Source organism: Pinus tabuliformis, chromosome 9 (genome assembly GCF_031772625.1).
Source record: "Pinus tabuliformis cultivar Carrire ecotype Pingquan chromosome 9, CPIR1, whole genome shotgun sequence".
In the NCBI taxonomy this organism is placed as follows: domain Eukaryota; kingdom Viridiplantae; phylum Streptophyta; class Pinopsida; order Pinales; family Pinaceae; genus Pinus; species Pinus tabuliformis.
In genome coordinates this window covers 1,727,368,581-1,727,512,759 of record NC_142307.1, presented here as the reverse complement: position 1 = coordinate 1,727,512,759, position 144,179 = coordinate 1,727,368,581, and the positions used below count along the sequence as shown (strand labels likewise).

General features: G+C 39.3%; 1 protein-coding gene across 1 annotated transcript; it reads left to right on the top strand.

Moving 5' to 3' along the window:
* Positions 1-22,940: 22,940 nt before the first annotated feature.
* Positions 22,941-127,654, top strand: LOC149155615 (PRKR-interacting protein). Its single transcript, XM_089445795.1, has 2 exons — positions 22,941-23,420; positions 126,893-127,654. Exons 1-2 carry the CDS (start codon positions 23,181-23,183, stop codon positions 127,223-127,225), a joined length of 573 nt encoding a protein of 190 aa, XP_089301921.1. The 5' UTR covers positions 22,941-23,180; the 3' UTR covers positions 127,226-127,654.
* Positions 127,655-144,179: the final 16,525 nt, after the last annotated feature.

Sequence of the window (144,179 nt, the reverse complement as noted above, 5' to 3'; positions counted from 1 at the left end):
AGGAAGTGCTCCCGAAGGAGGTGGGAGTTGGTTCCCACCTGGTTGAAGCTGGTTCCCACCTGGGAGAGGAACGTTAGCCATATCGTGGATAGGGATGTTCTGGTTGAAGGTTTCTTCAAGGCTTTCTTTATTAAGATTTCCCAAATCGGGCCAGGGATTACCTTCAGAGAGTGGATCTTTAGGAATTTCTTCCCAGGGAGTGTCGATACTTTGCAAGGATTCAAGCACAATATCTTCAAGAGATGGGGCTGCAGATGTCTCTTCGTTTATGGAATAGATCCTTGGCTTTCTTTTAGTTGTCAGAGGTAAAGAGTGAAAGATGGGGAGTTGAGAGAGGGAACGAGCGTAAGCCCGAGTAAGTATTCTGACTAGTTGTTCCTGAGTGATAGGATACTCCCACAATGTCTCTTCTTCGAAATGAGGCTTTTCCGAATGGGAGGAAGGGTCTTTTCGACCTTCATTAGATCTGCTTTTGTTTGGGATGGCTAGCTCCAACAAGTTTTAAAGGATCCCGTAAACTTCTACATGTGTTGAAAGATTGCTTCTTGGAGGAAGACTTCAATTAAATCAACAAACAAAACAACGAACCTATGTGTATCAAGTCTTATCTACACTACTTCTAACTACTCTAATCTAGTCCTAACTATCCTAATCTATCCTGCAGGGGCAAAACAAAAGGAGGTTAAACATCATATATAAATCCCAAGTCCAAATGAATCAATTACTGGTCCACATAAGAACAAGGTTGTATTAAATCCTAATCGCAATCCAATTACTTATACAGGAATATACATTCCTTTCCATACAAATAACACTTGCAACTGATGTTTAACAAAGTCTGGAATCAGCAACCTTTCATGAATTATCAATGCTATTGAATTACATTCAAATAACCAGGAATAACCATGAACTGCTAGTTATCAATATGCACAAAGCAAATCACATTTGTCTTTATACCAGCAACAACACACTGATTCTAAACATATGAGAGAAAAGGGAAATAAATCTGAAACAACAGGCTCCTTCTTGAACCAAACAATCTTCTTTATTCACAATAAATCAAAGTTGTTCTCTTCAAACAAAAATCCCTGCTCTCCTATCCGGAGGGAATACTTATGCAGCTGGAAATGACTCTCGGTCTTCCCTGACTTTTCACCTCCCTTCTCTTTTCAATTCACAAATTAGAATATACAATCGTAGAACAGTCGGTGTAACCGCTGACACGTAAAGGCCACATCTGCTGGAGCATTTCATTTCCTGGGGAAATGAATAGATGCCGATTGAAAGGGGGAGGTATGCGTGTCATTTCTTCATGATACAGCCCAAGGCCGCATAACCTTCAGAACACACAGGTAACACATGGAAACATGACCGCCAATGCCTAAAGCCAAATCTTTAAATAAAACATATCCATATATATAAACTCATCGGATCCGCTCATGCATCTTTTATCTGGAGCCATACTTGAAGCTTATGCATCCATTCTTCAACCTCGCTTGCCTTCTCTCGGTCCTTGCCTACAGAGATAACCAACATCAGTCATACTTATGAAAATATGATAAAAATGCTTAAAAAACACAAATCTTGCCTTCATGAAGCGTTTATAACATCAAAAGGAACAAGCGTGAAAGAATCGCCCCCTGGTTTTTAACCCATGCATTGTTTAAGTCCCACAAGCAAAAATCCTATTTACATTAAAAATCATTGCATGACACCAAACCGGATCCAAAATCCGGACTTGAAATATTATAGGCGGGAACCCATGCCCTATCGGGTCCGCGAAATATTATCACATCGCATTGTGCCGTGTGGTTGAGCTCAAAGCTCTACTGATTGCGACTTGTGATTGACCAGACCCAAAACACATATATGTCGTGGTTCATAATCCTTCGGGTCCGCCGCATAAGACTTCCCTTTGACAAACCCCGACCCTAGCGTATTATCAAAAAACATGGGAAAACACGGGAAAACCCTGTGACTGATATATATATATATATATATATATCTATATGTGTATATATATATGTATATACATATATGTATATATATGTACACATATATATACATATATATACATATATATATTTGTATACATCTATACATACATATGTACATACATATACATATATATGTACATATATACAGATATATATATATATATATATATATATATATATATATATATATATATATATATATATACCGTCGGCGGGTCCGCAATGTTAGACTTCCCTTTGAAAAACCCCAACCTCAATACTTTTTGAAAAACACAGGAATATACAGGAAAGCCCGCGTCTGGCCATAAGGCCAGACTTGAAATAATATGCATCCTGGTCTATAATCATCGTCGGGTCCGAGTGGTAGCGATGTGTCTTATATAAAGGCCCTGGACCCTACCGATTGCGATATGCGATGGGGCTTTGGACCCAATATATATATATATACTGCGGTTAATAATGCCATCGGGTCCGGAAGCCATGTGTGTTATATATATATATATATAGCCTGGGAATCCCTCCGATTGCGATATGCGATGGGGCTCCGGACCCGAAATATATACATTTAGGTTAATAAAACCGTCGGGTCGGTGTATTACGGTAAGTGTTGTGTTTTAATGTTGACTGCGGTTAAGCGAAAAAAGGGTAAGTTAGGCAGTTTTTCGAGTATTTCTATTATAAAGAGTTATAATGGGAATGAATATGCAATAGAAGGTTTTGGGGGTTGAAAAGGTCCCGATGAAGGGTATGAATGAAAGACTTAGAAAGGGTTATAGATGAATCATGCAGCAGAGGTTTATTAAAGGGGCTTAACCATTATGAATTGAAGATTTGACTCCCCAGAGAGTTAAAATCCCTGGGATAAAATAGATCATTCGGAGAGATGCAAGATCAACTTCTAGGGGACCCATTCAAAATTGCTACCAGGGCAAATTTTAATAGGTTGGTGGTTATCGCCACAACAGGTTCCAAAGGGCTCACAGTTCCACACTGTCTCAGTTCTCTGCCCTCACAGTTCCTCACTAGGTTAAGGCTCCATCTCGAATTCCTCTGCTCTTGGCCTCTGTTTCATGGTTCTTCTGACTCTCCATTTAACTATTCATCGTGTCAACATTGCGTTTGTTAATGTTTTGTTTTAACGCCAATAGTCATCACTGACATATAACCGTGCCATTTTATTTTGGAAAACCACGTTGTTCGCTAATATTTGGTCGACATAACAATTATACATGTTTAAGATGGAATCGATAACTTGGAGTTTCGCCAATTGCTCGGTCGAGGGTGCCGACCATCGACCTGTAGAAATTTTGAATAATTTAACACATATTCAATGGAGATTATCCTGATCATGTACTATTGTGGAATACATACACAATACATAAGCTCCTCTACGTTGATCATCAATATAGCAGCATCAATAACAATAAAACATCAAGAGCATTCACACATTAACACAGTATGTAACCCGGGGAAAGCATCTCGCTAAAAACCCCACACTATCTGTATATTAATGATTGAGACCATGTAACATTACAAAGTACAATGCTTATCACAAGCAATCCAGTACCATCTCCACCTGTTACACACAATACAGCTAAGATCTGATCTCCAAATCTATTCCACTGCTTGCCTGCCTCCACTGCTCAATACCTGCTCAAGAATTGAATGAGAATGGTCTACCAAACTCGTATTTCACCTCCAAAGAATCACTCACAATGTGTAAGACGTGAGCAGAAGCTACAAACTGGGAAAATACATGAGCAAACTCATTGGCATACTCAATCCCTTGATTGTGCAAGATCTGATGCACAACTATAGTCACAACTGATAGCAATCTGATTCTCTAACACCTGTCCCTGCTGAACTGAACATGCACTGACATGCAACTGAGTTAACTGATGTATTCTATAGTTGTATTATGAGTCAATAATCAGTTTAACAACTCATCATTAGTCTATTTGCAGTTAGACTAACTACAACTAGTTTAACCAAGTCAAACTGAACACAACTCCATCAACTCCACAATCAACTCCACCAAACTCAACTGATTGAGTTCTAACTGAAGTCATGCATGCAACAACTCAACTGACTCATAAGAAAAGCGTACTTCCTTCTGACAGCTGCATGGGCCACATCTGTAGCTCAAACTGAAGTGCTCCAAGAGAATAAGATCAAGTTTATAGTCCAAATACTATTACGAGACAATAATATTTGACTTTTCTATTTTTGACAGCCAGTCTAAAAATAGACTTTGATCACCCACACTGTGATCACTCACACTGTGGTCACCCACACTGTGGTCACCCACACTGTGATCACTCACACTGTGATCACCCACACTGTGATCATCCACACTGTGATAAAAAATAGAGCTTGCGCCATAATTTGCCTGCGGGCCCACTTAGTGAAGGCGACTCTTTTCACTAAGCTCCATCATCTTGTTGCAATCTCAACACTCCCTCTCGACAAGATATGGATTATCAGCAACCCCTATCTTGCCTCGGTAGTACTCGAATTTGCTCCTGGTGAGAGCCTTCGTCAGAATATCAGCATCCTGATCCTCCGTTGGAATGTATGAAAGCAACATGATCCTCCGCTGCACACAATCTCTGATATGATGGTACCTGATGTCAATATGCTTAGATTTATCATGAAATACAGGATTAGGCGAGAGTTTAATGCAACTCTGGTTATCACAGTAAATCACAGTAGGATCCAAATGAGAACCGAACAAACCAACCAGGATCTTCCTCATCCATATAGCCTCACATGCAGCCAAACTTGCTGCCATCTACTCGGCCTCCGCTGAACTGAGTGCCACGGATCTCTGCTTCCTGCTGTACCAAGAAACTGCTGTCGATCCAATACTGAAGACCCCTCCTGATGTGCTCTTTCTATCCGTTGGGCTCCCTGCCCAATCTACATCCGTGAAGCCACATAGCTTCACCTCATCCTCCTGTCTGTACCACAAACCATATCCCGATGTGCCTCTCAAGTAGCGCAATACATGCTTGCCCGCCTTCCAGAAGAGCTTGGTAGGCTTAACCATAGCTTGTGAAAGCTGGTTAACTGCATAGCATATATCAGGTCGTGTATTGACCAAATACATTAGCGACCCCACCAACTGTCGATAAACAGTGGCATCCACTTTTCTCCCGAAGTGGCATCCTCCTTCCTCCAACCTCCAGGAAGAGGAGTATTAACAGGCTTGCAGCCATGCATGTTGAACTTCTCCAGTATCTCCCGAGCATACTTGCCCTGAGAAACAAACAGTCCACCACTGCGCTGCCATATTTCCAATCCTAGGAAATAGTGAAGGAGGCCCAAGTCCTTCATCTCAAACTCTGTAGCAAGATCCTTCTTGCATGATAGTAGCAATAGCTCATCCCCCGTTAGAATCAAATCATCAACATACAGTACAATGATAAGCAACTTACCCTCCACCACAATCTGGTATAGGTTAGGATCTGCCTCGCTCTTGGAGAATCCAAGTCCTGTGAAATAGCTGTCTATCTGTGTGTACCAAGCACGTGGTGCTTGCTTCAACCCATACAACACTCTCTTGAGCCTACACACATGTGACTCGCTGCTGAAGACCTCAAAGCCTTCAGGCTGCTCAATGTACACCTCCTCCTTAATGACTCCATTGAGGAATGCAGTCTTCACATCCATCTGATGAATGTGTCATCCCATTTGCGCTGAGAGAGCAAGAATCGTCCGTATGGAAGAATACCTTGCGACAGGTGCAAAGGTCTCCTCATAATCGATCCCCTCTATCTGTGAAAAGCCTCAGGCAACAAATCTTGCCTTGTACTTCTCCACACTCCCGTCAGCTGCCTGCTTGACCTTGTAGATCCATCTCGAACCCACCACTGATTTCCCTTCTGGTCTAGGAACAATCTCCCATGCACTGTTTCTGACAATAGAATCATACTCTTCCACCATGGCGTCTACCCATGCGGGATCCTCCACAGCTTCCTCGAAAGAGGATGGCTCAGTCACAACACACTTGCTCATCAGAGCCATGTACCCAGTGTACCGATCAGGTGACTGTCTCTGCCTGCGTTGGGCTGCAGGTGGTCCTACAACTTTCTCTGCATCTTGAGCCAGTCGCTCAGCTTCTGTCAAGTGCTTTCGCCCTCTGATGGTTGGCGCTGCATGAGTGGTCTCTTCCACTCCATGAACCTCATCCTGTGGCTGATCCACGTCCTGAAGCTCATCCTTAAGAACTAATAGCTCCTCATCTGCATGCAAGTGTAGCTCCCTCTGTTGGGTCCCTATAATACTAGTGATTGCCCCATTACTATTGTAGTTATACCCCTTATTTATATTGTTGTGCCCCTATTACCCCCATATTGTTATTTCTGTGCCCCATAGAATCCCTCTATTGTTATTTTTGTGGCTTTATATTATTATTGTTAGGTCGGCTGGATTATATTGTGACTCCTTAGACTCCTATATATAGAAAGGAGGTTTTGTCATTTGTATCATCCAAGAATTGTTCATTTATGTAATGTAAAGGAGGTTGCCCTCGAAGAGGCTGAATTCTAAGGCGTTGATCTATCTTTTCTATCTTTTCTTGAGCTGGTTTCATAACATTTGGTATCAGAGCTTTGGATTCTAGGGTTTCGCTGCTCCAAACAGGTCATCGTGGCATTTTCGCTATAACTTTTTTTCTGACGTTTCAGAAGTCGCAAAAAAAACCCATTTGAGAAGAAATCGCGCTGAACCTTGGGTCCGAATTTCAGAGCTTTTTGCGCGATATTTGCGGAGATATGATCTGAGGAAGTTGGTCTTTTTGCAGACTCCTGAATTACATTCAAAACAGGTGACCTGGGGAAAATCGTCATAACTTTCTCTCTGGGGATCGGATTGAAATTTCGTAAGAAGGTACAGAAAGAGGACGGACTGTAGTTTCTTGTATGTTTTTTTAGATCCAAAGGTTGAAACAGTGACTCGTGGCACGTCGTACAAGTTCGCTCTACTGAACTAGTCTATAATCAAGTCACTGTGGGAGATTTTGCATAACTCTTCCTTGGAGAATCCAATTTGGGTCAGACTTGTGGCATTGGAAAGAGGACACAGAGAGCTACTACAGGTCACAATTTCAGAACTAGATGATTGGAAAGTACAGAGATACATCAGAGGCAATATCGAGCTCCTACAAAGTGAAAAAAGGTGTGTAGATTTTTTTAAATTTTTGCTTAAGCTTGGTTTGAAAATTTATTTTGAAGGAATTCAAAGGGCATAGTAGAGCATTATTATCGGTAACTGATGCCCCGAGGAAAGAAAATGCAAACACCTAGTAAGGAACCTGAAAGCTCTAGCATGACTCATGAAGAAGAGGAAGAAATGCTACATGATATATCAAAATTACAAGAACAAGTGCAACAAATGTCACGCTCACAAAAGCTAACAGATGCTAAGATAAATGGCGTGGAAGCTAAGATAAATGGCATGGAAGCTAAGATGGACAATTTGAAGATAGATTTGAACACAAATTTGAAGACAGGCATGGCAGATTTGAAGACAGATTTGACTAATTTTCTACAAGAAATACTTACTAATGGTGAAAAGGTAGTAAAGGAAACTCATGATGAGAACAAAAGAAATGTTAATCATGATTCCATAGACGCTAATGTTGGATCGAAGAATCACCATATTCCAAAAATCGATATGAGGAAGTTTGATGGCAAGGATCCCGCCACATGGATATTACAGATGGAGCAATTCTTCGATCTCAATAATGTGCAAAACACACAAAAGGTACGTATGGCAACTTTATATTTGGAACCAAATCAGTTTGTATGGTATCAATGGCTTTGTTCTCGTAAACAATTTATCACTTGGGCAATTTTTACGGAAGAATTGATAGCACATTATGAGGATACAAAAAGCAACACTTTTTTTAGCCAATTGATAAGTCTCAAACAAAAGGGTTCAATAATGGAGCACATTGAGGAGTTCCAAAAATTGAACATAAGGGTAAAAGATATTCCAGAGGAGCATAGGATTGATGTGTTCATAGGGTCTTTAAAGGATAATATCCAACATGATGTTCGCCTTTGGGAACCTGATTCATTAGAGAAGGCATTCAGGTTAGCAAGAAAAATGGAAAGCAAAATTATGGCAACTAGGAAGCATACCACTCACAACTATAAAGACGGAAGTGTTGTTGCCCATAGTCTTCCACAACCTACAAGGTTGACACCACAACAATTGGAAGAAAAAAGAGCAAAAGGGCTTTGTTACAATTGTGATAGCAAATACACAAAAGGTCATAAGTGTGCTGAGAAGAAATTATTCTACATAGATTGTGAAGAGGAAGAAGAAAAGGAGCAAGAAAGGTCAAAAGAAGAGGATATATTCCAGGAACAAAGCCTAGATGAAGAACAAATAAATCCGACCATATCTTGTAATGCATTGGCGGGAATTACCACTCCTCAAACCATCAAGATAGAAGGACAAATCAAGAAGAAAAAGGTAATAGTGTTGATTGATTCAGGAAGCACCCACAATTTTATTCATTGTAGGGTAGCAAAAGAATTGAATTGCTTCCTATATCCAGCACCAGAGTGTCAAGTGATGATTGCAAATGGAGGAACAATAAATTGTTCTGGAAAGTGCCATAATATCAAGCTATCCATGGGAGAATATGTATTGACTAGCCCAATGCTTTCCATTCCAATGGGAGGTGCTGATGTTGTACTAGGAGTCCAATGGCTACAATCCTTGGGTACAATAGCTTTTAATTTTCAAGAACTTTTCATGAAATTTTCTGTGGAAGGAAAGGAAGTTGAATTAAGGGGTATTGCAGGGAAACCAGGAAAGATAATCAGCTCTAATGGCATGACAAAGCTTCTAAAAAAGGAGCAAAGAGGTGTAATTGCACAATTATGTTCGCTAGATGTTTCCACATTGGAATCATCTATTTCTCCAGATCTCCAAAAAGTCCTGGACAATCATTCCAAGGTATTTGAGACTCCCAAAGGTCTCCCACCTATGCGTGATCATGATCATGCTATTCATCTGATTCCAGGAAGTGTTCCTCCAAACATCAGGCCGTACAGATATCCCTATGTCCAAAAAAGTGAAATTGAACGTATGGTTGCAGAAATGCTAGAGGCTGGTATAATTCAACCGAGTCAAAGTTCTTTCTCAGCTCCAGTAGTATTGGTGCACAAGAAGGATGGATCATGGCGCATGTGTCCAGATTATAGGGAGCTCAACAAGCTCACTATTAAAGATAAGTTCCCCATTCCTGTCATTGATGAATTACTGGATGAATTGCATGGATCAATTTACTTCACCAAGTTGGATCTTCGTTCGGGATATCATCAAATCAGAATGAAGATTGAAGACATTCCGAAAACGGCATTTAGAACTCATGAGGGTCATTATGAATTTTTGGTCATGCCTTTTGGCCTTACCAATGCACCTTCAACATTTCAAGGTTTGATGAATTCAATTTTCAAACCATTCCTTAGAAAATTTGTGTTAGTATTTTTTGATGATATACTAATCTACAGCAAGTCTTGGAAGGATCATGTTGAACATGTTGACAAGGTGCTACAACTATTGGAGGAGAAACAATTATATGCAAAAAGATCCAAATGTTTCTTTGGAGTCCAGGAGGTGGAATATTTGGGTCATATTGTATCTCATGAAGGAGTTAAGGTAGACCCTAGCAAAATTAAAGCCATTAAGGAATGGAAAATCCCCACATCCATAAAGCATCTGCGAGGATTTCTTGGGTTGACAGGGTATTATCGCAAGTTTGTTAAGAATTATGGGAGAATAGCAGCACCTCTAACAACATTATTGAAGAAAGATTCATTTTCATGGACTCCGGAAGCAACAAAGGCCTTTGAACATCTTAAAGAGGCAATGTGCCAAGCACCGGTCTTAGCTACACCGGACTTCACAAAAACCTTTATTGTGGAATGTGATGCTTCAGGAAATGGAATTGGTGCTGTTCTAATGCAAGATGAAAGACCCATTGCTTTTGAAAGTCGTCCAATCAAGGGAAAGTTTTTAAGCAAAGCTATTTATGAGAAGGAAATGTTGGCAATACTCCATGCACTTAAGAAATGGCGACCCTACCTAATGGGAAGACACTTCAAGGTAAAAACGGATCATGATAGCCTTAAATACTTTTTAGAACAAAGATTATCCTCTGAAGAGCAACAAAAGTGGGTCACAAAGATGTTGGGTTATGACTTTGAAATCATCTACAAAAAAGGGAAGCAAAATGTGGTGGCAGATGCACTCTCAAGAAAGGATGAGGATGTGGAAGCATTGTTGTGTGCCATTTCTATTATCCAACCAGATTGGATAAACGAAGCAAGGAGGAATGGAAGAATGACGAAGAAGTGTGGGCACTTATTCGAAAGCTACAACAAGATTCCAGTACTTCTGATACATTTAGCTGGCAAAATGATTCGTTATGGTACAAAGATCGCTTATACCTCTGTAAGAATTCCCAGCTAAAACAAAAGATTCTTATGGAATTGCACACTTCTCCCTTAGGAGGGCACTCAGGATTTTTAAAAACTTACCACAGGGTTAAGAAGGAATTTTTTTGGGATGGCCTTAAATCAGATATTCAAAAGTTTGTGGCGGAATGTTTGGTTTGCCAACAAAATAAAGTTGAAACAATTAAGACACCGGGTCTATTACAACCTTTATCCATTCCAAGCCAACGTTGGGAGGAGGTTTCAATGGATTTTATCACAGGTTTACCCAAGTCTGAGGGAAAGAGTGTCATCATGGTGGTAGTTGACAGACTTACCAAGTATGCACACTTTTGTGCATTATCACATCCATTTAAAGCCAGTACAGTTTCTACTGCATTTATGGAAACAGTTCAAAAGCTACATGGAAACCCAAAGATTATTGTAAGTGACAGAGATCCCATTTTCACTGGAAATTTTTGGACAGAATTATTTTCTTGTCTTGGTACTCAGTTAGCTCATAGCTCATCTTATCATCCTCAATCTGATGGGCAAACTGAGATAGTAAACAAATGTTTGGAAGGATATCTTCGTTGCTTTGTATCTGATAAACAGACACAATGGGTCAAATGGTTGCCTCTGGCTGAATGGTGGTATAACACTTCCTTCCATACAGCAACAAAAATGACCCCATTTATGGCACTTTATGGGTATCAACCACCATCCATCACATCATATTTAAGAGAAAATTCTAAGGTTCAGGCAGTGGAACATCACATCGAACATCAACAACAAGTCCTCCAACTCTTAAAGGATAACCTCGTGTTGGCACAAAATAGAATGAAACAACAGGCAGATCAACATCGCAGTGAAAGAAGTTTTGATGTAGGTGATTGGGTATTCCTACGGCTACAACCATATAAGCAAATGTCCCTAAAGCAAGCTAAGAAGGATAATAAATTATCACCAAAGTATTATGGTCCGTACAAGGTGTTGCAAAAGATTGGTACTATGGCATACAAATTGGAGCTTCCTGCAGCTTCTCGATTGCACCCAGTTTTCCATGTTTCATGTTTAAAGAAGGTTATAGGCGACAAGCTCCCAGTTCAAACAATATTGCCAGAACTTGACGAGGAAGGAAAAATTATATTGGAACCGGAAGCAGTCACAGAAACAAGAACTCGACAGCTACGAAATCGATCAATTTCAGAGTATCTTATCAAGTGGAAGAACTTATCCGCTGAAGATTCCACATGGGAGGATGAGAATTTTATGCAGAAGTATCCAGAACTGCTCAAGCGTTGAGGACAACACTTTTTTGAAGGAGAGGGGCATGTTGGGTCCCTATAATACTAGTGATTACCCCATTACTATTGTAGTTATACCCCTTATTTATATTGTTGTGCCCCTATTACCCCCATATTGTTATTTCTGTGCCCCATAGAATCCCTCTATTGTTATTTTTGTGGCTTTATATTATTATTGTTAGGTCGGCTGGATTATATTGTGACTCCTTAGACTCCTATATATAGAAAGGAGGTTTTGTCATTTGTATCATCCAAGAATTGTTCATTTATGTAATGTAAAGGAGGTTGCCCCCTCGAAGAGGCTGAATTCTAAGGCGTTGATCTTTCTTTTCTATCTTTTCTTGAGCTGGTTTCATAACACCCTCTCAAGCGAACACTTCATGGCTTTCTCCTCCTGAAATTTTATATCCCGTCGCACAACAGTTTTACCACTGTCTGGCAAATACACACGATAGTTGTGGGGCGTATCAGTGTACCCCACAAATATCCCAACCTCTGCGGTCGGCTCCAACTTCTTCCTGGCATCCTTCGTCACATGCATGTAAACGTTAGCACCAAAAATCCTCAAATGAGAAAGATCAGGCTTCTTACCAGAATAAGTCTCCTCAGGTGTACTCATGCCAAGTATCCTATGAGGACAACGGTTCTGCACATAAATTGTTGTATTGCATGCTTCCGCCCACAAGTGAAGGGGTAGGCCCTGATCATGCAACATTGCCCCGTGCAGCACCCACAATCGTTCTATTCTTCCGCTCAGCTACCCCGTTCTGCTGTGGGTTATGGGGAGCTATGAGCTCTCTACGAATCCCTTCTGCCTTGGAGAAATCCTTGAACTCGTCCGAGATGTATTCACCACCATTATCACTCCTAAGAGCCTTCACCTTCTTCCCCGACTCCTTCTCGACCAGTGCTTTGAATTCACAGAACTTTGAATATGTCTCGCTCTTCTTCTGCATGAAGAAGATCCAACACTTACTAGAGAAATCATCAACAAAAATCACATAATACCTGTGTTTTGCTATCGAAGCAACTGAGAAAGGTCCACACACGTCTGTGTGAATTCTCTCAAGGATCGTCGTGGCACGACTATCCTTCTCGTGAAAGGTGGCTTTCACAAACTTCCCCAAAGTACACCCCTTGCACTAATCTGACTGCGCAAGTGTGCCTTTAGGAAGCCCTGTAGTGATCTGCTGCAGTATCTTCAAGGCTCCATGGTGAAGGTGACCCAATCTCCTGTGCCACAACTCACCATCATCCCGCTCACCAATCCTTCTGCCTTGCCCGCCATTGCTGCGCATCCATCTACATGCAACTGATAAAGGTTCCTCACTCGAACCCCTATTTTCCAGGTCTCACCAGTTGTCTTGCTGCGCAGGAAAGCCTTTCCCTCGCTGAAAACAACATCATACCCCTTGTCTTCTAACATTGCCACTAAGATGAGATTCTTCGTCAATCCTGGAACATGCATGACTTCCTTCAATACGAAGGGTTTACCAGACTCCCTCTCAAAGGAAATGGTACCGATACCGGTCACACTGTATCTACCATCATCGCCCATCTCGATGTGCACTCCAAGATCTTTTTCCTCCAGATCAGAGAACAAATCTCTATCTCCCGCCATGTGAAAAGACGCACCACTGTCCAAGAACCACACTGATCCCATCACACTTGAAACCAAGCATGCGATCAATGAAAAATCAAGCTCAAACTGTGAGGCTAGAGCCTCTCCTGCTGAAGATCCAACAACCTGCTTGTTCTTCTTCTTCTGCGGACAATTAGTGGCATAGTGTCCGTGCTGGTGACAGTGAAAACACTTCACCTTGGACATATCCTGCTTCTTGCCTTTCGCACCAGACTAAGAAGTTTTCTTGTTCTTCCCCTTCTTTGCTTTGGCAGCCAAAGCGCAATTCTCTTCATCAGATACCTTTGATGAAGATCCATTCTCACCTTTATTGTTTTTGAGTTTATCCTTGAGCGCCAGGTCGCTCTTGCTTTGGAATAACATTTGCAAACCGTTGAAAGACATTTCAACAACACTGCTGCAAATTCGATTTCCACCAGCTCCAACTCAACAACCTCGGATCTAAGATTCGTGAGAACACAATATTTCTCGTACAAAGATTGACTGTATGGGCATTCACCGGATATATCACCTTCCAGAGGAAGGATGAATCCAGAGGCTACCTGGCCCGATTACAGACTCTGCCTGAAAAATAGAATGTAAACACTTCCTGAATAGTAGATCTTATGATCAACAGCTCTGATACCATGTAGAAACTTTTTCTACAATTATCTAGCTCGCTTTGATACCATGTAGAAATTTTGAATAATTTAACACATATTCAATGGAGATTATCCTGATCATGTACTATTGCGGAATACATACACAATACATAAGCTCCTCTACGTTGATCATCAATATAGCAGCATCAATAACAATAAAACATCAAGAGCATTCACACATTAACACAGTATGTAACCCGGGGAAAGCATCTCGCTAAAAACCCCACACTATCTGTATATTAATGATTGAGACCATGTAACATTACAAAGTACAATGTTTATCACAAGCAATCCAGTACCAGCTCCACCTGTTACACACAATACAGCTAAGATCTGATCTCCAAATCTATTCCACTGCTTGCCTGCCTCCACTGCTCAATACCTGCTCAAGAATTGAATGAGAATGGTCTACCAAACTCGTATTTCACCTCCAAAGAATCACTCACAATGTGTAAGACATGAGCAGAAGCTACAAACTGGGAAAATACATGAGCAAACTCATTGGCATACTCAATCCCTTGATTGTGCAAGATCTGATGCACAACTATAGTCACAACTGATAGCAATCTGATTCTCTGACACCTGTCCCTGCTGAACTGAACATGCACTGACATGAAACTGAGTTAACTGATGTATTCTATAGTTGTATTATGAGTTAATAATTAGTTTAACAACTCATCATTAGTCTATTTGCAGTTAGACTAACTACAACTAGTTTAACCAAGTCAAACTGAACACAACTCCATCAACTCCACAATCAACTCCACCAAACTCAACTGATTGAGTTCTAACTGAAGTCATGCATGCAACAACTCAACTGACTCATAAGAAAAGCGTACTTCCTTCTAACAGCTGCATGGGCCACATCTGTAGCTCAAACTGAAGTGCTCCAAGAGAATAAGATCAAGTTTATAGTCCAAATATTATTATGAGACAATAATATTTGACTTTTCTATTTTTGACAGCCAGTCTAAAAATAGGCTTTGATCACCCACACTGTGGTCACTCACACTGTGGTCACCCACACTGTGGTCACCCACACTGTGATCACTCACACTGTGATCACCCACACTGTGATCATCCACACTGTGATCAAAAATAGAACTTGTGCCATAATTTTCCTGCGGGCCCACTCAGTGAAGGCGACTCTTTTCACTAAGCTCCATCATCTTGTTGCAATCTCAACACGACCATGGTTCATCATATAAATTGACCACCCACTAGCTATGGATCCAAGTCACTATATAATTGTTCGTCGATTCCATCGACACCCTGATTGTAATATAAAACATAAATGTTGATATGCCAACTTAACACCGTAATCGCCACATGTTTTTATGGTTGCCAAACCATTAACATGATGAATGACCATTGTTTCTAACATCTATTTTCCATACATGCCATACGGTTTGTAAAATTTCAGTGTTGAAACTTGGACCGCGGTGTTGACCATTTTCGCTTCATATAATTGGACTTTACTAAAGCAATTATCGGTTGTATTGCTGTTGGGTTGAATGTTGGTTGAATGGTGGATTGGGGTTGTCGTTGGTGGGTCAGGCACAAGCGATAGGTGTAGGTTCGATTCCTGCTAACCCCATATATATATGTGTTGTCATTGGGGTTTGACAGGTCTGTTGGGCCCACCAACCAAAATAATATTTTATATATTTTTTTGAACCAATTTTTACAACTGCTCGCCAAGTTCGTTGACTGCGGATTTGAACGGACCTCATTGGCCATTTATTGGGTGCCACATGGCACCCCCTGATTGGATGGACCCACATGATTGGTCCACCTACCTCTAACTTTTCCAGAGTGTCGCTAGATTTGTCGGTTCTGCTAAAATTAGACCCTGCTAAACTTATCTGGTAGTCTCGCTAAATTTGGCCAAAGTCAACCAAATTTAGCCATTGTTTTGGAAAAACTACCAACTTTGGCGAAGATCCAACTTTATTTGGCACCCTACTATACCCTATCCTTTTGCCCAATTTGACCTCGAACCTTGACTGGCCATAACTCCTTTATATTAAGTCGCATTGAGGTGTCGTCTATGCCGTTGGAATCAGGGTGATGAGCTCTTTGATCTGGTCCTGGTTTTGATGAGATACAAATAATTTTTATTTTTGAGCCTTAAGGGATCCACTTGGATCATTAGGAGGTCCCCTCAACTTTGTGAGGCGTTTCTCTTTTGTGCATTAGTTATTTTATAACAGATTTTTTGAATGTGTTGATTTTTGTGTATTTCATTTATAGCTTGCAATTTACAATTGTTATGTGTCAATGCTTGGTTCTTGAGAATTGAATAGTGGATTCAATTCATATTCTTTGATCCACTTATATACACCATCATATGATTCAATTGTCCAGTTTACTCTATTTGCAATATTGTTACTCTGTTCTCAAAATCTCAAAACTCTGTTTGTATTGTATATAAACATTACTAGCGTTGATTTCTTACGTAATTTGCTACAACATTCTTTTGATCCATCATCCCAATTATACCATGATTCTACCATGTAACATATACTTTGCCTCTTTTGTTTAAATGCACCCTGCTCACCTAACACTTCTATTTCCCCATACCCATTGTTTATCTACATTGTTGATTTATAAGGTTATATATGGTGTAAAAAAAATGTTATTGTGTTTGTGTTGTATGTATACAAAACCATCTATTTTCCTACATCACCAACTACCTTTCATATTGGCCCATTCTGCTTCAAGTTGCAACCACTCACAAGGTCGATTTAATTCAGTCTGCCCTCATACTCATTCTTTCTTCATTCTCTGATTGAACCATTTAAATGCATCAATTATACAGGGAATTAATTCTACGGTTCACTTCATTAATAAATGATTAACTTCTGACCATTGTGCCCAATTACATCATAAGATCGATTGCAAAAGTTGACATTGTTTTCTTTTCTCATTCGTCCCTATACTTCTTGTGTGATTTCTTCATAGTATACCCTCATTTCTTATCCATTGTCTCTTTTTTATTCTTGCTTTCATTTTACTTGGCATATGCATTTGAAGAGCGATTTCTGAGTTTTATTTCATTCATTTGAGAGTTGTTTTCAGATTGCTTTGCTTGCCCTTTTCAATTTGGTTTCCTTTTGATTTATTTTGCATGCAATTTGGTTTCCAATAGTTTGTTAACCATTGCAGGAATTCCATTGAAGGACAAGAAACTTAAGTTAGCTATCAACAATTAATCACAAAAACACACTTAAATGAAACATTGTTATGGCGTCGAGTTCATCTTGTGTCCCAATGAATGAATCCTTAGCGTTCATTTTCAACAATTTGCTTGCTTTCATTTCTTTCCCGAGAAGAAGTTACTGCAGTAGAAATCATTGAAGGATTAGGACACGAAGTTGCATGAACACACATATAGGAAAGATTGTAACCCAAAATATTTATAGCAATTATTGTCTCACATCTAAGTGATAAGTCCTGTGGTGATTTGTCATTTGATTTCATTTATTACATTATGAAGTGTGTTTTTTCCTGCATTAGTGGGATTAAAATCTACTCTCTCTCTCTCTCTTTCTCTCTCTCTCTATATATATATATATATATTCTCTCTCTCTCTCTCTCGAGAAGATGTTGATTTTATATAGGGAAGATAACTCCATTATAAATAAATGAAATAACTTGTGAAATAAAACATTCTTTGGACATTATTTTACTTATTTGCAACTTTTATATTTGCTTTGCATATAATGCGATTAAGCTTCTTTCCACTATAACTTTTTTACAAATATAACTCAAAATTCAATATAAAATTTAATGATATCATTTTTACTTATTTGCAATTTTTATGATTATTTCGCATATAACGTGATTAACCCTCTTTCCAATGTAAGATTTGTAGAAATATTTCAAAATTCAAAAATATAAAACATTAACTTAATATAAAAGAGTACATACCCCATTGTTCTCCAAATTTAGATCTATAACCTCTCACGAAGAAACAAATGTTTTTAAACATTACTGCAATCAAACTTCACATACATATATTTCCATGGAAATGTCCTAAAGAACAAGAACACTCGAAATCACCTTTTTTTTTTACAGAGAGAATCATCCATGAAAAATTCCACCCCTAACATAGTTCCACCATGATCCAAATTCCTTTTATGATGAAACTTTGTTACAATGATTTTAAGCAATTTTAAATTGACTCAAAACTTTATAGGTTTCTTAAATATTATAGACCTATTAAAACTTTACACTTAATATTTCTCCCAATCTTATCCTGTAATCTATTTTCAATTTACCATTTTCTTAATATTACAATAATCCAACCAATCACACTTAACATTTAATCCCTCCCCTAAAATTTATAAAATTATTATTTTTATTATTTTACAATAATATAATCAATCCCTATTTCAAATTATTAAATAATTCAAACCAAAACAAAATTAAAATCCAATATCTACAACTTCGCTATAATAAATCAAATATCTAATATTCAAAATACCTATCAAAGGATCAACACGCCTTTCTAAAGGGAAGAAATATACTAGATGCAGTCGCAAGTACACAGGAAGGCCTATTCGCTATACACTCCAAAAAAAGTGATGCTGTTATTCTCAAAATCGATCTCTGCAAGGCATACGATTGCCTTGATTGGGGCTTCACTAGGTGCCTGCTCGCAAAGATTGGTCTAAGAGCAAGCATGATTAACTGGATCATGGCATGCGTAGAAAGGGTGGACTATGCGATTATCATTAACGGGATTCCATCTCCTTTTTTCCGCGCGGCCAGAGGCCTTCGCCAAGGATGTCCCCTTGCGCCGCTCTTGTTTATCCTGGCTATGAACACACTTAGCCTTCATATCAACAAGGCTGTCATGGAGAACAAATGCCGCCCCCTGAAAATTTGCAGAAATATTTCAATCTCTCACAATTTATTTGTTGATGATATTATTCTATTCGGAATGTTTTGCAGGTTCACCTGGATTTGCTTCTATGAAATCCTAAAAAAAATTCAAATGGCTACAGGATTGCAAATAAACTATGTCAAGTCAACTATTTTCCACAATGACTCCAATCCGGTTGAAGTTGAATGGCTGGCTAGCCTTTTTGGAATTAAAGCGCAATCCATTAGTCTTGGTATTAAATATTTGGGTTTTCAGATAAAAGCAAATGGTTACTCTAAGGCAGATTGGAATTGGATATCAGACAGATACTACAGGAAGATTTCAGCTTGGGAATTTAGATGTCTAACTCTGGTAGGAAGAGTGATCTTGGCGCAATCAGTTCTGAACCAGCTCGTGGTTTATTGGGCACATTTATATTTCCTCCCTGCGAGTATAATTCAAAATATGAATAAGCTTACAACGAACTTTATTTGGGGCGGTCAAGCGGGAAGAAAGAAATACCACCTCACAAAACTGTCCAGTATCTCGCTGCCAAAGAGTATGGGTGGGTGGGGTTTGCTCGACATGCGCACTTTCGGGAAGGCTCTCCTATGCAAGTCATTGTGGAGAGCGATTCACGGAGAAGGATCATGGAGTTCCATTATTCAGAAGAAATATTTAGGCAGGAAGGACCTATCTTTCTGGTTCAGGGAGGGAAGGATCGACGCCCCGTATGGTTCTTCAATATGGCTCAGCTTTCGTAAAATTGAAAATTATTTTTTGAAGAACTTAATTTGGCGTTTCCAATTTGGCAACAAGATCCTTATCAGAAACGATCAATTCCCGAGCGGCACCGAGGAGATCAATGTGCCTGTATCTTTATTAAATTTCTTTCATAGGCGGGGTCTTTTCTTTTGGGACAGTTTGATTGCGGAATGGCAGGGATCTATTCCACTGTGGAAAGATGCTGGAACTCTGGACATGCATGGTCTGATCGCTCTCCAATGGGAACACATCAGGACGTGCCTAAGGAACTGCGACTTTTTTCGCTCTGCTGAATCTGACAGTCTCACTTGGAAAAATTCGAAAGGATTGAATAATGTTCGAGTCAAAGATGTATATCTGAATTTAATTGGTCTTAAGCAGCCCTCTCTCAATCCTATCTTTCCTTGCATTTTTTGGAAGGCAGATTGCCCGCCCAAAATGATTTTCTTTGCCTGGCTCTCCTTTCATAACAAGAATCTATCCTGGGAAAACCTAAAGAAGAGGGGATGGCATGGTCCCGGCTTATGTCCTATTTGCAGATCAGAGGAGGAAAACAACAAACATTTATTCTTAAAATGCAAAAGTACCCAACAATTATGGCATGCATTGGAGAATCATTATGGAATTCAACACATCATCCATGCTACAATCATTGAAGCGCTCCTCTGGTGCAGTGAGCAAAAGGAATCATGGAGAACAATATTCATTATCGCTCTGTGGAGTATATGGAAGTGGCGAAACAACTCTATTTTTAATGGCTGCAAATCCCCTTTCCTGGAAATCTTTTTCAACATTGTTTCTCTATATGACGCTCTCCCGCAAAAGTCTCTCAAGCAAAAAAAGGGCGCATGCAAAGACCTTTCTATGGATCCTTCAATTTATCCTAGGGCGTTCTTTGATGGAGCTGAACAGAGTGGCTCCTGTGGTTGTGGTGTTATAATTATGGTAAATGAAAACAATCAGTTCCTCATCCACTGGAATGGTGGGAGAGGCTCCAACAACAAAGCTGAGGTGATGGCCCTCGCTGGCCTTCTAAAATTTTGCCTCTTTCTAGACATACAGAATGTCTCAGTTTTTGGAGATTCAAAGGTGATGGTGGACTTCGTCTCCCGGAAAAATCATATTTCCATGCCGCACCTGTTGGGGTGGATGGATAGGATCAGTTTATACTGGGCGAGCTTGGAAGGCGGTTCCATTCATCACATCAGCAGGAATCTAAATCAGCAGGCTGATTCGCTGTCAAAAGAGGGTCTTCATGATGCACCGGGTCCTTGGTTTTTGCAGGTTTCATCTGAAGGGAATATTTTTCCTATCCAGGAATTTTCTCTTCCTGATCTCTAGTTTTGCAAGCATTCACTCAGGTTTTCACTTTTGTTTTTTGTTTCATATGATGCTGTAACTGTTCTTATTCCTCGCGGAAGTTTTATATGGTGCTGTATCTGTTTTATTCCTCACGGAAGTCTCCTCCTGTGATAACTTTTTGTCCAAAAATGAAGGAATCTTGCTACTGGACGATCTGCACATGACTTATCATATCTGTGGTGATGGATTTAGTCTCTTATCTGTCAACATCCTGGCAGGGGTTAGCTTTTGGGATATGATCCATGTCTTCTGATTTCTATGATCCCTTGGGTCTCTTTCAGAAATCGGTTGTATATATACGCCTCTTTATATTCCTCATATAATATATCATGCTTTTTCTTCTTGAAAAAAAAAAAATCAAATATCTAATATCTACAACTTCACTATAATACATCAAATAAAATCCAATATTTAATATCTGCAACTTCATTGTAATAATTCAAATTATGTATATCCAATATTTAATATCTGCAACTTCATTGTAATAATTCAAATTATGTAATTAAATATAATAAACTCTAAAATTGAATTTTTCTCCCTCAGTTACATACCCATTCTATCTGATACGAAAGGTAACCTAAGCCTAAATTATATATAGCCATGATTTATCGATTTAACCTAAAATATAAAAATAAATATAAAATTTACATGGAAAAATATCTCCAAAAATATGTACAATGTACACTCTAACTTAAATGGATCTCTTATATATTACCTTAAATCGAGTGACCTCTGCACAGTCTCTTTGTAATTAGGCCGATAGGCCTTTCCTATGCATCAACAATTGTCAACACTTTTACTCTCCTCCGTTGGATCAAGTGAGACATTTTCAACCGTTGATTGGAAGTGTCACTGCTTTTTCCAAATATTAGTTGAGTTGCCTTTTTGACATGGCAAGATATTTTTACTGCTTTTTCCATCTTCCCTGCTGCTTTTTCCATCTTCCCTGGCTTTTGGCAAGCAATGGTCCGCTAGGATTCCGTTTCTTGGGCTTGTAAAAGCAACGGTGCTATTTCTTTATCATATTTATTAAATAATTAGATTATTTAGTAAATATTTAATAATAATAATGATAATTATATTAATTTTTATAATGTCTTTTTGATAAATCACATTTCAAGTTGTTAATTTCTAACAAACTAATATGATTTATCATCATGACAAAAATTAATTATATTAATAATAATCATAATAATAATAATAATAATAATTATATTAATATAATACATATATAATAATATATTAAATTAACTTAAATAATTAAATATTTTGAAATTTATAAATAAAGAATTTAAATTAATTTATTAGGTATTTTAAAATATTATAAATTATAATTAATATATAAAAATAATATATAGAGATATTTTTAAGGTTGATTTTTTTAAAAAACTTCTCATTTATTTTCCAATCTAATTTATCTAAAATTTAACGAGAATGCATTGAAATCACAAATTAAATTTAATGAGTGAACTCAAAAAATAACAACATAAAACCATAAGATAATTATTCAATATAAATTAATATTAAAAATATATATAGTTTGGACCACCTGGAAAACTATCAATTCCCTTTCGCTATCTATCTTTCAAATGGGTATTTTCTTGCCATTGAATTTTTTGGTTGACTTTTGAACTTTGAACTTACCGTGATGGACACTAATATGCAGGTGAGGAGTTTGACGAAAAGATAATGGAATATTTCATCAAATTGATCAAGAAAAAGCACAAAAAGGATATTAGTAAGGATAGCAGAAATGAAGTAAACATCTAAAGAAAAGTAATTGCATAATGATATAGTCTAAGAAAACAAGATTTTTCACAAACCAATTAACTCTTTTAGAAAAATTCAATAATTCCAATTTAATAATCCTATCGACCTCTCTTGTACCTTTTGCTTTTGGGACAATGGCTAGTTAATACATCCTAAACCAATTTAACAAATCATTCAGCGACTCATCATCGTCTTGCCCGACACAGGGACTTATTTCACAGCCATATTCAGGGTACACTATAAAAATTTCAGATGAGACCATCTCGAAGATGCCCAAGGAAGGTGGAAGTTGATGTTACTGTGAAAGCAATGCACGCCATCAGCCATTTGCAGAATCCAGCAGAGCTTGTATAGTTAAACCAGACAGGGCAAAATGTCCCGGTTGAAGAATATGGGAGATGGAAACAAGCAGATAGTTGCTCTTCCTGAACCGGCGCCGCCAGCAGCAGCAGGAGGAACAATAGTCGAATACAAAGAACCCGATGGCACCCTGCTGAAAGAGGACGCAGAAGAGTTAGAAGTAAAGCTACGACGGATTATTGACCATGTGCCTGTTAGGGTCAGTAACACTTCTGGCAGTTCTGCCGGTTCCGGCTCTGGCGATTTCCATCAGGTAAGACGTAAGTTCAGTGTTCTTATTGCTTTATATTCCTTTGAAAGTGCAGGGTTATTCACCAAATTCACCGCGTAATTGCAGTTTGCCAAACCACTTTATTGATGTCACCAGGATAACTGAAACTTCGTGGGCGGCTTGGCAAACCCATTAACATTTCTTAGTTACTTTTTGCTCCATTCAAAATCCATTTGTTTGATTAATCGGAAAAATTAGCATTTTACAAAATTAACCAGTCCCAAACAGCTCAATATCCTAGACCACCCACCAGCGTGCAGGGTCAAATCAAATTGGAACCATAGTCTAGTGTTCACAAATCTGGTGTCATAAAACCGAATGAAGTTCATAAAGAGAAATCGACTTCATTGTATATAAAGTTTAATAATTTGGGGGCACAGGATTTTTCCACATTGGGTGAACTGTCACCTCTTCTCTGCTCGTATTCAGACCCCATCCAGGCTGATCTCCAATATTTTCTTTCCCATGGTGGTGATTAATGCATAGCGACAAATTTAGAATGATGAACTTCAAATTCTGCAAAAAACGGTTAACCAAATAAGTACAATAGATACATAACAAAACCGATAAATTATACAAATTTTAAAATATTCAAATTTAAAATAATTTTACTGACGAACTTAAAATTCTTCACAGGCAACATAAGTTTACAGCAAATTTTGAATGCTTAACATTCTCAAGACCATATGGCAAGCATTCTCAAAACCATATGGCATAATTGTTCAGCAAAAGATCAACTGTTTTAACGCTAGTTTGTCGACCGGTCTGATCAATGGATTCATTGATTGTCTTGGCTATTTAGCTGTTATTTTTATTTGGTGAAACAAAAACAGAGTAAAAATTGGGGCCAGCAAGAAAAATGACGGTTTTCTATTATTTGTGGTGAGGTGGGCCAATAATCAGCATTCTGTACTTTCGTCGTTGCTGCCGTTGATTACCTACCTGGAGTACCTCTCCACTTATCAGCACATGGTCCCCCCTCTGTTGGTAGAGTGTCTGTCTCAGGACCTTCTTTCTCTGTCTTGTTTGTTCGTGCTAGATTTTTTCTAACTTTTGTTGCTCAGTTAGTTTTCTCCAACAGTGATGGTGCTCCAGCTTCATTGCCTTTGGTCCCTGTGCACAGCAGCAGAGAAAGGGCAGTGTTATGAGGGCACAGCGCTAGTGGAATAGACTCTAGAGGAGGTGCACAACAGTTATGCAGGAGATAAATGTAGAGGGTGCATGCATGCTGGTGTACATCCAGAATTAGACTGCTGTTCAGATTTAGCACTCTGTTTCGCTTTTCCATTTTGGATTTTGTTTCTGCGTGCATTATCTATTGTTAGAAGATTGTGCAGAACCTTATGGACTATTAGGGCACTTCATGAGGAGTTGAGGAAGGTGCATATCCCAAGGAGTGTGCATGAATTCATGCCACAGTTATCATCCAGTTGGGGTGCACTATTTTGGCTCTTCTATCCATGCAGGATAGTGTACTCGCTGAGTAGATTAAGTTTTGATGAGTCATGTTGGGCTCTTCATGGATGTGACCACGCACATTGTATCTTCCCTCTTTTCATATACTATAAAGAAGATACAGGTTGCACCACTGTTTTGCTGGTGAGATTTTATTTTGAGCTGCTGCAATATTTCTTCTTCCAGTGTTGAATAGAATATAGATGTGATTGAGATTTCATATTTCTGTATTTGCTGTTTGAATTTCCAACAGCATGTGTTTGTCATTTAACGTATTCAGTGGTTGCTCTTTTGATTGATACCTTCGAGATTTAAGCTACCTAGGTTTAGGGAAATCTTACTTAGTGCATAATTTGTTGTGATGGTTTGAAAATTAACATGGTATTAGAGCACATTTATTGAAGTCTTCTGGTATCTGTGTATGGAGAGATTAATTCCCCATGAGAGGCGTCATTGTGTTTTCACATCATACATCAATTGGAATTTGGAGTGATTCCGAAACAGCAAGATTTTAGTCAGTCCTAATCTTCTTCATGAAATACCAACAAGGATGTTGGCATTTTGGCACACGTATGGCGCTATGGTACAGGTGTTGTGGAGATTGTTGGCATTTTGGCACAAGTATGGCGCTATGGTACAGGTGTTGTCTTTGATGGCAACTCACTTTGGTGACAGATCTCAGTTCAGATGCTCAGAATGAAGGAAATCTTGTATATGCAGGTACACCTTGCATAAGATGCGTATACACGTGGTTTATACGTTCATAAGTCGCGTATGCGTATACACGCACTTTTATGCACATAAAAGCGCGTACATGGTGGGAAACTTACTTTTGGTCCGTGGTTGTTAGTCCTTGGAATTTGAACCCATGATTGTGGACCATTGTATCTCGTCAGAAGAGTTGACCCCAGGTTTTGGGCCCTTGGTATTGTTTATTATGGTTTTGGCCCGTGGTATTGTGCAAGGCCTATAACTATAAAAGAGGAAGGAGATCATGTGGCAAGGCATCATCTAATTTATTGAATATCTGATATCGTGTTAGATTTGGAATAGGTGTGATTGGGTTATGGTGCAGATCTAGATCTGAAAAGGAGGAACCTAAGCGCAAGAAGGATAAGGGCTATTGATGGATCAAAATCTCAAGGCTTGAACATTGGTATCTCTGTATAATTTTGATCTATTTGGCGCTCTCTTGATCTATAAATCTGGGTTAACTAATATCTGAATACTTAAAAGAATAAATTATCCTTTATAGATCTATACGCAGGTTCAGTGAATTGCAGGTGCGTATACACGCCTTTTCTGTGAATGAAAGGAGCGTATACGCAGGTTGGTTGTGGTACAGACGCGTATACTCGCAGGTTGATGAACAGTGAAGTAGCGTATATATCTTGATTTATGTTCTAGCTGCCTCTGTTTTATTGCTGCAGTGCTCTAGGTTCAGAATTGGTGTTTGATTACAGTTACTGTGTTCTGGGTACAGTGGTCAGAGAAGTGCTTATTTGTTTCGGCTTTTGATTGATGAAAAGGAGTTTTGGGTTATGCAGAAATTCTTGATGTTTGATTAATGTTACTTGTGGATCCAGTTTGAAAATTAATGAAACGAGGTCCCTGAAAGCAAAGAGAAGGTTGCAGCCTTCTGCAGGTAGGAGCCTGCGTACTAGTATCTCAAGCTAGTACAAGAACTAAGGGGGTTGGAGCTCCCTTCCAGGAAAGCTGGAAAACGAGAGAGAGTTGTAGCTCTCTGCGGGTTGCAGCCTGCGTACTGGTAAAGTCTGCTCCAGTACAAGACATTGTAAAGAGAAGTTTCTAATTAAAAGAAGATAGAGACGAATTGCAGCAGGAGGTTTTCACCCACATTGGGTTTCCTCCTTATATCTTGTGTTCTTGTGTGTGACTGTCTTCTGCTCTGTTTCACTGTTTCTGGTACTGTTTATGTGCATCTGAATCACAGATTAATAACTGCCATCTGAAAGATAATTCAAATTATAAGTCTGCTTTATATACGCGAGTTTCTTTATCTGTAGTTGCGTATATACGCGGTTCTTATTAACTGAAGTAGCGTATATCATCTGGAATTTAAAAAGGAAATAATTGGCTTGATAATACTGATTCACCCCCCCTCTCAGTATTATTTCCAACAATTGGTATCAGAGCAGGTCCTTCAGAGAAGCTTGATCGCTTGAAGGAAGATCATTCATCATGAGCAACTACGAGAGGGAAGCATCAATCAGGCCACCAATTTTTGATGGGACAAACTTCAATTATTGGAAGGTAAGAGTTACTGCCTATCTTCAATCTCTTGGTACAGAAGTTTGGGATATCATAGATACAGGCTACACTTTTCCTTCAGCTACTCCTACAGATCCGGCCGAGAAGAAGAAATATGAAACAAATGCTAAAGCAGTCAATACCCTGCTGGGATGCTTATCTCAAACAGAATTCGTGAAGGTTATGCAATATAAATCCGCAAAAGAAATATGGGACAAGATTGTCTTGAGCTACGAAGGAGATGAACAGGTAAAGCGTGCTAAACTTCAAACCCTCAGGATTCAGTATGAGAATCTCAGAATGTATAATGATGAAAGTGTGCCTAACTATTTCCTTCGGGTAGACGAGATTGTTAATTGCATGAAAAACTTGGGTGAAGAAATAAAAGAGGCTATTGTGGTTGAAAAAGTTCTAAGATCATTGTCCCCCAAGTTTGAATCTAAAGTATCTGCAATAGAAGAAAAGGAAAATCTACGAACTCTTACTATGTCTCAGCTACACGGAATTTTAACTGCTTATGAAATGAGAAAAGGAGGTCCTTCAGACAGGAGAGAAGCTGCTTTCAAGGCTTCAGGCCAAGGAGACTACTATGAAGCAAGTCACGTGCCAGAAGAAGAAGAATCAAATTTTGTCAGAAATCTTCAACGGGGTACTGGAAGGTTCAGAGGTAAGTTACACCTTTTAAATGTTTTGCTTGTGGAAGAGTAGGTCATTATGCTGCCAAATGTCCTCATAAGGATAAGATTGACAAAGGAAAGGAATTTGTTAAATGGAACAAGAAACAGAGTGCAAATAAGAAAAGCTACTACACTCATGAAGACAGTGATGGTCTATCAAATAGTGATGAAGATGAACGAGGTAATGACTATAAACTTTTAATGGCCTGTGAAGATGATGATTACATGGATGCTATAGATGTGGATAGCTTTTATGAAGAAATTTCTAGACTCAAGACATGTATAGAAGAAAAGAATATGATCATTGATACTCTACAATTTCAAATTGATGAAAAAGAAAAATATCTTGAAAAGTTAGAAGGTGAAATTGTTGGCCTTAGGAAAGAGATTGAGAAAACAAAGGTTATTAATCTTAAGTTTGTCAAAGGATCTGAAACTCTGGATGAGATCATCAATGTACAACGTTCTCCACTAAACAAGACAGGTCTGGGGTATAATGGAGAAGCTTCTCAAGCATCCACCTCAAGAAGTTATCTTGATGCAGCAAGAAGGAATGAGCAAAAGCACAATGAAGATCACCAGGTAAAGCAAGGACGAACTACATCAAGAACAAACAAAGACTATCAGGGGCAATCCGTCTTAAGGGTGAACAAAAGCTACAACCAGCCACAGGTAAAATCTTCTCAATTTGCTTCAAGAATGGATGACAATAGAAATTACAATCATTTGGCCGGTAGATTTGATAACCGCAGAAGTTTCTTCAATGGACAATGTTTCTCTTGCCATAACTTTGGTCACAAAGCAGCTCAATGTGTTGCATATAAAACAATCATGACTAGAGAAGCTCAAAAACAAAGAAGTATGACTGGGATTACAAAAAGGACCTATAACAACTTTTCGGCTCTTGAAAATGAAGTTGAATGTTCTATTTGCAATAACTTTGGTCATGAAGATTCTGAATGCAGGAGCAGGTTTCAGCAGAAAAAGGAACAAGCCTCAAACACCAGAACTTGGAGAATAAAGGAACCACAAACAGAAAGATGTGGGATAGCCTTTTATGCAGAGGGACAAGAAAATCTATGGTACATCGACAGTGGATGCTCGAAGCATATGACAGGTGAGAAGGAAAAACTTGAATCATATTCTGCTTTAGAAAAGGGAAAGAAAGTTTCTTTTGGAAATGATACTCCTGCAGCTATAAAAGGAAAAGGCACTGCTCAGTTGAAAGAAAAAGTCAAAGCTGGAAATGTTTTGTATGTTGATTGATTGAAGCATAATCTTCTGAGTGTCAGCCAGATGTGTGATCAAGGAACCGAGGTAATATTTAGATCAAATGGATGTCGTGTTCGTGATCTTGATACAGGTGAAACAGTGATCAAAGGTAGAAGAACTCCAAATAATCTATACATATTTGAAGAAGGACAACAACAATGCTACTTGAGCAAGGATGATGAACACTGGTTATGGCATCGGAGGTTGGGGCATCTAAGCTTTTCACAAATAAGGAAAGCATGCAAATACCAGGCAGTTCGTGGTCTTCCAGATATCAAAATTCCAGACAACACCATATGCAAATCATGTCAGTTTGGAAAGCAAACCAGAACTAACTTTCTAGAGAAGGAAGGATCAACTAGCATGCCTCTTGAGCTAGTCCATACAGATGTATGTGGCCCATTTAGGAAAAGGACACCTCGAGGAGAAGAATACTTGATATTATTCATTGACGATTTCTCCAGGTTTGTTTGGTTAAGACTTATGAAGCACAAAGATGAAGCATTCGAAAAATTCAAATCCTTCAAAGCCTGGGTTGAAAATGAATCAGGTTACAAAATTAAGTGCCTCAGGTCCGACAGAGGTGGGGAGTTTACCTCAAATGAATTTTTCAATTTCTGTGAAGAACATGGGATAAGAAGAGAATTCTCTACAGCTAGAACTCCTCAGCAAAATGGAGTGGTGGAAAGGATGAACAGAACAGTCCAACAAATGGCTCGTGCTATGCTTGATGAGTCTGGAACTCCCGCAAATTTCTGGGGTGAAGCTGCATATGCTGCAGTTGTTATTCTCAACAAAACAAATGTCCGGGTGAACAACACTCAAACTCCTCGTGAGCTCTGGTATGGTGAGACTCCTTCGGTAAAGCATTTCAAAATCTTTGGGAGCAAATGCTATATTAAGAATACTGATGAGCAACTTGGCAAACTTGAACCTAGAGCAGATGAAGGCATTCTTCTTGGTTATTCTCCACATAGCAAAGCATATAAGTGCTACAATAAAAGACTTGGAAGAATTGTTGACATCATTGATGTAGTGGTTGACGAAAAGGGATACATTCCTAGGCAAGTAAATCATGAAAATATCGAAGAAGATGAAGACTACCCTCAAAGATAGAATGATGAAGAAGAAGAAGAACCTCAAGAAGCACCAGAGGAACAGATAAGGATAGAAGAGAAGACTCCATCCAGGTACGTTCAGAAGAATCATCCAGAATCTCAGATTTTGGGACAGAAAGAAGCAGGTGTACAAACAAGAAGAACAATTGCAGAAGCTTCAAGCTATTTGGCATTACTCTCCTCCACTGAACCACAAAATGTAAAAGAGGCATGCAAAGATGAATGTTGGGTCAAAGCAATGGATGAAGAACTTGAGCAGATTGAAAAGAACAACACTTGGGAGTTGGTTCCTAGACCAAAGGATAAGAATGTTATAGGGACAAAATGGGTCTTCAAAAATAAGTTGAATGAAAATGGGGAAGTAATTAGAAACAAGGCAAGACTTGTTTGTAAAGGGTATGCGCAGCAAGAAGGAATAGATTTTGAGAAAACTTTTGCTCCTGTTGCAAGACTTGAGGCCATCCGAATGTTCCTTGCTCTCTCAAGCTTTCAAAAGTTCAAAGTATTTCAAATGGACGTGAAATCAGCCTTTCTGAATGGAGACTCAGAAGAAGAAGTATACATTGAGCAGCCAGATGGTTTCATTCTTGGAAATGATCCAAATTTTGTATGCAGACTGAAAAAGGTTCTCTATGGTCTCAAACAAGCTCCAAGGGCTTGGTACTATCGGTTGGACAAATACCTTCATCAACAAGGTTTTTCAAAAGGATCAACAGATAGCAATCTCTATATAAAAATTGAAAATAACAAATTGCTAATACTTGTTGTGTATGTAGATGATATTATCTTTGGAAGCAATGAAGAAGCTATGAGTCAAAGCTTTGCCTTGGTAATGCAGAAAGAATTCGAAATGTCCTTACTTGGAGAATTGACATATTTTCTTGGATTGCAAATCCAACAAAATGAAGGCGGTATTTTCTTGTCTCAAACCAAGTACCTCAAGCAGATCTTGAAGAAGTATGGCATGGAAGATTCGAAACCAGTATGTACCCCCATGGTTACAGGATGCAGCCTTAGTGCAAATGATGAATCAGCAGCAGTGCATCAACCAACCTATAGATCCATGATTGGGAGTTTGCTTTATTTGACAGGTACCCGACCAGATATTATGCATGCAGTGGGAATAGTTGGAAGGTTTCAGGCAAATCCAAAAGAAACTCATCTTTAGGCAGTAAAGAGAATCTTCAAGTACCTTCAAGGAACTCAAAACTATGGCTTATGGTATCCTAGAGATACAGATCTCACACTTCATGCTTACACAGATGCAGATTGGGCCGGAAGCGTGGATGACAGGAAGAGCACAAGTGGTGGTGCATTCTTTATGGGTTCCAGATTAGTATCTTGGTTCAGCAAGAAACAGAGTTCGATTGCTTTATCTACAGCAGAAGCGGAATATGTGGCTGCTGCATCTTGTTGCACACAACTCCTTTGGATGATGCAAACCTTGCAGGATTTTCAAATCACGTGTACTCCACCTGTCTCTATCTTATGTGATAATACAAGTGCAATAAGCATTTCAAAGAACCCAGTCATGCATTCAAAGACCAAGCACATACCGATCAAGTATCACTTTCTCCGGGAACAAGTGTTGGAACAAAAGGTCAAATTGGAGTATGTTCCTTCTAAGGAACAAGTTGCTGATATTCTCACCAAACCACTGCCCAGGGAAACTTTTGAATATCTCAGACAGAAGCTGGGAGTCATTGATGCTTCAGCCTGCTGTTGAAGCTTGTGTGTTCCAAAGAAAAGTTGGTGTACGCGAGTTGGATGAGGGTAATCCGCATACATACGCCGATTTATGCAGGTGCAGTCGCGTATATGGAGTTCTGAAGAAAATCAGCAAGGGCAGACTCTGGTTGAAGAGTGTCTGATATGGGTCTGTCAGAGATCATCAGGCACAGGTTCAGGGGGAGCAGTTAATCTTCTAATAATGCATTGTTGGCATTACCTTAGAAGTTCTTGGTTCTAGTACTCAAGCTGTTTTGGTTCAGGTGGAACAGCTGCAGAAAGGAGATCAGAAGGAGATCATGATTGCTGATATCTACAGTGATTGTCAGATGCTGCTGATAATTGTTATTGATGATTTGCATAGTCTTGATATTTCGTCTCTATGTCATGTATATCTTTTTTTATTATCAAGGTCATGTAACGGCCTATTTTGGTTTCCCCACTATGCCTGGGATGATTAATGCAATTGGTTGTCATATGTGAATTTCTGATGAATCCCCACTTGGTTGGGTGATGGTTGTATGTATTGAGTCTTTTGGTGATAGGAAGGTCTTTTTTGATGTATAAGTCATGTTTCTTCATTGAAGAACACCTTTTTGCAGATCTTGCCTACAGTCAGGGGGAGCATGTTCAGCACAACAGAGCAGAGATATCAGCATGTACTCAGGGGGAGCACAACCCTTTGCCCTTGATGACAAAGGGGGAGAATGACTTTGAGGATCTTGGGGTTGCCATCAAGTCCAAAGGGGGAGATTGTTGGCATTTTGGCACACGTATGGCGCTATGGTACAGGTGTTGTGGAGATTGTTGGCATTTTGGCACAAGTATGGCGCTATGGTACAGGTGTTGTCCTTGATGGCAACTCACTTTGGTGACAGATCTCAGTTCAGATGCTCAGAATGAAGGAAATCTTGTATACGCAGGTACACCTTGCATAAGACGCGTATACACGCGGTTTATACGTTCATAAGTCGCGTATGCGTATACACGCACTTTTATGCACATAAAAGCGCGTACATGGTGGGAAACTTACTTTTGGTCCGTGGTTGTTAGTCCTTGGAATTTGAACCCATGATTGTGGACCATTGTATCTCGTCAGAAGAGTTGACCCCAGGTTTTGGGCCCTTGGTATTGTTTATTATGGTTTTGGCCCGTGGTATTGTGCAAGGCCTATAACTATAAAAGAGGAAGGAGATCATGTGGCAAGGCATCATCTGATTTATTGAATATCTGATATCGTGCTAGATCTGGAATAGGTGTGATTGGGTTATGGTGCAGATCTAGATCTGAAAAGGAGGAACCTAAGCGCAAGAAGGATAAGGGCTATTGATGGATCAAAATCTCAAGGCTTGAACATTGGTATCTCTGTATAATTTTGATCTATTTGGCGCTCTCTTGATCTATAAATCTGGGTTAACTAATATCTGAATACTTAAAAGAATAAATTATCCTTTATAGATCTATACGCAGGTTCAGTGAATTGCAGGTGCGTATACACGCCTTTTCTGTGAATGAAGGGAGCGTATACGCAGGTTGGTTGTGGTACAGACGCGTATACTCGCAGGTTGATGAACAGTGAAGTAGCGCATATATCTTGATTTATGTTCTAGCTGCCTCTGTTTTATTGGTGCAGTGCTCTGGGTTCAGAATTGGTGTTTGATTACAGTTACTGTGTTCTGGGTACAGTGGTCAGAGAAGTGCTTATTTGTTTCGGCTTTTGATTGATGAAAAGGAGTTTTGGGTTATGCAGAAATTCTTGATGTTTGATTAATGTTACTTGTGGATCCAGTTTGAAAATTAATGAAATGAGGTCCCTGAAAGCAAAGAGAAGGTTGCAGCCTTCTGCAGGTAGGAGCCTGCGTACTAGTATCTCAAGCTAGTACAAGAACTAAGGGGGTTGGAGCTCCCTTCCAGGAAAGCTGGAAAACGAGAGAGAGTTGTAGCTCTCTGCGGGTTGCAGCTTGCGTACTGGTAAAGTCTACTCCAGTACAAGACATTGTAAAGATAAGTTTCTAATTAAAAGAAGATAGAGACGAATTGCAGCAGGAGGTTTTCACCCACATTGGGTTTCCTCCTTATATCTTGTGTTCTTGTGTGTGACTGTCTTCTGCTCTGTTTCACTGTTTCTGGTACTGTTTATGTGCATCTGAATCACAGATTAATAACTGCCATCTGAAAGATAATTCAAATTATAAGTCTGCTTTATATACGCGAGTTTCTTTATTTGTAGTTGCGTATATACGCGGTTCTTATTAACTGAAGTAGCGTATATCATCTGGAATTTAAAAAGGAAATAATTGGCTTGATAATACTGATTCACCCCCCCTCTCAGTATTATTTCCAACAAAGGATGGTTTCTCCTTTGAACAGAGAGAAGAAAAGAAAATACATCAGAAAGAAAGTAATTGCTCTTGTTTATCGTTTCATTTGATGACCCTTTTTCTCACCTCTTTCCAGCATTTTCTAGAATAAAAAGTGAAGATCATATGCCAAAGACATCACTCTTTTTTCCAAAGATATGCCAGAGATATCTCCATTATTTCCCCTCTTATCATTATTTCCATTATTTACATCATTTATATATTTTCCATTTTCATGACTAAGTATTATTTTATGAGGAATTACCTTACCTCCTCTTCTCTCTTTTTACTTAGTCATTTACGTGATCATTTCTCACACTAAGTCATTTTCCTAGTTGTGCGGAACTTTTACCTCACTTCATATTCCTTTGCACACTCCTTTTTCCGCACATCTCCACACATAACCATTTATCATATTCCATACTTTAACCATCTTATATTCCTTTGCGAAAGATTTTGCATTTCACATCATCTGCACAACCCTTTCCTTTGCATACCATTACGTCCACACAGTCCTAACTTCCGCACTAACCCTTTCTCCGCACACCTCTCATATTCCATGTTTTATTACTTAGTTATTTTTACCTTCATTCCTTTCTCCACACACTTGTTTTATTACTTAGTCAATTTTACCCTTATTTACTTTTACTTTTCACACTTAGCTTATTTTTCAGTTTCCCACACCTCTGCATTGTTAATTTTTCTCAGTCATTTTTATCTTAAGTACCTTTGGCATATCTCCTTATGACACATGCTCTTCTCAATGTCATTTTTATCCTAAGTACCTTTGGCATATCTCCTTATGACACATGTGAGCTAGCTGGACATATCATGGGGTGACACTTGGAAGGCAATGATTGGACAAAGATTGCTAGGCAATGACTTCGCACGATGACTAGGCAATGAGATGACAACCAAAAACTACATCATGTGTGAGCTACACAAGGTCTCATGACTCTTTCTACTTCACACACAAGTAATATGAGGAGCCCATTTCTTTATAAATCATTGTTAATACTCTCCCATAATGCATGTGGGATGAGTAGGTGAGAGTTATAAATCAAAAAATAAAGATTTATGTGGAGTAGATCAACGGTTGTTGAGTCACTTCGAGCATATCAACAATGGCTAAGTCATGAACTTTCGGAGGACATAATTTGAATTCCCAGTGTCCATTTTCAGCAAACAAGAGCTTGTTGGAAAGCTAAAAAAATGAAGAACAAGTTGGGTGTGGTCTCCAAGGTCAAAATTATAGATATCAACTTAGAAAATTAAAAGAACAGCTGTGAACAATTTTGGGTCTCTCACCAAATTATTAAAAAAAAAGGATTTATAAAAAGGGAACTCTAGGATATCTGAAGCAGGACCCGACTCGTAGAACGAATTCTTAATTGCATATTTCTAAAAATGGATTGTTATTCAGTTAAAACGAAAGGAAAAAAACCTAACTATAATGTAGTTATGAAGACAAAGAGAAGACTATAAAGAAGATATCAAGCACATTGAAGTGGCGAGGGGGGGGGAGGAGAAAAATATTTTGGGTCCTAAGTTTTTAATGCAATAGTTTTTCTTTGTTGGGTTTTTGCTGAAGGTGACTTTTGCCTTTCAAAGAGTTTTGTGAATCAATCAGCTTGACTTTCCCTTTCATGTTTTCTTCTCATATTTCTTTGATTAGGTTATTCAATTTATGCTAAGCAACTGGATTAATCTGAGTGATTATGTTTTCTCCATTTTTCTGGAAACCTTTATGACATTTCAAGTCAAGGGAATAAAATCCCTAGCTTGTAAAAAGAAGAAAAGGAAGGCCAAGCAACAATAACAACTTGTAGGGATTTCAGGTATTATAGTAGTAGTGGATGATTTAGCCTTCTAGCTTGACAATGCCTTCTAGTTTGACACCGTCTTCTCCATGGTCTCTTGTTTATCTTCCAATGTTGTGTCAAGTGTTGGGTGGTATGTTGATAGTGGGACATCAACGCATATGACTTATGAGAGGAAACTCTTTAATGAGCTTATAGGGAAAAAGGGAGGAATGAGCGTGGAGATGGTTGATGACATTGGGAAAAATACTGAGAGTGGGGGGGGGTGAATCAGTATTTTAAAACTCACTAAAACCTTTCAATTTCTTATTCATATTTCTGTACGCGACTTTAATTCAGTGAACCAACATATGTACGCGACTGTGATGAGGATAAGTAGCGTATATCCAATTAACTAACTTTTCAACTAATTCATCATCTGTTTAACTTGAACCAGTGCATCAGTACTTCTTTAGACATTATTAAACAGTAACCATGTGCAGTAAGAACAGAATAAACCATCACACATAAGAAATACATCAACACACATGAACACCAGGATTTTTAGGTGGAAACCCAATGTGGGAAAAAACCACCGTTGTTGTCGTCTCTATCTTCATCTTTTATTATAATGAAAAACTTCTTACAATCTTGTACTGGCGCAGACTCATACCAGCACGCAAGCACCCACCTGCAAAAGGCTACAACCTTCTCTCGTTCTCCAACACCCACTGGAAGGGAGCTCCAACCCCTTGATCTCGTTTACTGACACCCACCGGAAGGGAGCTCCAACCCCCTAATCAAATTTACCAGCTACCACTGGAAGGAATCTTCGACTTCCTCATTGAAGGCTCCAACCCTCAACACCTCTGTGGACCACGTTTCATAATTTTCATACTGGATCCACCTGACTCAAAACATTACAACCTGTAGGCCACCTTTCATCAAATTTTCAGACTGGACCCACTACCACCATTTAAGTCCAATATCAAATAACAAATTGAAACCAATCACTCTATCAAATCACATAATCACTAAACAAACTGAATCACCAAATCAATCATTGAACTAACTTATTCTCAAACAACCAAACCAACTTATATCACTGTATACCCATTCATCAGAATACCAAACCACATATTATTCATCACTGAAACTAGATCCTGTCACTACAAACACTGATCAATCATATGTCAGAATGTATACGCCATTGTTCTGAAGAATATCCTCGTATATACGCGCTTTCCCTTAATAAAAGCAGCGTACAGATCTCAAAAAACTGAACCTTGAATCTGAATCATTGCACCACAAATTTCTGAACCACATACAGATCATCACATAGCAACATCATCTTTAGTCAACATATCATTCCATAAACCATTCAACTCAACTAGAACTGTCACACACAAATTATCATGAAAGAGACATCATTGACAGACAACAACAAACATAACAGAACAAATCAACCATAATCATCAGCTCAGACTGCAAAACCCTAGCATATGTACGTGACATTTATAAGACACTTCCGCGTATGTACGCGCCTTTTAATAAGCATATCCGCGTACAAATCTGTCCATATTGCAGAATCAATACGTGACTACCCATAAGCGGATCCGTGTATGTACACGATCTTTATGAAGAAAACCTGCATATAGATCTGCAACTATTGAATCATTCCTTCGATGCACAACTGAACATCATTCAAACCCCAGATCTTGGCATATACTGTAAAAGACATACATCATATCATCATCACAAATCTATCACCTCATAAGCAGATTATTCAACGTGTAGTCATTTCAGATCTATAAGATCTGATCCATCATCACACTCCCGGGTGCACACTTATTTCAAAACAAACAATTCATCAATAACCCATTACATGCACACTTAGCACTTTGATCTCCATCTCCTTATATAGCTTAGGCCTTAACCAATACCTTAGGCCAAATCCTTAATAATGTGATGGTATTCTTTGATAGGATCAAATATCCGTTGTCACGCTCAATACTAATGGCCAATACCATGGTAAAGACCCATGGTATTTAAAATACCATGGTGCAGAAATTGTACGCGACTTTGTTTCACCATACTCGCGTATGTATGCGGATTTGATTCACATAACCTGCGTATACTTCTTCAAACTTTATTTTTATCATTCCTCTATCTCTGAACTGATATTCTTTTGTCCAGTCTTTTTGTCACATCTGTACTGGCCTGAATACTCATCCTGTTACCATCATGTTGCTATCTTTATTAAGTAGGTTGCCATCAAAGACAACACATTTGTCATAATGCCAACAGATGATGCTATCTATCCTGTGAAAGGATTGGGATCCATTTCCATTTGCATGCTATCAAGGGATGCTCTTAAGTTGAATGATGTTTTTTTTTCTTGGTTTGAAGAAAAATCTTCTTTTAGTTTCTCATATGATAGATTATGAATGTACAGTTGCATTTGAAAGATATCTAAGCACTATTAGTGATTGTAATCTATCAAGTCCAAGTACTTTAGCTAGGGATGAGAATCATAACTTGGACAAAAACTTCCACACATTTTTAGTGTGAACATATGAGAAGTATTTTGAAATATTTTCGAAAAGTAATTCTATTTTTGGATAAGTAATTCTATTTTGTAATTCACTTCAGTCAAAAAGTGAAAGTCTTATCTTTAACAATTAAGCCTAAAATTGTAAATCATGCATGACTTACATTAGGAGAAATCTTAAAAATAGATTCTCTGCTAAAAGTATAAAGATAGGGCAAGGTAGAGGCTTTCAACACACACATGAGCAATTGAGTATTTTGAGTGACAAATAAAGGGAGAAAGCATAAGCAATCAGGAAAGAGGTGTTTTTAGACACAACTCATAGTCTAGTACAATGGATGGAACATTTCTGTACAATTGTACGAGGGTCCATATAGTCATATGAAATCTGTGTAGTAGTGCTATTATAGTCGTTGTATAATAAAGAACTGTTTTTTTTTGTTTTTAGTATTTGTATCTCTTAAGTAGCCTGTAAAAGTTCAAGTTGGAAGTGATTTTGATAACTGTGCAATGCTGTTTTTTTGGGTAGCAAAGTCGCGTACAATTTCTGCACCATGGTATTCTAAATACCATGGGTCTTTACCATGGTATTGGCCAATAGTATTGAGCGTGACAACGGATATTTAATCCTGGCAAAGAATACCATCACATTACTAAGGATTTGGCCAAGGTATTGGTTAAGGCCTAAGCTAAAAGTATAAATGAATGAAAAACTAATTTGAAGGAGTGATTACCTTTTTTTTTTAATAACTTGGAATGAAAGCATGGGAAACCCCATAGTACTTCCCCACATTTCATGGATGGTAAACCGGGTAAACTGTTGGCCTTGATTACGGGGCCTCACCCCAAGAGAATCAAAGAGAGTCGAACCCGTGATCAACAACAACTAGCAATAATATTAAAGAACTTCACGTCTGGCTCTAGACCACTTGAGCTAACCCTTGGGGCTAAGGAGTGATTACCTATGTGCATGCGAAATTAATTTTTGTGCTTTCACTGTTTAACTTATAACTATTGTGTAATTGGTGCCATGGTCTAAAATTGAATTTTAGCATTAATTAAATTCAACAATCTACTTGTTTGAATGATATCATAAGGCCATTAGTCACTTAGGGCTTGAAATTTTCACATGGTATCAGAGCTTGATCTATAATTGAGATTCTCAGGGATTTGTAGTAGTAAATCTATTGGAGGGAAGAAGTAACAATAGTAAGAGAATTTCAAAGTATTGTTTTCTGGTTTGGGAGTTTTTGCAATAAATCTTAGAGATTGCAATAACGAGCCTTCGCGTTGAGGACAAAATGGATGGTGCCTTGAATATATTAACATGGAAGGTGGGATTTACACCCTTACTAAAAGAGAATGATCTTTGGGATGTTGTCAAGGATGCCGCGACTTTGCCTACAAATCTGCAGGATTTGGTAGGTCACAAGAAAAAGGAAGTGAAGGCAAAGTGGATGATCTTGGATGCCATAAAGGACCATATGATCTCTCATGTATTTGAGAAAAACATGACAAAAGAAATGTTCGATGCTTTAGTTAGTCTTTTCTAGAGTTCGAACATAAACAAGTAGATGATATAATGGAATACACTCAAATCCATAGAGATGATCAGATTAGACATAGTCACCAGTTACCTTATGAAGATCACACAAAATCATGATCAACTTGTAGTGGTTGGAGAAAAGGTTGCAGATGTAGAGCTAGTCAACATGGCACTCAATGGTCTCCTAGCTTCATGGAACCCTAAGTCACATGACACGAGGACACGAGTCACGGAGGATACGTAAATACGAGTATTCAATACGAAACGTACGAGGGACGCGTTTTATATATATATACTCCGAAATATAGTTTTTTATCCATATTAAATTGCAGGTTGCAGCTTATCTAATCAAATTAAAATATAATTACTTCTCAAATTTAATAGCTCACTTTAAAAAAATAAATAGAATCAAAATTCACTATTTAGAAATTAGAATGTGATATGCTTGGTCTTGATTCTTGAATATTCAATGTTCATTGTTCATGTACAACTTACAGTTACAAGCACATAAGAAAATAACTAAAGTCTAATCCTATTGATTTCCTCTGCCCCTCTTGTGAGAAAATGCCACAACTTTCCTTTTCCCTCTAGATGTAGACACTGGTGCTGGTGGAGTTGGCAGTGGAGTTTGCTATGCTCTAGAAGTTTAAGAACTAGAAGTAGGAGCTATAGGAGGTAGACCACGTCCTCTACTGGTGGCAGGGGTAGCCCGGGCAGGTGGTGTCACCTAGAAACATTACAATCTCCCAATCCTGAAATCCTGAAAAACTGATAAGTCTGCTGCATTTTGAATGAAATCTAAAATTCTACTTTCTCCATATGAAATCCAATGAGGCCGGAACCACTCTCAAACATCCTGAGTCATTTCATGGTAATGTTAAAAATTTAAGTAAAATGATGAAAATGAAGATTAAGGAGAATGTCACTTTTACTTTAAGAATTTAACATTACCATGAATAGCATATCAATACTAGGGCCTAGACTTGATCATTAAGCTGCCCCACTCAAAAATTATTTGTTTCTTTCAAAAAAAATTGCAGCTTATGCAGGCAACGTTTTCTATCAACGGAATACGCGTTTTCCAGATGCAGGACATGACGAAAACCGGCGAATACGTTTTACATTTTACAGGACACGATGAAAAACGTTTTCGACACGTTTTAGGGCCGTTTTTGTGTCCGGCACGTAAAATATGTGACACGGGACCTTGGAGGACGTGTCCTGTGACTTAGATGGAACCATTTGTCAAAGGTATTTGTGCTTGAGAAAACCTTTTTGACTTTGAGAGCTTTTGGGATGACTCTATGCAGGAGGTGACTAGAATGGAGTCAAAAACTAGTAAGAAGGGTGATGATGAGAACCTAGCTCTATTTGGTTGATCAAATAGGGGCAGAGCCAAAGGACCTAGCAAGGGTAAGGGAAAGAGTGAGGAGTCAACCTCACAACAATGAAAGAAGGACTTGAATAGAATCAAGTGCCTTGTTTGTCATAAGCAAGATCATTATGTTTCACAATGTCCAAAGAAGAAGAAGGGTATAGGGAAGCAACAATAGAAGCAAGTAGCAATCTCTGCAAAAACTCAGATGAAGGAGTTTGTTGCCAAGTTCGAGGGATTTCTTGATGATATTTTCCTTTCTACTTGTGCGGTTCTAAGGGATGCATGGTATGTGAATAGTGGGGCATCTCGACATATGACTTCAACCTGACAAATGTTTTCTAGTCTGAAGAAGTAGGACTTAGGAGTATTGAGCTTGGTGATGATGCCAAGTACCCAGTAGCAATGTTTTAAGACTCCGACTCGGGTTTGGAATTGGCTGAGGGTCGACTTTGACTCTAACTCCGACTCGGTATCGAGTTGACCGGTTTGATTTCAATGACTTGGCCGTTGTAAAAAATACATTAAATATATTTTTTTTATGAAAAAACATAATTTTAAAGGTTTTCATTTATGTTTCCAAACACAACGCATTAGAATATAGAGAGAAGACAACATATGATCAATGTAGGCTCATGAATATACCCATTATATCAAAATGGCACCCAGTGCACTATCCAATATATACATGATATAGATATCAAAACAAAAACGCATAACCAAGGAGGCTCCAAATGGTCTCTACAACAAAAGTAAACTGTAAAACATCACTAGTCACCAGTACTACTAGCTACTACAGACGGAGAAACCCATGTCTCCTCTTCCTCATCACCATCTCCAACTACAATTGTAGAAGTAGTAGCACTAGCAAGCACAACAGCTGCACACTGAGATAGACGAGGTATGCGCTTCCGTCGTGGATGAGTAGAGGAAGTGCCTGCAACTGGAAGACTTGGCGCTGGGCTTGGTACAAGTTGATCTACATTCAACTGAACATTATGTTCAACTAATGCCTCCATTTGTGAATCCAAATCAAGACCAATATCCTCAGCAGAATCAAACTTTGCTGGATGACTCCCCACTACCCAATTTAATGTTGGATCAATATCTTCCAATACAATGGGATCTGTACCAGGTCTTTTGTTCAGCAATTGGTCGCGTCTTAGCCGAAGGTTGTATTGGACATAGACTAGATCATTTAATCGTTTTTGTTCCAAACGATTTTTCTTCTTCGTGTGAATCCTCTCAAAGACAGACCAATTGCGCTCACAACCAGTGGCACTGCAAGTTTGACTCAAAATACAGGTTGCAAACTTATGCAATTGAGGACAATGGCTACCAAATGCCTCCCACCATTGTGCTGCAAAAAACATAGTTGTGTAATGAGTTAGCTCAACAAATTATATCCAACTTTCAAATTATAAACAATTTAACAAAATAAGAATTTGAAAATTGAAATTGTTTGTTTACCTGGCTCATTTGCTTCCCTTGCAATCCTTGCTAGGTTCTTGCCAAAGGTACCTGTGGCTCTACTGAAACAAGTGATCTGTTGGTGTATCTCTAGTTGATCACTCTCCTTAGGGACCATGTGGTCAATGCAGTGAATCAATCCATCTCTAACCTCCCCAGTCAAAGCTTCTGCCTCCAGAGCTTTATAATGATACCTTGGGTTCAGAAAAAAACCCAGCTACATGTATAGGGCGATGGAGTTGATTGTTCCATCTTTGATCAATGATTTCCCAAATGGGCCCATACTTAGCCACTCTATCCTTGTATGTTGCCTTTATTTGCTCCTTTGCTTGATCCATAGCCTCATAAATGAAGCCCATAGCCAATCTTTCCCCATCCACCAACCGCAACACCTTAACCAGTGGCTCAACAACCTTCACAATCTCTGCTGCCTTTTTCCAAAATATTTCTTCATTAACTTTCTTTCTCACATCTTTGCCATCCTGTTTGCGAGACCATTGACATTCATTCCATTCATCACTGGAAAACACCCTTTGCAAGTTTCTATGTTGGGAAAGCATAGATTGCAATGTCAAAAAATGAGTTGCAAATCTAGTGATGGCAAGCCCTGCCCCCTGTGTGTTTCCTCACCAGGTTCAAAATCCATGAGTGATTGTAGATATATTATGTTATGCTTTTGGCATGCTCTATAGTGGTCTTGACCCAATCTATTTTGCCAATATCCTTGAGCATGAGGTCTATGTAATGTGCAGCACATGGGGCCCAAAAAATGGTTTTGTGTTTTTCCTCTAACATTTTACCAGCAAGAGCATAGTTAGAGGCATTATCTGTGTTGATTTGAACAACATTAGCCACCCCCACCTCTTCAACAACCTCATCCAAAAGATGAAACAACAAGTGTGCATCTTTCACCTTATTAGATGCATCAACTGATTTTAGAAACATGGTTCCCTATGGGCAAAAGATAAGAAAGTTTATGATGGTATGGTTCCTTTGATCAATCCATCCATCTAACATGATGGTACATCCTGTTTTTGCCCATGAGCTTTTGAAATCTTTCAAATATTCATCAATGGACAAAACTTCTTTTTGCAAAAGAGATCCCCTTAACTCATGCATAATAGGGCCTTTGAAGCCTTTTCTAGCAACAAATATGGCATCAAACATAGGTTCATAATATGGTGAACGAGAAGCATTGAAGGGGATATCAGCATCATACCACCATCTAGCTATGTAATCATTGGCAGTTTCTCTCAATTCTTTCTTCCAATGGTCATCTAAAGTGGGTTGCATTTGACCTCTATTAGCTTGAGGACCATGTGCACTATCAGAGGGAGAGGAGGGTGTGAAATAACTTTTGATATCACCTTTCTTTTTACCCTTACCCTTTTCTTGAATAGACTCCAAAGAGGGAGGAACATAGCAAAAGGGGTTGGATGCATCAGTGAAAGGGATAGATGAAGAGCCCTCATAATCAAAATTATGGTTGGTAGCCGTCATGTGTTTAATACTCTTCTTCCTCCCAATTTCAACCTCTATTTCTTTTTGCCTAGCTTTTTTAGTCTCAAACTTCTTAAATTTATCTAGCAACTCCATTTTAATCTCCTCAATTTCTTCTGTTGGTGCTTCACATGGAGTAATTTGGCCTCTAACAACAGCGAAGTGTTGTTCAACCTATGAATGCCCCCCCCCCCCCCCCACCTCCCTTAATTTTTCTATGAATGCCCCCCCCACCTCCCTTAATTTTTCTATGACAAAATTTGCAATGCATTTGATTATCAATCATCTCAGCATATGCCCAAGCAACATCTTTCATTCTAGGAGCCATTTTCTGATATTTGGATTTGGAAATGAAAGGAAAAAATCTGAAAAATGAAAAAAAAAAAACAACGCTTCAATGTTCATTTCTTTTACAAAAATTACTCTTTTCAATTTCCAGATTTGCAAAAAAAAAAAAAAAAGCAAAGACAAATTTTAGAAGTGAAAAAATACCTCTAGGCTCTAGCCTCCTTATTGTTTCTCCAACAAACCAACTCCTCAATGCTGCTCCAATGATTGCCCAAGAAGCTCCTCACTGCTGCTCCAATGATTGCCCAAGAGACTCCTCACTGCTGCTCCAAAAACCAACTCCACAACTCTTCACAAATTCCTCACAAATGCTCACACAAATGCAATGAGATAGCTGTGAGGAAATGTGAGGAGTTAGGTAGCTTTTATAGGCTTGGGAGAGGTTAGAAGGACATACCAAAACCTTAAAACCAAAATTAAACTCAATTTCAAGTCTGTTTCCCTCACTTTTTGAGCTGCGGCTCGGGTTTCACTGGCTTGGCTGAGTCGGTGACCGGCTCGGCTGGTTGGGTAACAATTCGGCCTTTGGCTCAGTTTTTGTACTGAGTCGGTCTGGGCAGGTGTTCGGCTCGGTCGATTCCGAGTTGGCTCGACCGTTTTTTAAAACATTGCCCAATACTATGAGTTGGTGCTATTCCCTTCCAACTCGAGTTAGCTAATTCTTTAGATTTTGATGATGTCTGGTTTGTTTCAGGGTCGAGGAAGAATTTGCTTTTAGTTTCAGTCATGGAGGATAAATGTTTTGCTTGTGTGAATTGTGGCACAAGAGGATGGGGCACCTGCATCATGGGGCATTACCTATTTTGAGGGAGATAGTCAGAATTTTTCGAGATTTCAATATTGAGCAACTTGGTGTCTACAGAGGGCACACTCTTGCCAAGTTTGCTTTCCCAAGTAGTGAGCATAGGTCTAAGGGGATTCTATACCTTATACATTCATATGTTTGTGGACTAATGATAGTAGTGTCAATAATAGGAAGCATGTATTATTTTTCTTTTATTGATGATTTCTCTTGCAAGACTTGGATCTATTTCTTAAAGATGAAGGTTTTAGGAGTTCAAAACACTAGTTGAAAACTAGATGTTGAATTGTGTAGCTTGGGAGGTATTCCACAGGCCCAGATTTGGGGTTTGTGGGCAAAGAACCCAAGTGAAGGGGTTTTAAACCCAGATGGGGTTTAAAATTCTAAAAAGAAAATTAAATCCTAAGTCTAAGAGGACTAAAACCCTAAAGTTCTAGTGGGTTCCTAAGAGGCTTAGGAGAAGCTATTTAGAGGAGGCCTATGAGAAGCTAAAGGCAATGAAGTGAGAGGGAGATTGCTTGATGGAGGAGGAGGTCAAAGATGTAGTCTAGAGAGAACCCTAGTTTGAGGGCCGAGAGGGCTACAAGGCATGGCCGAGCTCTGATCCAAAGTGCAATGCTTCAAGTAAAGACAAGGAGCAGGTCGAGTCTCTAGAAGCTGAGCTAGTGCGAAGGAGAAGGACGTCTACCTTCTGTGGTCTAGCTGAGTTGAGAAGGGAAGTATTGCAGCCGAGATACCTCTGTAAAAGCAGCTGAGAAGGTCAGATTTATCTATGTTAAGGTCATCGAAATTCTGGTTTGGTTAAGGCCTAGAACAAACCTATTTTCGTCACCCTTTTTGCTTAAGAATAGATCTGAACTTGGCAACAATAGCTATAGGACCGAAGCCTTGAGACAAGGCTATAGGAGGGTTGTTTGGAACCAATTGAGTGCGGATTGGAGGGAGTCATATACTTGTGGTAGAGCGAAGGTCAAGAGGAAGAGTATGGTGCAGTTTAGGCCTAAGAACTAGGTCGAGTTTTAAAGGGACTAGATCTGCGATTGAGGTAAGAATATTTCCTGCTGATCTCTTGTCTTTTGTGGAGGTGATTTGAAGTGGATGAGTGTCCAACGTTTGGATAGTTGGAAGTTGAGATCTGTTCTGAGGTATTTAGGAAAAAGATTTAATAAGCCCTAGATGAGGGCAGATTCAAGAGTATTAAAGGAGTTGTTCAAGGTATGAACAACAAAAGTTGTATACCCTAGATTAGGGTTACTCCAGTGATTCCACAACCAAAGTATCCCTGTCAGTAGTTCAAGTTGTGAAGCCTTGGTTCAGATTTGGAAGGTAGGGCCGAGACCCTAAAGGAGAAGCAAGTGTTGCTGGTGTATCCCTGAGATTAGGACAACTGGTGCATGCACAAATTCTGTGTATGAGTAGATCTTTTGTGAGGCCGAAATATCTCGTAGTGTGAATCAAAGCAGAGGAGAATGACAAGGGAAAAGGGTTGCTGGATCAAGTGGAAAGAAGTGTTTATAGAAGTCTGTTTGTAGCAGATGGACAACAATATTTAGTAGCCCTAGTTCTCTGATCTAGTGTGATCAAATTAAAGATAAGAGGGCTAGTTCAAAGATCCAAAGGGACTGTTCATAAATATATGGAGCAACAATTATAGTATTCAAAACTGGAACCGATGACCAGATTGGTCCGGTCCATCTAATAAACCAGGTTTCAAACCGAAACTAGTCAAATCGGGACTAGTTAGATTAGTGTTGCGGGGGGGCGCTCCCCCCCCCTCGCTCTCACTCCCGCTCCCAATCCACGCTTCGGGCGGGAGCGGCTTGGGAGCGTGCTCCCGATAAAAAAATTTGCGCTCCCTGCCAATTTAGGGAGCGACATCAGGAGCGTCGCTCCCGGAGTGAATCCCCCGACGCCGGGAGCGATCTAGGCGGAAAAAAAGCCGCGGACGCGATTTTTTTTTTTTAAATTGTTTTAAAAGCCCAATGGGGCAAACAAACATTTCATTATCACTTGTATGAGAGCCAGAGCAAGGAGAGCAAGAGCAAAGGAGCGAGGAGAAGCGAGGAGCAAGTGCTGAGGAGCGAGGAGCAAGCCTGCAGAGAGGTAAGTAACTTAGTAATTTAGTTAGTTTAGTTAGTTTAATTTAGTTAGGTAGTAATTTAGGTAGTTTAATTTAGTTTATTAACTATATTTAGTAAAAAAATTATGAATCTAAATTAAATTAATAGATTAAAATTATTAAATTAATTAATCTAAATAAATTAAATTAATTTGCAGATTCAAAACCCTACAAATATCAAACATCATGGACTTGGCTATATTTCTTGGGATTTTCCTCTTCTTGGTCCCTTTTATGGTTATTATGGTGCTAGAGAGTAGAAAACGGAGGGGCCAAAATGAAGAGGGGGATGAAGAAGCTGGAGAAAGTGGATTTGATGAAAACCCCGGTGAGGAGGAGCTAGAGGAGGGTGAACATGACTCTCAAAAAAACTAAACAAGACCAAACCCCATTGTGGAAATATGTTAACAGGACTGAAGCAGGGAAAGGGGGTGGAACCACTAAATTTCATTGCCCCCATTGCAACAATGATTACACAGGTTCATACACCCATGCCAGAAAACACCTCTGTGGGAAAAGCCCATGGGATGGAGACAAACAAATAGGAATCAAAACTTGTCCATCGGTGTCAGCAACGGATAGAGCCAAATACATAAGGGAAGAGGAGGAAGCCCAATACAAATAAAAAAAATGAAGGGGTTTCTTTGAACCAAGCTCACAATCACAAGCACAAAGAACTCCTTTAGCGTCCTCCCAAGGCAGTGGATATGGAGGCACAGGGTCATCAGGTTTAAGGTGTAGAACCATATCAGATTTCCTTGATGAGGGGTGTAGGAATGATGTGGATTCTAAGGTTTACAGGTTTCTCTATGCATGTGGGATACCATTCAATGTTCTTCGCTCACCTTATTGGCACGAAATGGTTTCTGCCATAAATGATGCACGTAAAGGATACAAGAGCCCTGGGTATGACAAGGCAAGAACCGTTGGACTTGGCCCTGGGTATGACAAGGCAAGAACCGTTGGACTTGATGACAAGGCAAGAACCGTTGGACTTGAACCATGGGGTGTCCATTGTATCTGATGGATGGACAAATGTAAAAGGCAAGGTATTGATAAGTGTTCTTGCTGTGTCTGTTAGTGGTGCCATCTTTCTAACTGCACATGATTACTCAGACAAGTTCAGGACCGACATCAACATTGTAGAAGCATTACTTGAAACAATTGACCGTATTGGGCCATACAATGTCATCCAAGTCATCACTGATAATGCTCCTGTAAGGCAGCGGGAGCAATTATTGAGGATAAATACCCCAACATATTTTGGTTTGGATGTTTGGTTCACACATTGAACCTTCTGATGCATGATGTTGTCAAGAACAAAAATGCACAATACCAATGGATTGGTGATTTGTACAAGAAAGGCAAACAAATGATAAAATTTATTACAAATCATAGCAATGCACATGGCCTTTTCCGCAGTCACTCGAGATTGGAGTTGTTGAAGATTGGAAAGACCAGATTTGGTAGCTATTACCTCACCTTCAGGCGCCTTTTGAAGGTAAGAGAGTCATTGGCTAACATGGTATCAAGTCCACATTGGCAGGTATTAAAGGAAAGGGCTACAAATGCAACTGACAGGCAAGGTTTTGATGGTCAGTTTTGGACAAGTGTGAGGCAAGTGTTGGATTTCACCAAGCCCATTTATCACATGATTCGGTTTGCAAATACAGACAAACCAGTGATTGGCGAGGTGTATGAGCAGATGGATACCATGTTGGGGCAAATAAAAGATATTGTTCATAACAAAGATCCCAACTTGTACAAAATGATTCACAATTTTGTGTGTGTACGATGGAATAAACTTAATCTTCCACTACATTGCTTGGCGTATATCCTTACGCCAAAATACTACTCTACATCTTGGTTGGGCCAACCTGCACCAGGGGGTGGGATTAGGACCAAACCCCATTTAGATGCAGAGGTAACTAGTGGATATTTGCAAGCATTGGAAAAGTTGATACCTGACAGGGAGGAATGTGCAGCTGTGCGCCTTGAAATAGGCAGATACTTCAGTGGCACTGGTTTGTTTGGTACCTTCCATGCAATGGAAGACAGAGACAGATTTGATGCTCTCACATGGTGGGAAACATATGGCGGCCATGGACTTTTGCCAAAATTGGCAAAAAAAGTTCTATCACAGGTTGTGAATACTTCTTCTGCAAAGAGGTGTTGGAGCACCTACAGCTTCATACACAATGTGAAAAGAAACAGACTCAATGAAAACCGAGCAGAAAGCTTGGTTTATGTGCACTACAACTTGAGGTTGTTGAGTCATTACTATGATCAGGCTTATGAGGATCCCACATATAGAATTTGGGACAATCACCCAGAGGATGACAATTTGGAGGATGGTATAGTGCATCTTGAAGAACTGGAAGAGGAACTTATAAGGGATGAAGATGAAGCAGCTGCAGCTGCTGTAGCAGCCATGCCACCTCCACCTCCACCATCCAGTAGCAGTGCTCGAGGTCCGAGTCTTGTTCCTTTGCTGTCGCCACCTCCATCTACATCCTCACGTGGAGGTTCTAGTTCTGGTCGTCGGTCTGTGCGGGAGACTCCTAGAAGACCACCACGACCTGCTTATACTCTTGGAGATTCTCGTGGAGATCGTGTAGACTCAGAGGGAGTCTAGCTTCATAGGGAGCAACCTTATGGAAGTTTGAAATCTTCAGGTTCTGATGAGGCAGAGACACTACAAAGACAATGATCCATTCTATAGGGTATGTTGTAGTAATGGATGCCAAATGGGCTAGTGTTGCTAGAGACTTCCAAGCTGTGGAAGTACCTCCCTTGCTAAGAGGGAGTGTTGAATTGTGTAGCTTGGGAGGTATTCCACAAGCCCAAATCTAGGGTTTGTGAGAAGTTTGGTCACAAAAGGGGTTTGTGGGCGAAGAACCCAAGTGAAGGGGTTTTAAACCTAGAGGGGGTTTAAAATTCTAAAAAAAAAATTAAAAGGAAAATTAAATCCTAAGTCTAAGAGGACTAAAACCCTAAAGTTCTAGTGGGTTCCTAAGAGGTTTAGGAGAAGCTATTTAAAGGAGGCCTAGGAGAGGCTAAAGGGAATCAAGTGAGAGGGAGCTTGCTTGATGTAGGAGGAGGTTGAAGATGTAGTGTAGATAGAGCCCTAGTTTGAGGTTCGAGAGGGCTACAAGGCACGACCGAGCTTTGATCCAAAGTGCAATGCCTCAAATAAAGACAAGGAACAAGCCGAGTCTCTAGAAACTGAGTTAATGCGAAGGAGAAGGACATCTACCTTCTGTGGTCTAGCCGAGTTGAGAAGGGAAGTATTGCAGCTGAGCTGCCTTTGTAAAAGCAACAAGGAACATCATATTTCTTTGTGTTAAGGTCATTGAAATTCTGGTTTGGTTAAGGCTTGGAACATGCTTGTTTTCGTCACCCTTTCTGCTCAAGAACATATCTGAACTTGGCAACAATAGCTATAGGACCGAAGCCTTGAAACAAGGCTACAGGAGGGCCATTTGGAACTAGTTGAGCACGGATTGGAGGGAGGCATATCCTTGTGGTAGAGTGAAGGCTAGGAGAAAGAGTATGGTGCAGTTTAGGCCTAAGAATTAGGTCGAGTTTCAGAGGGACCAAATATGCGATTGAGGTAAGAATATTTGCTGCTGATCTCTTGTCTTTTGTGGAGGTGATTACAAGTGGATGAGCGTCCAAGGGTTGGATAGTTGGAAGTTGAGATCTGTTCTGAGGTATTTAGGACACAGATTTAGTAAGCCTTAGATGAGGGCAGATTCAAGAGTATTGAAGGAGTTGTTCAAGGTATGAGCAACATAAGTTTTATACCCTAGATTAGGGTTACTCTAGTGATTCTCAGTAGTTCGAGTTGTGAAGCCTTGGTTCAGATTTGGAAGGTAGGGCCGAGACCTTAACGGAGAAGCAAGTGTTGTTAGTATATCCCTGAGATCAGGATAACTGGTGCATGCACAAGTCTTGTGTATGAATAGATCTTTTGTGAGGCCGAAATATCTTCTAGTGTGAACCAAAGCAGAGGAGAATGACAACGGAAAAGGGTTGTTGGATCAAGTGGAAAGAAGGGTTTATAGAAGTTTGTTCCTAACAAATGGATAACAATATTTAGTAGCCCTTGTTGTTTGATCTAGTGTGAACAAATCAAAGATAAGAGGGCTAGTTGCAGAGATCCAAAGGGACTGTTCATAAGTATATGGGGTAGTAGTATAGTGGAGCCAGGAATGTTGATGAAGAGGCAACCTATTCACTGTTAGAAGGTAGATCTACAAGCCCTAGGAGAGGGCAGTTCTGGTGGCCCAAGATTAGTCAAGGAGTTGATTGAAGATGGGCAGATTTGAAGCACAAGAAGCAGTGCAAGATAGTGGTCCAAATTGGGACTAGTGTATGGTAGTCCAAGTACAGTAAGGAGGGTTGTTAGGTGATTGCTACAGAGAGCCCTAAGTGCAGTGCTTGAGATGGACATCAAGCATGCTAGGAGAGGCAGAACTATTGAGCACAGGGATTGCAACCAAGAGAGCCAGATTGATAGCCCTACTTCACTGTTGAGGACTTCTATAGTGGAAAGTGGGCAACCCTCAATGCCCTAAGTTTGCCTTCATTGGAGTAGCGTAGGAAGGCAATAAAGGGAAGAAGTCCCTAAGTGTTGAGGAGCAACAATGGGCATTTTACGAGTTGTTCACAAGCAATGGGAATTTTAGGAGTTGTTCACAAAGAAAGTTGTGAACAACTCACATGAAGACCCTATGTGTTGATTCATTGATGGACTAATGATCAACTAAAAGGCAGATTGGTGAGCCGTGTTCAGTGACCTAAAGGAGTAGGATTCATTGATAGAGGCAGATTTGGATGCTACACATTGGGAGCAGATGGACCAGTAGATGTGTTCAGGACACATGGACTGAAAGGGCTGTGTGTGGTCACCATCAACAAGTAGGTCAGGTGTCGTTTTGTTCAAGGTAGATTGGTAGTCAAAGTGATTGACTCCAAGCCCTAGATTGTATTCTTGTATCAGTGATTGTATGAGGGCCATGATCCCTGGTATGAGAGACCTAGATTTTTGCATTATTGTTAATATAACAAAGAAGGGTTTGAAAAAGTTAAAAATTGTCATGTGCGCTAAATGATTCACTGATGTGTTTTTTTCCTGCTATGCAAAGTAGTGATGTTGTGGCATTTGAGTTGGTTGTGTCAGAGATTGTAAGACCCAAACCTATGTTCTCTCATGCCGTGGAAAATTCAACACCAGCTAGGGAAGAAGATCAAAGTCTGGATATGGGACAATGGGGGAGTATACCTCCAAGTAGTTCGGGAGTTTTTACAAGGAGGTGATAATTAAGAAGGAGTTAACAGTTCCATACAACCCACCGCAGAATGGGGTTTGCAAAGTAGAAAATTTGATCCATCGTAGTGGTTGCTAAGGCCATGATACATGACAAGGACTTGTCAATGTTTCATTGGATAGAGGCATGCAACTCAATAGTCTACATCTAGAGCTGGTTTTCTCACAGGATTTTGAAGGAAAATACCCCAGAGGAGGCATTCACTGATGGGAAGCTAAGGTAAGTCATTTCTTCGTCTTTAGTTGTCTTGTTTATATCCATGTATTGGTAGAGATGAGGCCTAAGTTGGAGCCATTTAGTGTGAAGGTTTTATTTGTGGGTTACAATGAGACTTCGAAGGCTTCTAAGGTCTATATTCTGGAGTAGTTGAAGATAGTAGTGAGTTGGGATGCAAAGTTTGAGGATGACTTTGCAACCGAGAAGTCCCACGAGCCTATTCCAGTGAAAAAAGATGAAGAGCAAGAAGCTTAGAATGTTGAACCGGGGTCACTAGTGATTTCCAAGGTAGTAAAATAGCCTTCAGGTGAAGAGGGGGAGACAAGAGCCCCTTCTCCCTTGTTAAGGGACCTCGATGGTTTAGTCAAACATTAAGGGGTGCTTAGGAGTATGTTGAGACTCCTAGGAGCACTTTCAAAGAGAGCAAACCTTTGAAGAAGTTTCCAGATTATATGGCATTGATGAGCAACATTCTAGATTTCGAGCCATCCAGTTTTCAAGATGCAACAGACTAGTAGGTATGGCGAGATGCCATGGTGGAGTACACCTCGATCATGAAGAATGATGTTGGGGACATAGTGCCAAGATTGGAGGGGAAGTCAGTTGTGAGTGTTGAGAAACCAAGTGCAATGTAGTCTAACACTTAATTCCTCTTTTTGATAATTACTTGTGAATATTAGGTGTCTTCTTATTACTTCTTATATCTTCATCATCAAGCGATTATACATTTGTTCAATCATCCAAGAAAAATAGTGATCACAATGAGACAAGAGACACTTGAAGTTAGGGTAGTAGCTGTTGTGATACACTGAGTGCGGGGGGGGGGGAATCGTTATTTCCCTTCTTTTACACAATTGGTTAGTTTATCCTTTTAAATATTCAGAACATCAAACAAACACGAAACATCAATACACGAGATTTTGCTCAACAAGCTTGGTTATGTATGGGTTAGTAGCTGTTGTGATATACTAAGGGGGGGTGAATCGGTATTTTCCCTTCTTTTACACAATTGGTTAGTTTATCCTTTTAAATATTCAGAACATCAAACAAACACGAAACATCAATATACAAGAGATTTTGCTCAACAAGCTTGGTTATGTATGGGTTACATACAAATTTACTAGATGAACTGGAAGGAAGTACAAGACTCCCCAAGGGTTTTACCAGCAAGGCTGGAAGGAAGCAATTGCTCCCTAAGTTTGGGATCCCGTACCAAGGACAATGACCCAACTATAATCTGCCACTTCAACTCCTGTTGCTCTCCACTCTCACCCCTGCTGCTACTGCTGCTACACTTCACTCCTACCATTGTTCACTGCCACTCTGAATGCTGCTGGTGCTGCTACCACTGTCCATTCTCATTGCTACTGCTGCTGCTACCACTCTCACTGCCACTGCTACTATTACCACTGTCCACTCTCACTGTTATGGCTGCTGCTACAACTGTCTACTTCTCACTGCTACTGCTACTGCTGCTGCTACTACCGTTCACTCTCACTGCCACTGCTGCTGCATCATTGTGAAAGAGCCACCGTCATAGAGAAGCTGTCACAACATCACTGTCATAGAAAAACTGTCTTACTGTTATAGCTATACAAAGTCACTGTCATATCACTACTGTATAACAAGGTCACTGCCATATCAAGGTTATCAAGTCAACATATAGATCAAATGCCAGTCAATCAATGTTTTGGGTTTAAGGTTAATAAGAAGTGCTGTGCAACAAGTCAACTGTGATGTATACCCTGCTCAACTTTTCATCAATTCTCACTTGTAGACCCTCTTCAGGATTTTTAGAGTTGACCAAAAGGAGTACCCTAGAGCTGCTCGTCTTGATGATAGACACTTTAGCTTCAGTCAGCAATATATTGGCGACTCAGCCTAAGAACTTTTATACATTATTCATAGGACTACTTTTCTTTCGAATACTGTGATTTGCCTTATAGTGAAACTTAGCATATACTGTGATTTGCCTTATAGTGAAACTTAGCAGAGAATAGTCTACGAAATTGCCACCAGCCTCAGTCAAGAGTCACAACAGGTAGACAAAAGTATCTTAATCCAATCATAGGTACAGATCGTAACTTCATGTTTCAGAGTTTTGTCTTGCCAAACAATATCTGTGATGATGCCTTACTGCTACAGTCTTACTATTCCAGTCAATGCTCAGGATATCAAAACAACTATCTCTGTCATACATCTAGGTCTCTGCATATGCTGATTTCACTGGTACCCTGTAGACATATACCTCAACAAAATGTCTTCCGGATGCTGAGATTGTCTTCAACACAATTCTGTTCAACCATGAATAAGATACCAAATGCAACTGTCCACAGAATGCTACCGATGTCAGCTTATATCACTGCCATGTATCATGTCTATTCATCATAATACTGTCCCAACTATTCTTCAACTCAAGGATAAACTCCAGTTCTGCTCAACATTGCCAAATATTAGTAGTAATATAAGCCATTATCATATCGATTCCAACGTATATATTTGAGTCACAGACTTCCAGCATAACAAGACCTTAATTGCATCAGACCACCACATATCTATTCATTAGACAACAATTATGCACTTCTGAAGATGTCTTCCTTGCAGTACTTGATGAGATTAAAAGAATGTGACCAGATGAATCCTCAAAATGTCAATAAATGTATGCAAGGTACAGTGAGTATGCTACCAACAGATCACAGGAAGTATGCCAAGTTTTTGCATTGGTTTACAAGGATCTGCATATAAATACTTCAACGAATATGTCACTACGAAGCTTGGATACTAGGAGATTGAAACCCTTATGTCAATAATAGACAGCTGGGTTCGATCATAATATGTTTCCACAACAGGATTTTCAACCTCTTCCAATAATACTTGCGCAGATCTGAACTTTAGACATAGACAATGAAGGATATGGGTAGACCCAACATGGCTTGAAGAATCACCAGCAAAGACTTCTATTCCCAATGTAATTTTTGATTTCCTTGATGTGTCCTTTGTTGATCACAAATGTTCTTAGATTGTGCCTTCAAAAATGTAGCCACGACCATAGAGAAAACTAGTTCACGTCACAGGGTATTGGCAGTAAGCATGGTTCATACCCTAGTCTCGGTTTTCAAAGGAAAACAAAATTCATCCACAGAGCAGTGCAAATTTTATCAATCTTGGGTGCAGATCATACAAGAAAAAATTTAACAAGCCAAACAATGCCCTAGTTCTGTACATAGAACAGTCCACGGTCCTCTCCAAAAAAATGAATGGCCTTGTAGACTTTTAGCAGTCCTGTACCAAACAGTCAAACTCCACAGATCTATAACAAAAGAACCACAGGGATAGTGTTAATTTTAGCTAACAATGGTATGTTCTATGCTTAAGAGCAATTTAATTCAATTTCTTTATTAGCCCAATATCAATATCCAGTTTAGCAATCACATCAGCATGATGGTAAAATGCAGATAGAACATAAACATAAACAGTGGAAGACAAGCCAAGACAAGAGGCACAAGATGTGGCACCAAACCAGGGACCAACTCCAATGTGGGGAAACCCTTGATCAATTCTTCTTATATTCTTCAATAGTTCAGCAGAGAGAGAGAGAGTACAAATTACAAATCTGATAATTTATGACAACAGCAGATAAGCCCTAACAAGAAAAGTTAACGCTGGTCAAAACAGGGCAGAATTGTTCCTCTAAACAGCTCGGTCAAACCCAGTCAACTTCGGCCTCCAACAGCAAGCCCAATCAGCCCAAAACAGTCCGAAAAAGTCTAGTCAAAGACTGGTCAACGAAAGTCAAACTGCGGCCAGACCTAGGGCAGTCAACGCTGGTCAAATGAGAGGTCAGATCACCTCTATTTTAGTGCCCAGATCTGCGGCCTGCCAAGGAGAAGATACCTCACCCAATCCGCAGTCAAAATAGGTCAACGCTAGAGGTCAACACAGTCAAACAACAGTCCTGTAGTTCGGTCAACGCAGTCAAACAGAAAATCGTCCTCCTTCCTTCGCACGTGTGAGAGACAGCTGCCCAGATTTGCGTACCCAATCAAGTGAGGAGAGAGAGATGTGTGAAGATGAGATGATGAAATGACTTGAGGTCTCCTCCTTTTATCTGCAATGTTGAGGATGAGCTGGCTGTTTGAATGCCTGTTTTGCTTGCTGGCCGACCTTGACAATTTGTCCATAATATAAATAAATTCATATCTTCATTTGTACATGTCGGAATCGGATGATATTTAGATCAATCCTACACTTCTTGGAGAGAGGAATCCAAGAAAAATATCAGCTGTCATAAATAAGATGACCCATGTGGAGTTTGGCCCTAGTTGCCAATTTTAATAGATAGACATGTATTAGTTGCTAAAGCGCATTCACGTGCACTATCTTGACACACCAACAATACCAAAATACATAGATCTTCTTGCTCCTTCGTTGGTTCTATAGAAACCACATAGATAAACTTTGTCCTTTGTACAAGATCTACTCTAGGGTGCAGGAAACTAGAAAATAGAGTGAGTTCACCTTGCTCCATAGGGCTGCAGTTTCAGAACACCGAATTTGAGTATGATGCCCTTCAACCAGTTGCAAATGAGCCCAAACGAAACCCTATCCCAAGCCAAACAATGAAACCCTTATCAAATGTTTATGAGACTTTACTAGGCCGCAAAAAAATTCACCTTCAGGCTGTTGGAAAATCAAAGTAGTTATATTAGGGTTTGATTCTCCTTTCTTGATAATTACTTGTGAGTGTGTTGGCTTCTTTTACTTCTTTATTATCTTATCTTTCATCAGACAATTATTATGTGTGTATGAAGATCACAAAACAAGAGACACAAGGTATAATAGCACTATTCCAGGGCAAAACCCCCCTCGAGGGAAAAACCCAATCAAGATAATTCTTCTTTTCAATAGTAATCTCTGAGACTCTTCACCCTAGACAAAGACTAGACTCTCCCTCCACACCAAGTCAACCTCCCATATTTTCGACCCATTTGAGCAACTTCGACTAGACAACACCTTCCAGCAACAACGAAAACTTAGGAGACTTCGATCTCCCAATCCAGACCACGAAACAGAGAGAGAGGCACCAAAAGTTCGATTTTCTTCCTCTCTTTAGACTTCCCCAAACTCGCACTTCTTTCAACCTCCCGACAACAGACTTCGTACTTCTCCAACTCTTCTTGAGATATCAAACTTACTTGAGAGATGATGCTTCAATTGACTTCGACTGGCTTGTATTTATAGGCTTCTTGTGGGTTGAATTAGGGTCCTTTAGGCTGACTTGATCTCTCTTAGGCTGACTTGATGTGGAGGGTACATAAATCATATTTGACTCAATACTAAACATTTTTACATGATTCAAAAGCCCAAGAAGGGTCTCTTTGAATGTACAATGACTCTATAAACTCAATATTAATCCTAGGAGTCCACAATGGGGACCTTGATTAAAATAATGATGACCCAAGCATGAAACCCATGCTTTAATAGGTCATTGTTACAATAATAAAAATTCTTTTCTTTATTCTTTTGACAAGTAAATTACATGATGACTCAAGTACATTAATGAAGACCGAACATAGTTACATTTTCCAATACTCCCTCTTAACTAGGAAGGTATTCATAATGTACAAATACAATGGAAGATCTCAAACTATAAGAACCATGAAGAACTTTAGGCACCGCAATGCCATGGACTAGATTCCTGACCAGGGCAATCTATCCAATTGGTCACTCAACAATTTAGGCACCACAATGCCACAGACTAGATTCCTGACCAGGGCAATCTATCTAAGTGGAAATAATGTGGAATCAAGCTTTCAGCCCCTCTAGGTATCATCAAGCTTACTTGCTAACCACCAACCCAAACATCCAGGTGTGTATCCAAAACAGAGCTCAATAACCAACAACAACTTTCCAACTTCAGGACCCAGACATCAACACAAAGTGCCGACCAGATGTTTTCCCAAACAATGTTTCACTCTCGAAGCCTCAACAAATCTCTTCCACTCTCTTATCATCAATACAATCAACAATATATACCAAACCAAGCAGGTTCCTTAGATATTCAAACTTCTTATTAGGAAGAGCCTTTGTCAGTATATCTGCTACAGAGGATCTCCAGACATCTTGATGCAACTTTGATTGTCACAAATAATCATAGTAGGACCCAGAGACTTCTTGAATAAATCCGTCAGAAGCTTTCTTAACCAAACAACCTCTTTTCCTACTTCACATGCAGCCACATATTTTGTCTCGACACTACTCAATGCAACGAGATCTTGCTTCCTACTCATCCATGAGATCATAGCAATGCCCAGACTAAAGCATCCTCCAGCAGTGCTCCTTCCATTGGTCTCACTGCCACCCCAATCAAAGTTTGTGAAGCCAATTAGCTTGACTTCCTTACTATCATACTTTAGGCAGTGATGTATAGTGCCACGAAGATACCTCAATATATGTTTGACAACTATCCAATGATCATGACGAGACTCCAACTGAAACTGACTAAGAATGTTCACTGCAAAACATATATCTGGCCTAGCATTTACCAAATACATCAGGAAACCCACCAACTGTCGATATGAGGTAGGATCCACGAGACTAGAGTCAGAGCTCCTCAACTTCTTGAAGTTGGTGATCATAGGAGTAGTCATCGGGTTGGAATCCATCATCGCGAATTTCTTCAATAACTTGATGATGTACTTTCTTTGCCCCAAATATATCTCCCCTGGTCTCTGCCATACTTCTAGACCTATGTAATAGTGCATTAGTCCTCGATCCTTCATTTCAAATTCAGTTGCCAACGTCTTCTTGCATTCTTGAATTCTTTGCTCTACACATGTGATGAATAGATCATCCACATATAGTAGAATAATGACAGGCTCATTATTCACGACCTTGATGTAGAGATTCGGATCAACAAAACTCTTCACGAACCCAATTCTAAGTAGATATGCATCCATCCTTGCATACCATGCCCTAGGTGCTTGCTTCAAACCATATAGGGCCTTCTTAAGTCTGCAAACATGAGAGTCCTTGCTATTCACTTCAAAGCCCTCGGGTTGTTCGATGTACACTTCCTCATCAATGGTCCCATTCAGAAATGCGGTCTTAACATCCATTTGATGGATATTCCACCCCATTGTAGCAACCAATGAAACCAACGATCTAATGGTAGTGTACCTTGCTGTAGGTGCAAAGGTTTCTTCATAATCAATGCCTTCCTTTTGAGAGAAACCCCTTGCAACGAATCTTGCTTTGTACTTGTCTATACTTCTGTCAACAACATGTTTGATCTTATAGATCCAGTTAGATGTGACAACCGATTTGTCACTAGGTCTAGGAACGATCTCTCAAGCCCCATTCTTCATGATGGATTGATATACTTCTTACATAGCTTTCTTCCTAATGTTCTTCTTTGGGTGTTGTATTATCAAGATTCTTATGAGGACTTCTATTTTGAATGTTCACGGTAGTGATCTCTGCTTCTCCCCATAAGAACTTTGGTAGATCTTCATCAAGGAGCATAGTTCAAATGCCTTCTTCAATTGACATATTCTTCCTTTCGACCAATTCATTTTGTTCGGGATAATAGGGAACAATGAGCTCCCTCTTAATACTTGCTTCCTTACAATATCCAAAGGCTTGCTTAGAAGTCTACTCCCCACCATTGTCAGAGCTCAAAGTTTTTATTTGTCTTTCGGTCAGGGTTTCCACTTCAGCCCTAAACTCCTTGAACTTATCAAATACTTCATCTTTAGTTTTGAGGAGGTAGAGCCATGTCTTTCTAGAATGGTCATCAATGAATGTCACATAGTAGAGATGACCTCCAAGTGATTTGTCAGACATGGGCCCACACACATCAGAATGGATAAGGTCTAATATCTCTTTAGACCTAGTTTCACTATAATGAAATGGATTTTTAATATGTTTTCCTAAAGAGCATCCCTTGCACACACCTTCATGATCTAACTTCATATTGGGAATACCATGAAGCAGTTGTCTAAGAGAGGGGATGACCTTGTAATGTAGATGACCATACCTCCTATGCCATAGCTCAATGGGACATATTTCCATGTGAACCAGACCTTGAGGAGGTGGTGTAGTGACCCGATAAAGACTTCCTTCACGAACTTCAATAACCCTAGCTTTAACAATGCTAGAGTCTTTCCCCAAACCAATACTTTTCCATCAACAAAAGCAACTCTTTCCCCTTTATCTTCTAAACAAGAAATAGAAATCAAATTCTTTTTCAAACCTGGAACATATAGAATGTTGTTGATATGCAACTTCGATCCAGTATCCAGCTCCAACGATGTTAATCCCAGGCCTCTAACAGCGTAGCTTTTGTTGTCACCCAATTCCACTGCATGGGATGATGGCTCTTTTGATAGTGTATGAAGTTGCTTACTTTCACCTGTCATGTGTCTCGATGCTTCACTATCAATGATCCATGCATTGTCATCAGTAAGAGACCCTGTAAGGGCAACCAAGAATCCTTGACTCTTGACCTTGTTAAACAAGTATTAGATGACCTTCTTGATCCAACTTCCAGCAGTGTTGCAACCCATTCTTATGTAGTTCATCGCAGAGGGAGAATCCATGCTAACAAAATGATCTTCGAATCTTCTTGACCTTAGCTCTGATTCCATGTTGGAAAATCAAAGTAGTTATATTAGGGTTTGATTCTCCTTTCTTGATAATTACTTGTGAGTGTGTTGGCTTCTTTTACTTCTTTATTATCTTATCTTTCATCAAGCAATTACCATATTATGTGTGTATGAAGATCACAAAACAAGAGACACAAGATATAGGCACTATGCCAGGGCAAAACCCCCCTCGAGGGGAAAACCCAATCAAGATAATTCTTCCATTAAATAGTAATCTTTGAGACTCTTCACCCTAGACCAAGACCAAACTTTCCCTCCACACCAAGTCAACCTCCCAGATCTTCGACCCCTTCCAGCAACTTCGACTAGGCAGTAGCTTCTGGCAACAACGAAAACTTAGGAGACTTTGATCTCCCAATCCAGACCATGAAACAAAGAGAGAGAGGCACCAAAAGTTTGATTTTCTTCCTCTCTTTAGACTTCCCCAAACTCACACTTCTTTCGACCTCCCGACAATAGACTTCGCACTTCTCCAACTCTTCTTGAGATATCGAACTTTCATGAGATATGATGCTTCAAATGACTTCAACTGGCTTGTATTTATAGGCTTTTTGTGGGTCGAATTAGGGTCCTTTAGGCCGACTTGATGTGGAGGGTACTTAAATTATATTTGACTCAATACTAACTTTTTTACATGATTCAAAAGCCCAAGAGGGGTCTCTTTGAATGTACAATGGCTCTATAAACTCAATATTAATCCTAGGAGTCCACAATGGGGAATTTGACTAATATAATGATGACCCAAGCATGAAACCCATGCTTTAATAAGTCATTGTTACAATATAAAAATTCTTCTCTTTATTCTTTTGACAAGTACATTACATGATGACTCAAGTACATTAATGAAGACCGAACATAGTTACATTTTCCAACACTCCCTCTTAACTAGGGAGGTATTCATAATGTACAAATACAATGGAAGATCTCAAACTATAAGAACCATGAAGAACTTTAGGCACCGCAATGCCATGGACTAGATTCCTGACCAGGGCAATCTATCCAATTGGTCACTCAACAATTTAGGCACCACAATGCCACGAACTAGATTCCTGACTAGGGCAATCTATCCAAGTGGGAATAAGGTGGACTCAAGCTTTCAACCCCTCTAGGTACCATCAGGCTTACTTGCTAACCACCAACCCAAACATCCAGGTGTGTATCCAAAACAAAGCTCAATAACCAACACCACCTTTCCAACTTCGGGACCTAAACATCAACACGAAGTGCTGGCCATATGTCTTCCCAGGCAATGCTTCACTCGCAAAGCCTCAACAAATCTCTTCCACTCTCTTATCATCAATACAATCAACAATATCTACCAAACCAAGCAAGTTCCTTAGATATTCAAACTTCTTATTAGGAAGAGCCTTTGTCAGTGTGTCTGCTTTGTATTCATCTGTTGAGACATACTCCAACTTCACGATCCCATCATGCACCAAGTTCCTAGTAAAGTGGAACTTATTATTGATATGTTTCGTCCTCAAATCAAACAAGGGATCTCCAGAGTCCAAACTTCTTGATGCAACTTTGATTGTCACAATTAATCATAGTAGGACCCAAAGACTTCTCGAACAAATCTGTCAGAAGCTTCCTTAACCAAACAACCTCTTTTCCTACTTCACATGCAACCACATATTTTGCCTCGGCACTACTCAATGCAACGGGATCTTTCTTCCTACTCATCCATGAGATCATAGCAACTCCCAGACTAAAGCATCCTCCAGTAGTGCTCCTTCCATCGGTCTCATTGCCACCCCAATTAGAGTCTGTGAAGCCAATTAGCTTGACTTCCTTACTATCATACTTTAGGCAGTGATGTATAGTGCCACAAAGATACCTCAATATATGTTTGGTAGCTATCCAGTGATCATGACGAGGCTCCAACTGAAACTGACTAAGAATGTTCACTGCAAAACATATATTTGGCCTAGTATTTACTAGATACATCAGGGAACCCACCAACTGTCGATATGAGGTAGGATCCACGAGACTAGAGTCAGAGCCCCTCAACTTCTTGAGGTTGGTGATCATAGGAGTAGTCATTGGCTTGGAATCCATCATCCCGAATTTCTGTAATAGCTTGATGATGTACTTTCCTCACCCCAAATATATCTCCCCACGTCTCTGCCATACTTCTAGACCTAGTTAATAGTGCATTATTCCTAGATCCTTCATTTCAAATTCAGTTGCCAACATCTTCTTGCATTCTTGAATTCTTCGCTCTACACATGTGATGAATATATCATCCACATATAGTAGAATCCTGATAGGCTCATTATTCACGACCTTGATGTAGAGATTCGGATCAGCTGAACTCTTCACGAACCCAATTCTAAGTAGATATGCATCCATCCTTGCATACCATGCCCTAGGTGCTTGCTTCAAACCATATAGGGCCTTCTTAAGTCTGCAAACATGAGAGTCCCTGTTATTCACTTCAAAGCCCCCGGGCTGTTCAATGTACACTTTCTCATCAATTGTCCCATTCAGAAATGTGGTGTTAACATCCATTGAATGGATATTCCACCCCATTGTAGCAGCCAATGAAACCACCGATCTAATGGTAGTGTACCTTACTGTAGGTGCAAAGGTTTCTTCATAATCAATGCTTTCCTTTTGAGAGAAACCCCTTGCAACGAATCTAGCTTTGTTCTTGTCTATACTTCCATCAACAACATGTTTGATCTTATAGACCCACTGAGATGTGAACCGATTTGTCACTAGGTCTAGGAATGATCTCCCAAGCCCCATTCTTCGTGATGGATTGATATTCTTCCTACGTAGCTTTCTTCCAACCTCTTCATGCTCAACTTCCTTGAATGTAGATGGTTCGGCTTCAATTAACTTTTTCATATATGCATCATAACCATAATATCTCTTTGGTTTCTTTACCTGAAGGAACCTTTCACAGTTTCATGTCCTTCAACATCTTCTAATGTAGCTTTCAATCAATTTGGCCTCTTCCTTGTGGTTGGGACAACCATTGATTGAATAGGCTCACTTGGTCCTTCTTCTTCAAGATTTATAGTAGAGTTTTCATGATGAACTTCTTCCTCTTTGAATATGGGAACTTCGTGATCAGAATCAATAGGAATATCCTTTCATTTCTTGTATGCTTGATTTTCATCAAATGCGACATCCCTGCTTACTTCAATGTGTCTTCCTTTATTTATGTAGATTCTATATGCTTTTGAGGAAAGACTATAACCAACGAATATTCCCTTGATTCTAGTAGAGTCCAACTTCTTTCGCTTGTCTTTTCGAACATGGATATATGCTGGACTTCCAAAGATTCAGAGGTGATCCACACTGTGCTTCTTTCCTGTGAATACTTCTTTAGGTGTTGTATTGTCAAGACTCTTATGAGGACTTCTATTTTGAATGTATACGACAATCATCGCGGCTTCTCCCCATAAGAACTTTGGTAGATCTTGATCAAGCATCATAGTTCTAATGCCTTCTTCAATTTACTTGTTCTTCCTCTCGGCCAATCCATTTTGTTCGGGATAGTAGGGAACAATGAGCTCCCTCTTAATCCCTGCTTCCTTACAATATGCAATCAACTCTTTAGAAGTGTATTCCCACCATTGTCAGACCTCAGAGTTTTGACTCTAGCATGAAGAACATGCTTTACCAAAATATAATAAATACATTAATGATAAATACATATATTATGAAGACCAAACCTAGTTACAATCTTCAGCACTCCCTCTTAACTAGGGAGGCATTCATAATTTCTCAAGTTGAAATATTCTCATACGAAAGGATCCAAATTGATAAGCATCATAACCAACATTGTTAAATTACTAAGGCCTTGACAAGTAAGCTCTATCTCTCCACTAGTTCAAAGCACAATGTTGGGAGGCATTCAATAGGACACCACACAATTGCCTCTCTGAGGTACATACTTCACCTAAGTTTCACCAAAGTATGTCCTCCACAGGACCATTTCCTACTTGTCATAAGGAAATGTCGGTCCATTGGACCATTCTTAAACTGGGTCAATGTACTTGACTTAGGGTGTTAATCCTAATTAGCCACAGTACATGACACAAGAATGCCAATCCAAGATGCTTATCCAACCTACCATTCTCCTTATCCGGGTCCATGTACTTGACTTAGGGTGTTAGTCCTAGTCACAATACATGACACAAGGAGAAACTAGGTGTCTAACCTCACTTGCTCTCAATCTGGGAGGAGTTATCCACAAGTCCAAGCTTGTCTCGGAAATGCTCATGCTTTCCCTTAGGAAGGGACTTCATCAATACATTAGCTAGCTGTTTGTCGGTGGAGATATATAGTAGCTTCACGACTCCATCTTGCACCACCTTTCGAATATAGTGGTACTTGGTCATAATGTTCTTTGTCCTTTAATGAAAGACCGGGTTCTCTGTCAAATTTATACAACTTTGATTATCACACAATATTATGGTCGAATCCATCACACCTTCAAACAAATCAACAAGTAATTTACGGAGCCAAACAACTTCACGGTTGACTTCATTGGCTGCCATATATTCAGCTTCAACAGTGCTTAGTGCAACAAAATCCTGTTTTCTTCTCATTTAAGAAGCCATAGCAGATCCCAAACAAAAGCAACCACCAGTGGTACTCTTCCCATCATTAGCATTGCCAGTCCTAGTTAGAATCAGTGTAACCTAATAATTGAAGCTCTTTTCCTACAACATATCTCAAACAATGATGTATGAACCACAAATATATTTGAAGATGTGCTTTGCTGCCACCCAATGATCATATTTGGGCTCCATCTGAAACTGGCTCAAGGTATTTACAAAAAATCATATATCTAGACGGGTGTTCACTAAATACATCAAAGAACCAATCAACTGCTGGTATGATGATGGATCAACAAGATTTGAATTTGAACTTCTTAGCTTCTTCAAATTGGTTATCATTGGAGTTGCCATTGGCTTACAATCCATCATCCCAAATTTCTATAAGATCTTGATCACATGTTTTCCTTGAACAAGAAAGATTTTGCCAGGTTTCTATCAAACCTCAAGCCCTAAGTAGTAGTGCATCAGTCTAAGATCCTTCATGTCAAATTCAACTGCTAGTTCCCTCTTACACTAAAGAATGAGATGCTCTACACTTGTTATTAATAAGTCATCCACATATAGCAATATGATCATTGGTTCATTCTTTACTACTTTGATGTAGAGATTCATATCTGCAATACTTTTAATGAAACCAAGCCTTATCAAATAGGCATCCATATGAGCATACCATGCTCTAGGAGCTTGTTTTAAACCATATAGAGCTTTCTTTAATCTACAAACATGGGATTCCTTCACATGGACCTCAAATCCTTGAGGTTGTTCTATTTATACTTCTTTCTCTTGTCCTTGGGAATGTGAATGTACATTGGACATCCAAAGATTCTGAGATGATCAACACTAGAATTCTTTCCAGTAAAGGCTTCTTTCGGAGTCATGTCACCTAGAATTTTGTGAGGACTTCTATTTTGTATGTATACTGCAGTCATAGAGGCTTCTCCCCATAGGAATTTGGGAATATCTTGATCATGTATCATAACTTTTACACATTATTCAATAGATCGGTTCTTTCTTTCAGCTACACCATTCTGTTGGGGATTATAGGGAACTATCAACTCCCTATTAATCCCAACTTCTATACAAAAGGCTACAAGTTCTTTAGATGTATATTCACCTCCATTGTCAGATCTTAAGGTTTTAGTCTTTTTTTTGTCATGTTCTGAACTTCAGCCTTCAATTCCTGGAACTTATCGAACACTTCATCTTTAGACTTCAAGAAATAGATCAAAGTCTTTCTAGAATAGTCATCAACAAAAGTTACATAGTATAGATGACCACCAAGCAATTTATCAAACATTGGGCCACACACATTAGAATGAATTAGGTCCAAAATTTCCTTGGATCTTGAGTCACTGCTAGGAAATGACTTCTTCACATTTTTTCCAAGAGCACACCCTTTACAAACTCCTTCATGTTCTTCTTTTAGCTTGGGCATACCTGTAACCATTTGACTCAAGGATGGCAATATCTTATAACGAAGGTGGCCATATCTTCTATGCCACAGTTTGCATGGATTGATATCAATGTGTACTAAAGCTTGAGGAGGAGTTAGAAGTCTGTACAACCTCCCCTCACGAATCTCGATAGGCCTAGAATTATCTATACTAGATCCCTTAGCCTAAACAACCACTTTTGCCATCAATAAATGCAATCCTATCTCCTTTATCTTCTAAACATGAAATAGAAAGTAAATTATTTTTCAAACTTGGAACATAGAGGATGTTGTTGAGATGAATGTTTCCACCTGATTCCAACTTGATGGAGGTAGATCCAATGCCTTTAACCGGATGGCCATTTTTATCTCCAAGTTCAACCTTGTGGGAGGAGATTCCTTTTGATAGATTGTTGAGATGTTCATGTTCATCTGTCATATGCCTTGAAGCTCCATTATCAATTACCCATGTGTTGTCATCTTCAATTGAACCCGTAAGAGCAAAATAGAGACTTTCATCCTTGGCTTCCTTGGATATAGACAATTTTGAAACAAAGGTGGTTAGAGGATGTGTGTGGCAAGGTTCGATCAAAGACTAGAGTTGGTCTTGTGCTAGTGACATGAAGAGTTGGTTTTCGATAAAAGGGAAACCAATTTATCATTTCATGGGAACTTTAACATTTAGTCAATACACTATGGTACATGATGTCAGTGTTGCCAAGGTGAACGAACAAGCTCCATTGGAGAAGATAAGTTGTGGTGTTCCTATGGGTCTAGGAGTTGTCACGAACACAACAAAAGGAGAAGCTGCAGAAGAATATGCATTGCATCCAGTTATAGAGTCCATGAATAATGAAGATCTGAGTCACCCTGAAGAATTTGAAGACACTGATGCAATATTGAAGCGATTAATGCTAGTTCTGCCATCGTTCTCAGGTAAAATTTTAAGCTTTGGGCAATGATAATGGAAGGATTACTTGGTTCAGTAGATTTATGGCAATTTGTTGAAGAAACATCCATAAATCCCCAAGATAAGTGTAGAAGTGCAGTAGCATTACTTCTCATTATATCAGCTTTAGATGAAAACATTTTGTCTAATATTTTGCATGAATTTGGTGAAATACATAATGCAAAAATATTTTGGGATGTTCTTGAAATGAAGTACAGTATGGAGGGGAGTGAGAAAGCTGAAGTTGATGAAGGTGTTGTTGCTAAAGGTGATTGTGTTGAAAGCATCATAACTGGGATTAAGACTGAAAGTATGTCTGTAGCTGACAATAGAGTAGCATGTGATAGTAAGGAAACTCCCTGTGATGCAGAGACTTATGAAGTCAAATTTGATGAGAATTATGTATCTCATGAAGAGTGGTTCAATATGATGCATGAAGAGCATCTTATTGATGAGTTGTTGTTTGGTGAGAAGATCTACCTACCTCCATACACAAATCAAATGTAGGACAACATGTTTGCAGCAACAAAATTGATTAAAGAGGTTGAAGACATGAATCAACCAACTATGTCAGCAAAGAAAAATGAAGGAAGCAAAGCTCTCTTCAAAGAGCATGATGACAAGAATCAGTATGGTTCTTTTTATGAATCTAATGTTGTTTTTAAGTGTGCAGATATTGACAATCAAGAAGAAGCAACAAAACTTGAAGAAATTGCAAACATTAAGGACAAGTATAAGTCCCAAGAACCTGCAACAATGTTGAATACAAAGAATGTTAACCTGCAATCAAGAAAGGAGAAGCTCCATCACTATCTTATGACAAGAAAGGTGAAGATGAAACTGCATCAGCAAATGAACAAGCATGGACCCTTTAGCAAGAAGGCAAAAATGAAGTGTTTTGTTGTAAGCCTAGCTGAGACTTAGACCAGCAGGCAAGTTAAAGTATAGGTCATGATTAAGGGGAGGTGTTAGAACATTAATCATCCCTGATCATATGATGACGATAGTCGGTAGGGAGTCGGCGAGTCATCAATGTCAGTGGGCGGGAGTTGGCGATAGTCGGCAGATTTAGATAGATAGTAGATAGCAGGTGAATCCCTGTACTGGGTTTTGTATAAATTTTAGTGTTTAGTAATGCAATAGATAAGCTCTTTCATAGAGTCTTCATAGTTTCTGTCAGTGATATATCCTTGATGGATTCAAGGAAAATCCTTAGAGTCTTGAAACCTCCTTTTATGTATCCATAGGAAGAGAGAAAGAGCTGCTACAAAGATGTCTTCAATCAAGAGTGCCAACAAATTGTGATCTTCAAGCTTCCTTCCTTCACCTTAGCTCTGATACCATGTTGAGAAACCAAGTGCAATGTAGTCTAACACTTAATTCCTCTTCTTGATAATTACTTGTGAATATTAGATGTCTTCTTATTACTTCTTATATTTTCTTCATCTGGTAATTATACAGTTGTTCGATCAACCAAGAAAAATAGTGATCACAATGAGATAAGAGACACTAGAAATCAGGGCAAAACCCACAAGGGGAAAAGCCAACAATCATTTCCTTATAGAATTAGATCAAAATGAGAGATAACCCAAGCCAAGACCAAGACTAAAATGCGACCAAGGTACCACGTCAAACCCTCCTTCAAGTTACCTTCAATAGTCAAAGTCAACATTGGTCAAATCTGCTCCAATCTTGTCAAACTTAGAAAAATTCAGTCGTGCAACTAGGGGCCAAAATTCAGTCTGCAATAACCTCAGAAAATTCAAAAATTCAGTCTGCAATAACCTCAGAAAATTCAGCTTCTTCCATAGAAAACAATCCACACGTGTGAGCTGTAGTAGGTCAAAAAATTTGGTCAATGAGGGAATATTCTTCTATGCTTTGACTTGTCTTCTCTCTCTTTTGACTCGGCCTCTTCTTCCTTCGCTTGATTCAGAAAATACTTCTTGTGATGTGATGAATGAATGAGCTCCAAGTAGATTGAGTAGGTCTCCAATATATAGCTGTCCAGGAAGGTCAAATAGGTGCCACCTGGAGGGCAAGGCCGACTTGGTCATTTTGTGGACTTATTGACTTAAAAATAAAAATCAAATTTTCTTTCTTTTAAATGTTTGAATGGGACATGATACAAATATTTTTTTTTCCTTTCGAACCAAAGTAAATTCTTTTGACTCTAGCATGATGAACATGCTTTACAAAAATATAATAAATATAGTAATGATAAATACATATATTATGAAGACCGAACCTAGTTACAATCTTCAACATTGAGTTCCAAGTGGCTCTACAAAATCAAGCATGCTGCAGATATTAGCATTGATAAGTTCAAAGTGAGGACTGTGTCAAGGGTGTTCTTCTAGAGATAAGGAGTGGACTATGAGGAGACATTTGCTCCAGTTGCCAGATACACTTTTATTAGAGTTGTTATGTCATTGGTTTCATTTATGGTATGGAGGATACATCATATGGATGTGATGATAACTTTTGCTTAATGGGATCATTGAGGAAGAACTAAGAAGTGTACATAGAACAACCTCAAAGCGTTTAGGTAAAAGGAAATGAGTCTTCTATGTGCAGGCTTAAAAAAGCTTTCTATGGACTCAAGTAGGCATCAAGAGCATGGTATTCCAGGATTGATGGATATTTGTGGAGTATGGGCTTTACCAAAAGCGGAGCAGATTCTAACTTATATTTATATTTGTTCAGACTAATTTGCTTATTTCGGCATTGTATGTAGATGAATGTTTTTTGATAGATGCAAAGAAGCTTGTTACAGGGTCCGAAACAGACATGGTAGTTGAGTTTGAGATGGACATTGGCTTGATGCATTACTTCTTGGGGTTGGAGGTTTGGTAGAGACTAGGGGAGATTTTCCTTAGGTAGGGTAAGCATGTAGTTTAGATCCTAAAGAGGTTTTGGATGGAGGATTGCAAATCTATGGCCACACCCATGATCACTAATCTAAATAATGTGACAACTTCATATTCAAACTTGCTAGATCCTACGATGTGTAGGTAGCTGATAGGTTCCTTGATGTATTTGTTCAATATTAGGCTAGATATATGTCTTGCAGTGAACACCTTTAGTCAATTCATGGTGGAGCCAAGGCAAGAGCATTTAGTAGCAGCAAAACATGTGCTCAGATATTTAGCGGCACAGGGGGAGTATGGTTTGAGATATCTTGGAGATAGTGAAGTGAAGTTGCAGGGTTATTCAGATTCAAATTGGCCATGCGATGCATATGCAGGAAGAGCACTTCAATGTGTTGCTTTAGCTTGGGATTCAAATTGGCCATGTGATACATATGCAGGAAGAGCGCTTCAATGTGTTGCTTTAGCTTGGGATAAATTATGGTCTCATGGTTCAGTAGGAAGTAGACTTCCTTGGCACTTAATTGAGTAGAGGCTAAATACATGGCCATTGGCAATTAGTACTACAAGTTGTGAGGCCATTTAGCTTTGCAAGTTATTCAAAGGATTGTTTGACTAGGAGTTGGAGCCTACAACCATTTACTTTGATAACTAGAGTTGTATCAAACCCTCTAAGAATCCAATGTTTCATGACGGGTCCAAGCATATAGGGATAAGATATCACTTCATATGAGATAGGGTTCAGAAGGGAGAAATGAAGCCAACATATTCCCATGGATCAACAAGTAGAGGATATTTTGACCAAGCCCTTGGCAAAATGGAAGTTTGAGGCATTTAGCAACAAACTTGGATTGGTACAAAATTCCTTCCTTGCTGAGAGGTAGTGTTGAGAATTATTGCTCGGGCAAAATTTTTTGCATGTGTTTAGTGTGAACGTGGAGGAATTAGCTTGAGATATTTTCAAAAAGCAATTCTGTTTTTGGAAACTGTTTTGTAATTCACTTTAGTAAAAAAATTGGAAGTCTTATATTTAGCTGTTGATTCTAAAATTCTATCTTATGCATGACTTAGACTAGGAGAAATCTTAAAAATAGATTCTTTGCAAAAAGTACAAAGACTAAACAAGGTAGAGGCTTTCAACACACACGAGCAATTGAGTAGGTTGAGTGACAAAAAGAGGGAGAGAGCACATGCAGCTAGGAAAGAAGCTTTTTTGGGCAATGTGCGATCCCATACAATGTACAAAACAATTCTATACATTTGTATGGAATTCGTGCAACAGTATTGTTACAACCACAATATTGTACATATAGCAAGGTTGTACAACGGAGAACTGCTATCTCTGTTTCTTCAACAATCGCAACTCTCAAGTAGTCTGTAAAAGCTCAAATTTGGGGTGATTTTGGTAATTGTTCAATGTTATTTTTTTTGGGCATCATGTGGAGGTTTCCGTTTAAGTTTTTGGAAGGAATGAAAAACTAATTTAAAGGAGTAATTACCTGTGTGTGAAATTAATTTTTATGCTTCGGTTGTGTAATTTAGAGCTATCCTGTGATTGATGCTATGGTTTGAAATTTAATTTCAACATTAATTAAATTCAACAATTTGCTTGTTCGAATGACATTATAAGGACATTAGTCACCTAGCGATTGAAATTTTCATAGTTAGAAGTTTGTGAGTTGGTGGCATTTTGTAATATGCTAGGGTAATTTTTGCCTAGGGTTTTATGTTTTGGTTAACGTTTCTTAAGCAGTTAGTTTTTTCAACAAATTTTTTTTCTATTCACAAGATAAACAACCATTCTAGCACGAAATATAGCTTTCCAATATCCACTGCCAACAATACAATACAATATTACAGTTCAACCATTGAAATAATGCAGTGGTGTTAAACCTGTTTGAATTCAACTGTCAATCAGTTCCAATATAAAATCCCAACAGTTCAAACTCTTCTGAATTCACAGAACCTGACAACTTCTACACAAATCCTAACTATACTAGGTTAATTAGATCTGACCAACGATAATGCTATCTAACTTTAGAACAAACCCTTGCTCTGCTACAAGAACTGTCTGAGATGTGGCTGAGTTCAGGAAATAAATCATGGTCATTCTGCTCCTGGTCTGTTCATCAACTGCCCCAGAAATTCCTAAAACCCTATCTCAAGGCTCCTACGAATGATTCCAAACACTTCGGCCCTGCTTCTCTCATTGATGGAGGTCTTGGATCTGTCTGAAAGGGCTCTCTCCTACTTCGACATCCTCATAAAATCACAGGAAAGGTCTGTTGTCCACAAATCTTGCCACCCGAATTGAATTTAAGCCCTAAAGAAGAATTTGACCTTCCACTTTTGCTATAGAACACCCTTGCAAGGTTTTTTTAGGCCTCAGGACCTTCACTCTGTTCAGAACGTCTGCTTCAAGGAGTGATGTCTAACCTTAGATGCTCTCCATAGAATTGTGATTCAGATAAAAAAATTAATCACAGGAGATTCTGTCCAGCTTTTAGGAGATTTAGCTTGCTTTTCCAGTAGACTATGTTGCTCCTTAGATAGAAGATTCCCTGTGTCAGAACAAGTAGAGAAAGAGAAAAGAAAAACTAACTAGGGTGGAATCTTTCACCACCGAAATTTGTAGAAGAAAAGGGGTCTTAAAACCCTCAAAGCTATAGCTCAATAGAATAGATAATTTGATCCACAATGATGATGATGATTTGATCTCAACTCCTCTCTATTTATAAATTTCTCCCTGGGCTTCAAAATGTGAGGGGTTGTGGGTTCAACCCCTAGTTTTTAGTTCTTATGGCCTGCTGACCCAACTTTTGCCCCAAATTGGGAAAAAAATGGTTTTTACCCCTTTATCAAGACTATAGCCTACGGGGTCGGATATGCTATTTCATCCCTCATTAACCTTCAATTTGAAGAGGACATTACAGTCCCCCCTGCCTGAAATTGCTTGCCCTCAAGCAATTGCAGATTTGGGCGCTGTAAAATTCGTTCTCCTTCCCACGTGGCGTCCTTCTCTGGTAGATCCTTCCATTTAATAAGATATTCTGGAATTACTTGCCCTCTTAACTTCTTTTTTCGTATGGCCATGATTGCCTTTGGAATCAATTCTAGTCGTCCCTCTTCTTCTAATGGTGGCAATTTGATAGAGGTGGTGACCTGTTGCCCCACAACGTTTTTGGGACATGACACATGGAAGACGTTATGGATTATGCTATCGCTTGGTAATTCTAATTCATATGCGACTTTGCCAATCCTTTGGAGAACTTTGTAATGTCCATAAAATCTTGGTTGCAACTTTTCTGCATTGCTTTTCTTGAGTGTAGATTAGTAGATTGTCTATAGGGCTGCAATCTCAAGAAAACAAGGTCTCCTACCTCAAAACTGTGTTCTGTTTGATGCTGGTCTACGTACATCTTTTGCTGGTTTTGAGTAACCTGCATGTTTTCCTTGAGTACCCTGAGAATGTTCCGACTTTCCTGTATCCAGCCTTTAGCAATGGGTGCGTTGTTGTCTCCAAAAATCTTGTTGATAAAGGATGGTGCATCATACCCATATAGTGCTCTGAAAGGCATCATCCCAATGGATAAATGGTAAGTGGTATTGTAGCAATGCTCCCCAAGGTACAACCATTTGATCCATGCTTTTTGTTGACCCGTCACATAATTACGTAAGTACCCTTCAATCCACTTATTCACGATTTCTGTCTGACCATCTGTTTGTGGGTGATAACTAGTGCTAGGGGTTAATTATGTTCCCACTAGCCTAAAGAGCTCTAGCTAGAATGGACCCATAAACCTGCTGAGCCGAGATTGCAAAGAAGTGCGAATTTCGTCAACCTGTCCACCATGGTATAGATACAGTCTTTGCCTTGCGCTTTGGGTAGTCCTATAATGAAGTCCATTGAGATGCTCTCCCATTTTTGTTTTGGAATTGGTAGAGGTTGGAGAAGACCTGTAGGATGTGTGTGCTCGACCTTATTTTGTTGGCATGTCATGCATTCCTTGATGTATTTCATCACATCTTCCTTGAGACCTTTCCATGAAAATCGTTCCCTAATTTGTCGGTAGGTTTTGAAGAACCCTTGATGTCCAGCTGATGGAATGTCATGCGTAACCTTCAAAATCTTCTCCTTGAGTGTGGATTCAGGAACTCAAGTATATCTTATTTTTATAGTAAATAATATCATCGACTATTTTGTACCTGTCATCTTGAATGAGTTTGTCGATCAGTGCACAGAGAAATTAGTTTTTGCCATATTGTGCTAAGAGATGAGCCTTCCAGTATTCTGTAAGCTCCATGGGGAGGTACATGCTGCCGGTTTTCTAGAAAGTGCATCGGCCACAATATTCTTCTTTCCCTTCACATACTCAATATCAAAATCATAAGTTTGGACCTTACCCACTTCTGTTGTCGTTCGTTCAGGTCCTTTTGCTCCAAGAAATGATGCAAGCTGTTGTGGTCTGTCCTGACTATGAACCTGTTTCCCACCAAATATTGTCTGAACTTTGCCAAAGTGTGCATGATAGCTAGCATCTCCTTATCGTATGCGGAGTAAAGTCTCTCTGTGTCTTGGAGCTTCCGACTTTCAAATGCAATAGGGTGGCCCTTTTGCATTAAGACAATCCCTATTCCTTCTCCTAATGCATCACATTCTAATACAAAGGGTTGACAGGAGCTCATCACTTCTTTGAGCTTGTTGAATGTCTTGTCTAATTCTTCCTTCGTCCTGAATGCTCCTTTCTTTGTCAAGTCTATTAATGGTGCGCTTAATTGAGAGAATCCTTTGACAAATCGCTAGTAATAGCTGCAAATCCCGAAAAATCCTCGTAACTCAATTAGATTCTTAGGTGTGGGCCAATCCAATATTGCCTGAATCTTCTCTTGATGAACTTGTACTCCTTTTGCCCTAATTATATGTCCCAAATAGAGAATTTCTGTCATTCCAAACTTGCATTTTGATGCCTTGGGGTAAAATCAATGTTCTTGCATTATGCTCAAAATTTCATATCGATGTCCAAAGTGATCATCCCATGTCTTGCTATATATGAGAAGGTCGTCAAAAAACACTAGTAAGAACTTAATTGCTTGTTGAAAATGCTGTTCATGCGAGATTGGAAAGTGGCGGGAGCATTGGTTAGCCCAAGTGGCATGACTAGAAACTCAAAGTGTCCATAGCGGCATCATAATGCTTTTTTTGGCATGTCTTGCTATCAAACTCAGATTTGATGATACTGTGGTTGTAGGTCAATATTTGAAAAATACACTGCTCCATGTAGCTCATCTAGTAACTCATCGATCCTGAGAATAGGGTACTTGTTCTTGATGGTTTTTTGTTGAGCTTGGTAATCAATATGTGAAAATTCGGAAACCCTGAATCCTACTGCAACAACTGATTAAGTTTCTTCTATTTGTTAAATTAACTGAACATATTATTGCAGTTTCCTACGGTAAATATCGAAACTAATACATTGGAGCCTTCACAAAATAAATATTGCAGAAGAAAAAATATAATGATGAAAGAATAGATGCACACGCACACACAAATAACACTGTTATTTTTGGACCAATGTCCCTGGAAAAACTCAACTTGGGAAAACCGGTGGAGCAGCAGAGGGTTTTATTAGTAAATCTGAGTACAAATGTATGGAAGCTCAAATCTAGCTTTCCATACAAAGAAATAACTAACAGGAGATCTAGTGAGAAAAATCTCACTCCCACTGGTGATCCGACACTGACCTTGGCTCAAGATGAGCTGCCTCTTGTTGCCTTTGCGTCAACCTACGCAGATCTGCGTCACCCAGCTTGGACCAATGTCTCTCTCGCTAACTGATCAATTGCTATATGGAAAATTGATCCTCCTGGCCTCCGGGCTCCCACTCCGGCTTCTGGCATTGAATTTCGACTTCTCCTCAGCAAAATACGGATCTCCCTCTGAAGCTCTACGCTGCCTCTTTGTGGCACTCACTGCCTCTCTGCTATGCACTCACCGGACTGGAGAAACTTCCTTCCAGTCTTACTATCCCTGCCCCTCTCTCACTACTTCGATCTTACTGAATCACCTCCGGCAACTCACAATTGCTACTCTGGAAATCGATTTCCCAGCAAAATTGAATTTCTGGTGGCTACAAGTGTGTTCTCCAACCCCCATCGAATTTCTTCTTATAATCTCTCGTTGAGACATCAACGACCAAGATTAAAACATAATCGATGGCTAAGATTAACTAGAACTCGATCCATGTCTTCTTTTAGAAGATTCTCACCATGACTTAATTAATACCCTTTAATTAATCAGTTTTCCTAAGTTTAGACTTAGGCACCATTAAAAAAAGATTAATTATTTTAATTAAGTTGTCTCTAAGTGGAATTTCCAAAAATGATTTCTGGGTTTCGGAGAATATATGTATTATAGCCTCTCCATTAAATTTCATGGCTAGAACACATCTAATGCTACAAAAACTAACACAATACACATTCTTCGTGTGTCGTCCTTCTTTTTTACCAAAACCACTGATGAGGCGAACATACTCGAATTGGATTTTATGTGGCCCATTGCTAACAACTCTTGTATGGTCTTTTCTATCTTGCCCTTAAAATTCTTTGGGTGTCGGTATGATGTGGTGATTACCGGCTTGGCCCCCTCTTTTAGCTCTATGGTATGTTCAAATCCTCTTTTAGGAGGCATCCCTGGATGAATATCACCAAATGCTTGCCCATGCTTGCCCATCACTCGTTGAATATCTGTCTTGTAATGTGATTTTGGATAGACTCCTAAGTCTAAGTGTTCCTCACAGAGGAAAATGAAAGTCCAAGGAAGTTCCTAGAAATAGCCCCATGGCAGAGATCTTTTCATTCTGAATCCACTGCAACTTGAATGGGCAAAAATGGACTTAGGATGCAGAAGGTATCGCAGAAAGAAGATGCCCTTCGTTCTTTGGAAAAAGAGGCAAAGTCCCCTAAAATGGGCAAAAAAACCCTTATAAAGGGAAATTGCATCGGAGAGGGTCCAAGAGGTAGACTTAAGCGAAAAGGGAAGAGACCCCTGATCTCCGATATATCGGGATGGAGATAGCCCTGTGTTCGATGGCGGGACCCCGGGCAATGCGATTGCGATCGCTGATATCGGCAGATCGACATGAGACAAAGGACGGACCCCCCAGCCAATGCGACTTGCGATTGCGATATATCGCATCGCAGCGATGTAAAAGGGGTGATAACGCCGAACCCGATGGACTTTAGAGGCACGGTTCGATGAGTTTTGAGTTCTGGTAAAAGGGACTTTCCTATGTATAAGCGCGTTTCGGTGTAAAAACCGAAATACAAAGGAAATTGCCTGAAGCGATAAAGTGGACCCGAAAGGGAATTATAAACACGATGCCATGTTATTTGAGTTCCGATAAAGCGGGATTTCGGGCGGGCCTTAGGCAGTAAGCGGTATTGGGCCGGCTCCGCCCGATCCCATACAATGAACGATGCGTGGCTTGGCGAAGGAGCAGAGAAACTGCCTTTTCGGGCGGGTAACCTCCGTACCCTTAAGCTGCCCGAAACCACATGTTGACCGTTGGATCGGAGATCACCCAGATTGACGATGGAGCTTGTGAAAGCGACCCAAGGCGGACCCGATGCGATATTAGGGCAATTTTGATATAATTTGAAGTCCGATAAAAAGGATTTTGTCGGGTTTTTGAATGTTTTCCCGTGTATTTGGGATCTCACCCAATACGTTAATGCGATGCGATATATGTCGGGTTTTTGAATGTTTTCCTGTGTATTTGGGATCTCGCCCAATACGTTAATGCGATGCGATATAACGCCTAATGGCAGACCTGATAGGGATTTTAGGGGCGATTGAATGGGATTTCAAGTCCGAAAATCACGCCCGATAGTGTATTTTGCAGACATTCTCTGTGTAATGGGATTTTCTCAATTTTTGGGTTTTTGCCTATGAGAAGGCCCCGAAACCTCTGTAATCACTCTTGATCATCATGCCACGCTGCAAGCAGGCATTTTTACAGGCAATGATGCATTTTGAAGCCACGGAGCCGCAGAGCCAGATGGCCAGTCGAACTGACAAGGAGCAGGGAAGCCGCAGAGGCACAGAGAGATGATGATACGTAGAGAAACGGCTGGGGTAGCCGAAAAGCCGGAAAAGTACCTCAAAGGAGGCAGAGAGCTCAATTGAGAGCAGACAGAAGCAAGAGAGCAGAGGGAGCGAACGCTGAAGCGCAGAGCAGTTGAGGGAGGTTTTCTGAAGTTGCTTGGAGGTCGAGCAAAAAACCAGAGAGCTGAAGGTTGCCGGGGGAGCTGGAGGACTGCTGAGAGCTTAGAGAAGCCAGAGTCGAAGAGCTAGAGCCAGAGCCGAAGAGCCGGAGCCGAAGAGCCGGAGCCAGAGCCATGAGCCAGAGCCAGAGCCAGAGCCAGAGCCAGAGCCGAGAGCCAGAGTGAGAGCGCAGAGCCAGAAAGCCGAGAGCTTCAAGAGCCAGGGATAAGATGGTGTTTAAACCCATTGTGTTATGTGTTAACCAATGGAGTTGAGCTAGGAGCTTGTAAAAGGACTTATACCATAATCCCAGAGAGCCTAGTCGAGTTGATTAGAGCTCAAGGAGACGTAGCCCAACAGTTTTGGGTGTACTTCAAATTAATATTGTTGTCTTATGTGTGATGCTCATTTGTTGCATTGTTTCACTGTTATGTGTTTTATATCAATTTAAGCAAATCAATTTACAACACATAAACAGTTTTAAAACAAACACTAGCATACACTTATTTTCAAGCACATATTTAATTCCGCATTGGTTAATCATAAAGACTTGGGAATATTTAAGCTTTGGAAGTGGGAGAGGTTCTTGTAAGTTCACAAGAAGCCTTTAGTGCCCCATTTTCAGATCAGGTGGTATTGGAGCTTGAGATTGATTAACCCCACCTTCAAAGAAGGTTATATTAGAATGCTTGATTGACAGAGCAAAGATTGCTTGTCTGAAAGGTGTTTGGGCAGTCAAGGATTGATTGTCTGATTGATTGTATGCTTGTTGCAGATTGACTATTGTTTGAGTTTGCAGAGGTGAAGGGAAAGCTATTGATAGCTTAGTCTAGGAAGGACAAGAAGGAAGAAGGGCTGAAGGCATTCTTCTTATCCCAAAGGACCTCAAGGCAATCCTTGAAGCACAAGAGGTTTGTTGCAAAAGGTTGCTGAATAAGCTCTTTGTTAATCTTGTTTGAAGTTCTTTTGTTCATTGGTATAATGACAACTTCTACAAGTGAGTCCTCAAATTCTTCTTTCTTCACAAGAGTCTTTGATGAAGACATGAAGGAAGATTTGGCCACCATGATGGATATGGTGAGAGAAATGTATGAGGATGGAAGGAAGAGCAGCATACTTAGAGAGTAGTTGAATTCCGTGGAGGAAGAGAAGCAGTTGCTTTCTGACAAATTGCAGGAAATGGAGAGGCAACTTCATATTGCAAATATGAACCTGGAAAGGATGCATGAGTTGGAGGCACAACTCTTTGTTGCACAAGAAGCCTTGGTCAAGTATCAGCTTGAAGAAGAGGTAAATAATTCCAGTTTGTCTTCAATTTCCTCTAAGAATGCTTATATTGGTTCTTTTGAAAAACATACCAAAGGCATAGGTTCCAAGCTAATGTCCAAGTTGGGCTATATGGAGGAAAAGGCTTGGGTAGACATGCAAAGGGTATTGTTGAGCCAATAATAGTTGAGGAAAGGCCTAAGTATTTGAGTCTTGGCAATGGACAAGCTTATGGAGAAAGTTCCAAGGCTGCCATGAAGACCATTGAAACAGTTCCACGAAGGAGTTGCATTGCAGGTCTTCCACCTCAAAAGTGTGAAGATTGTATTAAGGAGGAATGCAATAGCTTGAAACATCATTTGCAGGATGCAGGGTTTTAGAAGCACACACTTGAACCAGAGAGTTGTGGAAACTCTAACAACCTTGAAGAGATTGATGGTGTTCCAAAGGGAGCCACTCCTTCATTTGATTCACCTCCTCAAGAAGGCAATAAAGGTGAAAGAGAAAGGTATAAATTTGGTTCTAATCATCTTCTTTTTGATTTTGCAAAGCATGATAAATTTCCACATAGATATGGGAAAAGAATTGCTTGTTCCTTTTGTGGTTTGGATAACCATAATGTTTCTAGATGTTGGAAGAGAATGGCCACATACAGGAAACTTTTGAAGGAAAGGAAGCAAGAAGCCAAAGGTCCATTGGACAAGGCAAATCATGCTGTCAAGAGGATGCACATGCAGTGCACTTACTGCCATAAGCAAGGGCATCTTGCTGCAAAATGTTGGACTCTGAATCCAACAATGCTTCCACAAAAGCTGAAGAAAGTGGAAAGAGAAGATGGCAAAAATGGAAAGGAAGATTCCATGATTGATGTGTTTCAGGATGATTCACATGTTGATGCTGATGTGCAGACAAAGGTAGTACCTTTGAAAGGGATTGGTGAGGAATGGTTAGAGTTCTTATCCAATTAAGATTGCATGTCTATTGATGCATCTGTTTGCATTTCTTTGTTAATGGAATGCAAGTTGCAGGATTTTACCAAGAAGGTGAATGGAGAAGTTGAGTAGGAGACTCACTTTATTGCTGCAACATTATATTTCATTTCAGCTTCGAAAGTACAGTGTGCTTAAGCGAAAGTTGAAAGATGAAATGCATGCATAAGCTTGATGTGCATGAACACAGGGATGTTGATGATTTCCTTGTTTTTGAACATGTATGTGTAATTAACTTGCAGGGTTGATTGCTTTGACATGCATGTGATGCAATGTTGACTTGGGAGAAGTTAACTTGGTCTCCAAGATGGAGATAATGATGAAGTGTTTCATCTTTTGAAAAAGAGTCCTAATGGTCTTTTTCTACATGCTTGACTTGAAGGGTCATTTGTTTTAAAGGCATGTTTTGTGGGCTTGTTATCTAGTCCATCATTTGTATGCAGATGTAAGACATGGAGGTGTTCACAAGATGTGAAATCTGTTTCTTTTGTTGAAGCAGGAGTTTAGGCCATCCAATTGTTGTCTGTATTTCTGTTGTTGTTAACAGTTGTTGTTGACAGCTTGTCAAATAGGTACAAATGAAAGTTTTGTGGAGCAGATGTACTTCACATTTGTTTGAGCCACCTTGGATCAATGATCAAGGTAGAGAAGTTCAAACTACCTTCTATGACCATTTCAGCAGGAGTTTTGCAGGAAGGCAAGGAGGAAGGCAGTTCTTCCCGAGAGGACCAGCCCATCAGGGAAGGGAAGTGGTTAGAGACTTTGGTTTAGACGCATTCTGCAAGGCAAGTGTGTGGGGGCTGAAAGAAGAGGGTGCTGTTACTCTCATTTACTGTTCAGATCAGTATATTAGTCTTTTGGAGACCAAAAGTTCTTTTAGTGGGAAGGCGTGATCCAAAATGGATTTTGGATAGAATCCTAAGTCTGTGTTCCTCATAGAGGAAAATGAAAGTCCAAGGAAGTTCCTGGAAATAGCCCCATGGTAGAGATCTTTTCATTTTGAATCTACTGCAACTTGAATGGGCAAAAATGGACTTAGGATGCAGAAGTTATCGCAGAAAGAAGATGCCCTTTGTTCTTTGGAAAAAGAGGCAAAATCCCTAAAATGGGCAAAAAAACCCTTATAAAGGGAAATCGCATTGGAGAGGGTCCAAGAGGCGGACTTAAGCAGAAAGGGAAGAGACCCCCGATCTTCGATCTCCGATATATCGGGTCGGAGATAGGCCTGTGTTCGATGGCGGGACCCCGGGCAATGCGATTGCGATCGCCGATATTGGCGATGGCATGAGACAAAGGACAGACCCCTTGGCCAATGCGACTTGTAATTGCGATATATCGCATCACAATGTCGCGCCACAACAATGTAAAAGGGGTGATAATGTCGAACCTGATGGACTTTATAGGCGTGGTTCGATAAGTTTTGAGTTCTGGTAAAAGGGACTTTCTTGTGTATAAGCGCGTTTTGGTGTAAAAACCGAAATACAAAGGAAATTGCCCGAAGCGATAAAGCGGACCCGAAAGGGAATTATAAAAGCGGGATTTCGGGCGGGCCTCAGGGGGTAAGTGGTATTGGGCTAGCTTCGCCTGATCCCATACAATGAACGACGTGTGGCTTGGTGGAGGAGTAGAGAAACCGCCTTTTCGGGTGGGTAACCTCCGTACCCTTAAGCTGCCCGAAACCGCATGTTGACCGTTGGATCGGAGATCACCCAGATCGACGGTGGAGCTTGTGAAAGTGACCCAAGGCGGACCCGATGCGATATTAGGGCGATTTCAATATAATTTGAAGTCCGATAAAAAGGATTTTGTTGGGTTTTTGAATGTTTTCCCGTGTATTTGGGATCTCACCCAATACATTAATGTGATGCGATATAACACCTAATGGCGGACTCGATAGGGATTTTAGGGGCGATTGAATGGGATTTCAAGTCCGAAAATCACGCCCGATAGTGTATTTTGCAGACATTCTTTGTGTAATGGGATTTTCTCAATTTTTGGGTTTTTGCCTATGAGAAGGCCCCGAAACCTCTGTAACCACTCCTGATCATCATGCCACGCTGCAAGCAGGGCTTTTATAGGCAATGATGCATTTTGAAGCCACAGAGCCGCAGAGCCAGATGGCCAGTCGAACTAACAAGGAGCAGGGAAGCCGCAAAGGCACAAAGAGATGATGATACGCAGAGAAATGGCTGGGGTAGCCGAAAAGCCGAAAAAGTACCTCAAAGGAGGCAGAGAGCTCAATTGAGAGCATGCAGAAGCAAGAGAGCAGAGGGAGCGAAAGTTGAAGCGCAGAGCAGCTGAGGGAGGTTTTCTGGAGTTGCTTGGGGGTCGGGCGAAAAACTAGAGAGTTGAAGGTTGTTGGAGGAGTTGGAGGACTGCTGAGAGCTTAGAGAAGCCAGAGTCGAAGAGCCAGAGCTAGAGTCAGAGCCAAGAGCCAGAGCCAGAGCCAGAGCCAGAGCTAGAGCTAGAGCCAGAGTCGAGAGCTAGAGCGAGAGCGCAGAGCTAGAAAGCCGAGAGCTTCAAGAGCCAGGGATAAGATGGTGTCTAAACCCATTGTGTTCTGTGTAAACCAATGGAGTTGAGCTAGGAGCTTGTAAAAGGACTTATACCATAATCCCAGAGAGCCTAGTCGAGTTGACTAGAGCTCAAGGAGACGTAGTCCAAGAGTTTTGGGTGAACTCCAAATTAATATTGCTGTCTTATGTGTGATGCTCATTTGCTGCATTGTTTCACTGTTATTTGTTTTATATCAGTTTAAGAAAATCAATTTACAGCACATAAATAGTTTTAAAACAAACACCAACATACACTTATTTTCAAGCACATATTTAATTCCGCATTGGTTAATCATAAAGACTTGGGAATATTTAAGCTTTGGAAGTGGGAGAGGTTCTTGTTAGTTCACAAGAAGCCTTTAGTGCCCCATTTTCAGATCACTTTGGGCTTGTGATCTTGCATTCTGCTACATATGCTACATCTCTATGCCTAAATATGGCCTCCATTCTTCCGGCGGAAACGACTTGTGGGCTACCATTTGCCATGCCTCTCAAAACCACTTTACTGTCGTTAGGGGCTTTAAATTCCATCTCCATTGCTTGGTAGTCCATATTGTGTTTTCTCAATGAATACAACCATTGAACCCCTAATACCATATTGATATCTGCAAGATCTATTACATAGAAATCACTAGTGAAAGTATAATTATTGAGTGTTACGCTCAAACCTGGAATCATTCGTGTGCAATCCAAGCTATATTGATCCGCGACTATCACATCAAGTCCTTCAAATTCTTCTTTGGGAAGTCCCCTCTTTACCACTAACGCTGCATTGATGAAGTTGTGTGTGGCTCCCCTCCATAAACCAATGTTGTGATGTGTTATCCTTTGATGACTCCACTAATATTGAAGGTGTAATATCTGGGGGTTCTTGAAAGAATAGCAATTTTAACTTGTGGTCAGGTCTTCTTCTCTTCACTGGGCTTTTCCTCCCCTTTAGCTTCCTCTTGTAGCGGTTCTTCCTTTGGACTGCTAGGTTTTTCCTCCCCTTTAGCTTCCTCCTGTGGTGGTTCTTCTTTAGCATTTGAAATGGGTTCTTCTCCTTCCTCATCATTAGGGACCACTTCGATGTGGTGAGTCTTCCCCTTGCCTAAGAAACGATGTCCTATTTCTCATGGGTCCTTGCAAGTGAAGCATATCTTCTTTCGCCTACGTTCGTTTCGGGTTTCCTCATCCAATCTGTCCCTTCGAGGCCAATCTTGTTGTAAGGGCTTCTGCTTATCTTTTTGGGGAATGAAAGGCTTGGGAGGAGCCTTAGATTTAGTTGCTGCATCTCCCATATCTCGAGTCTTCTTGATAGCCTCTTGAAGAGTTGTGGGGTTAAATGCTTTAACCCAGTCCTGTAGGGGTTCAAATAAGGCTTCTGTAAAATAGGGTTCAAATAGGCTTCTGTAGGGGTTCAAATAAGGCTTTTGTAAAAAGCATGACTAATCTTTCTTTAGATATATTTGTCACCATGACAGCGGTTTGTTCAAATTTTGCAATGAACTCTTTGTGCGATCTCGTCTGTTTGAGTAGTGCCAATTCTTTGAAGTGTATGTACGGATTCTTTCGATCAAATCTATCTATCAATCTTTGTGTAAAATCTTCATAAGAAGTGATGTTTGCATGCCCCAACGTCACTAGACCATGATACCACCATTCATGCGCTTCTCCCTCTAGATGTAGTGTGGCAAATTGGATATCGTCTGCTTTCGACATAGGGTTGAGCTTGAAGTAGGTGTCCAATTTTTGCACCCATGCTCTTGCTGTACACTTAGATGATCCATCAAATGAAGGAAGGGAAAGTTTACTTACCTTGTGTATTAGATCAAAAGTAGGTTGTCACCTGGGTCTATTTCTAAATGAAGTTACTATATTCATTGAAAGTCATGGCCGCTCGACTGTTTTCTTCTAGCACTGCATATTCCTTGAAGTATTTGTCAAGGAGTCTATTCGGCTCAATTGCTTCTTGGGATGTTTTTGCTTGATTATTCGTGAATTGAGGAAGTAACGATCGATGATTTCCTTATGCTGGTTGCCCTGGGGTTTGTAGGGTCAAGGTTATGATTCCCGCTACCTTCAGTGGTGGTTTTGTTGTTGCACATTTTGGTTTCCTATGATATGAATCAACAATTGAGTAAGTTATTGCTATCCTTGAGCTAATCTTTGAATCAACCATTGTCCTTGTTGTCGCCCTTGTATTAATGCGCTGGTCATTTGCTCCCGTCTCTGGAGTATTGCTGTTAGCATGGCTCTAGGATCCTGTGGAACCACCTGTTCTCCGTGACCTGTTTTATCCCCCATGGCTGAACGATTGGTATTCTGTTTTCTCCTTACTGTGACGTTGCTTGTATCTTCAGGAAGCATACAGGGCTCATGTACTCACAAACTGGCAGGATGCTTGCTCTGATACCACTGTAATATGCTAGGGCAATTTTTGTCTAGGGTTTTATGTTCTAGTTAGGGTTTCTTAAGTAGTTAGTTTTTCAACAAATTTCTTTTCTATTCACAAGATTAACAACCATTCGAGCACAAAATATAGGTGATCTTGTGGCGTTTATACATGCCAACAAAAAGTTGGGTGAGCCTTTTGGTTTTGAGGAAGCTTATGGAAAGGAGTGGTAGGGGTTGCCCATGATTGAGGAGTTTAACTACACCCTACAAAATGATGTTTGGGAGCTAAGTAACATGACACATCCCTTAGGGGGCTTGTGTTGGTATCTTGCACGTTGGATCGTGGCACTCTATGACATGTTTTGTCACATGTCCTAAAATAGGACACATGCCAAACACATGGTTGACATGTCTCCCAAATAGGATGTGCCTAACATGTGTTTGACACGTGCTCTGAATGTGTCCAATGCCAAGGTGTGCAGAAAATCCACGGGACTCTTTAAAATTGATTTTTTCTGATGAAGACAAAAGATGTGGAGTGTGTTTTCTAATGATATGGGTTTGGATAATATTCTCGGGTTAGCATTAACTAGCTTGGATCTTAATGAACCGGTGCTAGAGTCGATTACTTTTGATGATGTTGATCCTCTTGAGGGGTCATCGTTGACACCAACATATGCACATGTTGGATTGGATAATGACTTACGAGATTCTTCTACCCTATTTTGTATTAGCCATTGACATTCCCACCTATAGTATTGGTGATTCAATATCTATGTAATACATTTTGATTTTGATAACATAAAATTACGTAATGAGAAAACTAAAATTTATGGTTCTAACTTCAAAACTTCTATTTTATGATGTGTATTGAATTGAATTAGTGACACTTTGCAGGATGCAAAGAGGCATGCGACTCCTAGTGGTGCTTTCAGGGAGAGCAAACGACCACAAAGGTTCTCGAGTTATATTGCAATGATGAGCCACATCATTGATTCCGAACCTTCCACTTATGAGGAGGCAACGGGCCAACAGGGTTGGAAGGATGCCATGATGGAGGAGTATTAGTCCATCATGAAGAATAATGTGTGGGAGATAGTTCCAAGACTAGAGGGGAAGTCAATGGTGACTTCCAAGTGGATCTATAAGATCAAGCATGCAACAAATGGCAACATCGAGAAGTACAAAGTGAGGTTTGTGGCGAGAGGGTTCTCCCAGAAAGAGGGAGAGGACTATGAGGAGACTTTTGCTCCAGTCGCTAAGTACACTTCTATCAGGACTATTATTTCTCTTGCTTTTGTTATGGGTTGGAGGTTACATCAAATGGATGTAAACACTGCATTCCTTAATGGTGTGATTGAGGATGAAGTGTACATAGAGCAACTTTAGGGCTTTATGATACATGGGAAGGAGTCCCATGTTTGCAGATTGAAGAAGACTTTGTACAAACTCAAGCAGGCACCCAGGGCATGGTATTCCAGGATTGATGGATACTTGATGAGTTTGGGCTTCACCAAGAGTGATGCAGATCCTAACCTTTACTGCAAAGTTATTGATGGTGATCCTTTGATCTTGGTGTTGTATGTTTGATGATCTATTCCTTAAGAGAGGCTCATTGTCAGGTGCAAGAGGGAGTTGGCTTTGGAGTTCGAGATGAAGGATCTTGGCTTGATGCATTATTTCTTGGGATTGGAGGTGTGGCAGAGGCCAGGTGAGATCTTCCTTGGACAAGGGAAGTACACAGTTCAGATCTTGAGGAGATTCAATATGATGGACTGTAAGTCCATGGCTACACCTATGGTGACAAATTTGAAGAGGTTGAGTGATTCTACTTCAAATTTAGATTTGGTGGATCCCACTATGTACAGGCAATTGATTAGATCCTTGATGTACCTAGTTAAGTCTAGGCTAGATATTTTCTTTGCAGTGAGCATCCTGAGCCAGTTTATGGTTGAGTTGAGGTATGTACATTGGGTTGCAACGAAGCATGTGTTGAGATACCAACATGGTATAGTTGGATATGCTCTGAGATATGTCTCAGGTGGTGAAGTGAGGCTGTAGGGATACACTGCTTTTGATTGGGTTGAGAGTGTTGTGGACAGAAAGAGCACCTCGGGGTGCTACTTCAACTTGGGATCAACTATGATATCCTGGTTTAGTAGGAAGCAGACTTCTGTTGCACTCAGTGCAACAAAAGCGAAGTATATTGTAGCCAGTTTTGCAAGTCAAGAAGCAGTGTGGCTTTAGAAGCCTCTTGCAAGACTATTTGATCAGGTGCTAGAGACATCCTTGATATATTATGATAATCAAAGCTGTGTCAAGCTTTCAGAGAATCTAGTATTTCATGACAAGTCGAAGCACATTTAGATCAAATATCGCTTCATCCAAGACATGGGGCAAAAGGGAGCAGTGAAGCTCCATTACATATCCACAGATGGGTAGATTGTGGACATTCTCAGCCACTGTTTGTATAGGGGGAAGTTTATATACTTCAGAGACAAGCTTGGTGTGATGCAGAATGTCTCCTTTCCTAAGACAGAGTGTTGATCTTTCTTTTGTTTGCAACATCGGGTAGACACTCTCCCATGGGGTCCTGCTGATTTGACTAGGGGGGAATAATACATTCACCCATGAGGCAATGCTAATTTAGCTAGGGGTGAATGGCCTGGGTAGTCTTTCTCCCATTAGCCTTGGTGTCTTGTTCGGGCAGATTGGGTCACGGTACTCACATTTCTTGCTCTGTGATGGAGTGATATATTTTTTATAGAGTAGGGTTGATTTGTTTATTTAATGGGGTTTTTCACCCATTAGTGGAATAAACAATTCTAGTCTAATGTTGAGTTGTAATGTAGGCTCAATAAGTGAAGGGGTTTCTTGTGATGAGGGGCTTCTTATTGGGTCTCCACTCAACATTAGAGCTCTATATAAATAGACGTGCATGTGAGGAGACACTCATCAACATAGCAAGCTCACTTCAATCTTTTCTAGTGGAGGAGAAATTTGGCTAAGGAGAAACAGTCTATCATTTTCATCTCTTGAAGGTCGCACGTGAGTTGTTGACCGAGTTTGACCAACAAGTTTGATCAATCCGCACAACTACACATGTGAGAGTTTTGACCAATGTTGCACTAATCGTTATCGGGATATTATCGGCGCGGGGAAAAAATCGGTGAAAATCGGAAAAAAATCGTAACATACAAAAATATTCATTTTTTTGCAATTTTTTTAATATCTAAAGCATCTACAACATAAAATAAATACATTGACACATAAATATGATAAAAGAACTAATATATAAGATGTTTAATATCATTTCTAGTGCCACATCACACATAATAGTGAATCATGTCCTGAATAGTAAGTCCTGACTCATGACTCCCAACTCAGCCTCAAAATATCAACAAAAAATATAATAATGTATCTCATATCATGAGTCATAATGTCATATACAATGAAATGAACCAAATAACTAAAGTCTAATACTACTGATTTCCTTTGGCCCTCTTGATGTAGATGTCGGTGGAGTTGGTCGTAGACTCTACTGTGCTCTAGAAGTTGAAGAACTAGGAGCTACAGGAGGTAGACCACGTTCTCTACTTGTGACAGGGGTAGCTTGGGTCACCTCCTCCTCCTCAGAAATATATATATATATATATATATATATATATATATATATATTCCTTCCACGATTTTTTCCAAAAAAGCGCGATTTTTTCATAAAAATCGGCAAAAAAAAACCCTGATTTTATCGCGATTTTTTGCTGATTAGTGCAACGCGATTTTTTGGTGATTAGTGCAACATTGGTTTTGACTAGTGTTGAACGCATACTTTTGACTATAGTTGACCATAGGTTGACTGAGTTTGACCACAATGAGTTGGCCGAGTTTGATTGCAGTTGTCCGAGCTTGATCGCAAGCAATTGACCTAGTTGATTGCAGATTTTGAGTTGACTTTTGAGTAGTTTGACCATCGTTGATTAGCAACAGTTTGACTAGGTTTATCTAGAAGGTTGACTTGTAATTATGATTTGTAAACCTCGCTGAAAAGACAATTTCTCCTCAAGAAAAGATTGTTGGGTTTTCTCCTAGATTGGGTTTTCCAAATGAAAAATATTGTGTCTACTGTGCATGGCTATCTTTCTATGATCTTTATTGTTTATGTTGCATTTACAGTTGAGATTTTACATGTATAATTATTCAATGATATCAGTGGCATGAGAAATACGGTTTGAAAATCATTAGGAAGTAATTATCAATCAAAAAATTGTATTCTACTACACATGCTATAAAATTTCAACACCAGGCTCTCTGCTTGGTTTACATTCAACCTGTTGCTTTTGACATTATGGCTGAAATTGTATGTGCTCCAACACCTCTTTGCAGAAGAAGTGTTCACCACTTGTGAGAATATCCGTGTTTCCAAATGTCATAGTTGTGGGGTAGTGCTGCTATGCATGTTCCACCACTCAAGAAAAGACAAATTCCCTCTATCTCTGACTGCATGGTTGGTCCCAAAGGCACCATTGCAAAGGATGTAGCTGCTCAACTATCTCCATATAGTGTCACACTCCTCATTAGGGACTAATTTGTCTAATGCTTTCATATAACTAGTTTGAATCTTTGGATTTTGGTGTGGTTTTCTCTTGGCCCCCCATTAGGTGTGATGAAAGTCGTGATACATGATAGTATTTAGGTGTAATAACATATGCTAAGTCATGTAGTGGAATGCTTAGCATTTCCCATTGTTTTTCCATCTTTGCATGAATTTAATTATACAAGTTGACACGTATAGGCTTAACAATGTCTTTAATCTACCCCAACATGCTATCCATTTGCTCATACACCTTCCCAATTATTGGCTGATATAAATTTGCAAACTTGATCATGTGATAAATTGGCTTGGTGAATTGCATAACCTATCTAATATGTGACCAAAACTAATTTTCAAGAACAATGTCCTTCATTACATTAGCGCCATCTATATCAGTGCTCATTTCATGCCGTGCATTACTCATCACCATATCTCCCAAAGCTTCTGTTGTTAGCTTTCTAATAACCAACTGCTAATTTAATAAAAGATTGGTGATGAAGAAACTGAAAACTGAACTCCAAACACTTTTACTAAATATGCCGAGTATTCTAAAAAATAAGAGCAACATAAAATAAATTCACGAAGACACAAGCAATCAATAAAACAATACACCATAAATTACCCAGGAAACCCCAACCGGGGAAAACTACATACTTATACACCAAGGCACAAAATTATTGGTGTATTGCCTCACCAACTCGTGCTCACAAAACAACTTCAATAATTATGTGCCTTGGTGTATTGTTTTATTGGCATCAGGGCATTTAGATTGGAGATGACCTGTCTACCGACATATTGAACATCTAAATGTCGTGTTCTCAAAATCAAGACACTGTGTCCAACACTGGTTATTGTGATTCAGAATGATGCGATCTGGGAATCCTTTGTTGAGATCCACTTCGATCTGGGAATCCTTTGTTGAGATCCAATTCCACACAAATTTTGGCGAAAGTGTAGATCCTTTCTTCGACACATCGACATCTAAATGTCGTGTTCTCAAAATCAAGAAACTGTGTCCAACACTGGTTATTGTGATTCAAAAGGATGCGATCTGGCAATCCTTTGTTGAGATCCACTTCCACACAAATTTTGGCGAAAGTGTAGATCCTTTCTTCGACTCTTTGTGTATCTGTTTTGATGTATCTCCCTAAGAGGTTCCCAATGCCTTCTAGTACTTTGAGATGCCAGAAGTGTAGGGGAAGATTATGCAGCTTGACCCATACCGACATTCTTGAGACTACCATTGTATTGGCATCAAAATCTGGGAACCATGGGGTAATAAAAGTCCTGTAGATCCCCAAAACCAAGGGCCTTCTTGCAAAATATATTCTTGTTCTTCTGATGATGCAAACTTAACTATGAAAAAACCTTTGGAGCAGAGATGGATCTCACAGTTTGTTGTCCAAGTTGTGAAGATCCAGTGAAAAAGATCCATCAGCTTCAGCCAGAAACTGTTGAATCTGCATATAATGGCTTGAGCTTCATATAATGAGCACAGATCATTTGTTTCTATTAGATCTACAGTCAGTGCTGGAACTTGTGTTCGCTGCTCCACAATATAGGGGCTAGGAATGTTGTGTGTCTGAACAGGATTTGCGGGGGCAACTGATTTTCCTTTAAGGATGTCTTTTATGTCTCAATCAAAATATTTCATAAATATTTTATTTTAATTTAATTTTATAACATTTTTTTAATTAAATCTAAAAGGAAAAAGGTTATCATTACTTTTAAGATATATCTAAACCCTCTATCCTCATGACTACTAAAAAGATTCCCATAGAAATTAAATCAAGGTTTCAATAAAATAAAAAATGAGAATACTTTATATATAAAGATGTGAAATATATATACTATAAATAATATTACTAAGAACCAACATAGATCCATCTTAACTAAGGATCCAAGCGATGAGAGCAAACAAATTGACTAACAATAATAGAGGAAAGATAGTGCATGATTGTTTTAAAATTTTCATTATTGTATTTTCTTTGATATGATTGATCCAAAATATAGGTTTAATATTTTACAACCAATTGAGTTTTTTTAATTTAGATACTTTCTTAAACACAATATCATGGAATTAAATTTAAGAGAGAGGGGGGGGGAGGAAGGGAGAGAGAGAGGGAGATAGTGACAAAGTTGGAGGGTGAAGAGAGAGAGAGAGTGATGGGGGTGAGGGAGGTGGGAGAGAGAGGGAGAGAGAGAGGAGGGGAGAGAGAGAAGGAGAGAGGGAGAGAGAGAGAGATGGAGTTTGAGGGGGAGAGAGGGAGGAAAGAACAAAGACAGAGAGATAGAGGCAGAGAAAGAGAGGGAGTGATAAGGGAGATATGGGGAGAGAGTGAGGGGGAGAGGAGGGAAGAGAGAGGAGAGGAGAGAGATAAGGAGAGAAGGGGAAGAGAGAGAGAGGGAGGAAGATAGTGATAGAGTTGGGGGGGGGGAGAGAGATGGGGGGGAGACAAAGGGAGGTGGGAGAGAATGACAAAGAGAGGAAGGAAGAGAGGGAGGACTCAATAGAGAGAAGGGGAGAGAGAGAGAGAGAGGGAGAGAGAGATGGAGTTGGAGGGGGAGAGAGAGGGATGGAAGAAGAAAGACATAAAGGGAGAAAGGTGGAGAGAGAGAGGGAGTGATAAGGGAGAGATGGAGAGAGAGTGAGGGAGAGAGAGAGAGTGAGAGGGAAGAGGGAGAGGAGAGTGAGAGGGAGAGAAGGGAAAGAAAGCGAGAGAAAGGGAAGAGAGAGAGAGAGGGATAGAAAGAGAGAGGGAGAGAGAGATAGATATGGAGAGAAAATGCATATGTTTGGGGGTGAGATAGAGAGAGAGAATAAGAAAGAGACACATAGATACAAATACAAATATTATATAGTATTATATAACCAACGTAGATCCATCTTAACCCTAGATCTATCAAGCGCCGAGAGCGATCAAATCTATCGAGATGCAAACTTTTCCTCAAGTTTTGCACTCAAAAAAGAGGTTTGCACCTCGAGAGATTTGATCCCTCTCGACGCTTGATAGATCCGGGGTTAAGATGGATCTAGGCTGGTTATTTCTGGAAATAGAACTGGTGATTGATTGAGTTAACTGAGTCTAACTGACTCATGTAACTCTTCTTGCCCAAATTTAGAACTTGGACTCACTCGCTTGTCTTTTTCCAAAGATAACTCGCACTAGGAGACAACGACTGAGCCTCCCACTCGAGCGCATCAGTTAAATTTCTTCATGAACTGTCCTAACTTATAGGAATTCCTCATGATTTTTAGGAATTCGTCCTAAATTTAAGGAACTCGTGCATGCTAAGGAAAACTGCTTCTTGGTGTCTTTGACTAAGGCACAAGTCAAAGAAGGACCTTTCTCGCTACTATTTTCAACATTATTTTTCTGCTCAACAAAAAGTCTCAAATACTTATTACAAATCAGAGGGAAAATTTTCCCTTCAATTCATTGCCCCTCAACACACTGGTCTGTGCACTTCTAACCAACTCGGCCTCCTCACTTGTGCAGCTATACGAACCTGTACAAGCTAATTCGATCCTCTTGTGCAAGCTAACTCGGCCTTGGAAGAGATGTATGCTAGCTAAAGGAATTCGATGAGACTATTTGACCTCTTTTTCTACCCTGGTGCGCTGATTTGGAAAACCCTTCTTTGCTAAGCTGAACACACAAGTCATCTAGTGCATAATGAGCCAGGTTTGCACCCTTTCTCTCCTTATAAGGTCGACTTGGCCTTCCATCTTCCACGAATGATTGAGATTAAATCTCAACGGATGACTGAGATCACTTTGCTTTTTGACTATAGGAAAATTAGAATTTCTATGTAAAATTAAGAAAAACTAAAACTGTGCCTTAGCTTCACTTGTGGGTCCCTATGCCAAATTTAGTGCACTTCTAAATTTAGCAGAACCCTTCCTTCTCTAACTCCATCTAACACTCCCTCTTAGAGAGGAAGGTGTTCTATACTACACCCAGTTTATCTATGAAGTAGACGCATCTGCTTCTTACCAATGCCTTGGTCAAGGAATTTGCTGTCTGCTCCTTTGTAGGGATATACTGGACTCTGACTTTACCTCTCTGAACACAACCTTTGATATGGTGGTAACGGATCTCAATGTGCTTGGAGCGATCATGAAATATTGGAATTTCAGAGAGCTTGATGCAACTCTGATTATCACAGTTTATGACTTTGGGCTCCAAATTATGACTGAACAACCCAACAAGTAGTTTTCTCAACCATATGGTCTAGCAAGCTGCCAAGCTAGCAACCATATACTTGGCCTCAACTGAGCTCAGTGCCATTGATCTCTATTTCCTGTTGAACCCGGAAACAACTGCTAAACCAACACTGAAGGTACAACCTGAAGTGCTCTTCCTGTGTGTTGAACCCCCTGCCCAATTTACATCTGTGAATACTTGAAGACTTACTCCATCAACTTGCCTGTATAACAACCCATAATCTATTGTGCCCCTGAGATACCTCAACATGTGCTTGGCAGCAACCCAATGCACTCTGGTCGGCTCAATCATAAACTGGCTCAATTGGTTGACTGCGAAGCAAATATCTGGTCGAGTGTTCACTAGATACATCAACGACCCTATGCGCTGCTTGTAAAGAGTGGCATCCACTCGCTCACCTCGGGTGGTGTCCACCTTCCTCTAGTTTGTGACTAGAGGCGTGGTCATGGGCTTGCAATCCTGCATGTGGAATCTCTTGCGCGTAACTGCCTTGTCCCAAGAATATCTCCCCATCACCCTACCATACCTCCAACCCAAGGAAATAGTGCATAAGCCCTATATCCCTCATCTCAAACTCTTTTGCAAGATCTCTCTTACAGTCACGGATGAGCTCCTCGTCCCCTGTCAATATCAAATCGTCAACATATAACACAAAAATGAGAGGCCAACCCTCAACCACAATATAGTACAGGTTAGGGTCAGCTTCACTCTTGGTGAAGCCCAATCCGAGAAGGTAGCTATCTATCCGGGCATACCATGCCCTCAGTGCTTGCTTGAGCCCATAAAGAGCTCTCTTTATCCTGCAAACATGTGTGTCTCTGCTGAAAGTCTCAAATCCCTTAGGTTGTTGAACATATATCTCTTCCTCAACAACTCTGTTAAGGAAGGCAATCTTCACATCCATTTGGTGGATCTTCCACCCCATCTGCACTACAATCACCAAAATAGTCCTAATGGACGAATATCGGGCCACTGGTGTGAACATCTCATCATAGTCTATCCCTTCGACTTGAGAGAAACCTTTGGCCATGAATCTAGCCTTACACTTCTCCACACTCCCATCAGCTACGTGCTTGATCTTGTATACCTAATGTGATCCCACAACTGGTTTGTCAACTGGTCTTGGCACAATTTCCTAGACATCATTCTGCATGATAGAGGAATACTGCTCCACCATGGCATCTTGCCATGCCTGCTGAGAAGCTGCGTCCTTCCATGGCATCTTGCCATGCTTGCTGAAAAGCTGCCTCCTTATAACAAGAAGGCTCTAAGTCTATGACCTCAGTCATAAGTGCCATGTACCCCGTATATCTCTGTGGCTGTTTACTCTTTCTAGATGCAGAGCTGGGGTCTCCAACTCTCTCTTGAGCCTTCCTAATCAATTGCTCTGCCCACTTGGCTCGTCCTCTCCCTGCACTGGGAGTCACTGGTTGAGTGGGCCCCTCTAGCTCTACTCTCTCCTCCTGTTCTTGCGCTTTCTCCTCATTAGCGTGCTACTCAACTAGCTCAATAACTGGTTGTGATGAAGTTTGAGGAGCTGGTTGAGCCTCCTGCTTGGGAGCCTGCTCCTCCTCCTCCTCTATTTCACCTTGCTCATGGTCCAAGGACTTCCTAAGAGCCCTTATCTCGTCACATCATACCTTAGATGTCTCGCTGTAGCCCACAAAAATGCCCTTCTTTACTGTGGGCTCCAACTTCTTCTAGTTATCAGAAGACAAATGGCAGTGTTCAAGGCTATCCAAGATCCGAAAGTGACTTTAGCTTGTTCTGCAGATAGACTGTAGTGTTGCATTTCTCTGCCTAAGGAAACACAAGTATCCCTTGGTCATGCAACATAGCCTTGATTTCTCCAACAATGCTTCGATTCTTGCGCTTAGCCACCCCATTTTGGTTAGGGTTATGAGGTGCGGTGAACTCTCTCCTGATGCGCTCCTTGGTACACAAGTCTTTGAAGGCGTTGGAGATGTACTCCCCACCATTGTATGACCTCAGCGCCTTGATCCTCCTACTAATCTGGTCCTCCAATAAGGCTTTGAACTCCACGAACTTTGAGACGACTTGATTTTTCTTCTTCATGAAGAAGATCCAAGTCTTTCTTGAGTAGTCATCAATGAGGTGACATAATGGGATGGAGAGGAAAATGGTCCGCATACATCTGAATGTACCAGCTCCAAGATGCTCTTGGCCCTGCTGTCCTTGCTGGGAAAGGACATCTTGGCATACTTGCCCAGTTTACATCCCTTGCACCCGTCATGCTGATCTATGTTGTATTGTGGCATCCTTGTGGCAATCTTCCTCAAAATCTTCAACACTCCATGGTGTAAGTGATCCATACGCATATGCCAAAGCTCCCCAAGGTCACATCTATGCACACTAATCTCTTTGTTGTTCAATGTTGCGATAGTCTCAAACTGTAGCCTATAAAGGTTCTTCGCCCTAACTCCAATTTGCTTAGCTGCTCCAGAGATGAAAGGCTTGAGAAAGGCCTTTCCTCTGTTGAAGATAACCTCATAACCTTTGTTCTCCAAGGTTGACATCGAAACAAGGTTTTTCTTCAACCCTGGGATGTAGATAACATCTCTAAGGTAGAGAGGATTCCCAGACTCCCTCTCAAACTTGATAGTACCCACGCCTTGAGCCAGGTACCTGTCATCATCTCTCATCTCTATATGAAACTGCATGTCCTTTATCAGCTGGCTGAACCCTTGTTCTTGGTCATATGACAGGATGCTCCATTGTCAATATACCACACGCTTCTGGCCATGAGCTTTCCATGCAAGCTATGAGTGAAAACTCCCTCTTAAACTAGGAAGTGAACTCCACCTCTGCTGATGCTGCCACGTGATCCTTCTTGGATCCCTTCTTTCTGTTTCGACACTTGGTGGAGTATTGACCAAAGTGATGACAAGAGAAGCACTTTACTTTGCTGAGATCTTTCTTCTTCTTGCCTCTTGAACTGGACTTAGCCCCTCTTGGATTTTTCTTGCTCTTGGCCTTGCCCCCTTTGCTAGCTAGGGAAAAATTCTCCTCTTCCTTAGTCTTCACATGAGACCCAAATTTGGCTTGTTTCCAGATCTCCTCTTGCATGCAATCACTCCATAGCCTCTCCCATCCTGGTAGGTTTTCTCTGCCACTAATAACATCAGTAAAATTTTCCCATGACTTTGGAAAACCCAACAGTGCAAAACTAACAAGGTCTCTGTTCGAGACTGTCTCCCCAACCTCGACTAACTCATCTTTCACTTGGGTGAATCTGGTTAGGTAGGAGATCATAGACTCAAAATTTGTCATCTTGGTATTTCTGAGCTTATCTTTGAGTACCAACTTCCTGACCTCACTCGTACCTTAATACAACCTTAAGATAGCTTTCCACATAGCCCGAGCTGTCTTCTTTCCTGAAAGGTGAGCTATGATGTGATCCTTGACTCCTTCAAGGATTATTCTTCTGGCCTTTGTGTCCTCCTTGTTATGCTGGGCCAGTTACTGAGGATCTGTTGGTGCAACTGGTGGACATTGCACAAACTCCCAAACTATCTACTCCTCCAAAGCTACACCAATCCTTTCCTTCCAAGAACAGAAATTCAAGGCCCCATCAAGGCGATCCTCAAATCTCAGCCCCAAATACGCCATCCTGCTTTCTTGATCTGCTCAAAATCCCTTGTGCAGATCCTGCTAGAGAAAACCTTGGCACATCCCTGAAGTGAACTGCGTCCCTTTTCTTGCGTTTGCTCCTGAGGAAAATAACACGCTTTTTGGTCTTCAATAATGGACCAACTTTGATACCATGTTAGCTTTCTAATACCCAACTGTTAGTTTAATAAAAATTCTGCAATGAAGAAACTAAAAACTGAACTCCAAACACTTTTACTAAATATGTTGAGTATTCTAACAAATAATAGAAGCGGAAAAGGGATTCACGAAGACGAAAGCAATCAATAAAACAATACACCAGAAGTTACCCAAGAAACCCCAATTGGGGAAAACTTGCCAACTTGTGTGTTTTATTATTTTGTTTAGCAAAAAATCTCAAATACTTATTACAAATCAGAGGGGAAATTTTCCCTTCAATTCGGTGTCCCTCAACACATTGATTTGTGCATGTCTCACCAACTCGGCTTTCCTGCAAATGCAGTTGTACGAACTCGTACAAGCTATTTCGATCCTCCTGCGCAAGCTAACTCGACCCTAGACAAGATGTATGCTAGCTGGAGGAATTAGCTGAGGCTATTCTGCCTCTCTTTCTGCCCTGGTGCACTAATCTGGAAAACCCTTCTTTGTTGAGTTGAACATACAAGTCATCTAGTGCATAATGAGTAAAGTCTGTGCCCTTTCTCTCCTTAGAAAGTTGACTTGGCCTTCCATCTTCCATGAACAATTGAGATTAAATCTCAATGGACGACTAAGATCACTTTACTTTTTGACTATAGGAAAATTATATTTTTCCTAAGTCAAAATTAAGAAAAAGTAAAATTGCGCCTTAGCTTCACTTGTAGGTCCCTTTGCCAAATTTAGTGCACTTCTAAATTTAGCAGAACGCTTCCTTCTTTAACTCCATCTAACATGTCTCACCTTCAATAGGCACGTTAAGGTGAGGTGATAGCTAGCAAATCTAGATTTTGCAATCTTAAGTAGTTGCGACTTATAGTAAGTGCCATAAAAGTAAATGACACTTGTATGCCCTGTGAAAAATTTAATGAGTTGCTGCCCTCTCTTTTATAGGTGATTAATCTGCACACATTCTTTATGCTTGACAGTATCATGCATCACACGGTTCAATGTCTGCATTGTGCACCAAGCACCCGGACCAAAAGATGTGTATATAAGTCTGCTCAATGATTTTTCCCGTTCTCTTATAATTTGATGCATTATTAGTGATTACTTCAAACACATTAGCAACATCAACATCATTAATTGTTTCAATAGGAGATCTACAATGTTTTGAGAAGATGCAATGATTGAGGAGGAGTCATACATTGTAAGAAACACTGCATCGCTAGCAAAAAAACCAAGAACATTTATCATATGTTGGTTTCTAACATTTTCCCAACCATCTGATATAATGGATACCCTGAAGTTCCCCCACTCATCTATAAGTCGTGTCAAAGCTCTTTGAATTTTTGTTTTTTCTTTGTCGAATAATATAACATAGTTCTAGCTTTCTCATAGTTGGGGCTCTTGTATCCTATAGGGTCTTCATTGATGGCCTTAACCAAATCATGCCAATAGGGGGAGTGAAGCACATTGAATGGTATGTTGCAAACACAAAGAAACCACAACTCTTTTGTTTCCACCTCATTGCTCTTGCAAATATTAAGGAAATCTGCTATTGTTCTTCTAGGTTCAAAGGTTCTAGAAGTTTCAAGAGGAGATAAAGATATATGGCCACCAAATCTAGATGTTGCATTGGATTGAAGTTTATATTTCTTACCATGTTTTTTTTGTGTAGCCTCCTCTACTTTGATGTAAATTTGCCTTTGTTCCATTGATACCTTAGGGTAAATTAAGATCCATATGGCACCTTATTGTCATCACTCTCCATTACCCCACAAAGATTACTCCTCACAAGGGTATATGAACCACTATAAGGTTTTCCTTGATGACAATCATGAGGGCTTAGAAATTTAGTGGTTCCACCACCTCTCTATCCCTCAAGTTTTCTCACATATTTCCACAAGGATGTTAATGAACCTTCTCCTCCTTGTCTTTCATTAAATTCTTCATTTCCTTGCCCTTCAAACCCTCCCTCATCATCATACATTGGGTCACTATGATTATGACCACTGTCCTCTTCTTCCATTTGATGCCTCTACCCCCACCAAACCATGAACACGAAAAATGGAATGATAAACCAAAAGAACACCATTTTTCTCAAAGCTTAGATGAACTTCCCAAAGTAAAATGAGGAAGTAGGATTGGGAAAGAGGAGAAGAGAAAAAGAAAAAGAAACACAAAAAAAGAATACAAGAAAAAGGAGGAGTTGGGGTTCGCACTTACCTCTTTAGCTACTAAGAGATTGGGATAGATGACAACCTTTGTTATCTCCTCCAAGCTCCTCTTTCCTCACTCCTCGAAGCGCTCCTTTGCTCTCTCCTCCCAACTTTCACAAATCTGCCCTAAAAAATATGTTATCTCCTTTGATCCCTTCTCCAAGCTCAAGCAAATAAGATGAATGATTGAGGAAAAGAGAGGGGGAGGAGGTGTTTTAACCTCATTCTCACTCTCCCCTCAACCCTAAACCCACCCTATAGATCCCATCTTCACTCACATTTTAAAAGGAAAAAAAATAAAATTTTGAGGTTTGTGCGGGAGCATTCGATTGGACTCAGGATCACGCAGGACTATGACAATATCGCGGTCCAACATGTGGGACCATGTACTGAAACATCACGATTCCAAAACTCTAGGGAGGACAGAATCGACAGATAATGAGGTAGATTGCGGTTACAATTTTTGGGACTACGCTGTGATGGGTGGTCCTATGGCAGTCTTGCTTGGAGCAAGGTTCCTGGCTCCATAGCATGGGGGTGGCAATTCCTACAACCCTGGTTCCAAGTCTTGGAAAGAATTTGCTTTTAGTGTTGGTTATGGAGGATAAGGGCTATACTATGGAGTTAAAAAACTAGCAAGTCCTCATTAGACCAAATAAATCTAGCTTAGATACAACTCAGGGAATAGGGGTTAGAGAAGGTAATCTTTACAAGGTGTAGGGTAAACTTGTTCAAGCCATAGTTCATAACAATGATGGCATGTGCAAGTTGTGGCATGAGAGGATAGGGCACCTACAACACAAGACATTGCCTATTTTGAGGGAGATAGTCATAGGTTTTCTAGAGTTTAGCATTAAGCAACATGGAGTATGTAGAGGGTGCATGCTTGGTAAGCATGCCAAGGCTTCTTTCCCAGGCAACTAGCATAGGTCTAAGGAGGTTGTAGATCTAGCGTATCAGATGCTTGTGGAATGATGTCAATAATATCAATTTTAGGAAGCATGTATTTTGTTTCCTTTATTGATGACTTCTCTCACAAAACTTGGATTTACTTCGCAAGGACCAAAGCTGAGGTTTTTAGGAAGTTTGAGGAGTTCAAAGCTATAGTTGAAAATTGGACTGTGAAAATTCTATTGTAGTTACTGGTTATTAATCTTCTATCCTTGCAGATTATTTGTCTTCTGGAATTTAATTCACGACAAATACTGAAAATAACACAACTGCAATTTCACAAATAAATAATCATGGGAACTGAGAACATAAAATTTGACACCAATATTTTTGGACAAATTGTCCATGGAAAAATCTTGACGGGAAAACCAGTTTTGCAGACGAGGGTTTTATTATTCTTCAACAAATCTGTAATTGAAATTTACATCAATTGGTTGCTGTGTAGCAACAAACTTTCGACAAATTAATTTGTTCACTTCTACAAGTAGACTTGAACCCCTAGAAGCAACTCAAACCCCTCTAAATCATTTTGGCCTCTCTGTGACCCTGAATCGATCCAACTGATTCGTTCCCGACAAATAACTCTGCCTCTTTGGAAACTTGCACCCACTGGGAAAATAACTCGGCCTCCATTGGAATTTCATCCTTCACTGGCAAACATGACTTCTGTGCAAATTGATCCCACTAGAAAATTCACACTTGCCCTGATAACTCGACCTCCCTTAAACAATTCACATTAGCTGGAGAAATTTGGCCTCTGTAGATAAAATGACCTCCCTTTGTCACTGAGAATCTGGAAATCACTATGAAGAATCCCTCTTTGGCAAATCAATCTCAATCACTGTGGATCCCTACTGTTGGTGTCTGTCATGCTATCACTATGCCTTTGCTGTCATTGCAACGCTGTTACTCAAATATGATCTCCAAAAGCCCCATTGATTTCCTCTTATAATCTCTTGTTGATGAATCAACAACCACGATCTAACTCCAATTGATGGCTAAGATCATATTGACTTCTAAAAATTACTTTTCTAGAAGTATCTAGAGCAAAATCAATGTCTCAATTAATCCCGATTACTTAACTCTTTCCCTAAGTTAGACATAGGAAAATAATTAACACTGGTTAGTTAATTTAATTAAGACAATTTCACTTGGAAACTCTTTCTGGGTATTAGAGATAATTAATCCACTGTGTTCCTTAGTCTCATAGACACCATCTGAGACTATAACACCTGTCCGAGCTACAAAAACTAACATGGACAAGGTATAAGATCAAAATCTTGAGATCTACATCCAAAATAGGTGTCCTTACAAGATCTTGGAGGAGGACGTTACATGAGAGGAGGCATTCATTGTTGTGAAGGTAGAGGTGAGTAATTAACATATCTTTGGCTGTCTAGTTTACACTCATGTACTGATAGAAAAGAGGACCAAGTTGGAGCCCTCTAGTAGGGAAAGGTTTACTTGTGGTTTAGAATGAAACTTCAAAGGCATATAGGGCCTCTATTATAGAGCAAAGGAAGACAATAGTGAGTTTGATGAAGACTTTGCATCCAGGAAGTCCCATGAGCCTATTCTAGTGATAAGGATGAGGAACAGGAAGATCTAAAGGTTGAGCCAGTGCCACTAGTGACCTCTAGAGTAGTGCAACAACTTTCAGGTGAAGAGGTGTAGGCAATAGCCTTTTCCATTTCTATTAGGAGACTTCGATGGATCACTCAGATATTAAGGGATGCTCAAGAGTATATAATGGCTCCTAGGAGGAAAATTAGAGAGAGCATATGTCTGACGAAGTTTCTATACTACACAATTAATAAGTGACATCATAGATTTTGAGCCTTCCAACTTTTAGGAGGCAACAAACTAGTAGGTAGGGTGGGATGCCATGGTGGAGTACTCCTCTGTCATGAAGAATGTCGTTTGGGTGATAGTGTCATGACTAGAGGGGAAGTCAATAGTGAGTTCCATGTGGCTTTACAAGATCAAGCATGCAATAGATGGTAGCATTGAGATGTTCAAGGCGAGTTTTGTGGCAAGAGGGTTCTCCTAGAGAGAGGGAGTGGACTATGAGGAAACATTTGCTTTAGTCACCATGTATTCTTTCATTAAAATACTTATGTCCTTAGTTTCATTTATGGGATGGATGATGCATTAGATGGATTTGAAAGCAACTTTCCTTAATAGTGTTGTAGCATTTTTTGGTTTTGGTAAGTTAGCATCAATTAGTCAAAAAATGAAAATATATTTCAAAAAATGTTAAGTTAGGATATGGACAAAAAGAATATTGAATTAAAAAATGTTAGTGATATTTTGATGAATAAGTCCATATCAAATAAAATGATAGAATAGATGCCCTAAGAAAGGAAGGCAAAAATAAAATGTTAGATTAGAAATAAAAGAAAAAATAATAAATTCTGAAAGTGTTGCAAATTAAAATGCCACTACTCTTAGTCACTTTTATTTTTGCAAATAAAAGTTGTGTGCAGATTGTTTAAATGCCACACTAATTCATACAATCCAATTGTACAGTTTAATCATGATTGGATTTGATTTAAATTTTTGTCAATAGGTAGCAAATAAAATTGGCTCAATAGTTTAATCTGAGCCAATGGAAGCAATAAGGGATAGAAGTAGATTAATCATTAAAAGGAAAATGTTGAGTTGCTAGTCTAAATGCACTCAGGTGACTAAGATTGTGAAAAAATGTTAGGAAAGTTAAGGGTAGGTAGACAAATTAAATACCATTGGAGCTTGAAAGGATTTTTATCCCAAGTCAGAACATTGCATGCATGTGCATATAATGAATGGTTTAAATTAATCATTATTTGCAAAATATCAATGTTATGGTGTAATATCTGTGCTTTATCCATTCATTCCCCAATACCCCACACATGTCACATCCGTCATAACTCTCGACCCCACCATCACTTTCCGCCTCACGATATTAAACCTCATTCATGTTCTTCTTCATCCCACACATTCCCCTAAGATTTGACGGCCTACATCGCTCCTCGGCCCTCCCTTGCCGTCCGAACGTTATCGGCCGGGGGGGGGGGGGGGGTCCGAAGTCGGCAATTTTGGAAACCACCCTCTGAAACTGCTTTTCCCCCATCCTAGTTATTCGGGACTTAAAATCCCGAAATAGCTTACCACCCAAACTTACTCCCGAATGCGGTTTTCATTCAACCGTTTATCGTCGCTCCTACGTCATTGTCGACGTCTGCTCCCATGCCACTTCCTCTGTCTAATCAGCTGCCGTCTCTTCGCCCATTATCCATTTAATTTGCCACCCCTCACACATTAATATTCCATTTATCCGTTTATCAGCCCCGTTGGAGAATTAATGAGGATTTAACCGTTGATTAACGAACCCGCTCCATTTTATTCATTATAAGCCCTGATTTTCATAAAAACCGTTACACAGTGCATTCCCATAATTCACTGGATACTTGTAGCTTGCAGCCAAAATGACAGATTCATCATTCAACCGAATTTTCAATTCTGTTCAGAAGCAAGCCGACATCCAGGTCCACCTAATCCATTTTCACTTACACTGTTATTCTATTATCACTGTGTTTCAGCCCAATTCTTCCAATTTCTGTCACTTTCAGCTTGCAAATTCAATTAACAGAATGCCTCCTAAAGGAAAGGAAGTTGCAGAAACCCCAAATCCTCTCATTCATCCACAAGTTGACTTCCATCATACTCCCCTGGTCGACAGAGATTGTAAAATCAATGAGTCTTTGTTTGAATTCGATTTGTTTGAAATCTATTGCTGGATGGAGGATCAATTAGTTGATCAAACAGATGAAATAGGACTTTGGGACTCCCACCTTCCTCATTACATCTTCCCTCAGATACACAGAGCACCTGAATTTGTCAGGAAATGCCATGAATCCTATGACCCCAGTCAAAGAGCTATCATCTCACCTACAGGAGAAATCCTGTGCTCCATCAATGCTCAGTCCATTGAACAGATGTTGCAGGCTCCAACTATTGTGCTATCCCATCCTTTTTCTCATGAAAACCTAACAGAAGCCTATCAGAAGCTGGATTTCACTAAAAGAGCTCAAACCGTAGAACTTTTCCTAGCTGCAGATAGCCCTCTGCCTAAAAGAAACCCTCCCTATGATTCATCTATATTCCCAGCTAGAACCAAGCAAATTATCACCATTCTGTCTTATCTCCTTGGTTACTATTTTGATTAATATGTAGATGAAGCTATCACTGGTTTCTTGTCTATCTTTTCTCCTGATTCCAAACCTACTTTTCTTTTTTATTTTAGTCAATTTCTAGCTGTGAGGCCATTCATGAACAATTTGTCCAGTGCAATATTGAAGAGGTATTCAAGTATGCTTTAGTACTTGTATATCTTTTTATATATTTTTCAGGGAGACAAGTTTCCATTCACCTTGCAGAAGCTAGATGAAGAAGGCAACCAACAATCAATGATCTTTTGGACTTCTATGGGAATGAAGGAGAAGGAAGAATTTACATATAAACAATTCATAGAATTGTTTGTTCATCCAACCATTAATCTTATGAGCAGCACTCCAGTACCAAGAATAAGTGATGAAATTGTGAAAGTGTTGTAGTTGGTTGATCAAGCCACAACATGAGATTGGTATCTTTACCAAAATTATATAGAGATCAGAGTCTATGGCTGTGAGCTTCCACCCTACAAGCTTCCTAAATACCTCCCTATGATATTTTTTGCACTAGAATATATTAGGCAAAGGTTAAATGCAGATGAAATACATTTTGTAGCTGCAAAGAAGAAATCACAATTCAAGCTAAAAGCTCAGGTTGGTCCATTCATCTGTAATACTAGAGCAGCAGGAGAAGAAGCAGACAGGTTATTAAAGAAAATGAAGTTTGGTCTCAGCTTCACTTGGTCTTATGACCCAATGGGAGTGATTTCTAGGCTCAATGTTTAAAACAAATTCACTGCATACCATCACACTGCCAGGCCTGAAATAGAGCAGTACAAAAATCAGTTAGAGTGGAAGGAGAACACCCTTCAAGAAGCTGAAGAACAGGTAGTTTCTACTTCGAATGTACAAACTCCACTTACACAGGAAAAGACAACTAAACGAGGGAGGGAAGAACAGTCATCCCCTACAACTGAAGCATCAAGTCAAGGTTTTAGAATTGTACATAGAAAGAAGAGACCTAGGCTCTCTTCAAAGGTCAGTGCAACTATTGAGTTACAGAAAACAACATTTGATGGACTTGGAGAAACATCTCTTTTCACACAGTCTGGTGGACAAACTATTCAGTCTCCCACTCATTCCACCACATCTCATGAACAACAGGTGATTTAGACTAGTGAAGGCAGTCAGAAGGATAAAGAAGATGACATTTTTCATGTTTTCAGTGAAATTAAGAAGAAGAATGAGGAGTTGAAATTAAACACTTATACTCAATTCTGGAAACATTCTTCCAGTTCTCAAGCCAGACTTCTTTCAGCCTTTGACTCTGAGAAAGGTAAAATGGAGATGGCTTTCTTACAAGCTCAGATTCCATAGCCTAGGACTGCTGCACATTACCAGAAGCAAACCTCCTTTGAATTTGATGTTAAAGATGTACATCCAATTGACCAAATTGAGATGCACAAACAGACTGACCAAATGATTGCTTCTACTTTAACTAACACTGCCATGAGTCTGTCAAAAATGTAGGTTACCTTGGCTAATACACAGTCACAACTTAAGCTTGAGAAAGTTTCCTCATTGGCAAAAGACACCAAGATCAAAACTTTGGAAGATCTGGTGCTGAAGATGGGATATGATCCCTCTGATATAAAGGCTGCAGAAGAAATTGTCAAGAAGAAAAATACTGAGATTTCAGCATTAAGGAAGCAACTAAAATTGCCAGCTTCAGAGGACCCAATGACTAAAGAAATTGAAGAAACTGAGACTCAGAAATCTGACATGATGAAGCTCATCATACAACAAAATCTGCAAATAAAATAGATGGAGGAGCAAATGGAGAAACTTGTCAAAGAGAAAGAGGAAGCTGTAAAAAAGGCTAATATTCCAATGGATGTAGTTCCTCTTACAACAGTCTCTAGAACTACAGTTTCTACTTCAGGCACAACAACAACCACAGGTACAGCAAAAGGCGTCGAACAATTTGTTGAAGCTGTTCAGAACCTATCTATTCAAACAGAGGAAATGAAGAAATTGCAGGATCAACTGCCTGAAAGCGGTTGCAGACAATTCACATGCAGTTGAGTTGCAGAGGGCAAAAAGTCAAATTCAGGTATTGCAGAAAGAAATCAAAGAATCTTACCTTGGAAACAAATGAGGTTTGGTAAAGGAGATTTTATGGGAAGAGATTACTAAATCAATCAAAGATATCCGGCCTTATATCAAGATAATCTTTGATCAAAAGGACTTGTTGGAGAAAGCTCAAGAAGCTATTGAAACTATCTCTAAGGAACTTGAGGACATGCCAGAAGTTGCCACTGAAATAATCAAATTTCTGAATTCTAAAGACAGCTATGAGCTTGAAGAATTAGGTATCAGTGACAGGACAACAACCATACTGGAAGTGAAGAAGATTATTACAAAGGAAAATCTCATTTTTCAGTTGGAGGAAAAATGCAACAGTGTTAATGTCATAGTTCAATGTTTTTTCAGCAGATTAGAACCCTTGACCAGCAAGGGTTTGTTCTCTATGCTTGTGATAAATGATAAATTAATGCCCATTGAAGACTATGTCCGAAAGCTTACAGAGGTCAGTACTAGTGCACCTACAATTTCAAACATAAGAGGTGCTGCAACACCAAGGGTTGTGCTGAATGCACTTAGAGATGCCTTTTTCATCCTACATGAAATTAGACATATATTTTTAGCGAAACCCACTTTTACTAAATATACAGAAATGGATGAGGTTTATCGAAGGGTAACTAAGTTATCTATCCTAGATAAGAAACACTAGGAACAGTTAACTGATTTACTTGACTAAAAGGAGGATCAAACAACATTCAGCATTTCCAGGGACAGTCATCAACAACTCAGCAACATTCAACATTTCCAGGAACAGTCATCAACAGTTCAACACCAAAATAGTGACAAATCAACTATCAGTTCATATTCCTGATTTTGTATTAATCTATTTTTGTAAATTTGTTTAAGATATTTTCTTAGCTCTAAGATTGTATAAATAACTCTCTTTAACGAGTTATTAAGGGTTGCACCCTTGAAGAAACATTTGTAAGCATTAAATGTACTTAGCTTTTTCTGAATCACTAATACCAAAGCAGAGGATTCTGAATTTTGATTCATATAGTTTTGTATTCCTTGTAAGTTTTTCCGGTTTTCATTCATTGTGTTTTTCTTCATATTCTTAAGTTTTACAAAGATAACCAGGTAGGAGTAGTTGTGTCTCAATTACTCCTAGAATCTCTCTGAAGTGATCATCTTTAAAGAGAATGAATTACATAATTGTTTGTTTAAGTAGTTCCCTCTAAATCATAAAATCATCAGTAGCTTTGTAATCTTAAGCATATTTTGTTAAACTTTCTGAACATTGTTTAAAGGTTTTCTTACTTATGGTTATTTGATTTTCTATTTGAAAACTGTAATAGTCATATCATCTTTGTATTTCTACTCATCACCAGACAAGCTAAATCACTGTGTGAATTTTAATAGTAGCCCTTTGTTTAAATATTAGTATTATTCAAGAAGGTTAGGCATCACTGTTTTAAATCTTTTTCATACATTGGTCCTCCAAAATCAAAACAAAACCCCCGAAAACAAATATCTTAGATGCCCTGGCATGATAGCTAACCATTATCATCTCAGAGATACAACATCAAATAGGGTCATTGAGGAAGCAGTGGACAGAGCAACCTCAGGGCTCTGAAGTATATGGGAAAGAGTCTCTTTTTTGTATGCTTAAGAAAGCCTTGGATGGACTCAAGTATGCATTGAGAGAGTATGGTGTTCTAGCATAGATCGATATCTACAGAGTGTGAGCTGCACCAAACGCGAAGCATATCTTAACTTATATTATATATTTGCTGGGATTGATTTTGCTCATTTTGTTGTTGTATGTAGATGACTTGTTTTTTACCGGTGCAAAGAAGCTCGTGGTAGACTGTAGGGTGCAAGCTGACATGGGCGCTGAGTTCAAGATGAAGGACATGGGCATGATGCATTACTTTTTGGGTTTGGAAGTTTGGCAAATAGTAGGGGAGATTCTGCTTGGGTAGGGTATGCAATTGAAATCCTAAGGAGGTTTTAGATGGAGGACTATAAGCCCATGGCCACACTCATGATCATTGATTTCAATAAGGTGACAACTTCAGATTTTGAGTTGTTGGATCCCACATTATACAGGAAGCTGTTGAATATTGTGTTGTCATTGATGTTAAAGATACGGGGAGATCGAGAATGTCAATGTTAGGGGGAGACGAAGATGGATACCTGACTAAAGGTTTGAGAGTACTATAATATTGTTGCAGAATTGACTAGGGGTTGCCATCAATGAAAAAAGGGGAGATTGTTGGAGATATTGTTTTCATTGATGTCAAAGCTATGTTGCAGGAAACGCCTATTTTGGTGGTGTACCAGTACTTGGGACACATCGAAACGTCGCCGGCCGTACTGTATGGCAGTTCGTGATTTTGAAACGTCGGACGGTACAACCGACATCGTTTCGGCGCAATAGGCCGAGTTTCAACGACGAAAAAGAAATGATTTTTTTTTGAGCCTTTTTCGGCCATCTCAACTTGTGGAAAGAGGGCATGGGCCCCATCTAACACCAAAACACACTATTAAATTAATTTTTATGTGGCTGTTAGCTAAATTTAATAAATAAATTACAAATGGAATTCTCTAGAAGATGAAAAGAATAGAACTCTCTAGAAACCCTATGAGCCTCTTCTTTTCTTTAAAAAGGCACTCCATTCACTCATTTCTCACACATTGTTTTGCAAGAAGAGCTTCCTATAGCAGCAGCAAGGAGTTTGTTTGTGTTTTGGAGCGTGGGCAGCAAGAGGAAGGGCGTGGGCAGCAAGAGGAAGAGTGTGGACAGCAGCTAGTTGGGTGAGTTTTCATTTCCTAATTTTGCATCATTCATGGCTTCTCAAAGTAGTGTTTCAAGTGCCTCTAGATTGGGTGAGTTTTTCATTTTGTATTATTGTAATTTTGCAGCAATCATGGCTTCTCAAAGTTGTGTTTCAAGTGCCCCTAAAGCCACTCAAGCAAGCAGGCAACAAGAATATTATCCTCTATGGAAGTATGTTACCAAAGTGAAGCAGATGGGTTTTGGTGGTACATGGGAATGGAAGTGCAATTTGTGCAAAAATGAAAAGACCTTCAAGGGCTCTTACACAAGAGTGAAGGCTCACATTTTGCATGAAGAGATAAAGGGTATTGATGTGTGTGCACATACCAAAAATGCAGAGGTGAGGGCTAGATTCAAGAAAGAGAGCGATGATGCTCAAAGGTTGAAGGATCAAAGAAGCAAAATTGGCATGGGCACTACCAATCCTTGCATGTCTGATAGCGTTGAGCCAAGGATTGTTCAAGAAGCAAGAAAGAGGAGGGCACTAGAAGTAGAAGTTGAGTTATCAAAGCCATGAACTCCAATTCAAGATAACAGATTGGTGAAAATTCTTGATAGTCAAGGGAGAGAAGAAGCTGACTCAAGAGTGGCAAGGGCCATCTTTGCTTGTGGCATCCCCTTTAATGTGGTTCAATCTCCATATTGGCAGGATTTGGTGAGAGCGATTAACAAAGCTCCTCAAGGTTACAAAGGCCCAAACTATGAAAAAGTCAGAACAATTTTGCTGAAGAAAGAGAGGCAACTTCTTGATGATGTTCTCAAACCAATTCGTACCTCATGGGGTAGTACAGGGGTTTCTATTATCTCAGATGGTTGGATTGATACAAGACGCTGACCTTTGATTAATGTCATTGCATCATCACCAAAAGGAGCCATTTTCATCAAAGCAGAAGATTGTTCTGGTGAGATAAAGGACATTAAGTTCATTGTTGATATTTCAATATTGAACAAGTAGGCTCAGAAAATGTGGTGCAAGTTATCATATATAATGCACCTGTTTGCAAAGTTGCAGGCTTGATTGTTGAGAGGAGATATAATCACATATTTTGGACTCCTTGCATTGTCCACAATTTGAATATGATTTTAGAAGAGATTGAGGCGAAACATAATGGATTAAGGAGGTCACAAGGCAGGCTAGGGAGATTATAAAATTCATCACCAACCACCACCAATCTCAAGCAATATATCGAGAATACTCCAAATTGGAGTTGTTGAAAGTCGCTATGACACGGTATGCCTCAAACTTCATCATGTTGCATTGCCTTGTTGATGTTAAAAATGCCTTAACGAGTATGGTGGTGGGTCCAACGTGGGCCGAGTGGAGACATGCAGATTCAAAGAAGGGAAGTATGGTGAGGAGGGTGTTGGTTGATGAAGATTGGTGGAGCAAGATTGATTTCTTGCTCAAGTTCACATCGCTTGCATTCTTAGTCACCAGGTTCAGCGAATTTGAACGAATAAGTTCGAAATTCGCCGAACTTCAAACGAATACGAACTTATTCGTTCAAGTTCGCCGAACTTTATGGCGAACTCAAATTTAATGCCGAACTTGAATTTGAAAATGAACAAAATCGATTAAGTTCGTTTTGGTTCGAATTTTTTTGCTGTTTTAAAAAAATTTCGAAATCAATTGCGGGCCTGTTTTGTTGTTGGTTTCATTGTTTGCGGACGCTGGAGGGTTAGGTTTCATTGTTTGCGGAGAGTTTGATACACTGCCAGTCTACCACCGAGCGACCGACGACCACTGACCTCAGGCTGTAACCATGGCATTTCTCAGCTTCATACAACTATTTTCGGAAATTAATTGACGACGGTTAAACGGCTCTGTACCTTATTTCTGATTTTGATATTAATTAATCTGCGCATGTGAAACTCATGAAGGCAGGTGGCAGGTGGAATCCGTCGGAAGAAAACAGCCGGAAGTTGGGCACCGCATCTAACAACGAGTGAACGTTAAAATATGACAGACGGGCGAATGGTAGTTTTATTTAACTTATACATAACCACACATAAAATTTATATAATGTATACCATAAGAATTATTAATCATTCTAAATAAATATTATGATATATATTTTGATTAAATCACATAGAAAACATTGCCAAAAGATTGTTCAACCCACCGTCATTATATCAAAGAGCCAGCCACTCGACACCAGTTTTGATACGGCGGAAATAAAACATTAAATACACCGTCATCACGATAAAAGAGTCGCGCACTAGACACCACATTTGACACTCGGTTTGAAATTAAAATAAAAGTAATATTATAATATGTATAAGTCACGATAATCTTACCCCCTAGACACAGATTTTGACAATCACTGTGAAATAAAAATTAAAATAATATAACATCTTCATGGTGATGTTACTGAATATAACCTAGTGGAAGAATAATACATTGAGCGAATATTATACCTTATAGGTAATCAAAACCTATGCATAATTATTATATGAGCCTGTAAAAGTAGTTTTTATTATAAGTTGACATTACCATATGATGACAAGACTCTTAGTGTGGAAACATAACTTAGAGTAAAGTATGTATGAATTGATATTACAAAAGACTCTCCAATGATTGGGTTATCTAAGGAGATTCTTTAATCAATGAGAACATGATTTATTTTTTAAATAATCTTATGCGTATATTTTTTAATTACCAATTTCATAAAATTGATAATTTTTAATTTTATTATTTAATATATATTTTTATATATTTTGATATTTTAAAATATTTTGTTAGCTAGCGTATAAATATTTTATTTTTAAATATATTATAAGGTAAATGACATATTGGCTATTTGGACCCTAGATATGGCCCAAATCTGTTATGAAATCTGATATGGCCCATGGTTTTGTTGAATTTGATATGTGTGCCAAATTGCCAATGTCTATGATGAATTTCTCACCTTGTTTACTATGTATGGAAGTTGGAACTTGGTTCTTTATTGGAATTTGGCACTGGCTTTCGTGGTTTATAAAAATTTAAAATTATGTCGAAATGATTTAAATGTTTGAGCAATAATCTTATGTCTTTGCAATGTGCATTATGGACTTTGAATTTGACTTTAAATTGATTATATATATATATTTATTTTTTTTCGAATTTCTATATGTTGAATTTTATGTCGAACTTTATCGACAAAATTTTAGTTGCCGAACTTTATTCGAATTTCAAGGTCTCTGAACTCGAACTCGAACACGAACCTGGTGACTTAGCCTGCATTTGATCTTCTTCGAGTTGCAGACACAGAGAAACCTTTCTTAGGAGAGGTTTATGATGGCATGGATACCATGGTTGAAAAAACTGTGGAAATTATTACACAGGAGGCTCCCACTCTTCTTTTTGTGGATTTTGATTTTGCTGAACAAGTGAGGTCCATTATTGTTACCAGGTGGAATGGCTTCAACACTCCATTGCACACTTTGGCACATGCTCTGAATCCAAAATTTTATGATGAAGAATTCATTGCTGAAAGCAATGGGAAGAGGAAGGCTCCACATAAGGACAAGGAGGTGGCCAATGGAGTGAAGAAAGCCTTTCAGAGGATATTTCCAGCTTCTTTACAAACTGATGTAAGGCAAGAATTTGCCTATTTTGCTGCTGGATTAGAGGATTTTGCAGACATATCAGCTTTGGATGAGAGGAGGACCATGGACCCAGTTAAGTGGTGGACTTGTCATGGGGCAAGTGGTGTTCATTTGCAAAGTCTTGCCACTCGTATTCTATCACAAGTGGCAAGCTCTTCATCAGTAGAACGAAATTGGAGCACCTACAATTTCATTCATAGTGTGAAGCGCAACAGGTTGGGATCGTAGAAGGCAAAGGACCTTGTATATGTGCATTCAAACCTACGCCTTGTGTCTCGTAGGGGTGAAGAATATACAAGTGGACCTCATAAAGAATGGGATGTGGATGCAGAATGTTCAGATTTAGAGCTCTCTCTTTCTGCTCTTGATATTTCTGCCAGTGGTGATGCAAGTGCATTTGGAAGCACTAGTAGAGTTGCCTCTTCTGCTGAACAAGCATCTTGTTCTATCTTTGCTGATGAGGATGAGGAGTTGTATTAGTAATGATATGTCGATGTAGCCAAGATTGCATTTAGTTCATGTTTTATTTCAGTTTTAGCACATAATGTAAAGCCTCATCTATAAAGGCTAATTTTGGATATTTGCATCATGTAATCATCCATTGGAGACTTGGAGTTAATATAAATTTGGATTTCCTTCTAAAATGTCATTTATATGTCTCATTCTTTCTTTTCTTGCAAAATAATGTGTTATAAATTATAATTTATTTAATATCGACTCTCTCTCTCTCTCTCTCTATATATATATATATAGATATATATATATGACGTTTTGACCGTGTTTCCATTTTCCAGGGGTCGTGTTTCGAGTTGCCCCCCTTTCGGAAACTTCTAGACATTTCAGCATTTCATGCAACTTAGTGTCAAAGGTAGGGGGAGACCACAGGTGTCCAAGATAAATATTGCATGATGAAGATTGTTGGAAATATTTTTTGGATACCCAATTTTTTTTCTTGATGCCCAATTTGGATACCATATCTTTGAAGGCATTTTTACTCTAAATACCTAGCTCAAATGGGAGCGTAAGATATGTGGTTCAATGGCTTATTTCGAGACCTTTCCTAAGGTATATGGCACTCCCTCTAACTTTATAGGAATGAGGAGATATAAAAGACTCTATCGAGTTGGTCCAACAAGTTTTACAAGTCATCCCCATAAGTGAACATAGAAACACTATAAATAAAGGATATATGAGTGCATTTGAAGACCATCCAAGCAAGAAGAAATCTTAGGTGCACAACAGAAGTTGGGGAATACTCTTGGGGTTCTAAAGGTGGAGCAAAATGTGATTTGTTGAGTGAACGAGTCATCTTGGCATTTTCGGTATAAATTTTCTTCTGAAATGTTTCAAACTGTGAAACTTGGAGGAGATAGAGGGAAGATTTTCATGTACCCATGTTAGAAACTAGACTTTGGTTCACTGTAATTTAGGAGATACTATCTAAGGATGTTAGGTTCCTAAATGTTCATGAAATTTGGTTCAAACAAGTTAGTTTGGCAATTTCTCTATAACTTTTCTTCTGGGATGTTTTAGACCATGAAACTTGGAGGAGATGGAGGCAAGATCTTTGTGTACATGTGGTAGAAATTTTAGACTTTGGTTAACTATAATTTCGGATATATGCTCTATAAGGAAGTTAGGGTTCTTGAATGATCATGAAATCTGCTTTAAACAAGTCAGCTTGGAATTTCCGCTGACCTATTTCAGATTGTAAAATTTGGAGTTAGGGGAGAGAGATCTCTAGGTATCTATTGCTACAAAATCTAGCAGGCCTTGTGAGGGGACTCAAGGTGAAGGCCAAACCCTATGACAATGAGGAAGGATTGCCACTGTCACCTCCAGAATCTTTCGCCTGCTATTTAGTGGAATTTAACCACAAGGGAGGCTTCCTTGTATTTACTTGTAAGGGTATTTTAATTAGAGGGCGGTGATATAAATAGGCTAGGGAAAGAGACATTAAAGATGATATAGGCTCAAATATTCTCTATAAAGGAGCAAGTATTCTAACCCTAGACTCGTTGAGGACTACTACAAATTAGGTTTTATTGGTACACAATAATAAAGGAGTATCTAAGCATGTAGAAATCAAAGAAAAGGGTTTCTTTGATGATTTAAGATCAATAAAGCAATAGGGGAACCCTCAAATAGGTTTCAAGTTGAAGCTTAGCTAGGGATTAGGATTTCCAAGGCGTCAAAGAATTTTGGAAAGGATGATGTCAACCCTACTTAGGGATGTTTCACCCCAAATAATGCTATATTTTTGCGTTAGAAAGGTTTATAGAGGCAAACTTGTAATTTCTTCCACAAACATCCCACCCAAAATAGCCCTAAAAGCAAATCGGTCCTAGAAAATCCCTAGCGACTTGCCTTAAAAAGCCTAGGAGAGATAAAAGAAAGGAAAATATTTAAATTTTAATGATTTTTGATCAACACAACCTTGGCTAGTGCCTAATCCTACTTGGGAAAATGGAGTTTTAGGACAAAGTTTCAAAGGAAGATGAAAATTGATTGGAGTAAGCGGGGAAATATAATTTTCCTCTTGTAAGAACATAACTACCTTTTTTGTGAGGAGAGTAATTAAATATAAAAGATGCACCCTACGTGTTCTTCTATAAGTTTCAAGGAAGAATATTTTTAACATGCAAAATTTCACCAAGATTTCCAATAAACAATATGCATTTAGTCACAAAACATTTATAAACCCTATTTAAATATACTCACATGCAAAACATAGAAAAATTAGCAATAATCTTACAATATCTTCCATGAAAGGCCTTCTTTCAATCCCAAAAAGATGTCTCTAATGTAAAAGTCAATCCCCAACAATAAGATGCTCCACAAAATTCACATTTTTACCAAGTAGAAAAGTAGACAAGGCAATTTGCACTCTCAGTAAGGAGGTTGAATTCACATGTGTGATGATGTCTAAATGAAGTGGAGGGATCCTTTATTTATATGAGGTGTATCCCTTCACTTTTATAGAAAACTAAGCCTACAAGCCCTAAAACAAATTTGACTTCGAGTGTTTGAGAAGAAAAGGGATTACGAGTCAACCCTATAGCTCAAAACAAAAAAAAAATGCCATAAATGCGCATAGGCATGGGTCACTGTCCTCCAAAAGCATGAATTCATCTCCTTTTTGAGCAATAAATGCAACAAGAAGGTGTTGGTTGGGCTAAGGAGATGCCTTGCCTTATCAATCAACTCCAAAACTTTAGTGGAGACCTCAAGAAGTGCCTCCATGTCCAAAAACCATGCTCTGGGTTCCCTATGTCACCCTCTCAAGGGCTAGATGGGTGACGTGGCACTATCTCTCTCCAATGTTGGGGTTCCAAGAGTGAGTACAAGTCCTCCCTTGTCATCTTGAGGATGACGATCATCATCTGGACTCCGAATCAAGTAATGCCCATCAAACAGTGTCAATGTCAGCTTGGGGGCATGCTGGGTCCGTTGGGTACAACGTCATGTAAATACAACACCAAGCAAGAGGATCTCAGTGTTTCAACATCTGGGGGTGCTTTGTAGTGTAAATCATCATCTGGAATCATCAGAGTGCCCAATGCTTTGCTCTGGAGGGGCAACACTGCATCTGCAAGGTCATCAATGCTCTCTGAAAGGTGCAAAACGACCTGGGCATGCCGTGTAGTGGAGTAATGTAATGTGTCCTAAAAGGCCTCTCTTGCTATATGATGAAACACCTAGCAAAGCTTTCTCAAGATCAAGTGAAAGCTACCAATCATTAGGGATAATGACCATAGATGCATCATAGTTGACCATACTTAATTGTTAAGGGCATAATGACACTTCAAACTAAGATCACCTTCAAATATCTAGCTAGACCATGTCCTGTAAAAGTGTACCCTACTTGTGTTAGGGATGGCTAGATAATCAACCCTATTAGGTCTTTCCATCTCCTAAGGGGGGGGGTGACATGTCCTAGGTTAACCCTTCAATCCATAGGTGCAAAACGACTCTCTAGAAGGTGCAAAAAGTCTTGGGCATGCTGTGTAGTGGAGTAATGTAATGTGCCCTCAAAGACCTCTCCCGCTATATGATGAAACAATTAGCAAAACTTTCTTAATATCAAGTGAAAGCCACCAATCATTAGGGATAATGACCATAGATGCATCATAGTGGACCATACTTAATTGTTAAGGGCACAATAACACTTCAAACTAAAACCACCTTCAAATATCTAACTAGATTATGTCCTATAAGAGTGTTCCCTAATTATGTTAGGGATGGTTATATAGTCAACCCTATTAGGTGTTTCCAGCCCCTAAGGGGAGGTGACATGTCCTAGGTTAACCCTTCAATCCATAGGTGCTTGTGATAATGTGGTAATGGATGGGAAAGACTTCGGGGAAAGGTGCCTTAATCATGGTACCGACTGATGGAGGTCCATCATCTTGAGTTTATAGATGTAAAGAGGGAGCAATCGTGGAGGCATGAGTTACCCCTTTCCTTGGCCTGCTTTTTCCACCCTTCTGGTGTGCCTTTTACTTCTTTTTGATAATGCTTTGAATGGGAGCATAGCTTAGGAGCCCAAGCTTGCTTTTAATGATTTAGCATTTATTTACCCCTTAATGATGAGTCAATTTATTGCTCATCAGGGTTGGGACATGCAAGAGTTCCTTTATTATGTGATGGAGCATCAAGTGCTCAAGGAATTGGGTGATACCTAATGAGGGGGTAGAGCTCATGTTAGGCTTTTGGCGACACACTATTATTGTCGCAACCATCTTTTGCAATTTAACTTTTCTTTTTCTTTCATTATGGCCATTTTATGCTTTTAACGTTCTTTTAGCTGCATCAACCTCCAGGGCAAAGTTTCCAGCCCAAACTCAAGGATGAGGATAAGAGGGTGCCAATCCCAATGAACCAATGACCACAAGCCTAAAGAATGGAGATGAAATCTAGGGAATGATGGAAAGTGGTAAGTATGGAATATCATGGACACACTACTTCAATCCAAGTCTCCCAAGTAGTGCCCCTCCTATAACCCTAAAGTCTCAGAGGAGGTCCCACTAGATTAGGGTAAAAAACTAACTTCCTTTGTGAAGTCAGAGAACAAGCTTACCTTCAAGATCTATCAATCATCCAGATCACCCCTTAATCCATGTTGGAATACCCCAAAACATTAAGTAAAAGCACACAATTGCAGGATGGTTAAAGTATTTGTCAAATGATGACCCACCTTCCTTCAAGAGGAATGCCAGATGGTTAGAGGTGTTTGACTAGTGCAAATGGTGGAGGATCATGGCACAACATCATGAACTGAGCAATGTAGTTCTGCTGGCTATTTAGTTGTCCAAACTTCAAAGAAGGAGAAAAAATTCTCTTATGGAGTTACCTACTTTTTGGTGGGTAACAATACCTATGGTAGAAATTTCAGACCTTGGTTTACTATAATTTCAGAGATATATGCTCCTAAGAAGCTAGGGCTCCTCGATGCTCTTGAAACATGCTCAAAACATGTCAACTTGGCATTTTCACTATAACTTTCTTTTTGAGATGTTTCAAACTATGAAATCTAGAGGAGACAATGGGGAGATCTCTAGGTAGCTATGGTAGAAATTTTAGGCCTTGGTTCACTATAATTTTAGAGATATGCTTTGAGGATGTTAGGGTTCTTGAATGTTCCTGAAATATGCTTCAAACCGGTCAATTTGGCATTTTTGCTATTTTTTGTTTTATTTTATTATTTTTTTTTAAATGTTTCAAATTGTGAAATTTAGAGGAGACAGAGAAGAGATCTCTAGGTACTTGTGGTAGAATTTTCACACTTTGGTTTGCTAAAATTTTGGAGGTATGCTATGTGAAAGTTAGGGTTATTGAATATACTTGAAATCAACTTCAAACAAGTCAGTTTGGCATTTTTGGTATGACTTATTTTCTAGGATTTTTTTGATTGTGAAAATTTCAAAAGATCCAAGTAGACACAGAAATTCCTTGGGTAAAAAATTCAGAATAATATTTGCAAAATTGGATATGTGGCATATTGTACAAGTTTTCTCTTGGGAAGAGGCCAAAAACAAGAAGTTCTGGGAGAAACAAACCTGGTGAACACAAAGGTAGCAAGCAAGCAGACATGGTGAAGCAGAAGCAATTAATAAACCTATTGAAGACAAAAGTAGCAAGCAGAAAGTAGGTCGGTGCCTACGAATATTTGCAACAGAGATGATTGGTGTCTCCTGTAGGTTGGTACCTACAAATCTTGCAGCAGAGGAGGTTAGTGTTTCCTGTAGTTTGGTACCTACAAAGCTTGCAACATAGGGGATTGGTCTCCTGTAGGTTGGTGCCTACAAATCTTGTAGTAGGGGGGATTGGTGTCTTGTGTTGGTTGGTGCCTACAAAGATTTGATATAAAGAAGCTTTTATTTATATTTTGTGTTCCATATGTGAAATGGTTTGGTTATGATTCATAAATATTTAAATAAGTAAGAAATTGTCTCATACTAATTCACAGCTCCCAACTAATATAAGCGTGAATCCAACAGAAGCTAGTAGTTTTCCATGATGAATTTTGTTAACACTAGACCAGATGTATGTTTTGTTGTGAGCAACTTGAGTTAGTTTATGGTAAGGTCAAGGCAGGAGCATTGGCTAGCAACGAAACATGTGCTTAGATAATTGAGGGGTGTACTGGTGTATGGTTTGAGATATCCTGGAGATGGTGAAGGGAAGTTGCTGAGATATTTGGACTTAGATTGGGCAGGCAGTGTAGCAGACGAGAAGGGCACCTTAGGGTGTTTGCTTTAGCTCGGGATCAACAATGATATCTTGGTTCAATAGGAAGTGGACTTCCATGGCACTTAGCTCAGTAGAGGTAGAAATTAGAATACATGGTAGCTAGTACTGTTAGTTTTGAGGCCATCTGGGTTTGCAAATTACTTGTAGGATTTTTTCATCAAGAATTGGAGCCCACTGTCATGTACTATGATAACCAAAGTTGTATCAAACTCACTGAGAATCCAGTGTTTCATAACAGGTTCAAGCACATAGAGTTTAGATCAATGTTTTACAAAACGGACTCGGATTCGGACTCGGCCGAGGATCGACTCGGAAACGGAAACGGAAACGGCAATGACTCGGCCGGCTCGATTTCAATGACTCGGTCGTTGTAAAAAATACATTAAATATTTATTTTTTTTATAAAAAAACATAATTTTAAATAGTTTAAACATAATTTTAAATATTTTCATTCAAGTTTCGAAACACACAACATTATAATATACATGGAAGACAACATATGATCAAAGTAGGCTCATGAACCAATCCATTATATCAAAATGGTACGGTGTACCCAATGGCAATAGTAAATACATAGTCAACTGTAGTCTGTCATACATGATCAAAGACTCAAGAGTCAAAACAAAATACAAATAACCAAGGAGGCTAGTAGCTACTGGCTACTGCCAGAGGAGCCAAGATCATCTCGACCAATCTCTGGATCATCATCATCAGAGGCAGAGCCAGACAAGGGGCCCCATGACTCCTCCTCATCATCATCGTCTCCAACTGCAACTGTAGAAATGAGAGCATTTGGCTGTCTTAAATAGAGTTTGGGAGGGGGAAATGGACCCCAAATGCATTTAACTAATCACATAAACCTTTTCATGTCCACAAACCCTAACCAAATCAGCCAAAAATCAGCAAAAAGTTAATTTTTTTCATGTTAAAACGCTGCCCAGCGGTTTGGAAACGGTACGGCCGTTTTTTGTCGTGACCCGGCCGGGTTGACCGGGTCAGCTATGACCCGGCCGAGTCATTGGCTGACTCGGCCGGGTCATAGCTGACCCGGTCACCGAGCCGAGTCATAGGGCCGGGTTGCAATTTTTTTTAATGACCCGGATCGAAACGGCCGTTTCGGAGTCAACCCGGCCGTTTCGTAAAACACTGGTTTAGATATCACTTCGTACAAGACATGATTAAGAAGGGAACAATGATGTTTCGATATATTGCCATAGGTCAACATGTAAATAATATTTTCACCCAGCCCTTAGTGAAAGGGAAGTTTGAGGCATTGAGAAATAGACTTGGATTGGTGTAGAATTCCTTTCTTGCTAATAGGGAGTGTTGATAAATGTATTTTGAGTAGGAACTTCTTGCATAGGTTTCAGTGTGAATATGCGGGAGGTGGTTTGAGACATTTCATTGGTCACCACCTTGGAAAGGTGGTCATTAATTCTTTCTCGTAAAGCAATTGAAAAAATAATTTAAAAAAGTGGAAGTCTAATGTTTTGAAATTAACTGCGAACAAATCAAAATGAAATGTTATAGAAGTTCTAGAACACTAGTGACTTGGATTAGGATTTGATCTTTGCTGTACATCTCAAGATTGAGATAGGTAGCAGCTAGGATTGAGGTGATTAGTGATTTCTCTTAAAGCTTAAATAGGACAAGAGAGGAAGAGGTCGTATGAGAAGAGAGAAAGAGAACTAGATGAAGAATGCATCAGGAAGGAAGAAAAGGAATGGATTTGCTAAAAAGATCAGCGTATGCTGGCTGTATTGTCTGTACCACTGCTGTAGCTGTTTTTCCTTTCTGTACAGGCTGTTCATCTATAGATCTGGCTTTACAGTGTATTGCTGAAGTGTGTTTTACTGTTGAGAGGAGAGAGAGAAGTTTGCTGTCCAGAAATGGCAGTAACAGCAGGTTGTACTGCTGTAGCTGTACCCTCTTTTCACAGGCGATACACTGCTGTTTGAGGTGATTTTATTGACAGTATAACTGCTGGTTCAAATCAGGCTGTAGAGGTCACCTTATACGCTTTGATCAAAGGAACAAGAAGCTGATTGGAAGGAATGTCTCTGTGTATGTGTTTTATTTCTTCTGCTGTTTGTTTTCCAGTTATTGTGTGATTGATGCAGTGTTTAGAAATTTAATTTTCTTCCATTAAATAAATTCTGTTTTGAGTTATTTAGCATGAGAACATTAGGACAGAAGTCACCTAGGCTTGAAAAATCTACATGTTGGGCAATGCATAATGACAACTCTCAAATGGTGAGCCTCAAATATGGGAAAATGTTTAAACAAATAAGTACGAGAGATGCAGAACAAAAATGGTAATTACACATTAAAAACTATTCAAATTTAAAATAATTTCACCGGTAATCTTAAAATTCTACACAACACATGTTTACATCAAATTTTGGATATACTTAGCATTCCCAAATCCATATGGCATGGCTGTTGAGCAAAAGAATAAACTGTTTTCAACCATAGTTTGTCATCTCATCCGGTCAGTGGAAACATTGACTGACTTGACTATTTTTATGTAGTCTAACAAAAACAAGAAAATGGGGCCAGCAAGAAAATTTACTGTTTCCTATTTAGTATGGTGGTGAGTTGGGCCAACCATCAGCATTCTGTCCTTTTGGCCTCCCTTGTGCTGATTGCCTGCTTGGGGGACCTCTGTGCTTATCAGCACATGGCCCGCCTTCTGCTGGTAGGGTATTGTACAACGTACTTCCTCTGTCCTGTTTGTTTCTAGCACCCAGTTTGTTGCTGCTAGGGTGGGGGTCCTCTGCTTCTTGTGTATGACTGTAAGCCCCAGTGCTCTAGGAGCTCCGTCAAATGGTTGAGGTGTAGCTGCACTTTGCTGGCATGCACATATATCTGCATAAGGTAAAAGTGCATTGCATCTCTTTGAAAATAAAATTGAAACTCAGTTGTGAAGATGCATTGTTAGGAATGTTATTGTTACTGTGCTTCCAAATGCCATAAATATTTTCCACTCTCCGAAGCTGCCAGGCAGAACGAAAAGTCACAGACTAGAGCTTGGTGCCCCTTAATGGTGGTGGTAAATTGCTAACCAATTTAACTGTTCATAAAAGAGGGGTTTAGTGAGTGCGGAGACACAACCATGCAGGTTTTGCTAAGGAGCAGAACCTTTAGCTAGCATAGGTGTGGGGCTGTTTCCTCCTTATGGGGAAAGGAACAGAAGGGATTATTAGTATCAAATTTGCATGACCCAGATCTGCTTTGTTTTTTTTAGATTTCAATCTTGGGTTGAATAACCCAAATTATGAAAAAGTTGGGCTTACATAGATTTATATTTTGTTTTTAATGTCACATCCAGAGAAATTTAGGATTTCCAAACTGCAATGAAACTGTCCAGTAGATTGTAGTTGTAGCGGCTACCTGAATCTAGGCTATCATGAAACAAGTTGTAGAAACTACCTCTTTGAGTACGTTATCAATTGTCTATCAGAGGGGGCAACTTCATGTCAATTGAATTTTACTAGCTCTAGATATATTTATAGTACAGAATATCCAGTTAATAGCCAACCTTGCTTGAGACAAGGTTCAAACTGTATAGAACTGAGCAGAGGCAAAACAATGAAAATTTAAACAAAACTAAGTTCAACAATTTTGGGCTTGTTTTGCATAACTATATTTGCCTGCATGAGTTGTTAAAGGTCATTGCTCCTTTTATTTAATCTTGTGGTATCTATATTGTATGACTCTGGAAGAATCTCTTGTAGACAGGAATTCCTTTTGTGGCAAAGTTGTTTCTTGATACAAGAAACAAAAAAGGGTGCAATTGCTGCCAAAAACAATGTTCATGTACACTATAGCTTGCAAAAGCTTGGAAATCCATTGAGAAAATTGAAGAGAGACAACTTTTTCATTTATGGGAAATTCTGCTAGAAGGAAATCTGGAATATACATGACATAAATGTTCAGAGGACTTATATTAAGTACTAAATGTCCATCAGGCAGATGAAACAACATATTTGTAACAACGCTTTATAGAAATATATATTACAAAATTGAGAATAATCGTAACCTTGTATAGTCTAAAATGTGTGGTTGCAGCATTGCATGCAAGTGGTTGGGATCTGGGAACATTGTAACCTGTGTCAGGGTAGGTGGAATATCAGATTTTATGAAAAACATTTAGCAACAATAGGAGATTTTGAATTTAAGGATAAGATTATGACAAGTTATTTGGACTCTGAGGAGTTATTTCTGTCATTGCATATATATTTTTATTAATTTGCTAGATTTCTTTTTTATTGTATATATATATATATATATATATGCTAAATTTTAATTTCATTTTTAAATGTCCTTGTAGTTTTATGTGAATGCCCAACTAAAATTGGTTTCCTCTTATGTGATAATGAATCTAACAGTACAGACAAATGAGACGAAAGGAGCAAGATAGGCTTGCTCGGATGGATGTAGACTATCAAAGGAGGAAAGAATTGGCTGAATTCAATGCAAGACGGGAAGAGAGGATAAGGGCCGCAGAGGAACGGACTGCAAAGAAGAGATCCAAACGCCAGAAGAAAAAAGACAAGAAAAGACAGAAAAAGGAAAAATTAGAGACTTCTGCTTCAGGACAACAAGAAGAAGTCCAAATACATTCAGTTGAAGAAAATTCTACTGACTCTGATTCTTCTGATGAACGTCAAATAAGGCCTCTACCATATAGTGAAACCCAACCCAAAGAAAATATAAGTTAGTGTGATTCACTTTTAGAGGTTGCATTATTCAGTGGATGATGCTTGGATTCACTTAAGCTAACTTGCATTGTTTATGAAAAATCTGTACAATGGGCATGGATAAATCTCAGATGTAAGATTTGTGATGTTTAAATTTTTGCCTGATTAGTTGCTTCAGCTGGTGTGTTGAGGTTTGCTTCACTTTGGTAAAAACACATGGCTGTTTTTGCTGTATAATTGTGAACTGATGCATGGTTATAGAAACAAGTGGAAATCACAGACCAATTAGAATATTGATTTAAGGACGATAGTTGGGTTGGCTGAATATATCTTTGGCAAGCGGTTTTAACTTGCAAATGCAACCATTGTGGTACAACACACAATATGGGGGCATGGTGGTCGACACTAATATTATGATAAATAGAGATTGAAGGATTTACTTTTCACGTATTTAGACAAGGCCTTAGAACATTATTTTACATTATTTTTTGTCTTTTATAGTGGTGATTTATCCATTCCCGTGAATGAGGCATGAAGCTTGCATATTATAAAATGGTAAGACTCCATATTATAGCATGAAAAAGATACATGCAGACCCTTTTATAGTTTCTTAGAGCTTTTTAAGTGATATTTTACAGGCATTTTGGTTCTATCATCGTTTTTTATTTTGCTTTTAAATACCTTTTATTTTCTTGTAATCTGAACTATAATAACGCAGAATGATGCCATTTCTAATAGATGTCTTAAGATATTGTCAAAAACTGTATAGTTTTTGTATAACGGGTGTCAAACACGAAAAGAATAATTTTTAGCAACAATAAGGGTGTAATTTTAAATAAGCGATCTAATTTTTGTGTGTTTGCTAGTTTGTCTGTGACTTGCATGACTAGCTTTTGGTTAAGAGACCACAACCCAGGGCATCTAAGCTGTCAAATTCATCTGGGCATCGCACCTGCTTGGGGCACACCAACCTTTAACATGGTTGGATTATTTGTACCCATGAGGTTTCGAATTGGTGACCTTCACACAAAGAGTGTATTAACAAAACACTCTGTTGCCGACTGTTCTACATCTCATGGGTAAATAAGCCATCTAATTAAAACCTTCCATTTCTAATATTATTTATTGCCATCTAATTAAAACCCTCCATTTCTAATATCATTTATTATTATAATGGCTCATTAATATCTTTAGTGTTATACAGTGTAATTAAGTAATGAAAAACACAACCATAAGATTATTAATTGTGCAGATCAGTGTCAATTTTTGTGCAAACTCCAACGTTGCCTCTTATGATTCTATTACTTTAAAACATTGAAAATCAAATATATATATATATATATATATATGCAATTTGTTTTCAGATAAATTTAAATATATATTACTTTGGTTGCAGCTAGATTGCCACATCTGTCTTTTTCAAATAATTTTGTACAGCTGAAATTTTTAAGCTTCCGTCATTCAGGGCTAATCAAAATTGTCATGTTTCTACAAGTTTCTTTTTGGCGTCCTTACAATCTAGATAAGATTTTTAGGGATAATGGATTATTGAGCTTGGATTTCATCTTATGTTTTCTCATTTTGACCTGCAGAATCATTTGTTTTTGCATTTTGTTTGTGGGAACAAGATTTGATTATATTTACAGGTAGATTACAAATGATATAAAGGGACATCTGTTTCAATTCTGGGGAAAAGTGGCAGATATTGTCAACTTGTTTTCATATATAAACAGTCAAATTATCTGCTGGCTTAACCTTCACAAAAACAAGAAAATAAACTCTGCACTAGAGCTAACATATATTTTATTGTAGTCAGAGACAGGAAATATAAATCTTGCTTATTTCCGTTCGACATGGTCCCGACAATTTGTAGCTGACCAAAACAAATCTGGGTTGGTAGGCGGGAGGCCACTTTTCTGGTGTGATGCCCATACCGTCAACTAGTTCTTTTCAGTATTGGTTATTGACATGGTGGTCGAAGTTTGTCATATCCATTCAAAGGAGGGCTATGTCCATGGTGATTGGAGGTTTTCTCATTCTTGTTGAGCTTTCTTTAACATCTGTTCCCCGTTGCCTTTGCTGGCCTTATTCAGGGTTTAGGTTGGCCTCCTAGATATCACTGTTGCTATTCTTTTCACGGCGTTAAGCACATTTTGTTGGAAGTTTAAGTTGGCCTTTTATCATCAGTGTCAAGCCAAACTACACCAATAGTTCCTTCGCTTCAAGATTCAAATTCACTGTCAATGTGGACACATTTCATTTCTCATCATGCAGCCCTGGGTCATTCGGATTCCTAATGTTCTCTAGCTCCATTGTTTGATCTGCCTTGGTGTCTGACTCTCTCCGCATCTGTTTGCTTCCAGTGGCTTTCCAGTGACTCAGTAACTACATTTCATCATTAGGCAGGTTTGTCTTTCCATTGGAGTGCTGACTGTATTCTAATTGGGTTGCATTGACTAGCAGCCTTTTATTGTTCCCGGGCTCTATTCACAGGTGTTTTTTCTGAGATGAGGATTATGGGATTTCTTTTGCTCCATGCTGGGTAGCAGGGTTTGCTTTGGAATAAAGGGGCTTTAGGAGAGAGGGCAAAGAGTCTGGCAATATATGGGGGGGTGGGTGAGAAAGGGGCATGCATGGGGAAGCTGTGGAGATCCATTGCACATGATCGAGTTGGTGAGCATGTTAGCTGCAAGTTACTTGTCCATTTTTTTTTCTGCTTATTGGATGTATTAGGGAAACTATGTGTTTATGTAGAAGAATTCATCCTGATGATTTAGAAACAGCTTTACCACTGCAGAAACATTATAAATTGTCCTCTGCTCATAGCTATCCCAAAGTTCTAATTATAGGCTTGCTATATGGACATTCAAGAGGTGTAGCATTCTTCAACCTTGCTCCCACCTCTTGCACCTTGAATTAGAATCAGAGTATAACAATTGACATTACAAACTCTCAATTTTGTGTTTGTCTATGGATCAAACCAAGCCCTATTTCAATTTTTTCTCCAACAAACATGCCATGCTTGTTTTTAAAATATTGAAGCAAAATAATAGCTGCTCAACTCTTCCACAATTTTCTCAACCATGGGAAATGAAGCAAACCTCAAGATGACTTGGCATGATACTTGATCTGGGATTCTTTCTCCGGGTTCCACTATGAATCCCTTCATTTCTGCCAACATTCCCTTAAAGGGTGTTCATAAAAATCTTTGTACTTATATCGTTGTAAAAGAAAAAGAAGACAAATATTTATTTATTTATTATTATTATTTTACCAGATAAGCATGTTCTTCACGCTTCTAGGTTTTGTTGAGTTAAAGAGTCAAAGTCCTATTTCGACCTATTGTAAAGAAAAAGGGAAAATAATTTTTAACTATGTAATTTGGGTAAAAAACCCCTCTAGATGCCAAATCGACCTACCTGTCAATTTGGCCCAACCCCAAAACACTTGTCTATTTGCACCCCTCTGGACAGTATAAATAGAGGATGATTTGACTTTGACACATTCACTCAATTGGTTCTTAAATTTTGAAGGAGGGACGAACTCTGAAGTTGGAGAAGAGTTTGTGGAAGTTCTGCGTCATCATGAAGATTTGTTGCTGGTCTCTTGCTGTTGATGGATTTATTGTGCAAAAGGAAGTTTTGACTTGGCATCTAGAAGGCTGATATTTTTTGTAGCCATGGGTCTTGGATATTTCACTTTGATTTGATTTTATAAGAAGAGAATTTTCTGGATTTTCCCCTTGGAGGGGTTTTGCCTTGGCTTGGAGTCTATCTTGTGTTCTCTTGTCTTATGTGATCTTCATGTTTTTATTATGGTAATCTTGATGAAAGAAGGAAAACATAATAACAAAAATGCCAACAAACTCGTAAGTAATTATCATGTAAAGAGAAATCTAATCTAAATTGTAAGCCTCCTGATTTCTCAACACGATATTAGAGCTAGGGTTTGATGTTGGAGGTCTGAAGATCACTTCTGTTGTTTTTTTTAATCAAAATTCATGGACTAGGGCATCCTTGAAAGCGACTCTTTATATTATTGAAGGCTCGCATCAATTATGGATCGCATTCTGTGGACATTGACTCACATTTTTCATTGGCTCATATATATATATATATATATATATATATATGGATTGATCACATGCCACATTAACTCACTCCTATGGATCACATATATTTACAGAGGCTCGATTCTTCAAGGCCCACATTAAGAAATCTATGGCTCATATCCAATGTTCCACCAAGGTTCCGGGACGAGGGGGCGAGGGAGCGAGGGGGCGCGGGAGCGGCCTATGCAAAAGCTCCCTACCATTTTTTAGGAAACGTGGGGGAGCGTCAGGGTCTTAAAAATTTATAAATATAAAATATAATTTATTAATTGAGTCCACTATGACAATCTGGTTTGAATTGAAAAGCTGCAAAGCATGATCATTGATATGAATATCATTTGACATTATCCAAATTTATAATATCATATAAAATAATAAATTTAAAATTCTAATTCAGCTTGGTCAAATTCTAATTTAGATTTTAGTCAGACAGAGGGAGAGCTTCAGCTTGATAAGGTAGCCACTGAATTCTGTGAAAAGGTAAATGAACAGATCAGGAACACTGCATTGGCAGTAGAAGGGGCAACTACAATGGGTTGTCCAGCTGTATTGGATCCAACAGCTAGAAAGTTTGTTATATTATATATAATATAGACAGTACACCATATGCTGAAAGAAGAGTTTTAGTTCCAGGAGAGATGAGAAGATCACATGAAAAAGTTTCTGACAGTTTACTATCAAATGACATTGACTGCAGGATGACCATCTGCGAACCAACTTGGGTGACCAACGATGGCATGGATAATTTGTCTACCTTATTAGAGCAATGCCATGCAGTTCAAACTTCAAACTAGCAGTGTATTTCAGGGGTGAAAATAATTTTCAGACCTGAGAATTCAAGCTGAGCCACTGTGCTCTGTGTAAATTTTGTAACTGTATAAATTCATATATAACGACAGTTCCTGAGATTTCTTGTTGCCCATAGTATTTTGTCATGCTTGCAGTAAATGCATGTTAGTCTATAGTCCACCCAATTATTTCCCACATGACATAGGTGTTGCTTCCATAGTTTGTATGTCAAATGTCATGCAAATTAAAAACACAAACTAAATGTCTCATATTCTTTGCCTGTCACTCCAATTATCTCCCCACTGTAATCCAGCCATCACTTGAGAAAAAAAGGAGAAGTTTTAAAAGGGAAAATTCATGTACGTGCTATATGGTCCAGCGAATTTTCATGATACTGACCCTCTAAAATAATGCTTGTTGAAACCAAAAGACAGCACAAGATGTTATCCCCATACAGAACATGAGTAGCTTTGTACCACTTTAGGTCTATTAAATCATAAACTATATGCAAGGCCATTTTTTTGGGATTGTGGGGAAACGTCCCCTCAGAGAAGGGAAACGTTTCCCTGGCATGTCCCCCCAAGTTTCCTCCATTTTGGGAGCGTGGGGAAACGTCCCCTACTCGTCCCCAAGTCCCCGGAGCACAGGGGAGCGAGGAAACTAGACCCCTGGGGGGCGAGTCCCCGTGGAACACTGCTCATATCCGCTTTTCTACTAAATGACTCGCTAGTTCATAACACCTTATGTGATTCGCAAAATGATTTGAGACTGACATATCTGTTGTATATCCAAGGGTCGATCATAATCCTGTAAATCACAATTCTGGGCTCGTATTCTCTGTTTCACATTGGAGGCTCTCTCAACTAGATATTTCTGTAACATGAAGCGATATGCTGTGGCACTTGTTATTTACAGACATACTTTAATGTGTGGCATCGTGGGATTGCATCTTACGTCGCATTGACACTGGCGTATTCTCTCAAGTGACTCAACTCCTCTATTCACATTGTCTATGGCTCGAATACTACATATAATGACCTGCAATGGCTCGTCTCTGTATTCCCACATCTGTGTACAACAAAGACACTATGACTCGATATATATATTACTGTGCCCTGTATTTTTACAATAATTCGCATGACTCGGACGTTGACATTCTGTGGTCAAATCGCACCATATTTTCTTGTGACTTGAATCTACAATAGTTTATGGAGGTTCACACTCTCCTGTAGCTCGCATATGGTCTTGTGCCATGCAAAGCACATAAGTTATGATGGTTCGCAGATGTAAACTTATGGCTCATATAAAAATTACAGTAGTTCTTTATCGAAGTTAGCATTCCCCAAGTCTCATGCGGTAATGACATCACACGAGCATCATGATCTGCATATACATATACTCTATAGCATGCTTCGCTTTATATTCACATTGCTCTATGTGTGGCTCGTGGCTCTCTTTATACAGTGACTTGGACTTATGTATAGCGTAGTGACAGTAATCATACCATGGCCCGCATAAAATACATTACAGTGAGACAATGGACAGTACATATTAAACTGTGAGACTTTGATGACAATAAATAAAAATGACTTGGCAATGATATTCATAGCAACAGTATAAGAGCCGTCCTATCTAGGAACTATCTGAAGATCACTTACAGTTCTGTGACACGTCATCCTTAAGGTTCGAAATGTCTCAATGAATTTTTGAAGCGTGACTATGATCCACACAACAATGACCTTGGCTGACATTAAGACAGTGAAAATTATGAATGGATATGATCAAGCACAATGCGTCCGAAGGTTCCATAAATTGTGAAATCTTGTTAACTAGAGCTTGATACACTTGCTATTAGAAGATTGAAACGTGAGCGAGAAAATATGATAGAGGACACCATACATAGCAGTGATTTCTTGTGACAAGCTTTCTGCAGTGATCTCTAAGCTCTTATCAACAGTGGTAGTGACAATAATATGGAAATACTTCTATAATGCTTTGGATTGTGAAATCAAGACTTTGTGAAGCATGGCTTGACAACTATTGACGATAATGATCTATAAACAAAAGACCAAAGCTTTGTAGCTTGAAGTTGATAATGGAATTAGTGTATGACAGTCAGATTGTGAAGTGTGACAAACAACCATGAGACTTGATTAAAAAGGAATTATATTTGTAGATTGATATAGCACTGCGAGAAGCAGTCTTGAATTGATAAATATTCACAAAGCTAGCTGCTCAATGTAGGAGAAGTTGAGGCACCTGTGTTGAAGATAAACACATGAAATGTCGTCACGTAACGAAGGGTAGAATCCTTGCAAAGGTGGTATGGTAATATCGCAGAGGCATGCACAATTTTTATGTGCATTTCATGTTATGTGTCTAGATTATGGTGATAACCATTCGAAAGGGTTTGGATAGATATAGTTATAGGTGTTTCTAGGGTTTTGCAGTTGATCTTTTGCATATTTTTGAAATTCTAAAGTATCTAAATTTTGAAAAACCTAACCCTATCTAATTGTTCCTTCTAAGGAATCCATGGTTATTAGGAAACGGTATCTAGGGTTTGTAGGACTAAATGATCTTTTTGAAAGGATAATCTAGGGTATGTATAAAACCCTAGCAAAATTGAATTAAGATAAAACTTATGGTTTGAAGTCAAAACTTTAGGATTGGATGTTTCCACTTAAAGTAAAAACCCTATAAGGGTTAGGTTAAGGAGTATCTAGGGTTTATAACTAGAACTCTTGAATACTTTTTGAGAAATCATAGAAACCCTAGATTGACTAGATTGACATCATGTTCTTGTCTATGCATATTTTTGTTTGGTTGTACTTGCTGATAATTGTAGGCACATAATGAAGACTATCAAAGTTATGGAAGCAAGATGAGAATGATGATAACTTCTTGATAATGATAACTATGATGGAAAGAGGGAGCTAAAAGAACCCTGATGATATTAAATCTTCCCACTGATGAGTTAATTCCAGGAACACATCGATGATTGAATGCTGAAGGCGAACCTTGTTGTAGCATGAAGGTAGAACATGCAAAAGAATGTTGACTTTAGAGGGAGTAAGTAGCAGAATTTAACATGACACTTCGATTAGAGGATATTATAATTTGGCAACTCTGATATTGATAATCTTGGGATATGACTTGGTTCCCTGGTAGGACATTTTGCTATAGTGTGTGAAGATGCTGGAAGGAAAGTTTTCTTAATGATGTTGTACCTACAACTGTGCAATTTGATTATGGAACACATGGATTGTGTGGATAACACTTTTAAAGGCTTGGACAAGCATGAGAACAAAATTGACATTGTAAAGACGAGGTAGAGCTCCGAAATCAAGAAAGGAGACATGTGCTAGTAGATATGGGGAAGCTTAACTCCTTGAAGAAGAGAAATGAACTAGTTGACGATAAAGTTGTATGACGATTGGCGAGATCCAGAAAGTTCAAAATTTGATATGACATGATGCTGTTAGGAGTCGAGAAACCTTGTCATGAACGTGAAAGAATTCAGAAGGCCAAGACTCAAGTATGATATAATGAAGGAACTCTGCAACTACAACTATATCTCCACAAAAGGACTAGTAACTGATGTGTTGATGATGTATGAGACCAACTAAGGAATTTGATGATGTCTCCCTAATTGAGAGGGAGTAAGAAATCTCTTCCATGCTTGAGGAGTAAGGACCTCCTCCTTGGTTGAGAGGGAGTGACGGTGGACACCATATTCTCCGTATGTGTCATGCACTAGGCCAGGACTAACCGCCTTATGTCTAGTGTATCACACTGGGAGGGATAATGGAGGATTGATAAGCATTTGAGACTAATACTCCTTGAAGATTGGCAAACCAAGAAAGGAAGTAGTCTTGTGGACCGACACTCTAAGGATAGGACAAGGTATCCAAGACAAGAGTGGTAGAAGGGGACTGATATTTTTTGAGGATTGGGAATCCAAGGTAAGAATTGTCCTGGAAGGACATACTTGGTGAACATCCGAATGGGGTATGTGCCTTGAAAGGCTGAGGTGTTTATATGTATGTGATGCAGGAGCATGAGGCTAAAAGGAAAAAAGCTTCGAATTTATTCCAAGAATCCAAAAAAAGTTACAAGCAAAGGAGTGGGATCCTTTAGCTGTCAATTTACAAGCTTTCTAGATAGGATTTGAGCTAGGATTTAGGGATTGAATGACTTCGTAATTAATTCATGCAGTTTTGATTCAGTTGAGATTTTCAAGGAGAATATCGACTAGATTTGGTATTGTTCAAGATTAGAAAAATTCAATTCAGTGTTTTAAGGATCTGATAGTTAGGATGGAATAGTATTTATGTAAGTTATGAATGATTCTAAGAGGATTTGGGCTGATTCGGTTTGTTTTAGCCCTATATGATTAAATTTGTAGACATTAAATCTCTGTGCATTTCTGTGTAAAATTGGTCAATCTTGGAGGGGTCGAATCCTTCCGTAGTATCTCTGTGTATCATTGAATTTCTTGTTTGGCTTAAAACTCAAAGTTCTATTGATTTGGTATGTTCGTGTTTAATTTCTTTCTGCTGTGTATTAGCGATTGCGGGGTTAGAAGTGCATGAATTCTTGATCTAGGATTGAAGTCCCACACTCATTATTAACCATTCATTTCATTTTTAACGTATTGTGGCATAGTCAACAGCGGGGGTTGGCCCTGTTATTAAACCTTGTGTTAATCGAAGTCCCGTGAGTCGCAGATTCTGAAAACCTCTGTCATCAGGCGTTAATCTCAAGTTCGGACCTGAAGTGTTATAAGTTGGGGTTTATAAGTCTATCGGCTCCGTGAGGTGGTATCGTCGCATAGATCTCCATGCGATATCACAGTGATCGTCGGATCGTTGGTTAATTTCGCATCGCAAGGTTCAAGAGTGAATGACCTGGCCGACGGAGTTGCGAAATGCGATATGAAGCGCGCTGATAAATATCACATCGCAACGTTAATAAGTAAAGGAACCCCCTACTCGGTGAGCTTGCGATTACGATATGCGATGTTTAGAGGGTTTGTAAGGCATTTGGTGATTGCGGCTAAATTTAGTGGTTCTGCTAATTTAGCAGAGTATCTAACTCTAGAGGTAAATGACTGAGACTCCGAAGGAAATCCAAGAAGAAATTCCACCAGAATTGGAAGAAATAGTTTCCGGATTTGAACGTTTGTCACTTACGCCTGCACCCCAGCCACCATTTGTGGTATCAGAGCAGCCTACTGACATTGAACAGGATCTCAAGGAGCAGAAGAAGAAATCCAACATGGCTTTCAGAGTTGGAGGAAGAGGTGGTGGTCGAAGAAGAGGATGACTATTTGCAAACGCTGAAGTGTTGGAAACTATGCAACAGATGCAATCTAGATTGGAAGTAGTGGAAATGGGAAGAGATGCATATGCTAGGGATGTCAGTGAACGTGAAGCTGGAGCTGCAGAAGATGAAGAACCTGCAGATGTAACTCCTGAAATGAGATTCTTTAGGTAAATATTGAGATCCACATCCAAGCCTAGATTGAAGTCTCAATCTACACAGGAAGCTTAAGCCCTGAGGAATTGATACACTGGATAAATGATATGGAGAAATTCTTTGATTATGAAGAAACAGATGAAGGAAAGAAGATAAAGTTTGCTGTCACAAAACTGAAAGGACATGCACTACTTTGGTGGGATGGAGTGTAGGCATAAAGAAGAAGACTTGGCAAACAACCAATTAAGAATTGGAACAGGATGGTGGCAAAACTAAAAGGTAAGTTTCTGCCAAGTGACTATCAACAAACATTATTTAGACAGATGCAGAATCTTAGACAGAGGTCTATGGCAGTAAAGGAATACACAGAGGAATTTTATAAAGTGAGTATAAGCGCAGGAAAAATCCAAGATACAGATGAGAAGGTTGCTAGATATGTGAATGGTCTTAGAATGGACATTCAAGATGACAGAAGTGTACTGTCTCCTAAAACAGTAGAAGAGGCTTATCAGATGGTACTGAACACTGAAGAAAAACTCATGAGGAAGCAGTCTGCTAGAAATAGAGGTACTTTCCGAGGAAGCGGAAGACAAGGTGGTAGAGGAAGATCTACAACACCTGGAGATGGAGCTAGCAGTAGCTCAAGTCAGCGTGCACCCACAGGGGGTGATGCAAGTGGCAAAGGGAGTTTTTCTAGAGGAAGAGGAGGCAGAGGTAGAGGAAGAGAAGTTAGATGTTACAGGGGTAGCAAGCTGGGACACAGAGCTTATGAGTGCCCAGAAAATATAGGAACGAATAAGAGGAATGCAATTGTTGCAAAAGCTGAAGAGGAAGCAACAAAGGTAATAGATGAAGAGAATGTACCAGAGAAGGGAGAATCTTTGGTAGTCAACAAAATTTTGTTAAAACCAGCTAAGGAAATTGTTGAACCAGCACAAAGGAAAACCTTGTTCAGGACTGTGTGCAAAGTTCAAGGGAAGTGTTGTCAGATGATAATAGACAGTGGTAGTACAGATAATTTGGTCTCCACAGAAGTGGTGGAGAAGTTGAAATTGAAAACAAAGAAACATCCAACACCTTATAAGGTGTCATGGCTTCAAAAGGGATATCAGTTGGTAGTGAATGAGCAATGTGAAGTGGAGTTGCAGTTGGGAAAATACAGAGACAAAATCCTGTGTGATGTGATGCCTATGGATGTGTGTCATATACTATTGGGTAGACCATGGCAGTATGACAAAGGAGCTATGCACGATGGAAAGAAGAACACATACAAATTCAGCAAAGATGGTGTCAATCATACATTGCTGCCGCTAGAGGAAGAGGATACATCGAAGAAACCTGATTCAAAGACCCTTTTGCTGAGTGGAAAGGAGTACTTACAGCAGATGGAGGAAGATGAGGTAAGTTTTGCGTTGGTTTGTAAACCCAAGGTAGTAATTACTTCCACAAAAGTTTCTGATTTACCCATTGAAATTCAAGAGATGCTGGACAACTATTGTGATATTATTGTAGATGATTTCCCTGATGAGTTACCACCCATCAGAAAAATTAGTGATCACATAGATTTGATTCCAGGAGCAAATCTACCTAATAGAGCAGTGTACAGGATGACTCCCACAAAGAATGAAGAGATTAGGAAACATGTTCAGGAACTGTTAGACAAGGCACTGGTTAGAGAGAGTTTGAGTCCTTGCACAGTGCCAACAGTGTTGAGCCCAAAGAAAGATGGAGGCTGGAGAATGTGCATTGACTCGAGAGAAACCAATAAGATAACAATCAGGTACATATTTCCTTTACCTAGAATCGAAGATTTGATGGATTGTTTGAGTGGAGCTAGATATTTTACAAAGTTAGATTTAAAAAGTGGTTATCATCAAATCAGAATTAGAGAGGGAGATGAGTGGAAAACTGCTTTTAAAACCAATGAAGGATTGTATGAGTGGATGGTAATGCCTTTTGGATTGTTGAATGCCCCTAGTACATTTATGAGACTTATGAATGAAGTTCTGAAGGAATTTATTGGTAAATTTGTAATAGTATATCTGGACGATATATTAGTTTACAGTAGATCTAAGGAGGAACATGTGAGACATTTGAATTATGTCTTACAGAGGCTACAACAAGAAAAATTACTGTTAAATTTAAAGAAGTGTTCATTCATGAAGGAGGAGTTGGTGTATTTGGGCTTCGTTGTTTCTATTGAGGGTTTAAAGATGGATCCAGAGAATATCAAGGCTATCATGGAGTGGCCTTCACCAAAAAGTGTCTTTGAGGTAAGAAGTTTTCACGGTCTTGCTAGTTTTTACAGGAAATTCATAAGGAATTTTAGTAAGATTAATGCTTCAATTATTGACACAATAAAGAAGGACAGACAACCATTTAAATGGACTGCTGAAGCAGAAAATAACTTCCAGCTGTTGAAGAAAAAGATTACTGAGAAACCTATTTTGATTTTGCCTGATTTTAATAAACCTTTTCAAGTGAAGTGTGATGCCAGTGGAGAAGCCATTGGAGCTATTTTGAGTCAGGAGGACAGACCTGTAGCTTATTTTAGTGAAAAGCTGAATGAGACAAAGAAGAAATATTCTTCTTATGACAAAGAGTTTTATGCAATGGTGCAGTCTTTGAAGAAGTGGAGACATTACTTGATGTCCAAGGAGTTCATACTGTATTCGGATAACCATGCATTACAGTACATTATGCAATAGCCAAAGCTTAACCAGAAGCATGCCAAATGGGTAGAATACCTGCAAAGTTTTAATTTTGTATTAAAACATATAACTGGTCAATCAAACAAAGTAGCAGATGCCTTAAGTAGAAAAAACATTTTTGTTCAAGAAAGTCAAATTCAAGTGTTGGGTTTTGATTTTCTTAAAGAGTTATATGAGAAAGATCTAGATTTTAAAGAGGCATTTGAAGCTTGTAGAAATCCTGTTTTGTTAGACAGAAGCAAGTGGCTGGATTATTTCCTGCAAGAGGGACTGTTGTTTAAAAGAAATCAACTGTGCATACCAAGTTGTTCTATGAGGGAGAATTTGATCAAGGAGAAACATAGTGGAGGACTTGGAGGGCATTTTGGTGCAGACAAAACTTATGAACAATTGAACAGGTTTTATTTTTGGCCGAAAATGAGGTCTGAAGTAGAAAGGTACGTGAAAAATTGTAAAGTCTGTCAGTACGCAAAGGGAAGGAGTCAAAATACAGGTTTGTATGTTCCATTACCTATTCCAGATAGGCCTTGGGATATGGTAAGTATGGACTTTGTTTTGGGTTTACCAAAAACTCAAAGAGGTAATGATTCAATTTATGTAGTAGTTGACAGATTTTCAAAAATGGCATATTTTATTCCATGTTATAAAACCAGTGATGCTACTCATATTGCTAATCTATTTTTTAAAGAGATTGTAAGATTACATGGGTTACCTAAGAGCATTGTTTCAGACAGAGACACCAAATTTGTTGGAAATTTCTGGAGGACATTGTGGAAGAAGGTTGGAACTAAATTGAGTTTCAGTTCTGCTTATCATCCTTAGACTGATGGACAGACTGAAGTTGTAAATAGAAGCTTAGGTAATATTTTGAGAAGTCTTGCAGGGTAACATCAGAAACAGTGGGATCAAGTATTGGCATAAGCAGAATATGCATATAATGATTCTCCTAACAGGAGTACAGGACAGAGTCCATTCCATATAATCTATGGAATGCACCTAAGAGGAGTGTCTGAATTGAGAGACTTGGGAAAGGCTAAAAGGAGAAGTGCTAAAGGAGAATATTTTGCTATAGAAGTTCAAGCAATACATGAACAGGTAAAACAACAACTACAGGACAACAACATCAAATATAAGGGCAGAGCAGATTTGAAGAGAAGAGAAGTTAATTTTGAGGTTGGAGATTTGGTTTTAGCACACCCGAGGAAGGAAATATTTCCAAAAAGGGAGTACAATAAACTAAAGTTTAAGAAAATTGGACCATGCAGAGTCTTGAGAATTTTTTTTGCAAATGCATACGAAATAGAATTACCCCTTGATATTGGAATATCTCCAATTTTTAATGTTGCTGATTTATATAGGTATGAAAAGGAACATGCAGATGTCACAACAGAGAACCAAGAAGAACAAGAGATTGATTGGGTAAAACAGTTACCTATAGCAAAGGAATTGAAGCCAGAGAAGATTTTGGACAAGAAATTGTTGAAGAAGACAAGAGGACAAGAGTATTTTCAGTATTTGGTCAAATGGAAGGATCAACCAATTGCTGAAGCTACTTGGATGACAAATGCCATGCTACAGAAGTTGGGCAGTTCTGTAGAAGAGCTCATGGACAGGAGCCCATGAAGAATTTTGTCCTCAGGAGTTTGATGCAGGAGCATGAAGCTAAAAGGCAAAAGGCTTCGAACTTATTCCAAAAATCCAAAAATAGTTACAAGCAAAGGAGCGGGATCCTTTAGCTGTCAATTTACAAGCTTTCTAGATAGGATTTGAGCCAGGATTTGGGGATTGAATGAATTTGTAATTAATTCATGCAATTTTGATTCAGTTGAGATTTTCAAGGAGAATATCGACTAGATTTGGTATTGTTCAAGATTAGGAAAATTCAATCCAGTTTTTAAGGATCTGATAGTTAGGATGGAATAATATTTATGTAAGTTATGAATGATTGTAAAAGGATTTGGACTGATTCGGCTTGTTTTAGCCCTATATGATTAAATTGCAGACATTAAATCTCTGTGCATTTCTGTGTAAAATTGGTCAATCCCGGAGGGGTCGAATCCTTCCGTAGTATCTCTGTGTATCATTGAATTTCTAGTTTGGCTTAAAACTCAGAGTTCTATTGATCTGGTATGTTCGTATTTAATTTCTTTCTGTTGTGTATTAGCGACTGCGGGGTTAGAAGTGCATGAATTCTTGATCTAGGACTGAAGTCCCACACTCATTATTAACCGTTGATTTCATTTTCAACGCATTGTGGCATAGTCAACAACGGGGGTTGGCCCTGTTATTAAACCTTGTGTTAATCGAAGTCCCGCGAGCCGTAGATTCTGAAAACCTCTGTCATCGGGCGTTAATCTCAAGTCCGGACCTGAAGTGTTATAAGTTGGGGTTTATAAGTCTATCGGCTCCGTGAGGTGGTATCGTCGCATAGATCTCCATGCGATATCACAGTGACCGTCGGATCACTGTTGATGTTGACCGTTGGATCGTTGGTTAATATCGCATCGCAAGGTTCAAGAGTGAATGACCTGGCCGACGGAGTTGCGAAATGTGACATGCGATACAAAGTGCGCCGATAAATATCACATCACAACGTTAATAAGTAAAGGAACCCTGCCCAGTGAGCTTGCGATTGTGATATGCAATGTTTAGAGGGTTTGTAAGGCATTTGGCGATTGCGGCTAAATTTAGTGGTTCTGCTAATTTAGCAGAGTATCTAACTCTGGAGGTAAATGACTGAGACTCCGAAGGAAATCCAAGAAGAAATTCCGCCAGAATTGGAAGAAATAGTTTCCGGATTTGAACATTTGTCACTTACGCCTGCACCCCGGCCACTAGTATGCCTCCCAACATTGTGCTCTAGTCTTGTGGAGAGTTAGAGATTTTCAAGTTAAAACCTTACTATGTTGTAATTTGATAACGCTGGTTATGATGTTGATGCTTAAAGATGGCTTATCAATCCGACTCGTATGAGAATATTTCAATTTGAGAAGTATCATTGTACCAATTATGAAATTATGAATACCTCCCAAATTAAGAGGGAGTGTTAGAGAATGTAACTAGGTTCGGTCTTCATAAAGATCTTTGTACTAATATCATTGTAAAAGAAAAAGAAGAAAAATATCTTATTATTATTATTATTATTATTATTTTACTAGATAAGCATGTTCTTCATGCTTCTAGGTTTTGTTGAGTCAAAGAGTCAAAGTCCTATTTGGACCTATTGTAAAGAAAAAGGAAAAATAATTTTTAAATATGTAATTTGGGTCAAAAACCCCTCTAGATGCCAAGTCAACCTACTTTTCAACCCATCCCCAAAAGACATGTCTATTCGCAGTGCTCTAGACAATATAAATAGAGGATGATTTGAGATCATTTGGACACACACAATTCACCAAATTGGTTATAAAATTTCGCAGAAGGAGGGCCGAAGTTTGTAGTTGGAGAAGAGTTAGTGGAAGTTCTGCCTCATCTTGAAGATTTGTTGCTGGTCTCTTGCTGGTCTCACTTTGATCTAATTCTAAAGAAGATATTTTTTGGGTTTTCCCCTTGGAGGGGGTTTTTCCCTATCTTGTGTTCTTTTGTCTTCTGTAATCTTCATGTTTTTATTATGGTAATTGCTTGATGAAAGAAGCAAATCATAATAATAAAAATGCTAACAAACTCACAAGTAATTATTATGTAAAAATAAATCTAATTCAAATCGTAAGCCTCCCGATTTCTAAACAAAATGGTGAATAAGATATTTGTAAGGAGATAGATGGTCCAAGAGACTCTTCAGAGACCATGAGGGTATTATAATGGGTGTGTGTGTGTGTTGTGTGTATAGTAGAGGATTTTTTCCATTACAATTGTGACATGCATGCCCTTCTCAATTACTGGA

Coding starts and splice junctions, on each gene's coding strand:
- LOC149155615 (XM_089445795.1), top strand. CDS start 23,181: ATGTCCCGGTTGAAGAATATGGGAGATGGAAACAAGCAGATAGTTGCT. Junction 23,421..126,892: donor GCTCTGGCGATTTCCATCAG/GTAAGACGTAAG, acceptor TGAATCTAACAG/TACAGACAAATGAGACGAAA.